General features: G+C 46.2%; 2 protein-coding genes across 4 annotated transcripts; one reads left to right on the forward strand and one right to left on the reverse strand.

Annotated features, from left to right (window-relative positions):
- The first annotated feature begins 38,753 nt into the window (after positions 1–38,753).
- On the forward strand, positions 38,754–57,617 carry LOC117349859 (lysophosphatidic acid receptor 6-like). The gene is made up of 2 exons (XM_033923492.1): positions 38,754–38,815; positions 55,011–57,617. Exon 2 carries the CDS (start codon positions 55,032–55,034, stop codon positions 55,956–55,958), a length of 927 nt encoding a protein of 308 aa, XP_033779383.1. The 5' UTR covers positions 38,754–38,815; positions 55,011–55,031; the 3' UTR covers positions 55,959–57,617.
- A 12,144-nt stretch (positions 57,618–69,761) lies between these two features.
- Positions 69,762–120,962, reverse strand: LOC117350638 (dimethylaniline monooxygenase [N-oxide-forming] 5-like). 3 transcript variants are annotated; one of them, XM_033925065.1, is made up of 7 exons: positions 120,670–120,962; positions 114,966–115,196; positions 113,780–113,918; positions 113,007–113,149; positions 106,803–106,855; positions 106,079–106,477; positions 69,762–70,142 (listed from the first exon to the last, which is right to left on the reverse strand). In XM_033925065.1, exons 2-7 carry the CDS (start codon positions 115,175–115,177, stop codon positions 70,135–70,137), a joined length of 954 nt encoding a protein of 317 aa, XP_033780956.1. In that variant the 5' UTR covers positions 115,178–115,196; positions 120,670–120,962; the 3' UTR covers positions 69,762–70,134. The 3 variants fall into 3 exon arrangements, with proteins under 3 accessions (XP_033780956.1, XP_033780955.1, XP_033780954.1); XM_033925064.1 differs by lacking the exon at positions 69,762–70,142 and adding an exon at positions 119,485–119,541 and having other exon boundaries at positions 105,335–106,477; XM_033925063.1 differs by lacking the exon at positions 69,762–70,142 and having other exon boundaries at positions 105,335–106,477.
- Positions 120,963–127,301: the final 6,339 nt, after the last annotated feature.

Raw genomic sequence — 127,301 nt, forward strand, 5'->3', positions numbered from 1 at the left:
ACATGTACATGTTTCGGCCTGCTGGCCTGCTTCAGGAGGCTTAAGAGCCTCAAACATCACTAGAAATCGGCGAGATATGAACTAACATAGGTGTTGTCCAACTTCAACAAAGATAAATAAGGAGAAAACAAGCAGGAAATGCTTGCGACCATTTCTAAAAATGCAGCTTGATGCCGGCGTACTACTGCTACTTTTCTAGCAATAGTAGGCCGAAACATGTACATGTCGACTCATTGAGTCATTGCGTCTTTGGATGAACTTTTGTGCTACTGGATGAATAAAGGTTTTTACATTATCAGATAAGTTGGCGGACATCATTCTGGTTTGGACAATTCCATTCTATCTTTTGCATACTTTTTAAAGATGCCTATAACTATATGTACTCTTTCTAAGAAATTGTAGTTCTCCCCTTTTCTTCCTAATGTTTCCATGTCATAATAATAATAATAACTTTATTTTTCTATACCGCCATAGTCAGGCGACTTCTAGGCGGTTTACATTGTAAGAAGGCTGGACATTCAGCGAATATGTATGTTTGTTTAGTTGAATTATGTCTAATTATTTAAATATTGGTTTCCCGGTTATTTTTAATCACTATGTACAACGCTTTGTACCTTTGGATAAGCGTTTAATCAAAAATTTAAATAAACTATGAAACTATAAACTATGAAATATGAATATTTAAATGAGAACTTGGGATACACATGCTATTACTTTACTAATCAGCTGTATAAATGAGCACTTTATGCAAATGAGGGACGTGGATTAAGATGATGCTCAGAGGAGCAGAACCTGGAATAGGTGGTTAAGGCCTGGGTCTCTTCCCTGCATTACAGATTTTTTTTCTGGTCCAAGAATTATGCTATTAATTTTACAAATACAATACTTGAAGGGAAAAGAAGAGATTGTTTTGTAAACGCCATTAAAGAAAACCTTTCTACCCTCTGTTTCTTATTTTAAAAGGACCATTGATTCTGTATATTCATGTAAGAGTTATAGAGGGATAGCAATTAAGTGGACTGAGGAATTGGGGATGGAGATTGGGGAGGCTGTCATAGAGAAGGCTCTTCAATTAGGGGTTTCTTCAATTTCTAGTACCTATCATAGAGGGTTTTTTTCGAGTGGTTATGAGAGCTTATGTTTCTCAGGTTCAGGCTTTTCATTTTGGTTGTGTAGATTCAAGAATATGCCCGAAATGTCATCAATTGGATAATACTTTGGGACATGCTTTTTGGTTGTGGCCTCGAATTAGGAATTTTTGGGGTGTTATTTGTGCTTTTCTTGGAGTTCTTCTTTCCCGGATCTTGTCTCCTTCTCCCCAGATGATGTTGTTTCTTCAATGGGATGGGACTTTTAAGAAGGGGGTTAAGGGATTGTGTCGCAAGGCCTTTATTGTGGGTCAGAAATGGCTTCCCGTTATTTCCAGGGTCTACTTTAAATGTGCCTGCCTAACCTTCAAGATCCTCCACGGTATCCTTCCTCCTTTTATCCCTCTATCCTGGAATTCCTCAAATCCAACCTCCACTAGACCCACTCAAAAATTAAAACTATCCTACCCCTCCTTAAAAGGCATCTCCCTTGTTGGTAAACTTGGCTCTTCCCTCCCTTTCAGAATCACTCAGCTCTGGAACAGTCTCCCTTCCCCTCTCCGCAATTTGAGCCCCCTTCTACCATTCCGTAAGCATCTGAAGACTTGGCTCTTCTCCAGAACGTAACCCCGTCCCGCTCCTGGCACTCTCACACCAACCTCTCTTCTCTCATACTTATATAATTCCACTGGAGTTCCGTTCCTTCCCTAACCATGTAAACCGTGTCGAGCTCCATCTGCGGAGATGATGCGGTATATAAACCCAAGATTTAGATTTAGATTTAGAAATGTATTTTGCAACATTGGTTGGAGGAAAGTCCACCTTCTTTTTGGCAATGGAGGGCAGAATTTCATGCTCTTATGGAAGCTAGGGCAACTTCCCCCTCCTATAAACAGCAACATGGTTTTGGATGGCCTGGGAACCCTTTATCCAGCAGTTATCGACCAGAGCACAAAGTTTTGTTGTGAACTCATTGCATTTGTAATCAGGAAGTGAAACATGGGTATGGGTATGCAGTAACTGTCAGCCAAGTAGGTGCCCAAACGTTTGAATGTTGACGAGAAACGATGTCGAGTGGATTCTTCCAAGTTGATTTTGCAGCATTTTCAGAGAGCTGGTGCCAACCTTTTAGAACGGAAGGAAAAGGAGGAGAGAAGAATCATGGCAAAAGACTTAAGATATAGGAAAGCAGAAACCAGAGAAGTGAATGGTCAGAAAACAAAGGTAGTAAAAATAATTTTATTTTTAACTAGAGCAGAAACCAGAGATGACAAAAGGTAGAAAAAAATATTTTGATTTCTATTTTGTGATTAGAATATATCAGATTTGAAATATATATCCTGCTAGAGCTGGTGTTAGACATAACTGAGGACTGCAAAACCCAGGCAGTGCTTCTTTAGCTTCCAGCTGTCTTAGGGCTCTCTCTGACCAGGGGACAGTTGGCCTAGTTACACTCCTCTAACACTATTCCTGTCATGTGTGACTGCGGTATTCTGTTAGCACGATATTTGATTAGTAGCATTTGGGATTTGGGGGATGGAGGGGTGGAGGGTTTGGAGAGATGGGGTGTGATGGGAGGTTGTTGATAGATATATTAATGTTATTTTAAGAACATAAGAATTTGCCTCCGCTGGGTCAGACCAGAGGTCCATCGTGCCCAGCGGTCCGCTCCTACAGCGGCCCATCAGGTCCATGACTTGTAAAGTGATCTTTTGTCTAGAACCTGTTCTTCCCTAATCCTTTATATCCTTCACACCCTTTTTCTTTTTTATCTATACCCTTTCTTTCTCCTTTATCTGTAACCTTCAATCCTCTTATCCTTCAGGAATTTATCTAGTCCCTCTTTGAAACCCCATAATTTAGTCTGGCCTATTACACCCTCCAGAAGCGCATTCCAGGTATCCACCACCATCTGTGTGAAGAATAATTTCCTAGCATTGGTTCTAAACCTGTCCCCTTTCAATTTCTCCGGATGTCCTCTTGTTCTTGTAGCTCCCAGTACGCTGAAGAACCTGTCCCTCTCTAACCTCTCTATGCCTTTCATAATCTTGTACGTCTCTATCATGTCTCCTCTGAGTCTCCGCTTCTCCAGGGAGAACAGCCCAAGTTTCTCTAACCTCTCAGCGTATGAAAGATTTCCCATACCCTTTATCATTCGTGTGGCTCTTCTCTGGACCCTCTCAAGTATCGCCATATCCTTCTTAAGGTACGGTGACCAATATTGGACACAGTACTCCAGATGCGGGCGCACCATCGCCCAATACAGCGGCAGGATAACTTCCTTCGTTCTGGATGTAATACCCTTCTTGATAATACCCAACATTCTATTTGCTTTCTTAAAGGCCGCTGCGAATTGCGCCGTCGGTTTCATTGTTGTATCCACCAACACTCCCAAGTCTCTTTTCTTATGTTCAAATCATTATGGTCTTTTATTGTTAACTTTCACAGACAGATTGATTAATGATTTTTGTTCCTTTTCTGTACTTTTGTATTAATTATGTTGGCATAATATTCTTTGTAAGATTTATTAAAAGTATGATTTTTATTATCATAAATCAATAAAAATGATTGAATATTAAAGAAAACCTTTCATCGTGCTCCAGTGTGCAATTTCTGTAGAAATAAGTAGAGAAAGCATGCAGAAGCGAAACTTCAGGAATGCTTTCCAACCCATGGTGTAACCCTGGAGAGGAGAGACCTGGGTCGCCCACTTCAGGCTCAGGCCCCCTCCAAACTTGCAGCACAGCTTTAAATAGCTGGCAGGGATGCCGAAGCCATGCCATCCAAAGAAATTTGGGGTCTGAGCCACTCACCTCCTTGTGTTGAAATTGTAATCAGAACTCTGAGGCATGCCTCCAGCCGCTGAAGCCAGGATTTCCTGTGTATGCTCAGCTTGGGGAATCTCGGCGTTGGCGGCTGGAAGCATGCCGCCAGCTAGAGAATGACACGGGGAAAAAATTTATCCCCATCCCCGCCCCGTCCCCATCGCTGCAACCACTGTCCCCGCCCTGTCCCCGCGACCACTGTCCCCACGTCTACTATCCACGCAGCATCCATACAAGCCTCAGTACTGCAATATTTAGCTTATTCCTTCCTTATAAATCAAAGTTCTGGCTGCTGAACTAGAGAAAGTGATGTTCAGCTGGCAGGGCTTTGTTTATAAATTTTTATCAACACAACTAATATACTACTTTATCCTAAAGCAAAAAAAAAAAAGGAAATAAATAGAATTTTTTTTTTCTACCTTTGTTGTCTGGTTTCTGCTTTCCTCATCTTCTCATTCAATTCCTTCCATCCACTGTCTGTCTTCTCTCAGCGTCTTCCATTTGCTCTGTTACTGTGCCTCTCCCTTCGCCCCCCTAATTGGTCTGGCACCCATCTTCTTCCCTCCGCTCCCCCCATAGTCTGGCATCTCTGTCTTCTTCCCTTCCAGGGTCTTCTTCCCACTCTCTGTTCACCATTTCCCTTCAGCGTCTTCTTCCCACTCTGTCTTCCCTAATTCCCATTTCTCTTCAGTGTCTTCTTCCCACTCCCTGTTCCCCATTTCCCTTCGTCTTCTCCCCACTCTGTCTTTCCCATTTCCCTTCAGCGTCTTCTCCCCAGTCTCTGTTCCCCATTTCCCTTCAGCGTCTTCTTCCCACTCTGTCTTCCCCATTTCCCTTCATCGTCTTCTCTCCACTCTGTTTTCCCCATTTCCCTTCAGAGTCTTCTCCCCACTCTCTGTTCCACATTTCCCTGCAGCGTCTTCTTCCCACTCTGTCTTCCCCATTTCCCTTCAGCATCTTCTCCCCACTCTGTCTTCCCCAATCCCCATTTCCCTTCAGCATCTTCTCCCCACTCTCTGTTCCCCATTTCCCTTCAGCGTCTTCTCTCCACTCTCTGTTCCCCATTTCCCTTCAGCGTCTTCTCCCCACTCTCTGTTCCCCATTTCCCTTCAGTGTCTTCTCCCCATTCTCTCTTCCCCATTTCCCTTCAGCGTCTTCTCCCCACTCTGTTCCCCATTTCCCTTCAGTGTCTTCTCCCCACTCTGTCTTCCCCAATCCCCATTTTCCTTTAGTGTCTTCTCCCCACTCTCTGTTCCCCATTCTCCTTCAGCGTCTTCTCCCCACTCTCTGCTCCCCATTTCCCTTCAGTGTCTTCTTCCCACTCTGTTCCCCATTTCCCTTCAGCATCTTCTCCCCACTCTGTCTTCCCCATTTCCCTTCAGTGTCTTCTCCCCACTCTGTCTTCCCCAATCCCCATTTCCCTTCAGTGTCTTCTCCCCACTCTCTGTTCCCCATTCCCCTTCAGCGTCTTTTCTGCACTCTCTGTTCCCCATTTCTCCTCAGCATCTTCTCCCCACTCTGTCTTCCCTATTCCTCATTTCCCTTCAGTGTCTTCTCCCCACTCTGTCTTCCCCATTTCCCTTCAGCGTCTTTTCCTCACTCTACTGTTTCACACATTGTTTTTTTGTGCACATGTATGGTTGCTATAAACAAAAGGATCGTTCACAGACAGTAAGTCATGGATCTGTGTTTGAATCAATATTTCAGATATGTGGGCATCAGGTTAATTTTAATGACTGTTTTTTCTTCTTTTTATTTTTCTTTAGATATCCCTTATATTTACTCCAGACCCTTGATAAAGCCTTGTAAAGAGGCGAAACGGGTCCTGAAGGAAATTTATTGAACAGTCATTTTGTCCTATGAGATCGGGACGCCGGCAGGCGCAGATAAAGATAAATACCACTCTGCCATCTTTCAATTATCTTAACAAGGTTTTGCAGAAAGAAAAAAGAAAATAAGGAAAAATGTATTCAAAAAGAAAAAAAATCTATTTATAAAAAATATTTATTTATTTATCATTCAGTGTAATGTGAATAAGAGGTTGTTTGGGTCAATGATAGACAACGGAACCCCTCACATATGCAAACTAAATTTATCCCTTGTGGACTGTTTGCGGGGCTACTGAGACCCTCTTTCCTCTGAAACAAGCACACTAGTCTTTGATTTATATTAGAGACTTTTACGATGTCTCATAGGTAGCCAACGTTTCACGGGTATCAGCCGTTTCTTCAGGGCTCTTGGACGCTGGAGAGATTGACTACGCAACAGTCCAAATTGTGTAAAAACATTATGAAAGTCCAAGAGCCCTGAAGAAACGGCTGATACCCGTGAAACGTTGGCTACATATGAGACATCGTAAAAGTCTGTAAGCACAGAATTTAAAACTGTTGCTTAATATCCCAGTCCCTATTGATAATTTAAAAAAAAGCATTTAGTCGCTCTAAGCGGAAGTTTTAAGAACCAATGATGTAGGCAGAGGTGGCTTGAGCTTATGCTCTACCAAAAGACCTGAGGCTTTTTCTTCCGTTAGAAGTGACTTTTTCCCTTGTTATTTATTTATCTATAATTTATTATGGTAGTAGAAAATTTTCAGGATAGAAACATTGAAGCTAGCCTAAGTTAGGCAATTAAGGAAGTTTTGCAATAGTTGATTGAATCATCCATAAAATACCCTTTTATTCTACACTACATTCTTATACTTCACCGAAAGGGTGGTCGATCATTGGAACGAGCTGCCTCAGCAGGTGATTGAGGCCAACAGCGTGTCAGATTTTAAGAGAAAATGGGATATTCACGTGGGATCTATAGGGGAGTAAAAGTCAGGGAGTGGGTCATTGGTATGGGCAGACTCGATGGGCTATGGCCCTTTTCTGCCGTCAATTTCTATGTTTCTATGTTTCTACATTCTTTGGGTTTCTGGCAGGTACTTGGGACCTGGGTTGGCCACTCTTGGAAACAGGATACTGGACTTGATGGACCTTTGGCCTGTCTCAGTATGGCAACGCATATGGTCTTATATTCTAACCATCCCGTATCATTCTTTAGTGTCTATCTCAAGCTCAGTCCTTCTACACCAGCATTCTTCAATGCAAGGCTTGAGGGTCAGTGGCTAGGCCCATTCAGACTCTGATTCTTATGTGAGCCAAGTATAGGATAATGAAGCCATTGTGACATCACCGATGAGGTTGGCTCTTAGGCATTGGTGGAATGAGGCTTTATGACATCACAATCTCAGCTCTGGAATGTTGCTACTCTTTGGGTTTCTGCCAGGTAGTTGGGACCTGGGTTGGCTACTGTTGGAAACTGGGCTTGATGGACTTCGGTCTGTCCCAGTATGGCAACGCTTATGGTCTTATGTTATAACCCCGGGTCATTCTTTAGTGTCTATCTCAAGCTCAGTCCTTCTACACCAGCATTCTTCAACGCAAGACTTGAGGGTCAGTGGCTGGGCCCATTCAGACTGAATCTTCCCTCTCTCCTTAAAGATGGGGGATGGTTTCTTGCGGTTAACCATGGGGACGGGGACAAATTCTGTCCCTGTATCATCTATGTGTGTGTGTGTTTTGGGGGAGTATGACTGTATGTGTATATAAAGGCATGGTTGAGACGTGTGAGTTTGGGGTTGTGTGTCTGGGGATCATGGAGAGTGACTTGAGACGTGTGTGGGTGAAATGGAAAGTTCCTTTTTCACACCGTCTTCACCAGCTGCTTCACTATTTTCTCTGTCTCTGTGGGGACTAGGGAGGTGTGGGTGTGTTTGAGATTCTGGAAGTGTGGGCTGAGGTGGGTTTTAAGATGCTTTTTGTGTCATTCCCTGCCAGCTATCCTCGGGGAGTGCGGGGGGTCTCTCTCTGGGTTGTTCTGAGCCAAAGTGCTGAAAGGGTGAGGTGGCACTTTTGGAATGAAATACTGATTATCATTCTGCAGCCTCTAGCTGTTCTTCATAGAAACTGAGGGGACTTGTATCAAAAGTTCAGTTCTCTAAAAATACCAACTTGATGCTTCTAGTTTCCAAACTTATCTGAAATATTCACTGAATAATATTGTACGATATATTCTTCCTCCCCAGAGCAACACTGTCCCATGTGACTTACAATAAGACAAAAACACATTACAGATAAAAGCATATATAATAATATCAGATGCTATCTTACCACATCAACAGGAAAGCATATCTTCTTGCTTGCTAAATTTCCTTCCCTTTCTTACAACTTTGCTGTGCCTAAGGACAGACAGATGGACGTTGATCTCTTTTGTATAATTCTTTGTAACATTTCTTATACTGCAATGTATAATATTGACTTTGCAATTGAAAATTGTTCTTAGACTTTACATTCCACCGGAACGTGCAGCCCAGATGGGGATTACTGCGTCGCATTCTTGCCCGAAATGCAATCAGGCTCACGCATCTTTGAGTCACATGTTTTGGGCCTGCCCCGCAATCCAACAGTTTTGGAGACATCTTGGCCTATATACCACATCGCTTTGGGGAAGGCGATGGCTTCCGCAACCGAGGGCGTTATTTGGATTTTATAACATAGCCTCGCCCAAACCCAGGGGAATGTCAGCATTTATCTCCAGAGCCCTTTTGATGGGAAAAAAAGCCATCCTCACCAACTGGCTCTCCCGTGATCCCTCGTCATATGCACAATGGAGATCCCTAATGATAGTGCATGCAACACTGGAGAGACGCATGGTGGGAGACTTGACTCTTGGCCCGGGTCGCAAATTTTGTCAGGTGTGGGAGCACTTCTGGCAGGACCTCACACCGTGTGCTCGCAGTAGACTTTTGAATCTTTAAGATTTTATTCCCATTCTCAGCTGTTGGACTGGCCATGGATTCTTGGGGAGGGGAGGGGAGGGGAGGGGGAGATGGGAGGGGAACTGATTATATTGTTGAAAATGTTATTTCCTGACTGGTACTACTGTTTGTATTTGCTTCTTACTGCTGGAATAATAAAAATCATTTAAACATAATATTGACTTTGTTACTCGAAGCCCAAATGATAAAGTTACGACCATCTTAGTTTGGTCACACCATCAGAAGAGATCGCTGGAGAAGGACATCATGTTTGGGAAGATCGAAGGAACCAGGCGAAGAGGGCGACCTGCAACCAGATGGCTGGACACGTTGAAAACAACCATGGGGATGACGCTGGAGGACCTTTCCGGCCTAGCATAAAACCGATTTCTCTTTAGATCCACAATTCATCAAGTCACTAGGACTTGTGGACGAGTCGATGTCACCTAACAACAATATAATATTGATAGCTTTAGGGTTTACCCCTCACTCCCCTTCATGCAGAACATCTTCTATGCCTGTCTCCAGCTTTTACTCGCCATCACTCCCCCAATACTAAGGATCGTCTGCACACATCCTGGCATTTATCCCTCTCTGTCTCCCATCACCGAACATCCCCAGGGCAGGAATAATTTGTCGAGGGCCCCTAGGCACACAAGTACACTGGGCCCCCTGCCCCGCCCCATCCCACTATGCGCCCAGGTGGAAACAGGAAGCTGCATCAGAGGGAAGCTTTGGGCAAGAAGCACCGCTTGCAAAATTACAGTTCCCATTGCCTTTCTTACCCGCGCTGCTTGCTTGTCTTACTTTCCGTCGATGGGAGGCGCGTTGCTGATTGGAGGGGCCCGCATTGCCGATCGGGGGGGGACCTGTGTTGTTGATCGGGGGGAGCCCGCGTTGCTGATCGATGCTGGAGGGGCCCATCACTGTTTGGAAAAAACAAGGTTGATGCCCTCCTTCATTGGTCCCCCCTGACCATTTCGGGCTCTAGGCACGTGCCTACTGGGCCTATTGGTTAATCCTGCCCTACTCATTTCCACACCACCGAGCACCTTCTCTGCACCTTCTTTACCCCTCATTCCCACCACCAAGCATCCTCTCTGCACATCCTGGCATTTACCCCTCTCTCTCCCACCACAATGCACCATCTCTGCACACCTTGGGCATTACCTCTCACTCCCTCACCACCAAACATTCTCTGTGTCCAACCTGGCCAAACCAGTTGAAAAGATGACGGCGAAAGCTAGAAGGATACTAGACTGCATAGGGAGAGAGGTATGACTAGTAGGAAAAAGGAGGTATTGATGCTCCTGTATAAGACTTTGGTGAGACCTAATTTTGAATATTGTGTACAATTCTGGAGGCCGCACCTTCACAAAAGATATAAAAAGGTTGGAGTCGGTCCAGACTAAGGGTACTAAAATGGTGCGTGGTCTTTGTCATAAGACGTATGGGGACAAATTTAAAGATCTCAATCTGTATACTTTGGAGGAAAGGTGGGAGAGGGGAGATATGATAGAGACGTTTAAATACCTAAGTAATATAAATGTGTATGAGTTGAGTCTCTTTCTGTAGGGTCATGAAATGGTTAACTGTTGTTTAAAATATTGCTCTGGCCTACATAGCTGAAGAAAGTGTACAATCTATTGACTTCATCTGCCTAAAATGTATGTCCCTGCCTTACCACATTGTAAGCTAAATAGATAAGAGTTTGAGCCATGATGTACTCTGCCCTTCTGTACATTTAACATTTAGAACTGTAAGAGTTAGATAAGTGACCTGCTAGTGTGAGCTTAGGACCAATAATAATTGTAGAAAAGTTATAGAAGTAACAAATGAAAATTGTAATTTTTGCATATATTAGTTTGCAAAAAGGGCATAAAAGTCCGTGTATTTCCTGTTTCTGACACTCTAGTAGGCAGGCTATTAACTGCACTAGAGTCCGGTATACCGTAATAAATTTCTTGTACTTTCTTCACGCCTCTGACTTTGTGTGTCCAAGTGACCTTTCATTTGGCGCCCGAACAGGGACTTGAAGGTCTCTTGACCACTGGTTACTCGATTGGTCACTTGTTTCTGGTCCTACAGCTGATGTGTCTGCTTAGCCGGCTGCCTTCCTTTTGGGGGGTTGGCAGACCTCAGGACATTGGACCGCTTCAACTGACTTATCTAGTCTCAGTTTAAAGTACAAGAATCTGTATCAGTTTAATTCTGTCCTGGAGTGGCCACCATCTGGTAAGTGGGGATTGATCATCCCTATCCTGTCTCTTGTCTCCTGCCTAGTAAGCCACTTGATCTGTCGCTGAAGTTGTGGGGAAGGATTCTAGGAACTGTTATTTTCTGGTTGAGTAACTGAACTGAAATCTGTTGTGTTTTGTGTGTTTGAGAGTGTCTGAGACGTCCTTGAGGATGAAGCGAGTGTGGACCTGTTAGTACTGCGTTTCCCTAGTCCGGAGACAGGCAGAGCCAGGAATTCAGGGAAGTGTTTTTGTCCTCCATTGCACAATGAGGGGATGTCTGTCTACCTGTGGGGATCCCTTGATATGTTAGCTAATTTTAAAAAGGGATTTGTCTCTGATTACATTTAACAAATCAACCCTTATTTGTCTGTGCCAGTTAGAATGGCCGATATTTGGTGTGGGCTGGCCCCTTCTGGCTCCCTGGAAGAGGACATAACCCGTCAGGTTTTTATGCATTCTTTTGCTGTCGGTTCCTCTTCCAGTCAGCCCATTTTGCATTCCAATGAGAAAACCCTTCCATTGGACAAACCTCCCAAGTAACCTGGACTCGTCTATCCCAGGGCTTTAAAATAGCCCCACTCTATTCAGCACCGCCCTTGCTTCAGACCTTGCCAATTTCTTCCCTTCATCTGATTCCCAAGTCCTGCAGTATCCCGGATTCTTTATGAGTTCTGTCTGTCCAAATGTATCAGTGAAGTTTAAACTGTCAGTTGTTCACAGCATGAGAGGAGAGTACTTTTCCTTTTGTGCTGATAAGGGCCATGAAGTTTTCAGCACTCCAAATGCAGTTTCTCCTGAAACAGATAAGTGGATTTGGATTTGAAGTTTTTGGCTATGTTATAAAATGTTTATGTATATTCAGAAATGCATGTAAATGAAAAATATGATTTCTGGAACTTATATTCCATGCTAAAAAGAAGTTCTTTGTCCAAATTTATAAGTTATTTGTCTAATTTAAAAATTCTGAAAAGGACTACATCTGTAATTTGATCTCTTTGATCTGTAAGCAACTCTCTCTCCTTTGTGAAATTCTGTAGGAAGGGGGAGTAAGTCTCTACTGAGACCCATGTTGATTGTAAAAAAAAAAAAAATGAACAATGTTTAAACTTGTGAGTACAGTAAAACCTTGGTTTGGGAGCATAATTTGTTCCAGAAGCATGCTTGTAGTCCAGGGCACTCGTGTACAAAAATATACATACTTGTATTGCAAGCCCTTGCTCGTTTGGAACAGTCACTGCATTCCTGCAGCGTCATATAGAGAGGAACCATTGGCTCAGTTGTGAAAATGTGATGCTTCTATACTATATATACGTGTATTGCAAGACGTTGCTGGTATATAAAATTTAATCATTGCTTGTCTTATAGAACACTTCAAGTTTCAAGTTTATTAGGATTTTATATACCGCCTATCAAGGTTATCTAAGCGGTTTTTTACAATCAGGTACTCAAGCAAACCAAGTTATTTGCAATCCAAAATTTTACTGTATATTCCAATCTTTGTTTTGTATTTCTGTTTATAAATCATGTAAGTTTAGGTATAAGAATGTAATTTTTAGAATGCTTTTGTATGGAAGTAAATATTTTTGCAAGTCAGATGATAGTGAAGGGACTGAAGCTGAATTTTAGCTTAATTTTACAAGTCAGCTCTTTGGGGTAGGAACCTGATACAGATAGTGGGTCTGCCTTTTAAATTTTCCTGTGGCCATATTTACATTGATTTCAAGTATGCACTCCTCGTGTCACCTACCTTGGTTTTCAAATTTCCCAGGGTACCAGGTCCCTTCCTACACCCGTGTCCAGGCTGTCTGTAGTCTCCCTGACCCTGATAACTGCAAGGCTCTGAGTACCTTTCTCAGTATTGCAGGATACTGTCCCATCTGGATCCCTGATTTCTCTCCTATTGCCCACCCTCTGTATGATGCCTCCGAAACTTCTGACTCAGGCCCCTGCCCTCTGGCACTTCCGCCCAAGAAGCTGAGCTGTATGCCCTCACTTCTGCCCTGCGATATTCTGCTTCTTTAGTCTTGCAACATCTACACTGACTCCAAATATGCTTTCTTTACCTTGCATTCCCATAGGGCCATCTGGAAATATTGAGGTTTCATTACAGCCTCCGGCCGCCTGATCCATCATGCTCCCCTCATTCTTGACCTTCTTGAGGCCGTACAACTACCCTCACGTGTTTCTGTTATGCACTGCCATGCTTACAGACACGTGACGGACCTTGTCTCTCGTGGCAATGCCCTTGCCGACTGCACAGCCCGAGCTGCCAGTCTCTGCCCCCTTCTTCGGCTCCTCTGTATACCATCATTCCTTTTCTGGATTACCTTACACCCCAGTACACTTCTCAGGAACAGACTTGGGCAAGCACTATTTTGGGCCAGTCTGTCCTGAAAGGGGGGTGGATACAAAATGTGCCACTGCGCTAATTCAACTGCCAATCCAGACCCACACACTGATACTTCAAACGCAAGCACAGCGGGTACCCTCATATTCATTCCTCAACACCTGGCCCTCACGATTGTCACAAGATGCCATGATTTGGCACACTCTGGAGAACCCGCTATAAAATTGACTCTCAAGAGACATTTCTTTATTAATCACCTTGATCAGCTAGTCCGGAATATGGTCCGACGGTGTGTTGTCGGTTCTAGAATAAAATTCCCAATCAGATGACTGCTACCTCTTGGACACCAACCTATTGGAACATATCCGATGCAGGTTCTGTCTGTAGATTTACCCACATGCCCATTTCCCGTTCCCTCAGTTACTTCCTAGTCTTCACAGACACCCTGACTAGATGGGTCAAAGCCTTCCTTACTTGCACTGAATGCGCCAGAGACGTAACCAAACACCTCCTGAATAATTCCATGCTTTGATCTCCCTGTTTCTATAGGCAGTTACAACGGCCCTGCTTTCATTGCCAATGTTGTCCAACAAACTACTCAGGCTCTCCAAATTGAATAAATGAATTGAAGAAACTAATCTGTCCTGGCCTGTCCTGCTGCCTTCTGTTCTTTTTCAGATTAGATGCACCCCATCTAAATCCCCATTTGAGCTCATGTTCGGCCGGCCACCACCCATTGTGAACCCAGATCCTGGTTCCTTTGCTACTCTGGGATCAGATATCCTCCAGAGTCAGGTCCAATCTTTAGCTAAGGCCTTTCAAGAGCTCCACAAATGGGTCCTGGAAAGGGCCCCACTATCGATAGCTACACAAGTCCATGGATACATCCCTGGAAATACAGTATAGCTAAAACTTGGAAGTCAGACCCCCTTAAACCTAGGTGGATAGGTCCTTTTACTGTCCTAATTTCTTCTCTTACAGTTGTCAAGGTGTCCGGACATGAAACTTGGTTACAAAACGGATCTTCAGCTGAAGCTTTCTAAGACCTCAAAAGTTCTGAATATTTACCACTGTACTTAGCAGGTGTTCTGAATATAATTCTTTGTAAGTGTTTGAGTTTAATTGACTGCCTGTGGTTCACCACTGCCTTTAGCAAGTGTCTTGAGTATAACTGTTTGAAGTTTTCAAAGTTATGCCTGAAAGAAAAATGAGTTTCCTCTGTTAGTATATATAGATATGATATTTGTGTTGCCCTCACTTATGTTTCTTTCTTCTGTATTTTGTACTTAACAAGTGCCCCTAGCCCTTTGCCTGATGTTTGTTTGCAAGAAGGAGTTAAGTACAGAAAGTGTCAAACATCAGAGGGTATTTTCTGTTTCCAACCTACTGGTGATGAAGTTTAAAAGTGGGAGGAAATCTGCATTGATAATGTTGAGGGTCCACTTATCAACTAGACCAGGGGTGTCCAATGTCAGTCCTCGAGGGCCGCAATCCAGTCGGGTTTTCAGGATTTCCCCAATGAATATGCATGAGATCTATTAGCATACAATGAAAGCAGTGCATGCAAATAGACCTCATGTATATTCATTGGGGAAATCCTGAAAATCTGACTGGACTGCGGCCCTCGAGGACCGACATTGGACACCCCTGAACTAGACTCTTATTGTAGACCTCACTCGCCCGGTGTCTTTGTATTGTGATACATGTGTGTTATTTGATGTTTCTCAAGGTCATGGTACTACCCCTAATACAGTTTTGTGTGGCTCCCTAGATTGACAGCGTTATTATACCAAAAGTGCTAAGCATATATGTCTGTATAACCTGATGCCTTTAAGAAAAGCCCCTATGAGGAAACCTTCACAAATGGTGGAGCCTGTCCTTCATGAGAAAGTGTCTTGTGGGCTACCTACAATAACCCACACAAATACCCCCTCTGCCTCCCTTACTTTAGGTCCTAGCTCCGGCCCCTTGTGTACCACAGGCTACTGTAATCCCATGGTTTTCACTATCACTGACCCATATAACTGGAATGCCAATGTCCAAGTCCAGAAGGCCAGAGACCGCATGGCATTGTATATTGATGGTAAAAAGTGAGACCCAGGTACTGTTGTATATGTCCGAATTGTATCCCGCTCATGTGCTCCTGTCTATCACTCTGTGGTGTTTCCCCAGTTTTATGAAAGTAGATACTAATATCCTGTAATCACTAGAAATCTGTTTATACAGTTTGCTGAAACTATAGGTCAGACTCTTAATGTTAGCAATTGTTTTGTATGAGGAGGGACTGGTATGGGAGAACAGTGGCTATGGGAGGCAAAGCAGCTGGACATGTTAAACCTGACTTCACAGACCCTCACTTTTACGTCAGGTCCACGACCTTCACGATGGGCCTTGCGAACCTCCACTGTTGCTTCCCACTGTCTTCAGCGCCCTTCAGACACTGCTTAATGGAACTTCCTATGAATGATGGTCAGCTTCTGATATTTGATATTGGCTCTGTGATCTGTTTGCCTACTCTTGGTTGCCTGCTAACTAGACTGGAACATGTGTACTTTGCATGATCCGTCCCAGCTTCTTCCTGTTACCGCTGGCCGATGGTGAACACCTGGGAGCCCCTGTATTCAACACCAGGGGTCGCCAAAAGCGGTCTACTTCCACCAATTCCCTTAAAATAGGTGAATGGGGTAATGACTGTCCTGCAGAATGGATCATTGCTGTTTACGGACCTGCCACATGGACCGAGGATGACACCTGGGGCTATCGGACTCCAATCTATATGCTGAACTGCATTATTCGTCTACAAGCTGTATTCGAACTGATAACTAATGAGACCACCCGAGCTTTGAGTACCATTGTCAGAGTGAATGCTAAAATGCACATTGCTATTTCTCAGAACTGCCTAACTCTAGATAGAGGGTATTGCCTGTGGTAAATTCAACCTCTCCAACTGCTGCCTTGAACTTGAGTACAGTGATTGAGGACGATGTGGATCGTATCACCAAACTGGCTCATGTTCCTGACCAGACCTGACGTGACCTTACTGCAGACTGGATCTCTGGTACCTTCGGCTCCTGGTTGCCCTCTGGTTCAGCACTGAAGATCATCTTGCTGGTTGCCGCCCTGTCTTCTCTGCTCCTTTGCTGCCTGCCCTGTGTGGTCCCCATAGCCATAAAACTGCTCCACTGAACTATGGACTCTGCTGTCAACTGTTCCACTGCTGCATTGGCCCTTGCCCTCTCCCAGTATCGTCTCTTACCCACTGGGGACCCCGACTTTCCTGACCCCTAACTTTATTTTGTCAGGCTTGGCTCCTTAGGTACGCCAGCCTGAAAGGGGGGAATGTAGGGTCATGAAATGGTTAACTATTGTTTAAAATATTGCTCTGGCCTACATAGCTGAAGAAAGTGTACAATCTATTGACTTCATCTGCCTAAAATGTATGTCCCTGCCTTATCACATTGTAAGCTAAATAGATAAGAGTTTGAGCCATGATGTACCCTGCCTTTCTGTACATTTAACATTTAGAACTGTAAGAGTTAGATAAGTGACCTGCTAGTGTGAGCTTAGGACCAATAATAATTGTAGAAAAGTTATAGAAGTAACAAATGAAAATTGTAATTTTTGCATATATTAGTTTGCAAAAAGGGCATAAAAGTCCGTGTATTTCCTGTTTCTGACACTCTAGTAGGCAGGCTATTAACTGCACTAGAGTCCGGTATACCGTAATAAATTTCTTGTACTTTCTTCACGCCTCTGACTTTGTGTGTCCAAGTGACCTTTCATTTCATGTGAAAGGAAACTCTGCAATGAGAGGGCATAGGATGAAGTTAAGAGGTGAAAAGCTCAGGAGTAATCTAAGGAAATACTTTTTTTACAGAAAGGATAGTAGATGCATGGAACAATCTCCCGGAAGAGGTGTTGGAGACAGAGACTGTGTATGAATTCAAAAGGGTCTGGGATAGGCACGTGGGCCATTTGGACTTTATCTGCCATCATGTTACAATGTTTCTTTACCTTCTTCAAAAAAGAGAAAATTTAATTTTCTAGAAATATCCTAAAAATATAAATATTTAATTAATAGTGCTCAGTGAAAGCCATTCTGAACTTCAAGGCATGAAGAGCACAAGACTCTACCAGTTCTGGCTTAAATCCATCATAGCACTCCTCCCTTCCTACCACTATAACTTTTAAAGACTCAAAAAGCTGGAACTAGAGCTTTAAATATACGTAAGTAGAGGAGTACTTAATCTCTGCTGGTTTGCTTTGCTGTCATGAAGCCCCGGATTCTGCTTCAAGTCCAATCAAGTGCTCAGTGATCCGCAATCACTCTTGAGGAAGTTGAAGAACTAACAGTATATCATACGGATTTTGTCTTATGGATTGGATGGATTGTGATTTTTTCTTTTATTTTTGGTCTTTTGTTTTTTTCGTGTGGAGATTTTTGAGAGTGATTGGGGAACACTGAGCACTTGATTGGACTTGAAGCAGAAGCCGGGGCTTCATGACAGCAAAGCAAACCAGCAGAGATAAGTACTCCTCTACTTACGTATATTTAAAGCTTTAGTTCAGTGTTTTTCAACCTTTTTATACCCGTGGACCGGCAGAAATAAAAGAATTATTTTGTGGACCGGCAAACTACTAGGACTAAAATTTTAAAACCCCGTTTCCACTCCATCTATGCGAGCTTGGTCCCCGCAAATCATCTGATCCCATCCATACAAGCCTCAGTTATGATTTTATATTGAATGTATTTTATTAAAGTATAAAAAGAAACAATATTCTGTACAATTGTCATTTTATAAATACAAATAATACAGAGCAAGGATCAACAAAACCCCTGTCTCCCCTCCCCTTCACATATATTCCCTCTACTATCAAGAAAACTGAACAAGCCAAATTATTACAGAATGCTACACAGAAATATCATGCTAACAGAATACTGCAGTCACACATGACAGGAATAGTTTTAGGGGAGTGCAACTAGGGCAACTGCCCCCTGGTCAGAGAGCACCCTAAGTCAGCTGGAAGCTAAAGAAGCACTGCCTGGGCTTTGCAGTCCCCAATTATGTCTAACACCAGCTCTAGAAGGATATATTTTTCAAATCTGATATATTCTAATCACAAAATAGAAATAAAATTATTTTTTTTTACCTTTTGTCGTCTCTGGTTTCTGCTTTCATCTACTTTTCACTCTCTTCCTTCCAGCATCTGCTTTCTTTGTCTCTTCCATCCAGCCCCTTCCATTTACTGTCTGTCCTCTCCCCCTTCCATATGGTATCTGTCTTCTTTCTATGCCCCTCTCCCCTTTCCATCCAGCCTGCGCACCCTTTCTCCTTTTTACATGATTCATTCCAGCTTCACTGCTCTCTTCATTTTTATCTCTCCTACACCATATCTACCATCGTTGTCCCTCTCTGCTTATTTTTCTGCTGACCCCTTCCCATCATCAATCTCTCTACTTTCTCATGCCCGTCTCTCCCCTTCCCCTCCTCTAATCTCCCTGCCAGCTGTTTCCTTCTCCCTTCCCTCCTCCTCCTGTCCAGCAGTAACTCTTCCCTTCCTCCCCTCCCAGCAACATCTCTCCTTCTCCCTCTCCAGGTCCAGTAGCAGCTGTCCCTTTTTTTTTTTTTTTTTACCATGCCCAGAAGCTTCCCAGCCTCTAACAGTGGCTTTCTCCCCTCCCAGCAACTCTCCTTATTGCCAGCGCAGCGATTCAGGAAGGCAGCCTCAGGTCCTTTGTTGGGTTGCACCGCCTCTGAGGAAAGCGAAAGTTGCATTTTCAGAGGCGGCCGCAACTCAGCAAAAGCCCCAAGGCTGCCTTCCTGAATCGCTGCGCTGCTAAGTAAGGAGAGCCACTGGGAGGAGAGAAAGCACGCTGGCGGAGGCTCCCCATTACTACAGCTCGTCGATCTTGCGGTCCTGCGTGGACCAGCAGGAAATTGGAGATGTTGATCTTGCCGGTCCTGTGTGAACCGGCAAGAATTTTCTGTGGACTGGCACCGGTCTGCGGACTGGCGGTTGAAGAACAGTGCTCTAGTTTCAGCTTTTTGAGTCTTTAAAAGTTATAGTGGTAGGAAGGGAGGAGTGCTATGATGGATTTAAGCCAGAACTGGTAGTCCCGTGCTCTTCATGCCTTGAAGTTCAGAATGGCTTTCACCGAGCACTATTAATTAAATATTTATATTTTTAGGATATTTCTAGAATATTAGATTTTCTCTTTTTTGAAAAAGGTGTTCATCATAATAAAGAATTTATATTTATATATTTATAATTCCCATTAATATTGACAATGTTCCTTTAACCATAAAGTTCTATGACATCACAATGCAGGTGTAAAGAGCCTTAGCCTATAGGAAGAGGAGATGCAAATGTTAAGACCCTTAGCCAATAGGGAGAGGAAGAGATAACGGTTACTGCGGATGGGCAGACTAGATGGGCCATTTGGCCTTTATCTGCCATCGTGTTTCTATGTTTCTTTGCTTCTCCACTGCTGAAAATGGTCTGGACTAATTATGGTTGCGAGAAAGCAAATGTGGCAGATAATGTGTTCCTGAAGTCGGAGGCAGTGAATGGGTCATGCATCCCTTCCACCTACTTCTCCTTGGCAAAGTAGAAGTTCCTGGATGGAAGGGGGAAAGGGAGGTGGAGAAGAAGGCTAGGGCTGGAAGCAGAGGTGGGGGGAAAGGGGGCAGTGAGTTGTGAATTTGTTTACTTAAGTGACATAACCCACAGTGTGAACCATGCGGCGGATATTTACAGGAAATGCTAGGCAGAAGCGAGTTTCCCATCTCGTATCTGCATCTCTGAAGAAGACACGAACACCAGGCTGGATCAATGACCCCAGACTCTTAGGAGGCAGAAACAGAAGTCTCCTGGACCCCCTCTATCCTCCCAGCACTAAAGAGAAAAGTTCCACATCAGGACTCAGAAACCCCCCCCCCAAAAAAAAAAAAACAACAAAAAACATCTGCAGCATGGGAAACAGAGTGAGAGCCTCCACTGGCCTCTTTCCTTTTCAAGGTGTGTGTCCAGCTTCTCACCCCACCCTTCACCCATCCCCTAATTACCGAGATTATCCTATAAACACCTTCTCATAAACTGCTTCCCATGCACAGTCATATACACATAGATACTCTTATGAATATGCTCTTGCAATCAAGACACATGCAGAGGGCACCCCCTTCCTCCCACACACAAACACTGATATGTTTAAACTCATACAATCAACACACACTCATGCAAGGGTGGGGAATGAGGGCCGCAATCCAGTCGGGTTTTCAGGATTTCCCCCAATGAATATGCATGAGATCTGTTTGCATGCCCTGCTTCCACTGTATGCAAAAAGACCTCATGCATATGTATTGGGGAAATCCTGAAAACCCAACTGCCATACCACCCCTGCCATACACTGATACAAGTGCACACATACATATAACACACAAACGTGCTTACACTCATGCAATCAACACATACACATACATGTAACCCCATACACTCACATAAGAACATACGAATTGCCGCTGCTGGGTCAGACCAGTGGTCCATCGTGCCCAGCAGTCCGCTCACGCGGCGGCCCTCTGGTCAAAGACCAGCGCCCTGACTGAGACTAGCTCTACCTGCGTACGTCCTTGTTCAGCAGGAACTTGTCTATCTTTGTCTTGAATCCCTGGAGGGTGTTTTCCTCTATGGCAGACTCCGGAAGAGCGTTCCAATTTTCCACCACTCTCTGGGTGAAGAAGAACTTCCTTATGTTCGTACGGAATCTATCCCCTTCCAACTTTAGAGAGTGCCCTCTCGTTCTCCCCACCTTGGAGAGGGTGAACAACCTGTCTTTATCTACTAAGTCTATCCCCTTCAGTACCTTGAATGTTTCAATCATGTCCCCTCTCAATCTCCTCTGTTCAAGGGAGAAGAGGCCCAGTTTCTCACAAACATGCTTACAAAAAAACACATTACAGATAAAAATGTATGTAATAATATCAGATGCTATCTGGCCACATCAACAGGTTAGCAAAATTTCAACATACTTACATAAATATAACCCCATACATTGACCCCCCCCCCTCCATACATCCTTCTAGACTTATCTGCCCTCACTTTGGACCTGAAACCGTGGAGGGGTCGGTGTGACTTGCCTAAGATCACAAGAAAGTACAGTGGGCATTGAACCCTGCTTTTGCTGGATCAAAGCTCACTGCTCTAACTGTTGGTGGGTGGGGGGCAAGGTTCAGGAGGACCCTGGATTCTATATAGGCCTCCCAAACCTGGGCATGGATTGCAGATGCACATGTCAGCTAATCAATTAGACATAGACATAAGACATAAGAATGCCTTCACCGGATCAGACCGTAGGTCCATCCAGTCCGGCCACCCGCACACGCAGAGGCCAAGTCAGGTACTCCTAGATGGAGAACCTGATTACCCATATCCCTCAATGTGTTTTGCAAGGAGGTGTGCATCCAACCTGCGCTTGAAACCCAGAATGGTAGTCTCCGCCACAACCTCCTCCAGAAGAGCATTCCAAACGTCCACCACTCACTGTGCGAAACAGAACTTCCTGACATTTGTCCTGAGCTTGCTGCCCCTCAGTTTCAGTCCATGACCTCTTGTTCGTGTCACATTTGACAAAGTGACTAACAATGTTTCTTGCTCTATTATGTCAAATCCTTTTAGTACTTTAAAAGTCTCTATCATATCCCCTCGCAGTCTCCTCTTTTCGAGGCATTAGCAATCAATAATCGGTGTTACTTGGCACTGGGTTGCAATTACACAAGCATCTGCCCTTTGCCCTAGTCTTTAAAATGTAAGCCTAAATTTCACGGCAAGCAACTCAAAAGGAGTGTGGATAAGGGAGGGGAGGAGTAGCCTAGCGAATGGAACTGCCGTCTCAGCACCCTGAGGCTAAGAGTTTGATCCCGGCCTGCTCCTTGTGACTCTTAAGTCACTAAACAAGTTTCAGGTTTATTTAGGGCTCCTTTTATAAAGGAGCATTAGGGCCTTAATGCGCGAAATAGCACGCGCTAAAATGCCACGCGCACCGGCCACTACCACCTCCTCTTGAGCAGGCAGTAGTTTTTTGGGTAACGCGCATTAAAAATTCTAGCGTACCTTTGTAAAAGGAGCCCTTAGTCTTGATATGCCATTTTAATTACCAAAGCGGTTTACATTGTACAAGGATTCTTTGAGATCTAGAAACCGAGAAGAGAGCTTAGAGACGTAAATGGGATGAAATTAAGTTTGGAGGGTAGAATGTCGACTGTGTATGCTAGGATCGGAGCATCAATGATATCTGTGGCTGGCATAGAATCAGGGCAGGATTAACCAATAGGCCAAGTAGGCATGTGCCTAGGGCCCGAAATGGTCAGGGGGGCTCGATGAAGGAGGGCATCAACATTGTTTTTTCCAAACGGCGATGGGCCCCTCCAGCATCAATCGGCAACGCGGGACCCCCCCTCCCCCATCGACGGAAAGTAAGACAAGCAAGCAACGCGGGTAAGAAAGGCAACGGGAACTGTAATTGTGCAAGCGGTGCTGCTTGCCCAAAGCTTCCCTCTGAGCTGACGCAGCTTCCTGTTTCCGCCTGGGGGCAGGGCAGTCGGAAAGGACCTCAGCGATTGGTCCTCAGCCGTCGCTTCCTTTGTATCTGCCAGCCCAGTCGGTGTTGCTTTTTTTTTTTTATTTTAGTGAATCCTTCCTGCTTTGCATGCCGATTCCCCTCATTTGCATACACGGATCGGGATGGGATCGCTACACAGGTTAGTGAATCGAGTCGGAGGGAAATCAAGTCGCAAAGGGCTCGCAAACCGATCGGTACATCCAAGTTTCCAAGTTTAATAGTTCTCTTGATTAATCGCTTAGTCATATTTCAAAGCGATGAACAATTTAAAATACATTTATTAAAAAGAATACAAAATGAACAATACAATACATACTTTAAATAATAACATTGGGTTAAAAACTAAAACATCATTTTGGGAACATAGGGAAGGAAAGGATTGTGAAATACAATTAGGGAAGGGGTAAAACGCGGACCTCACGGACCTGACGGACCTCGCGGATCTAAACCCGCATGTCCTTAAAAATCTGAGGCCTTTAGTTAGTGTCTGGCTCTGACAGACCTCAGTGACAATTTAGCGCTGACGGATCCGTCTCAGCATAGAGAGGGAAAAGTATTAGGATCCGTCAGCACTACAATGTCATTGAGGTCTGTCAGAGCCGCGGACCTCAGATTTTTAAATTTACTGGGGCTGCAGGAAACCAGTGTAAAGGATTAGTTTTAGAGCCGCTCCAGCACTAGTCTCTGGCTCTGAGAGACCTCGGTGACATTTTAGCGCTGACGGATCCTAATACTTTTCCTTCCCTATGCAGCGCTAAATTGTCACCACAAACGGCACGGACCTGAGATTTTTAAGGACGTGCGGGTTTAGATCCGCGAGGTCCGTCAGGTCCGTGAGGTCCGCGTTTTACCCCTTCCCATACAATTAGGAATAGTAAAGCAATACAAAGGAAAAGTACAATAGGAGGACAAATTAAAACATGGTTTAATAAAGTATAATCTATGGCCTAGGGGTTACTAAAAGCATCTTTAAAAAGAAATGTTTTTTTAGATTACTTTTAAATTTTCCTCATTTCGCAAATAAATTGGGAGAGAATTCCAAGTCTGTGGGGCGGTCACTGAAAAGATAAACTGCCGTCTAGTATTAATGATCTTAAGCGAAGGAATAGTTAATAAATGTTGTTCATTGGATCTTAGCGTTCTATTTGGATGATACGGAATTAATGATTTATATATAAATGCTGGAGTTTTGTTGAAAAGAGTTTTAAAGGTAAGCAAACAGAGTTTATATGTTATCCGGTGAGTAACTGGGAGCCAATGCGCGTTTTTCAAAAGAGGTGTTACGTGGTCAAATTTTCTCGATTGGGTTATGAGTTTCATGGAGATATTTTGGATAATTTGGAGACGTTTAATTTCATTTAATGATATTCCTTTGAAGAGAGCATTACAATAGTCTATTTTTGAAATCACCAGAGAGTGGATAAGAATATTTAGTGATTTTGGGCATAAGAATTTTGAAATAGATCGAATCCTGCGTAATCTATAAAAAGTTGATTTAACAATATTACTGATGTGATCGTGAAAATTTAGTTTGTTATCGAAAGGAACTCCTAAAATATTTGTATTTTTAACTATTTGAAGGGGGACATTTTTTATAGTAATAGGAGCAATGAGTTCAAGATTTTCTTTCCATGGGAAGAACATCACATTAGTTTTTTTGATGTTAAGTGCAAGTTTGTTTGTTTTCAGCCAATGATGTATTAGATCTAGCTTCTCATCAATCTCTTGAATATCCGACATTTTATTAGTATCTATAGGATGCAGGAGTTGGATATCATCTGCATATGCAAAAACTTGAAAACCCACAGATTGACATAAGGTGACTAGAGGGGCAAGAAAAATATTAAATAGTAACGGAGAAAGAATAGACCAGGGGTGCCCACACTTTTTGGGCTTGCGAGCTACTTTTAAAATGACCAAGTCAAAATGATCTACCAACAATAAAATTTAAAAAAAAACACTGTACGCATAGAAAATGTTAATTATCATTCCTATTCCAGGGTTTTTCAAAGAGGTCAAAGCAGATGACTCTATGCACTATCACCTCCCAGTAACAACCATACAAAAATAGACAAATATACCCCCCTCCCTTTTTACTAAACCACGATAGCAGTTTTTAGAGCGCAGGGAGCTGCGCTGAATGCCCAGCACTGCTCTCGACGCTCATAGGCTCCCTGCGCTAAAAAACTCTATTGCGGTTTAGTAAAAGGGGACCTTAGTGTAAAATATAGACAGCAGATATAAATTCAGACACATTTTGATCACTAAATTTAAAATAAAATCATTTTTCCTACCTTGTCTGGTGATTTCATGAGTCTCTGGTTGCACTTTCTTCTTCTGACTGTGCATCCAATCTTTCTTCCCTTCTTTTAGCCTGTATGCTTCCTCTCCTCCAGACCTCGTTCCCTCCCCCAACTTTTCCTTCCTCTCTCCCTGCCCTTTCTTTCTCTCTGCCTCCCTTTCTTTTTTTTCTGTTTCTCTTCTTTCCTTCTGTCTCCCTGCCTGCCCTTTTTCTTTCTTTCTCCCTGCCCTCCCCCAAGCCACTGCCATCGGGGACCAGAACCCAAACCGCCACCAATAACAGGCCCCAAACCGTCACCAATAACAGGCCCGAAAGCCGACGACGCCCCTAGCTCTCCCTGCTTCGGCCGACCAGCGTTCCTCTCCCCAACGTCAATTCTGCCGTCGGGGAGAGGAAGACTGATTGGCCCAAGATCGCGATCGACCTATTGGGGGAAATGCTGCCGGGTCCTGCCTTCGCGGAAACAGAAAGTAGGCAGGACCCAGCAGCAAGAAGATCAAATGCTTCACTAACCTGTCTCCCACCTTAGCCCATAGCGAGCGCTTGCTTCAGGGCTCTCAACATGTGTGTGCCGGCTTCCCTTCCCTTCTCCCCCACCCCCGGTTTCGGAGGGAAGAGAAGGGAAGCCGGCACACACACGTTAGAGCCACGGAGCATACGTTCGCTACGGGCTGAAATCTCCAAGCCGTTTTTTTGGGGTTTTTTTTTAATGTTCAGCAGCGGCGGCAGCAGCAGATGACAGCTGGGCGGACCGCCCAGCTAAAAGGCCCTAGAGAGAACACTGGAGAGGAAGGCTGATCGGCCCGTTAGATAAGGACTGCAACATGAGTCTATCACGGAGCCCGAGATGGGCTCCGCGAGCGACTCGCGTTGCCTTCCTGAGCTACTAGTCGATCGCGATCGACGTGTTGGGCACCCCTGGAATAGACCCTTGAGGAACCCCATAAGTAGTCGATGAAGATTTTGATAGTGAGTCTTTAAAGAAAACGGTAGAAGTGCGGTCTGTTAAGTAAGATACAAACCATGAGAAAACTTGGTCTGAGATACCAATAGATTGGAGTCTGTCAAGAAGAAGTTGATGGTCTATTGTATCAAAAGCAGCGGAAAGATCAATAGAGATTAATAGTGTTGATTGATGGTGATCTAAGAAATATTGAATAGAGGTGGTCATACCAATTAATGAGAGTTCAGTACTGTGATGATGTCTAAAGCCAGTTTGGTTAGGATGTAAAGCGTTGGTTTTTTCTACAAAATCTGAGATTTGATTGAAAACTACCTTCTCTGTCATTTTTGCCAAAAAAGGTAGATTAGCTATAGGTCTGAAATTAGATAGGTCTTCATTACTGACATTCTTATCTTTGATGATAGGTCGAATAATTGATTTTTTTCCACATTGCTGGTACTGTATTTTGATTCAAGCTCTCAGTAATTAAAGATCGGTTTGCTTTGTGAATCTAGCCCTTAACCCCCCCATTACCCCAGGCATGTTAGATACATTGTGAGCCTGTCAGGACAGACAGGGAAAAATGCTTGAATACCTGATTAAAGTCACATAAACCATTCTGAGCTCTCCTGGGAGAGCAGAATAGAAAAATAAATAAATAGTGTGAAAACTGTCAGCCTCTGATAACCAGAGCTGGTATTGTGACATCATAATGCCTCATTCCACCAATGCCTAAGAACCAACCTCATCAGTGATGTCACAATGGCTTGATGGCTCACGTCTACTACATTTTGATTTCTAGAGTGGCACAATGGTTAAAGCTACAGCCTTGGCATCCTGAAGTTGTGGGTTCAAACACACTCTACTCTTCTGACCTTGGGCAAGTCACTTAATCCCCGCATTGCCCCAGGTAGAGACAGGGAAAAATGTTTGAGTACCTGAATAAATTCATGTAAACCGTTCTGAGCTCCCCTGGGAAAACAGTACAGAAAATTGAATAAAAAAATAGTGTGACAAGTTTCAGCCTCTGATAAGCAGAGCTGGTATTGTGACATCATAATGCCTCATTCCACCAATGCCTAAGAACCAACCTCATCAGTGATGTCACAATGGCTTCATCGTCCTGTACTTGGCTCATGTCGACTACATTTTGATTTCTAGAGTGGCGCAGTGGTTAAAGCTACCCTGAAGTTGTGGGTTCAAACATATGCTGCTCTTCCGACCTTGGGCAAGTCACTTAATCCCCGCATTGCCCCAGGTAGAGACAGGGAAAAATAAATAAATTCATGTAAACTGAGCTCCCCTGGGAGAATGGCATAGAAAATTGAAAAAATCTTATGTAATGGTGTACTGTAACCTGTAACCCGTTATGAACTCTTTGGGGAGGACGACTTATAAAACCAAATAAATAAATATCTAAGCGGATTTGTGTGTGTGGGGGGGGGGCACTCTGGGACGAGCGCAGTGGGCCTTGGCTAGGCTGCTGATTCAAAAAGGATGTGGCCATCGCATCCAGCTTCTATATTTAGAAATAGGAGAGGGGAAAATGTGACCTTATAGGCTTTGATCGGTAGAGAGCTGAGCAGGAAACAGAAGGTGTTGAACTTAGCTGAAGGGGATTCCCGTTGCCTCTCAGCACCGACAGCAGCTGGTGCATAAGAAAGCCCTGCGCGAGGGCAGCGTCGCTTATAATACGGTCATAATATGACAGATTTTTTAATAATTATTAACGCTGGAAACCTGGTACAGTCGGTTCTTGGTATCCACCGAAGTACGGTTCGTGAAAATGTTCACAAACCCTAAAATCGTGAATAACGAAATGCTGAGTCTATGGGAAAATAGAGGTTGCCGCATACATTTGAATATAAACCGGGATTTGGGGGCCAAAAAATTGACCCCCAAAAATGGGAGTCCCGGTTTATATTCGGGCCAGCGCCCCCCTCTCAGAATTATTGCAGGCTGCCGCCAGGCTCTGCACCCTGTCCCCTCCCCCCCTCCCTGCCCTGTCCTCCTACCTCCTCTGCCGATCCCTGGTGGTCCAGAGGTGCGGCAGGCAGGCTCCTGCCACGCTGCTAACCCAGTCGGTGGTGGCTGCGGCGAGATCCAGTTTCTTCTGCCGCTAAGCGGCAGTGAGCAGGAGCGCGTTTTGGCACACGCTTGGGGGGGCCGTATCTGGAAGCAAAGCCTAACCACGAGGTGAAAGCGAAGGCGAAAGCAAGGAAAGCTGGTTTTGTGAGCACCGGTCAGCGAATACACGGACACAGCGAATGGGACTATTGGTCGTCATGGCTGCAAACGCGGATACATGAATTTATGTATCACGATCGTGCGGATAACGAGAACGGACTATATAATGCAGATTGACGTAGAAGAGGGAATTCTATCAAAAGCGCTCAAAAGAAATCAAACGCTCAGCATTTTAAAGGACAGTGCTTAGCGCCGATTCCTGCATCTAACTTTGGGCGCTAGACTCACGTCTGTTGAAACCTGGGGTAAATGCCGGCGTCCCAGTTAGGCGCACTAAGGCGTGCAACTTTTTGGGATTGCTCCCGACATGTCCGTGCCCTTCCCATGGCCCCGCCTCCCTCCCTCAAAAATTTTCATATGCGACGTACCACCTCATTTGCCGTAACAGCACCCCAAATCTGGAACTCTCTGCCATCTTATCTGAGGGAAGAATCAAATATTGATAAATTTAAAGGAGCTTTAAAAAGCTTCCTCTACAGCAGGGGTGTCAAAGTCCCTCCTCGAGGGCCGCAATCCAGTCGGGTTTTCAGGATTTCCCCAATGAATATGCATGAGATCTATTTGCATGCACTGCTTTCATGGTATGCTAATAGATCTCATGCATATTCATTGGGGAATTCCTGAAAACCCGACTGGATTGCGGCACTCGAGGAGGGACTTTGACACCCCCTGATCTACAGAGACACTTTTACTCTATAATTCAGGACTCTTTTACAATCTATGAAAAGGCAGTTCTCAACCAACTTTCCCCTACCTCTCTGTGTTATCCTTAATTGTTTTATTTTCTAAAATATTGTATTTCACCCTCTGCCCCAGGGGTAGGGAACTCCATTCCTCGAGAGCCGTATTCCAGTCGGGTTTTCAGGATTTCCCCAATGAATATGCATGAGATCTATTTGCGTGCACTGCTTTCAATGCATATTCATTGGGGAAATCCTGAAAACCCAACTGGAATACGGCTCTCGAGGACCAGAGTTCCCTACCCCTGCTCTACCCTCTTGTCTTTCGTTTATCTGTGGGTCTTGTCCGTGTTTTGGTTTCTTGTTAATTATTTTTATTTTGATCCCCTCAATTTAATTGCATTGTGCATCGCCTAGAATGTTAATAGGCAATTAATCAAATTTTTAACAAAACCTTGAACCTTGGCACTCTGGGAGTTGGGACGCCCTGCCTTAAAGAATAGCACGCAGCCAAAAGTGCATGCAGATTTTAATGAGTTCCAATGACTATCAGTAATTGGCTATCGGCGCCCAATTATTGATAATTAAGAGCTCATTAACCAATTAAATTGCACGCACATCTAGGCAGTGCACTGAAATTTGGTCACCTTATATAAAATCTAGGATAGGGGTGTCCAACCTTTTGGCTTCCCTGGGCCGTATTGGCCGAAAAAAAATTTTCTGGGGCCGCACAAGCGCGCAAACGCTGCAGCAAGACAGAGGTGGGAGCCGGCAAACTCGCTTTTGGTTGCAAGGAATGTCAGCAATTAAGAAAAAATATCTTAGGTCAGCCCTGAGACCTTCTTCTGCCCATCCTAACCTCATGCAAAAAGCAACTTGCATCAGATGAGGTAGAACATAGCAGAGGGAAGGCCCATGGGACTGACTGGAGGCAGCCTGACTTAATTGTTGCTGATGCCAGCAAATAAAGGAAAATTTGCAGGATTGCGGGAAAGAGGGAGAGGGATAGAGATAGACTGGGTCTGCTTGTGCAGATTGAAGGGAAAAGGGGGAGCAGCAGGGAGAGGGTCTCTCTAAGACCAGATTCAAAACTAAAATTACCTAAGGGCAACTAGGTTGCTGGCCTCCTGTTTGCAGGATCCTGGGGCAGCTGCCCCTTTCACCCATTGATAAAAAGGCCCTTGATATTTATACATTATAAGTAACAATAGATACACATATGTATGTTTAGATAAAAATTTAATGCAAACTGCATACATAATGATTTTTATATTTTGTTGCAAGCCACTCTATGCTGTTTTGGAAGTTAGCAAGTGTATCAAATGTTAATAAATAAAGACATATGGACAGTATATTTAATTAGACATACTACTCGTAAATATGAAAATATTTATACATGCACATAGATGGCTTTATTTCTATTTATAATCTGACTTTATCCAAGGCAGAGTACAAGTCTGCCATCTTTGAAAAAGGTGGCTCTTGAATCAGTCTACCATATGAGGAATTTTCCCCTTATTTGGTAAGCTTTTCACAATACTACCAAATAACTCACATCACAAACATAAACCGGGTTCTTCCAACTCGATTGACCCCACACAAACGACAACAGTAGAGAAGCTTGTTTAGCCCCCATAAACTAACAACATGGCTGCCTAAAGTTCTCAAAGTTTTGTGTCTGTCCGTAACAACAAATACTGACAAAACAGGCACTAATAAACACAGACGTCCTTTTGGCATCGCAGTGCCACTGGTAATTTGTCCCTTTCTGTAGGCCCAGCAATTGAGAAGGCCCTCTTCCTTGTTTTCTCCAATTGCACCTTTCCAAATGGAAGCTCCTCCAACACGCATGCTTCCTTTGAACAAAGAGTCCTCCGGGGCACAAACCAATGCAATCTTTGATGAATCAACAATATATAGATATTGTCTCCATAGAAATATCATCAGGGAGAGAAAGTGGGATGCCTATTTATCTTAGACTGCTTGGAACATGACAGCTGCAAACAACATAGAATACCTCCCCAACTGGTGCTTCAAAGTCATCAATATGGCTGCCATCGCCATTTAAAAGTAGGAGCAGCCTGTTGGCACATCGCCGTAGAGGTGTGCCCAAAGAGGAATGACCCTTTGAAGCCACTGCAAAGCCACAATGGACTAATATGGTAGAAAGTTGATAAAGGGGTGCTGTACCATCAGATATCTTTCCTAATTGTGGCTCCAGCTGAATTAGCGTTAGATGGGCAAATGGTAGATCAAAAGAAAGAAAGGGTTCTCATCAAACTCCAAGGGACAAATATGTCCTAGTGATGAAAGATGGTGCTTCTTTCTCCTTTTTAATTTAGTTGCCCCCTGAGATGGGCATCTCAATTAGCTGTGGGAGTGGCCTGAACCCCACCCCACCTGGAACTTCCAGATTAGACACAGAGGTGACCTCTCTGTTGAGTGGTCCTCCCTCTCAGGCCTCTGCAAGATTGGGTTCACACCAGTTGCCCGAGTGTTCAGTTCCTAAGTCTGGCTCACGTCCGGTGTTACAGCAAACAAACCACATTCAGTAAGGTCGATGTGCAATTTTATTCTGCAATCATGCACGTGTTTCGGCCAGTACGGCCTGCCTGAGGAGCCTTATTACAAATATACTATCTTTTTGTGTGTTGTAGCCAAAAGCAACCGTTTTAATCCACTCAGGATTTTCTAGACTTCAATCATATCTCCCCTCAGCCGTCTCTTTTTAATTTCCTTGTAAATGTATGGTTTCTTATCAAGCTATTTCTTTATTATTTTAATATTAATCTTGCTTAAAAATTGGACTTCTTACCTCCACCCCCCTCCCTTTTACTAAGCCACGGTAGAGGTTTCTACAATGGCCCGGAGCGCTAAATGCTATAAGCGTCAGAGCATCGTCAAAGCATTTAGCGCTCCGGGCCGCTGTAGAAGGGGGGGGGGGGTCTTCACTTCTCTCCACCGTACCTCCAGCTCTTCACTGGCTCGAGCGGCGATTCCAACCTGCTGCTCCCGCCAGCGTCAGCTCTCCCTCTGATGTCACTTCCGGGTCACGCACCTAGGAAGTGCCGTCAGATGGGGAGCCGACGCTGATGCGGGCCGCGAGATGGTGATGCCGCTCACGCCGAGAGAGTTAAAGAGGGACGTAGAAGGGAAGGGGCACTTGCACTGTGGGGGGGGGGTGGAGAAGAGGGTGGGGGGGTACCACCGCCACGATCCGCCTTTGCACCCAAAATATATATATATTGTAGATAGTAATGTATGCTGATGGTTCTTTTAGTTTACGCAGCTGCTCTTTGCTGCTTCCTTGGTGCTGCTGCTCTAAGTGCTTGAATTCTATAAAACGTAAACACCCCATAGTGGACAAAAATCCTTTAAATGAAAATTAACCGGGTAAGTATTCTCATCCTATTGTTTTAACTTTTATGCTCATTTTATTTGTTTATGAATTGTAAATTTATTTTTTTTTGTTTTGTTTCATAGATTTATTAGGAACATGAAAACACAAAGAAATCTGGAAACAGAAACAACCAGAAACTAGCCAAAGCACAAGACAAAAGGGTCTACCGCGTGGTGTCTGCGCGGAGACAAAAGATACCCACCAAAAAACCAAATGTCAACCCACCCCCAATAACCCCCCCCAAAATCCCCACCCCACCCCTCCAAGCACTCCAGTGTCAGAAATTCAAGAGAGCACTTCGGACACCATGGGACAAACTATCCCAAACAGGAGCCCAAACCGCCCGGAATTTCCTCCATTGACCAGGGCCACAGTTTATGAATTGTAATTAAACATGTCTTCCTCTTGTGTCCTGTAGTGTCATAGTTTTAGCAATTGTGTGTGAGTTTGTTTTTACCCCTTGACTACTGTAATATTTTCTATCGGACAATCACTAAGGGCTCCTTTTACTAAGGTGCACTGGCGTTTTTAGCGCACGCAGGATATTACCGTGCGCTACGCGGCTAGAACTAACGCCAGCTCAATGCTGGCATTAAGGTCCAGCGTGCGCTATTCCGCGCGTTAAAGCCTTAAATTCTACTCAGTCTGTAACGTCTTTTAATCACTGCAAACCGCACAGAACTTCACGGTCCTGCGGTATATAGACCGTTATTATTATTAACGCAGCTTAGCAAAAGGAGCCCTAAGAAAGAGATGGCAAGATTATTACTGGCAAACGTCACTTCAGAAACTGGTGGAACACCCTACTCCCTTTCAAAAAACAGGCTTATGCTAGACCCAAAAACTCATATATTTAAATTGAATTAACAACTTAGGATCTCGAGTGCACGCAGTTGCGAGCTAGTAGAACTCGTCTTGGCTCCCAAATATTTTTGCGAGCTGTCATCGGTCCGCACGTCTTTGATTATTCAATTTAATATATGTGTAAATTTTCTTTACTTTTTTTACTTTTTTTTCACATTCTTAAATTACTTGTTTTATCCTTATTTCAGTTTAATGATGTAACCAAAATGGTACTTTTTTAAACGGAGTTTTAAACGGAGCTAACTTTTATATGGTATTAAATTAAATTTGATTATTATATTTAACCACCAACCTAGGCATAGTGGCTAACCAACGTACCAAAGGGGCAGTTGTTAGCGTCTCCATAATCCTTTCTATTTTGCCGGGTGACTAATCGCTGTATATTAAAGAGGTAACTATCCACCATACATTGATAACTCGCCAACAGAAGCTTCTATGAATAAATTACACAAGCTGATCTTACACAGATTTTAACTGTTTTAAAAAAACTTTTTTTTGAAGATTTTAGAAAAAAGGTCTGCCAATTAATTGATATATTTAACCCTTTAGGTCAGGGGTAGGGAACTCCGGTCCTCGAGAGCCGTATCCCAGTCGGGTTTTCAGGATTTCCCCAATGAAAATGCATTGAAAGCAGTGCTGGCTTCGGTTCTAGCCATGTAGCGCGCGGGTTTAGCTAAAATAATGCGTGCGCGAAAAACGCTAACGCAGCATAGTACAAGGAGCCCTATGTTTACTGTTTATAATCCTTTGTAAAATCGCATTGGATTATGATATTGCGATCAAATCAAATGTTTAAATAAACTGGAAAACTTAAACTTGAAACCCCCCTAGCTTTGCCTAATGGTTGGACTAGCTCTAGCAAGGGCTGGTTTTATTCCTTAAATCCAAGGGAGCAGTAAAGCCTCCCCTACCGCCTCCCCACCTTGAGTCTCTTCCCTGCAGGGGAAGGGGTAAAACGCGAACCTCACGGACCTCGCGGATCTAAAACCGCACGTCCTTAAAAATCTGAGGTCCGTGCCACTTGTAGTTAGTTTCTGGCTCTGACAGACCTCGACGACAATTTAGCGCTGACGGATCCGTCTCAGCATAGGGAGGGGAAAGCATTAGGATCCGTCAGCGCTAAAAGGTCACCGAGGTCTGTCAGAGCCAGAGACTAGTGCTGGAGCGGCTCTAAAACGAATCCTGTAAACCGGTTTCCTGCAGCCCCAGTACATTAAAAAATCTGAGGTCCGCAGCTCTGACAGCCCTCGATGACATTTTAGCGCCGACGGATCCTAATACTTTCCCCCTCCCTATGCTGACACGGATCCGTCGGCGCTAAATTGTTATCGAGGTCTGTCAGAGCCAGAAACTAGCTACAAGTGGCACGGACCTCAGATTTTTTAGGATGTGCGGGTTTAGATCCTTCCCTGCCTGCAGCTTCTTTTCTTTGGTTCATGCATTGTTTAAATCAGGGGTGTCCAAACTGCGGCCCGAGGGCTGCATGCGGCCCCGTGAAGGATTTTGTGTGGCCCTGGTCGAGGGTGATGCAGTGTTTTCCTCTGCTGCCCTCAGGTGTTTACCATCTTGCCGGCTCCCTCCTCTGTCTTGCTGCAGCGTTTGCGCATTTGTGCGGCCCCAGAAACATTTTTTTTCAGCCAATGCGGCCCAGGGAAGCCAAAAGGTTGGACACCCCCGGTTTAAATGTTTACGGCAGAATGGAAAGCATGAGAAAGCAGGGAGGGAGGCTCTGTGGTAGACACAGGACTCTTCCTCTCTCTCTCTTCCTTTCGCTGTATCATCGCTTATGCTCACTGGGTACAGCTGACACTTCCCCCACCGCCCCCAAAGATCGAGCGGACAAAGGCGTAGCTGGCTGCACAGAGCAGGAGGTAACGGGCTGTGTCTATGGCCTCTACTGGCACAGTGACCCTGTCTGGTTCTATGAACGTGTGTGAGAGTGTGTTTTTGCCTTGGTATGTGGCTGGCTGTTGATACGTTATTTCCTCTGGATAATTACTGTAGCTTCGACTAGCACAGTTGCTCTGATGCTGCGATTTCTTTCTTTCTATGGATTTATTTATCCATCTTACCTGGGGCAAGCAGAATCACAGGGAGCAGGTTAGGATCAAACTCGCAACCTCGGGGTGTTGAGGGAGCAGCTCTAACTAGTACTACTAATACTGCTTATCATTTCTATAGCACTGAAAAACATACATAGTGCTGGACATTCAATATGCAACAGATGGTTCCTGCTCAGAAGAGCTTACATACAGCTTAGAGCTCAATACAATACGTTCTTTTTTTTTTAATTACTTTTTGTTGGAACAAGTAACGTCAATGAAAATTCGTATGCCTTTATTGAAACTACAGCCCATGTTCAAACCATTTTCTCTAGTCTCTTTTTTCAACTATGCTTTGTATGTACCGATTTAAAGTTTTCAGGGGGCTGTACTGAGGGTCTTCTCTTCAGCTGTAATCCTCCACTGCCCCAGGTACATTAGACAGATTGGGAGCCCACCGGGACAGATGGTGACGGGACAAAAGCGCGCCAGACAAAGCTGCGCCGACATTTCGGCCCAGAGAATTGCGCGCAAAACTCCAACGCACCGCTGTAAAAGTTCATTTTACTTAATACTGTTTGCGCTGCCGTTGGCTGCCATTCGGGGGGTGGGGGGGTGCAACCCCCCCCCATTATACAGAAAACTTAACTTTTTCCTAAAAAATCAGGAAAAAGTTAAGTTTTCTTTATAAAGCGGGGTTTCAATCCCCCAAACCCCCTCCCCAATGGCAGCGCGAACAGTATTAAATAAAGTGGGGGTTCCCCCTTCACCCCCCCCCCATCAGAGCTCTTTACAATTAACTTTTCCGGAGGCGCGCTGGAGTCTTGCGCCCAATTAGCTGGGCTCAGATGTCGGCACGGCTTGGCCCGCGCGCGAATGACTGTGAACCGGGACAGATAGGGAAAATGTTTGAAGTATCGATATGTAAACTGCTTTGAGTGTGGTTATAAATCTACAAAAAGGCAGTATACAAGTCCCAATCTCCCTTTCCCTTTCATCATGCTTTATATGCATCAATTTCAAGTCTTCAGGGGGGGGCTCCGCTGAGGGTTGTCTGTTCAGCTGTCCATGCTGTATTCATGCTTTGTCTGTACCAACTTGAAGTCTTCAGGGGGGTTTGTTGAGGGTCTTCTGTTCAGCTCTCTTCCGTACACTTCTCCCTCCGTATTCACGATTTCAACACTCACAGTTTTGATTATTTACAGTTTTTAGCTTGCTGGCTCCTCCCTTCCCCCCCCCCCCCAATTACATCAGCTTGCATAGAGAAATCGCCGATTCCAAGCGTTTACAGAGAAAATCGCCGATTCCCAGCATTTTCTTCACTGTGTTTTGCCTCTCCTTCAGGAACAGCCCAGGCCTCCCACCTTATTATTCACGGTTTCACCATATTCACGATGGTTTTGAATAGAAAACACCGAATAACATAAGAAAAAAGTTATTTGCGTTTTTTCTGTATTTGCGGTTCTGTTAATCCCCTATCACTGCGAATACGGAGGCAGAAGTATATTCATGTTTTGTATGCATCAATTTGCAGGGTGCCTTCCAAAGGGTCTTCTCTTCAGCTGTCCCTGTGTTCCTGGTGGTATCCTATTTTGCATTAGATGAGGATCAGTCCATGTTCTGCATCTGCGGCTGAGGTGAAGGATTCTGTTAGCATGCAAAGTCCGTGTAGGAATCTGTAGCAGTCCAGCTTGTTCTAGTTTCTTAGTAGCAGGTATAATGGTGTTCTAGAGTACAGTATAATATTTATAGCACTATCTTTCAATTTTCTATACCGTTCTCCCTCATGGTTTGGTAAGTTTCATAACATAACATAATAACCAATTTCTAGACCGCATAGCCATGAGTTCAATGCGGTTAACAAACGATTATGCCATGAAAAAATACAAGGAATGATATGAAGTACAGAGGGATCTAATTGGTCAAAAATTTAGAGAAAAGAAAGGTTTTCAGCAGTTTTCTAAAATGTTCATAAGACGTAGAGCTAAATAGTAATAATCGGAAAACTTTATCAGAGTAAGCTGCTTGATAGGAAAGACAATGGCCACAATATTTCTTACTTTTGAGGCCCTTCGCTGATGGATTCAAACTACATTAACAGAACGTCAATTCCCTCAAGACCTTGGAGAGATCATAATCACCCTAATCATGAAAGACCACAAAGGCCCAATAGATAACTCCTCCAACTATAGACCAATCGCTTCAATACCAATATACGTTAAAATAATAGAAGGTCTAGTTGCACAATACCTCACCAACTACTTGGAAGACCATAACCTACTTTACCCCTCACAATCGGGATTTCGAACCAACCACAGCACAGAAACACTACTTGTAACCAGTGTTCCCGCTAAGCTGCGTTGGCCTGCGCTCACGCACAAAATATTATATCGCAGCGCACAAGTTTCTCTTCACAGCGCACACACGCGTCGCAAAGGTAAGGGGAGGCTATAACAGCTCCTGCAGCTCTGCACTTCCCCACAATTGCCATGCTTCGGTTCCTCTTCTTCCTTCCTTCCTCCCCCCCCCCCCCCCGCGGGACCCTGCGGCACCATCAACTCTTACTCCCTCTAATGTCGGCCCTGCAGCTCCAGACTTCCTCGCACCTTCTCCCCTCCCCCTTTGGATCGCTATTATTTTAAATGTTATAGCCGCAGAGCTGTATCCATCAGTGGAGATGTCTAACCTCGGCCTGCCCCGGAACTCTTACTGCAACAGTGACTTCCTGTTCCTGCCTAGACGGGCGGCTGCTGCAGTAAGAGTTCCGGGGCAGGCCGAGGTTAGACATCTCCACTGATGGATACAGCTCTGCGGCTATAACATTTAAAATAATAGCGATCCAAAGGGGGAGGGGAGAAGGTGCGAGGAAGTCTGGAGCTGCAGGGCCGACATTAGAGGTAGTAAGAGTTGATGGTGCCGCAGGGTCCCGCGGGGGGGGGGGGGGGAGGAAGGAAGGAAGAAGAGGAACCGAAGCATGGCAATTGTGGGGAAGTGCAGAGCTGCAGGGAAGAGTGTTGCGGTACCCAGCTGGAGGGAGAAGGAAGATGAGGGAGGGAATTAAAGGAGATGCCAGGGCTTGGAGCGTAGGAGGAAGGTATGCCAGTCTAAGGGAAAAGGAAGGGGGAGATGTGAGAGCATGGAGGGGGAACGAAAGATGGAAGAAAAGGAAAGGAGAGAGATGCCAGAGAATCAGGGAAGGGGAGATACCAGACTATGAGGAGAGGTGTGGGAGAGGGAAGGCGAGGAGAGAGATGCCAGACCAATGGGGTGAAAGGAGAGATGGAAGGGGGAGGCATACAGTTTCTGGAAGGGGCATAGAAGGAGAGAAGATGCCATATAGGGGAAGAGAGACGGCAGACAGTGGATGGAAGGAAGAGAGTTACAAGAAGATGAGGAAAGGAGAAACCACAGAAGACAAAGGTAGAAAAAAATTTCTATTTATTTATTGCTTTAGGAGACATGTGTCACTGTTTCTGTGAAGCATTGTATGCAGAGTCCAGCTTCTTGCTGGTTCAATTTAACCTTTGTCTATGTATTTTTATTTTATCCCCCCTTTTACAAAACTGTGAAGCGTTTTTAGCACCAGCCTTGGTGGTAGCAGCTCTGATGCTCAGAATTTTATGAGCATCAGAGCTGTTACCTCCGTAGCTAAAATCCACACTACAGTTTTGTAAAAGAGGGAGGGGTTAGTTTGTGATTACATATTCCTTACTAGGCGAAGGTGTTTTCTGTGTTCTGTGTGTTTTCTGTTAGGATTGACGGTGTAGGATTGATCTGTGCTGGTCTGGCTTGTTTAGTTTTACAATGGGTGTATTGATGTACTGCTCACTGCAATATGTAAGATGCTGCCTTTTCCTAGGTACTCATGTGTGACGTGTGGTTTGTTACTAAAAATCATGTTTTTCTTACAGATGGGGGGGGTGCCAAAAAATGATGGGCCCCGGATGTTACATATGCTAGGTACGCCACTGTATGTAAAGATACCAGAAAGCTGGCGTAGCAAAAACTTCTAAGTTTTGAGTATTTAACCCTCCCACAATCTCACGGGCACTCGTTTCAAGTTTATTGAGATTTTGATTTAAACGCAATATCAAATATTTTCAATGCGTATAACAAAAATAAATTTGGGGAAATAAATAAAACCATTTGAACCAGTGTTCCCGCTAAGCTGCGCTGGCGCACAAAATATTACATCGCAGCGCACACGTTTCTCGTCACAGCGCACAATCGGAAGAGGCGTACGGCAGATGGCAGGGCGGCGAGAGGAGAATCGGGCGAGTTGGCTCATAACTTGCTGGCGCCCGATATTTTTGGCTCACGGTGAAAAAAGTTTGCTCACAACACCCGCCCGCTTAGAGGGAACACTGCTTGTAACACTACTAGACACAGCTCGACAGCAAATTAGCAAAGGCAAAAAGATGATGCTAATGTAACTTGACCTCTCCACAGCATTTGACCTGGTCGACCACTCCATACTGCTACAGATACTTGACGTCATTGGGATCTCAGGCAAGGTCTACAATTGGTTCCAAGGATTCCTCAAATCAAGAACCTACAGGGTAAAGTCCAATAATATCAAGTCAGAACCATGGTACAACCCATGCGGAGTTCCATAAGGATCACCTCTATCACCTACGCTCTTCAACCTCTTTATTTCCTCCCTTGGAGCCACTTTAGATAACTTAAATGTTACATCCTTCAGCTATGCAGACGACATCACCATATTCCTCCCCTTCGACCCATCAGAGCCCACCACTACAGCAAAACTGGAAATAACCCTAGATGCAGTGGAAAAATGAATGGTAGACTACAAACTGAAACTAAACTCAGATAAAACAAAATTCCTTCTGCTCGTAAAGGCCAAAACTCCCACCATTACAGAACTGAAAATTAAAAACACCAAATACCCAATACAGCCCGAACTCAAACTCCTAGGAGTAACAATAGACAGATGCTGCACAATGCAGTCCCAAATCAATAAGACATCCCAGAAAGCTTTTTTAATTATGAGAAATCTACGTAAAATAAGAAAATTCTTCGACCCAGAGCAATTCAGGCTAATTGTCCAATCCCTAGTCTTAGGTCTACTGGACTATTGCAATTCCCTCTTTCTACCTTGTCCTGCCAACATGATAAAACAACTTCAGACTATACAAAACACTGCCCTCAGACTGATCTACTCCCTGAGAAAATATGATCATATTACAACTGCCTTCCTAGACTCTCACTGTCTACCTATGCAAGCACGAATTCAATTCAAATTCTACTGTCTATTATTCAAAGCATTAAACACCTCCGCCCCCCCTATCTAAACAACCGCCTAAACCAGATCCTCACCTCAAGACAAAGAAGAACTCCGAACCCTTTTGCCTTCCCTCCACTCAAGGGCACTCAGGGTGAGGGTGAGGGGCACCAGCGCCTCACTCCATCACTGCACCCAAAATAAAAATGCCGATGACAAGTGGTCTCCACGTTTTGTAATATTATCACACTTACAAAAAGCCCATCTGCTTTAAGCATCCGCCTCTAAGCGTTCGCAGCATCAGCGTGCTGGATATGATGCAATGATTTCACTCAGCAACAATAATATCCCCCCGATGAAGGTCGGGGGTCATTTATGATAACAGAACCAACGTTGGAGTGGCAGTTTGCCACATGAGATAAGCGAGGACAAAGAAGGGGATCACGAACAGATCGGAGAAGGTCATCATATCGCTGTACCGGGCCATGGTGCATACGTCCTTGTTCAGCAGGAACTTGTCTAACTTAGGGTGTTTTCCCCTATGACAGACTCCAGAAGAGCATTCCAGTTTTCTACCACTCTCTGGGTGAAAAAGAACATCCTTACGTTTGTACGGAATCTATTCCCTTTTAACTTTAGAGAGTGCCCTCTCATTCTCCCTACCTTGGAGAGGGTGAACAACCTGTCTTTATCTACTTTGTCTTGAATCCCTGAAGGGTGTTTTCCCCTATAACAGCCTCTGGAAGAGCATTCCAGTTTTTTACCACTCTCTGGCTGAAGAAGAACTTCCTTACATTTGTACGGAATCTATCCCCTTTTAACTTCAGAGAGTGCCCTCTTGTTCTCTCTACCTTGGAGAGGGTGAACAACCTGTCTTTATCTGCTAAGTCTATTCCCTTCAGTATTTTGAATGTTTCGATCATGTCCCCTCTCAGTCTCCTCTTTTCAAGGGAGAAGAGGCCCAGTTTCTCCAATCTCTCACTGTACGACATCTCTTCCAGCCCCTTAACCATCTTAGTTGCTCTTCTCTGGACCCTTTCGAGTAGTACCGTGTCCTTCTTCATGTATGGCGACCTGTGCTGGACGCAATACTCCGGGTGAGGGCGCACCATGGCCCGGTACAATGGCATGATAACCTTCTCCAATCTGTTCGTGATCCCCTTCTTTATCATTCCTAGCATTCTGTTCTCCCTTTTCGCCGCCGCCGCACATTGTGCGGACGGATTCATCGACTTGTCGATCAGAACTCCCAAGTCCCTTTCCTGGGAGGTCTCTCCAAGTACCGCCCCGGACATCCTGTATTTGTGCATGGGATTTTTATTACCAACATGCATCACTTTACACTTGTCCTCGTGTATTTGTTTGCAAAAGAAAAGAAAGATAATTGAGCAGAGAGTTAGTATTGTAAAATTTGATGGCATTCTAAGCCGAATATTGTAAGACAGAGTAGTTGTTAAATATCCTTTAACCCTTTTATTGCTATAATTAACTGATACGTGGGTTGTATTTTGATTAGAAAGATCCGATTTTTTTGCGTGTTAAACAAAGCATCGGGCAAAGGAAGGAATGTGGCCTATTCCTGAAATAATCATCACAATTTGAATATTTTTGTGTGACAATCCGTGAAAGTGAACAGTTCTGTTGTTGGGAAATAGAGTCTGGGTACAGAACTGGAGATTCAGGATTTATTGAATCAATACATTTATATATATATATGTATATATATATATAAATGTACTGATTTTCAAGTAGTAATGAAAGGTCACTTGGACACACAAAGTCAGAGGCGTGAAGAAAGTACAAGAAATTTATTACGGTACACCGGACTCTAGTGCAGTTAATAGCCTGCCTACTAGAGTGTCAGAAACAGGAAATACACGGACTTTTATGCCCTTTTCGCAAACTAATATATGCAAAAACTACAATTTTCATTTGTTACTTCTATAACTTTCTACAATTATTATTGGTCCTAGCAGGTCACTTATCTAACTCTTACAGATCTAAATGTTAAATGTACAGAAGGGCAGGGTACATCATGGCTCAAACTCTTATCTATTCAGCTTACAATGTGGTAAGGCAGGGACATACATTTTAGGCAGATGAAGTCAATAGATTGTAAACTTTCTTCAGCTATGTAGGCCAGAGCAATATTTTAAACAACAGTTAACCCTTTCATGACCCTACAGTAACAGTGCATTACATATGAAGCTGAACATATAACAAATCAAGAAAAGCACTTTGAACTTACATATAATTGAAAATAATATTTTCCTCCTGGCCCTTTATTTAATCAATAATAAAAATGCAATTCTTCTTCCAATAACCCACTCTTATTTAAAATAATACCCCATTCCCACCCTGGATGTGTAAGGAAATCAGACAAAAATAAAAGAGATGCCAATGGGCCCCACACCAAGTTAAATACCTTACTATGCCCCAAAATTTCAGCATTAATTTTTTCATATTTGTAACTAGAGCATAAGTTCACCCACCAGAAAGGAAAGTTAAGTCGATCATAATTCTTCCAATTATGTGTTATCATATGTATGGCTATTCCCATCATAATTAAGAATAAATATTCTTACAAATAGACATTCATAAAAATTGATAACACAAATTGAAAGATTCCAATCAAAATATTGTATGAAATACTATCATTCCTCCCAAAATTTTTGTACATAACCAACCCTATCCCCACATCCCCCCATTCCCTCCCCCCTCCCTCCTTCCTTCCCTCCCCCCCCCCAGGTTGGAAGGTGACAGATTGGGATACCACGAAAAGATCAAAAGTTTTAATGCAAGTCATTAAGAATCAAACTTCTCGCTCTAGGTGAAAGTTTATGAATATAGGGGTCCCAAATTAGCATAAAGAGACAAGTTTGTCTAGGAGATTGACGAACCTCCCAAAACCTCAAATAACAATAAACAATGTAGTTGGTTCCTCCAATGCCAAAAACTAGGAGGTTCAGTCTCTAACCAATAGATTGAGATTTTGACAAGTCCTGTAGAGAATCCAGACTCTTTTCCCACGTAGAGGAATTTGTTGAATGATGATATCAATCATAACGGTGGTTTGACCGGGAGCTGGAGAGGTTTCTTGTTAATCATAGAAGGCCCTGATGTTTTACATTGCTACTTTAGGCCCCTTTTATAAATTCACGGCAGTGATGCTGCTGCGGTAAATGCGCTGAAGCCCGGTCGATTCCTATGGGCTTTGGTGGGTTTACCGCGGCAGCATGGCTGCTGTGTAGGGTTGCCAGATTTTCCGGAACGAATGGCCCCGCCCCCCCCAGGCCCGCCCAGTTCCACTCCATTCTGTTCCGCCCCCCAGCCCCGCCCCCTTCAACATGTTCGCTCGTTGCTGCTGGCTGGAAGCTTTTTCAAAATCCAGACAAAGTGACGGGTTTTGAAAAGCTGTCCGGACCCCCGGACTTGTCCACGAAAAGGAAGACATGTCTAGGGACATCCGAACATGGGGACATGTCTGGGGACAACCCTATTACCGTGGCTTTGTAAAAAGGGCCCTTAATAATAGGAGGACAGCAAGGTATTTTTTATAATTCCATTTTTATTAAACTCATTTACACATTACATGCCTCAGGAAACAGGATACAGCTATTTCAAACATTCGTATTACTTCCAATAATTATTGGAAAGTAAGGTATGATGTGTAAAAATGTCACTTTGACCCCCCCCCACCCCAATATTTAGCTTTTCGCCCTGTTACCAGCAAAGTATTTCTGTGACGAGGCACTACTAGTGGAACAGAACAGGCGAATCTTTCAAAAAGTACAAAGATGAGGGGAAACACCATGAAGTTGCTATGCAAATCAGTAAACATTTTCTTTCACTCAAAGCATAACTAAGCTCTGTAACTTGTTGCTGGAAGTTGTGGTAAAAGCAGTTAATGCAGCAGGATTTAAAGAAAAAAAAGGGCTTGAAGAAATTCCTTGAAGAAAAAGCCCACAAACTGCTACGAAGGTAGAGCTGGGGAAAGCCACTGCCTGTCCCTGGAGCTTAGGGGCACAGAATCTAGCTTAAGCTTAGCAGGAGGGATGCCCACTCCCTCCTGCCGCAGCAGTTGTGCCCCCAACAACCCCGCCCCTCCTTGCCTTGTGTACGAAGGCTACTCCCTCTGGCCGGCAGGGGTGGCTGGTCAAATGCATGCAAGACAATCGCACACAAGACACTCACGCCAAACACAATAGTACGCAGGTCAATTGCATGCAAGACAATAGCATGGACGGTCAAATGCGAGCAACACAATCGCGCGCAGAGCAACTCAGCGCAAACAATTGCATGACAAAACGTAGGGTGATAGTGGGCGGCTTTCCCGCAGAGGAGAGAATCCTGCATTCACCGTGGGCCTCATCTGGGGCAGCCTCCTTGGAGCGGCTGGGGCACGGGCAGTGTGTCTGGGAGGGAATGCATGGATGGGAGAACATCGCAGGGGAGGAGACATAGGCATCCTGGGACTGTCTGCTAAGTCTCTTCCCTGAAGAAGCCCTTTCTGGAAACGTCAATCGCTCCTCCTAAACTTACTTGCTCCACTTCATCACTGACGCTGAAACCGTGGATTGAAGACAAAGTTTTATTTTATTTTTCTTTCCAGCTTATGATTTATCTTTAATCTTATCTATTGTTTTGCCTTTTGTCTTTGTTTTGTTCTATTTCTATCATTTAAATTTCTCCAGAATTCTACTGTTCAACGGCGCCCCCTTCTGCTTCTATTCCTTTCTCTCCTCTCTTCTACCTTCCAAAGTATTTAGATCAATGCTGTCTTGTTAAAATGTTTATTTTATTTTTATTTTTCCTCTAACTCTACTTTTCACTTCTCTATTACCCTCCAGGTACTTTAGTTAGATTGTGAGCCTTCGGGACAGTAAGGGAATTTTTCAAGTACCTTTCTTATTTCTAATCTTAATGTATATTTTCTGTAAACCGCTTAGAACCTAACGGATGTAGCGGTATATAAGAAATAAATTACATTACATTACATTACATTACATTACATGGACCATTTGGCCTTCATCTGCCATCATGTTTCTAGGTTTCTATAACCATAAAGCTCTATGACATCACAATGCAGGCAAAGAGCCTTAGCCAATGGGAAGAAGATATGCAAATGTTAAGAGCCTTAGCCAATAGGGAGAGGAGGAGATAGTGGATGCTGCAGAATTCTACTGTTCAACGGCTCCCCCTTCTGCTTCTATTCCTTTCTCTCCTCTCTTCTACCTTCCAAAGTATTTAGATCAATGCTGTCTTGTTAAAATGTTTATTTTATTTTTATTTTTCCTCTAACTCTACTTTTCACTTCACTATTACCCTCCAGGTACTTTAGTTAGATTGTGAGCCTTCGGGACAGTAAGGGAATTTTTCAAGTACCTTTCTTATTTCTAATCTTAATGTATATTTTCTGTAAACCGCTTAGAACCTAACGGATGTAGCGGTATATAAGAAATAAATTACATTACATTACATTACATTATGCACACGAATGTAAAACGTGTATGCGCATGCACAAACTGAAATGTCCGCACAAATGGCGTACCGGAAATATGCGTGCGCCTACCTCGCTTATATGCGCGCAAACAGTGAGCATGGCGTTCACGCGAGGCAAATGTGTATGCGCACTCACAAACTGAAATGTCCGTTGGAATGCGCGTTTTCTGTTGCCCTGAGTTACCTGAGTGCATTTTCCGATACTATGGTTACATGCGCACATTTTCTATGTAACATAGAAACATAGAAATAGACGGCAGATAAGGGCCCAGGCCCATCTAGTCTGCCCACCTTAATGTCCCTCCCTTACCTTTGCCCTGTGAATAGATCCCATGTGCCGATCCCATTTGGCCTTAAAATCAGGCACGCTGCTGGCCTCAATCACCTGTAGTGGAAGACTATTCCAGCGATCAACCACTCTTTCGGTGAAAAAGAATTTCCTGGTGTCACCTCGTAGTTTCCCGCCCCTGATTTTCAACGGATGCCCTCTTGTTGTCGTGGGACCCTTGAAAAAGAAGATATCTTCCTCCGCCTCGATGCGGCCCGTAAGATACTTGAACGTCTCGATCATGTCCCCCCTCTCTCTGCGCTCCTCGAGCGAGTATAGCTGTAATTTGTCAAGCCGTTTTTCGTATGGTAGATCCTTGAGTCCCGAGACCATCCGGGTGGCCATTCTTTGCACCGACTCCAGTCTCAGCACATCCTTGCGATAATGCGGCCTCCAGAATTGCACACAGTATTCCAGGTGGGGCCTCACCATGGATCTATACAATGGCATAATGACTTCCGCCTTACGGCTGACGAAACCCCTTCGTATGCAGCCCATGATTTGTCTTGCCTTGGACGAAGCCTGCTCCACTTGATTGGCAGACTTCATGTCCTCACTGACGATTACCCCCAAGTCTCGTTCTGCTACCGTTTTTGCTAGGATCTCGCCATTAAGGGTATAAGACTTGCATGGATTCTGGCTGCCCAGGTGCATAACTTTGCATTTTTTGGCATTGAAGTTGAGTTGCCAGGTCCTAGACCGGCGCTCCAGTAGGAGTAGGTCGTGCATCATGTTGTCGGGCACTGAATCTTCGTCTGTTGTGCATTTGCCCACTACATTACTCAGTTTGGCGTCATCGGCGAATAATGTTATTTTACCTCGAAGCCCTTCTGCCAAGTCTCTTATAAAGATGTTGAATAGGATTGGGCCCAAGACTGAGCCCTGTGGTACTCCACTAATCACCTCCGTCATTTCGGAGGGGGTGCCGTTCACCACCACCCTTTGGAGCCTACCTCCAAAGGGTGTAGTGATATAAAACGCCCTTCTATCTTGGCATGACTTTGTCTGTTGCAGGTATTGGTCTTAGCGTGTTTGCCTTGCGTGCAATTGTCTTGCGCATTGTACACCTGCATGTGTTTGTAGACCTAAGCGCGTTTGACCGAGAGCGCATTTGTCTGCGTGCATTTTTCTTGCGTGTTTTAGTCAGTGTGCCGCCAGCAGGACTCACGAGAACTGACGTCAGCCACTCAGCAAGCAGACCAGATGCTGAAGAAATCGTGGCTGCCTGCCCTGCAACGCTGGAGATTCGGGCCGTGCGCCATCCGCCTTCCAGCGAGGGGGCTCCAAAAAAGGTACGGGAGAGGGGAGGGATGATTGAAAAAGGTACCAGGGGTGGGGGGATGATTGAAAATTTCTGCATAGGCCGCCCCATTTAACTAGGCCGCACCCCATAAACGGGTTTGTAAAACCCATGTATAGGCTGCAACCTATACATTAAATTTTGCCATATTTTAATTACTCCACACTCTTATTATTCTTCTTCTTTTTAATTGTGGTCTAAGAAAGACTTAAGTTTTCTTTTATAATTGGTTCTTGTTAGAATAATTTTCATCTGATTTACTTAAACAAGAGGTATCTTGTGAAGTTATTTTAAATTGCAATAAATAATTTTTTTAAAAAAACAAACCAACCCAGTGAAACCTAAATCCTTTCCTGGGCAGTTTCACGTAGCTATAGTTCGGGTTCCTCTTTCCCATAAGCATCACTTTGCACTTGCTCACAATAAACATCTGCTAGTTTGACGCCCAGTCTCCCAAGGTCCTCGTGCAATTTTTCACAATCCTCTTGCTAATTCTCGTGCTAATTGGATTTGTTCTCCAATGACCATGTTGATAATATTGAAACACCGTAGTTCAGTATGATTGTATAACTGGGCAATCCCTCGCCATATGAATAAATGAGTTAATAATAATAATAATTTATTCTTATATACCGCCAAAGCTGTAATAGTTCAAGGCGGTTTACAACAAGAAGTACTGGGCAATCGGTAAAAAAAAATACAATGAATAAAAATGAAATTAAACAGAAATACATTAAGAGAGGAGAATGAAGTTAAAACCGATAAAACCTTATGATATAAATCGATCAAACAGCTGCGTTTTTACCAATTTTCTAAAAGTATAAGAAGGAGAAGCAGGTATTAAAAAGTTGGCCGACCAGTTATTCATTGTGCCTGCTTGAAAGGCAAGAGTTCTATCCAAAAAATCTTTTATAGCGACAGGTTTTTAATGTCGGGTAAGTAAACAGATGGATGCGACGTGTAGGTCTTTTGGAGCAGTCCAGACAGAAAAATGCGAGATCAGGTACTCAGGTGCCATACCAAATAGTGATTTAAAACAAATATAGTCAAACCCCGGTTTGCGAGTAACGTGGTTTGCGAGTGATTTGCAAGACGAGCAAAACATTTTCGCAAATCGTGACTCGCAAGCCGAGCATTGACTTGATTTGCGAGTCCCCCCACTCCTGAACCAGCATCACCCCTCCTGCCTGCATCAACCACCCTCGCGAACGCCCCCCCCACGTGAACCGGCATCCCCCGCGTGCCCAAACTGAAGGCTTACCCCCAATCTGGCACCAGCACGCAGCACCAACCCACAGGAGGTGCCGGTGCCCAAAGATCGTGTTGCTTGCCGGACTGGGCCTTGAGCATCTGCGCATGCTCAAGGCCTTCTGGCTCTCGCTCTCTCCGAGAATCTCAGAGAGAGGTGGGAGCCAGTAGGCCTTGAGCATGCGCAGATGCTCAAGGCCCAGTCCGGCAAGCAGCACGATATTCAGGTGCCGGCACCTCCTGTGGGTTGGTGTTGCGTGCCGGTGCCAGATTGGGGGTAAGCCTTCAGTTTGGGCGGGCGGGAGATGCCGGTTCACACAGGGGGGGCGAGCGTTCACGAGGTAGGTGATGCCGGTTCACAGGGGGGGGGCGGTGTTTGTGGGCGGCGGGGATGTGAAAATGCACCAGTGGCCTCGTGGGTGGGGTGGTCTTTTGGGGATGTGGTGGGGTGGAGCAGCGCCAGTGGCCATGGGGGAGGGGAAGGGGAGGTGGAACCAGTCAAGTGAGTTTCCCTTTCTTCCTATGGGGAAACTTGCTTTGATATACGAGAAATTTGGTTTACAAGCATGCTTCTGGAACGAATTATGCTCGTAAACCAAGGTTCCACTGTACAAGCAAATTTAAAAAGAACTCTTGCCTCCATTGGCAACCAATGTAATTTTTTTTTTTAAATAGAGACTAATATGCTCCCCATTTTTTCAAAACATAAATCAACCGAACTGCTGAATTTTGAATGATTTGAAGTCTTTTAAAAGTTTTCTTATAAGTTTTCAAGTAGATCATATTACAGTAATCAAGCATGCTCAATATGGAAGATTGTACTAGCAAAACGGAATGAGAATGCATCAAAATATTTTTTTTTAATGGGCCAAAATTTCCATAAAACCGAGAAAGCCAGACAGCAGACCGGATGGGCCTTCGCAGTCTTATCTGCCAATGCCCTTATATTCAATGGGACTGATATTCAGTGGGAAACAACTGGGTGGGAGAAGCTCCTGCCTGGTTATTTGCTATTGACTGGGTGATCCCCAGATTTTCGGAACCACATAAATGGACAATCTTGCTGAAAATCCAGGGAGACTATTGTGGGTGCCACGGCAGTTCGGGGGTAAAGTCGAGTCACGGTGACTAGGGTGACCAGGTTACCCATTCCAGAAGAGACTTTTTGGCCAGTCCTGGTTTTAAAATTACCTCCCAAAGCAGTGTAGTCCATGATTCTATCCACCAAAATCAGTGCTAAAGGTCCCATAAAGCACTGGGGTGAGATGGGCAGAAATCCGGAACTGGCAAAAAGTTTCCCTTCTGGAATGGATAACCTGGTTACCCTAGTACAAGGTCCTCGAGAGCCGGAGGCAGGTCAGGTTTTCAGGATATCCACAATGAATATGTACGAGATGGATTTGCATTCATTGCATCCTTGAGATGCAAATCTATCTCATGCATATTTATTGCGGATATCCTGAAAACCTGACCTGACTCTGGCTCTCTAGGACCGGAATTGCCTACCCCTGCCCTAGCAGAGAGGGCTCGCGGTGAGCAGCGCGGCTGCAAAGGGTACAGGGCCGGTGAGATGGTCAACTCGCTTCCTGTCCGTCCTCTACTCTTGGCTGTGACGCAGTGAGGGGGGAGGAAGGGAGGTTGCACAGAGTGTGATTCCATCTCGGTATGGTCCAGGAGTCAAGGTGGAGCCGGGAGGTTGTTCTCAAAGAACTATCCAGTTATCTTAGGACAGCAGAAAGACTATCCAGAATTAACCAGTAAGTTATCTGGCTACCACCACTGAGTGCTGGTGTTACATGGGTAATTCCTGGCACACTGCCAACTGGCTAAATATGCTGTGCTGGTATCACCACTGATTATCCAGATACCATTTAGCTGGCAGAAGCCAGCGTTTAAAAAAACCCCCAAAAAACCAACAACTCTGACAATTGATGGCTGAATAATTCCCCAATGTTTTTCTGGTGAAGATCTGTTCTTCAGCTGTCTGTGCTGTATTCATGCAAGGCTAAATGATAACAATCAGCACAGCTTCACTGCCCTGCTCTAAGTAGCTACGTGATGACAAGAAAAGCTGCATCTTGCAGTTTAGAAACACCATCAGTAAGGTCATAATACTCAAACTGAGAAAATATGTCGACGTGTGGAGATGGGAGGGGGGGGGGTGCGAGAGCTGTCTCTCATGCTGTGGGACATCTTACCCAAAGAATGCACGCTGCGGTCACCTGGGGCTGAAGCCCAGTGCAAGATGCCCGGCTTCTGCTATTAGTGTTGCGGTCGATCTCTTAGCACAACATCTGCCACTTCTGTGAAACAGAAACGTGTGCACAGAGATCAGTATCTTCCCCTCAAGCTCCGTCCCAGACCGAGCTGCATTTCCTAGCTCACCCTCAAGCTGGTGGTGCAAAACTGACCGGGTTTGGCAGCAAAAAGCGCTCTTGGATTTGATAAGAGTGTTGCAGCCGGCACCCTAATCAGTGCACCCTAATGCTCGTATGCAGAAGTCAGGGTCCCTCCTCATAGTAACATAGTAGATGACGGCAGATAAAGACCCGAATGGTCCATCCAGCCTGCCCAACCTGATTCAATTTAAATTTTTTTTTTTTTTCTTCTTAGCTATTTCTGGGCGAGAATCCAAAGCTTTACCCGGTACTGTGCTTGGGTTCCAACTGCCAAAATCTCTGTTAAGACTTAACTCCAGCCCATCTACACCCTCCCAGCCATTGAAGCCCTCCCCAGCCCATCCTCCACCAAACGGCCATATACAGACACAGACCGTGCAAGTCTGCCCAGTAACTGGCCTAGTTCAATATTTAATATCATTTTCTGATTCTAAATCTTCTGTGTTCATCCCACGCTTCTTTGAACTCAGTCACAGTTTTACTCTCCACCACCTCTCTCGGGAGCGCATTCCAGGCATCCACCACCCTCTCCGTAAAGTAGAATTTCCTAACATTGCCCCTGAATCTACCACCCCTCAACCTCAAATTATGTCCTCTGGTTTTACCATTTCCTCGAGCTGCAGTCACACAGCTGGTCAGGTTAAAAGCTGTTCCAGTTAGAAAATCTTATCTTCAGGACACATAAGGGATAAAAAAAAAAAATCAGTTAAATAGAAAAGTGGAGCACTTAGGACTCCTTATACTAAGGTACGCTAGCGTTTTTAGCGCATGCACAAAATTACCGTGCGCTAAGCTGTATGGTACGCTTCTAGAATAACGCTGGCGTTAAGGTCTAGCGTGCGTATTCCGTGCGTTAAGGCCCTAACACACCTTAGTAAAAGAAGCCCTTAGAGAACTTTAACGTCTTTTGAATTTTCCTAGAACACAGGGGGTTTCTCCCGTTGAAATGTTAAAAAAAAATATCTAACGCGTATCATATTTATTTATTTTTATTTTAATGCAGTTCTGGGAGGGGATATTGAATGGGAATTACATGGGTGGGGGAGGAGGTTGGTAGGGTGGGATTGATGGGTTTTTTTTTAAAAAAAAATAATTTTCAATTTAACACTATCAAGTATAAACTTGTACAGAAAGCAAATTAAGTGAGAAATTGTACATGCTTAAATTCAGCTCAAGCCCTCGGTCAAAATGGGATCCAAGATTTAACATAACAGGATCTTAAAACGAAGAAACAAGACTAATCTGGTCGAAGTCAGGCCACCATTACAATACTTTAATTTAGGGCTTACGTGCTTAAATGTTATCTTTTTCCTTTTCCAGTCGCGGTAGAGTTCGAAGAAGACATACCCCCTCTTCTACGAAACTGCGCTAGCAGTTTCTAGCATGGGGAGCCGCGCCGAATGGCCCCGCGCTGCTCCCGACACTCATAGGGACTCAATGAGCATCGGGAGCAACGCGGGCCATTCAACGTGGCTCTCTGTGCTCTCTCTGCGCTACAAACCGCTATTACGGTTTCGTAGAAGAGGGGGATACTTTTGAGAGAAATAATGCACAACACATTTACAAGGGTGACGTAAATAGAGTGTCGCCCGGGCTTGATGTTTGTCATTGAAAATTGATTGAGTTTATATTTGATATTCATATTTTTATTAAGCATGTCTTGTTAAATTTTATATGTTTCATATTGTTAATATTATATGTACTCAATAAAAATGATTTAAATTATTTGGATTAAAAGTTTTCCCCTGAAGCTATGCCACCAATAAAAAGAATACAGTAAAACTTGGGTTTGCGATCATAATTCGTTCCAGGAACATACTTGTAATCCAAAGGACTCGTATATCAAAGCAAATTTCTCCATAAGAAATAATGGAAACTCAGACGATTCGTTCCACAACCCAAAACCTTTAATACAAAATGTACTTGTATTGCATGACCTCGTTCATTTAGAACAGTCACTACACTCCCATAGCGTCAGAGAGAGAAGAGTCATCGGCTCAGTTGTGATGATGTGACGCGTGTATACTGTATGTCCTCCTATTGCAAGACTTCGCTCATTTAGAACAGTCACTACACTCCCGCAGCGTCAGAGAGAGAAGAGTCATCGGCTCAGTTGTGATGATGTGACGCGTGTATACTGTATGTCCTCCTATTGCAAGACCTCGCTCATTTAGAACAGTCACTACACTCCTGTAGCATCGGAGAGAAAAACCATCGGCTCAGTTGTGATGATGTGACGCGTGTATACTGTATGTACTCGTATTGCAAGACTTCGCTCATTTAGAACAGTCACTACACTCCCGCAGCGTCGGAGAGAGAACCACCATCGGCTCAGTTGTGATGCGTGTATACTGTATGTACTTGTATTGCAAGATGTTGCTTGTATATCAAGTTAAAATTTAATAAAATGTTTTGCTTGTCTTGCAAAACGCTTGCAAGCCAAGTTGCTTGCAATTCAAGGTTTTACTGTAATTCGTTCCAGAAGCATGCTTGTAATCCAAAGCACTCGTATATCTAAGCGAATTTCTCCATAAGAAATAATGGAAACTCAGACAATTCGTTCCACAACCCAAAACCTTTAATACAAAATACTACGCGTACTTGTAATTGCAAAACCTCGCTCGTTTAGAACAGTCACTACCCTCCCGTAGCGTCAGAGAGAGAAGAACCATCGGCTCAGTTGTGGTGATGTGACGTGTATATACCGTATGTACTCGTATTGCAAGACTTTGCTTGTTTATCAAGTTAAAATTTAATAAAATGTTTTGCTTGCAAAACACTTGCAAACCAAGTTACTTGCAATCCAAGGTTTTACTGTATATGATTTGCCATCAAAAAAAGGAACAGGAGTAAATCCAGAGACTGAGCAATTTAATTTAAATACTGATGGACCTTTAAATGTTATGGATCTCCTAGAATCTACAGTATCTGAGACTTCAGAAAGAATGAAGTTTCTAGTCTCTCTCGTTTTTGAACAAGACGTAAATGCCATTTTTCAATTATCTCCCCTCTTCTACGAAACCGAGCTAGCGGTTTTTAGCGCATAGAGCCGCGCTGAATGGCCCGCACTGCTCCCAACTCAATGAGTGTCGAGAGCAGCATGGGCCATTCAGCGCGTCTCTCTGCGCTAAAAACCGCTAGCGCAGTTTCGTAGAAGAGGGGATATATTCTCAAACCTCATAAGTACTCCTCCGATATTCGCAGGGGTTCCATTCCAGGAACCCCCGTGAATCTTGAAAAACCGCGAATTCGGTTTTTCGTGGGGGAGACCAGAGAGGGCAGCGGGAGAGGCAGGAGAGAGCAGCCGGAGTGCCGGAGAGTGAAGGAAATCACTCGCTGTATGCTCCGACCGCCTCTTCCTGCACTAAAGTCGGACCTTACCAATTTTGACAGTTTTTTGTAATAGCGCTGTCTGTATACACAGTCTCTTCCTCTGTAAACCGCTCTGAACTGTTTGCGGTATATAAAAATAAAGTTATTATTATTCTTCCCAATTAATTTAGGTAGGGCGCCGTTTATAGAATTTCCCTCTAAGTGTGTAGACTGCTGGATGTCAGACCTCTACCTTCATACATTCTTTTCTCATCTCTTTCCAGGGTCTCCACGTTCATGCCACGATGTCCTGCAATGCAAACGCCAGCAGCCCCAACGGTAGCACCTCAGTCCGGGACCCTCTTTTTGTCGGCTTCTACTCCCTGATTTTCACCTTGGGCCTCACCCTGAACCTGGCAGCCCTCTATGTCTTCTTCCACTGCCTCCGGATCCGCTCCATCATCATGGTTTACATGAAGAACCTAGCCTTTTCTGACCTTCTCCTGGTGGCCTTGCTCCCCATCCGGATATACTATTACAGCAAAAGGGCTCAACTACACAGTTTGGTCTGTGAACTGGTGGGGCTGGTGCTGCTGGTGAATATGTACACCAGCATTTTCTTGTTGACGTGCATAAGCTGGGACCGGTGCATGGCCGTGTGCTTTCCCATGAGCCCATGGATCAAGCGTGTGCGGAAGAAAGCCAGAGTCATCTGCCTTGGCGTTTGGGTCCTCAGTATTAGTTCCAGCATTCCTGCTTATTTCTTTAACATGCCCCGCGACACGTGCGGCAAGTGCTTCGACTGCCCTCTGCAGTTTGTCACCAGACCAGGCCCTGTCGTTGCCTCCTTAAGCATCGGCTTCACCTTCCCTTTGGTCATCATGGCAGCTTGTTCCTGGGCCCTCGTACGGGCTATCCAGAAAAGCATAGCTGCGCAGACAGAACTAATTAACAGCATCAAGATTCGTCGCATGGTTGTGGCCAACGTGGCCATCTTTCTGCTGTGTTTCCTGCCTTACCATGCTGTGCTGGTGCTGTACCTTACTGGCACTCTTGAACGCCACTGTGTGGATTACATCTACCACTGGGTGCTGCTGGCTGCGTGCTTCAATACGGTATTGGACCCACTGGCGTATTACTTTGCCACAGAGACCTTCCAGAGCATGGTGGTGGCAGACAACCTGCGCAAGATCCTGGGATCCAGAACTGACAGCTATGAGGCTCAGAAGTGAGTCTAATTTCCCTTAAACAACAGGTGACCGTGTGCTCTAGCTGCTCCTGCTTGGCAGTCGCTAAACAGCAACTGAAGTCAGACCAAGGTCTTTGAGTTCTTGGCCTTGGTGTAAAATTCCAGGCACACCTTTGCACATTACCTCATTCCAATCCATTTTTCTGCCTCATTTTATATTCTGGTGCTAGACACTGGCTATTGATCTGAAGTTAAGAGGTTCTGCCCGCCCAAAAGTCTCTCTTACTGAGGAATTACCTATCTAAAGAATTATTTCATACACTGTGGCTCTAAAGCAGGACCAGTACTACTACGACTTATCACTTATATAGCGCTGAAGGGAGCTGTACATTTTGACATCTCCCAGCTTGGAAGAGCATACAATCTTAACTTGGACAGGCAGACACAACATATAGGGGTGGGGATGCAGAACCCAAGGTGAGAGGCGTTAGGAGTTGGAAGCAGTCTCAAAGAAGTGGGCTGGCATTTATAGATGGTCCCTGCTCGGAAGAGCTTACAATCTAACTTGGACAGGCAGACACAACATATAGAGGTGGGGGATGCAGAACCCAAGGTGAGAGGAGTTGGACATTGGAAGCAGCCTCAAAGAGGTGAATTTGTCTTAGGCCTTCCAGAGAGAGGAAAATGACCATCAGTCATGAGAATATAAATACTGTACTACATTTCTCAAATGGACTTATGTCTGATTGACTGATAACAGGAAGGGAAACCTAAATTAATAAAAGTATATGGCATTGATGGGGAAAGGGGGACATGCACCTAGACCAGAGAGATGCTGGCTGTCTTACCCTGAAAGAAATTGCTGATAAGAATAAGCACGCCCTCACCTCAAGAACAGAAACACAGCCATGAAGCTTATGTCACCAGGCCACTGCTCATGGTTTGTGGCTGGTGAAGCCGCGCCTGTGTTTCCTCTCTGCTTTTCACCTCAGCTTACAGTGGACAACCTGTGCTGCTTCATCGAGACCCTCCAGGAGTCATCAGCATCGAATAAACTCATTAACTTGACATTTGAGAGAGACTGTCTGAGGGGGACACAGGACGCAGTGCCAGAGATCTCAGGAACCTGCCATAAGAGGCAGCTTGGTGATGCTGCGTGGTGACAGTCCTGTCTCTGCACTGTATTAGCTGCTTTGCAGAGAGTAATCATTTTGCATTAAACTATGAATGGCAAACCCTGGGTATCTAACACAGTTGCTTGAGTGCCACCTGGTGGCCAGTTGCAAAGTAGCAGTGTGACAGTCCTGCAGAAAAGAAAGATTTCTAAGGGTAAAGCCCAGGCTCTCTCTCCTGTTTATGCAAAGATCATATACTGAATCCAAGTCCTGGCTTCTATCCATAAAGATAGGTCTGCTGCTACAAGAGCATTAGACGCCCTAAGCAAATGTTCAGCCTTGTGTCCCTGTCAATTAACCCTGACCCCACCTCAAGATTTTGATAGTAAAACGTCATGACACCCCAATACCACCTCTCCTAGAACCTGTAAATAAGTAAGTGGACTTTATGGGGGTAGTAATCGTCCAGCAGCGGTCAGCATTTCTGCCTACTAAATTGGACCTAGAAATTCAGTGTCAGCCCCTGTCTAGGCACTGGCCCTGAATATTTGGATACAAGGTGGGAGCCAGCAGTTATCCAGGTATCACTGATATGTAACGGCAGAACCTGGAAAACTAGTTACCTTAGGACAAACTCAGAGGTTAAGCCTGGTGATCTTTGTACCAAGATAAAGGAGGGATTTTTAATACAATAAATAGTAATTATTGAAGAACTAAGGCCAGTACTGAGCAGACTTGCACGGTCTGTGTCTGAATATGGCCATTTGGTAGAGGATGGGCTGGGGAGGGCTTCAAAGGCTGGGAGGGTGTAGATGGGCTGGAGTAGGTTTTAACGGAGATTTCGGCAGTTGGAACCCAAGCACAGTTCCGGGTAGAGCTTTGGATTCTTGCCCAGAAATAGCTAAAAAGAAAAAAAAAAATTAAAAAATTAATATTGAATCAGGTTGGGCAGACTGGATGGACCATTCGGGTCTTTATCTGCCGTCATCTACTATGTTACTATGAATTGAATAATGGAGAAAAGGGACAGAAGCAGGGAGACGATGTTGAGATGGGCAGCAGAAAAGGGAAAGGGGCGAGTGCTGAGGAAAATGAGAAAGAAGCAAGGAACAGAGTCTGTGGCATTAGGGGGAAGTGCTTGGAGACAGAAAGTGGGGAGAGAAAGGAAGGGAAGGGGGAGAAAGAGGCAGGGGGAAGGAGACGAAAAGGCCAAGTTAAAGATGTGGTAGAGAGGGATACAAAAGAAAGCGGAAGAAATGTGGAAGGATGAGGACTGAGGAATAATGGGCTAGATTCACTAAGGGCACAGATCAGATCCAATCCATGTCCGGGGGGGGGGGGGGCAGATTCACGAATCGCCCTCATGCAAATGAGGGCGATCGGAATCACACCCCCAACCGAGTGCTCAGATTGCTCTATAGTGATCCCGACCATCTTTAGATGGTCTGCGCATGTGCTGGCCCTCCGTGCCCAGCAGAGCAGGAAACTTCTCTTTTTGTCTTCGCAAGCCCATGGTTTTAACCCACTTTAAGCCCGCGGGTTAAAACCACGGGCTTGCACTGTGGGGAAGGGCAGGAGAGATTTGGGGTGAGAGCAGGAGATCAGGGCAGAGAGCAGGGCGACAGAAGGCAGGGCAGTCGGAAAGGACCTGAGCAACTTGTCCTCAGCAGTCGCTTATTTTTGGATCGGTTAGCACAGTCGGTGTCCCTCTTTTTTTTTTTTTTTTTTTTAGTGAATCGCTGCCTGCCTGCATTCGAATGCCGTTCCCCCTCATTTGCATGCGTGGATCGGAGGATGATCGGGACAGAGGTTAGTGAATCGGTCGCAAAGGGGTCGCTAAGTGGTCGGAGGTTCATCGGTGGGCTTAGTGAATCTAGCCCGATGTGAAGATGGAGGGGAAAAAAAGACGATAAAAAGGAATGGAAGTGCAAGAAAGGGGAAAATGGAGGGGGGGGGGGAGAGAGAAAGGAAAGCTGAAAGACATGAGAAAAGCTGTGAGGAGAAAAGAGATAGAAACCGAGAAGAGAAAGATGGCAAGAGCAACGGGAAAGGAAGGAGGAAGCCAGAGCTCAGGTTCTCAGTGGTGGAAAGAAAGAGAACTTGCCAACTCCCCTCTCTCGCCTCTCATAGCCAAAATCATGTGGTCAACCGCATAATATTAGAGAAAGCACTGGATCAAGTCAGACTAGAGGTAGTGCAGGGGTCAGTCTCAGGGGTATGATCCCTGGGCCCCTGGGATGATTGCCAGGGATGTATACTTTTGTACGTAGATCATGTTTGTTTCCAAACGAGGTACATAAGCCAGCCATTAGCTAGAGCAGATCAACATTTCTTTCTGCCTTCCTCAAAACAGCCCTTACTGATACTTCCTATATTTCTACTATTTATTATTTCTACAGCACTACCCACAGCACTGTACATTAAACATGCAAGAGACGGTCCCTGCTCCAAAGAGCTTACAATCTAATTATGCCAGACACACAGGACACAGGGTGGATCAATATATACATGAAGGAACAAAGGGATGAAGAGGTAGAGAGGGCAGGGGCTGCAGAATGAATAAGAAACAGATATAGGGCTGCATTCACTAAGTCCACCGATCAAGCCCCGACCACTTAGCGACTTGATTCACTAACCTCTGTCCCGATCATCCTCCGATACGCGCACGCAAATAAGGGGGAACGGCGTGCAAATATAGGCAGGCAGCGATCCACTAAAAAAAAAAAAAAATGTGGCACACCGACTGGGCTGGCCGATCCCAAAACAAGCAACTGCTGGGGGACCAGTCGCTCACACCCATGGTATATTACAAGTTGGAAGTGATTAGGACCGAAACGCAACTTCAAGAAAAGTGGGCTTTGAGCCTGGATTTGAATACCGCTAGAGATGGAGCCTGGTGTCCTGATTCAGGCAGGTCGTTCCAGGCAGCAGCAAGGCAGAAGGGGCGGAGTTGGCAGTAGAGGAGAAGGGTACGGACAAGAGAGCTTTACCCAAACGGAGTTCCCGGGTGGGGTGTAGGGAGAGACATTGAGAAGATGCAAAGTGAATATACTTCAAATGGTCAGATTGACTTCTACTAGGAGGCAAGCTGTTTTGCTTCTTGGGTCCCTCATGGTGGAATAGGTTACCAGATACAATAAGCATTACAAGCTATTTAGGCTTTCATAAGAACATAAGAGTTGCCGCTGCTGGGTCAGACCAGTGGTCCATCATGCCCAGCAGTCCGCTCACACGGCGGCCCTCCGGTCAAAGACCAGCGCCCTACTGAGACTAGCCCTACCAGCGTACACTCTTCCTCACCAGGAACTTGTCTAACTTTGGCTTGAATCCCTGGACGGTGTCTTCCTCTCTGACAGACTCTGGAAGAGCGTTCCAGTCTTCTACCGCGTGTATCTTTTGCTTCTTAAATTTGATACCGCGAGTTGAATTTTTTTTTTTATTTGTTACTGCCTTGAATATTTTTTGTATGATTTTTTTTTTTTTTTTTAATGTAAATCACTTTAGATGGGCTACTGGGCTAGATGGACCACTGATCTGACCCATTAAGGCGATTCATATGCTTTAAATACATTGCGATAAGCAGCGTATCGAGCAACTCTTCCAATCCAATCCAAGAATGTATGTGCCTGCAAATTGTGCAAATAGTGAGCACGCTCATTGCTGGGCAGAGTGGAGGAGTGGCTTAGGGGCTGAAGCTGCCACCTAACACCCTGCAGCTGTAGGTTCTAGCCCAGTGCTACCCCTCATGACCCTGGGCAAGTCACTTAACCCTCATTGCCCCAAATCCATAGTTAGACAGTGAGCCTGCTAGCATAGATAGGGAAAAAGTACGCAGAGTACCTGATTAGATTGTAAGCCACTCAGACGGCTTTGTCAACAAATCAAAAACAAAATAAACTTGGAAATTTCAGACAGACATCCCTACCAGACAGGCCTTAGATTCTATCTCTCTCCCCTGGTGAGATCATCAGGGCCTACATTCCATAGATAAGCCTGCTCTCCAGTGACTGATGAGGAGTTTGAATTATATACATTTCCATCAATTTTAACACTTCTCCCTCCAAATTTGCGGGTTTAGAACTCACGACTTCGGTTATTTGCGAGTTTCTAAGCCCTTACCCACCCCGCCTCCCAGGCCTCTCAACACTGTGCCTGGCGGCCTAGCAGTGAATCGGGGCAGGAGCGCTCTTCCTACGCTCCTGCCCCGATCAGTGCCGTCAAACAAAAATGGCTGCCGCGAGTTCCCGCTGTAGTCTCGTGAGAGCACGGGAACTCACGGCAGCCACTTTTGTTGACGGCTCTGCACGGGGCAGCAGCGTAGGAAGATTGCTCCTACCCCGCTTCACCGTAGACCACCAGGTAAGGTGTGGAGAGGTCCGGGAGGCGGGGGTGGGTCAGAGTCGGCCCTAAAAGTTATTCGCGGGCCGGCTCTGGCCCTAACCCCCGCGAATATGGAGGGAGAAGTGCAATTTCATGAAGGTTTTCTTACAGAAATGAAGCTAATAACAAACAGTACCACTTAATCCACGTTTTTGCAACAACAAAAGGAACAGAGATGGTTTGGCACATGAAAACAGGGAACTGGTGACATTTATTTCAGACTGCAAGTCATTAAACTTTGGAATACCGAGACCTTCTTCCGGATTTCCAGCTCTTGCCTTTGCCCCAGTCTTACAAAGCAAAATCCTGAGACCTCAAAGAACTAGCGCTCACTGCAGGTGAAAGGATCGCTTGGGACGTAAGAGGCAAATCTATATTTGGCATTTCCTTTAAGGCGCGCCAGTGCTACGCGCCGGTTCAATAACATCATCCGGGCACCAACGTGCTGTTTTCGAATACTTTTCTACCCAAACGAACCCACAATGAAAGAAGACAAAAATGTGATGTAACAAAGATTTTTCTACCTATCTAGACAGTCAGTTTTTAAGAAATATAATAATTCACCTCAGGGGAATCGCGTGATATCACACGCAACATTATAATCCAGCGTACGCCATCACTGGCACGCAAATGGGCCGTCTTTGTGCTCCAAGTGATGCTCATAACTGATAGGACTCTATAAATTACACTCGCCACATGTAGACATGCCCACGGACTGCCTATGCGCCACCTCATCCTCTCTAAGTTATGCACTAAAACACTTGGTACACATATGAGCAGTGGCATAGCGAGGGAGGTTGGCGCCCAGGACAGACGCACCCAGGATCGCCACAACCGTGTGCCTCCTCCCTTACATACCTCTTGAAATGTTCACCAATAAATACCTACTAACTTTAAGAAGCCTTCTATTGCGCTTATCAATTTTTATTACCACATAATAAATATATTTATATCGCACTGATTTAAATAACATATTACCCAACCACACTCTCTGTGAACACATCGCACTACACAACTGTTTTCTTTATAAAATTGCTCAACGGGAACACCCCATTGGAGGAGGAGAGAGTTCCTACGGAGGTTTTGAACCTCATGCTGCTGCTGTTGTTGTATGATAAAATAAACTACGGTAAGAGGTGAAATAACTCAGTGAATACCCGACGCGGTCGCGGCTCCTGAAGACGCTGATCCAGGGAAGCACAGCCCTGTGTTGGGCCGACTGAACAATGGTGACATCAGAAAGTATAATTTATAAATCGGTGTGGTGGAGCAACACGAGACTGTGGTAACAATTTGCAATGCAGCGAGAGAGCGTGTGATAATTTTAAAAACGTGACAATGTGGTGTTGACAGGAACTGAAACAGAAAAGGCTTTGGTTCCAGTCCAGGTTTCCAGGCCCAATGGGGTGTTCCCGTTGAGCTATTTTATAAAGAAAGCAGTTGTGTAGTGTGATTTGTTCACAGAGAGTGTGGTTGGGTAATATGTGATTTAAATCAGTGTGATAGAAATATATTTATTATGTGGTAATAAAAACTGATAAGCGCAATAGAAGGCTTCTTAAAGTTAGTAGGTATTTATTGTTGAGTTAGCTGAAGCCATTTTAAGTGATTTAAAGCCCTGTTTGTACTAATTGAAATGTTCACCGGCGCGAGCAGCACTTCCGCCTGTTGCTCGCGCTGACCTCAGTTCCCTTCTGATGTCACGTCCTGTCCCCGCGACCAGGATATGATGTCAGAAAGGAGCCGGGGCTGGCACGAGCAGCAGGTGGAAGATGCTGCTCGCGTCAACAAACATTTCAAGAGGTGTGCGGGGTGAGGGGGGGTGGAGAGGAGAAGAGGCGCTGGTGCCCCTGCAAAGATGGTGCCCAGGTGGCCCACCCACTCTGCCCCCCTCCCCTTACTCCACCACTGCATACAAGTATGACTACACATGACTGGCACCTATTTACAGAATTGCCTACAATGTGTTTCCTCTCCAGGGTAAGGGACACTGTTCCCTTTAAGCCAGGAATGTCAAAGTCTCTCCTCGAGGGCCGCAATCCAGTCAGGTTTTCCCCAATGAATAGGCATGAGATCTATTAGCATACAATGAAAGCAGTGCATGCAAATAGATCTCATGCATATTCATTGGGGAAATCCTGAAAACCCGACTGGATTGCGGCCCTCGAGGAAGGACTTTGACACCCCTGCTCTAAGCTGTACGGGAGTCCTTCACCTACAGTCCTGCCAGTGGGTGGTGCTGTTTCACCATCACATTTTCAATAGTGAGGGACAGGCAAACTCTGCAGGACTCCAGAGAACCTGCCTGTCCCTAGCAGCTGAAAGCACAATATTGAAATACTGCCACCCACTGGCAGCAATGCAGCTGGAGGACTCCCGCTCAGCTTAAAGGGAACAGTGATGAGGAGTCTTCAGAAGGACAGACATGGACTACCACAGGCCAGCCAGGAGCACGGGGACAGGCCCTCAAGAGCTCCAGATCTGTCTGGGCATAGCACTGCAGGTTTTCCAGAGCCAAGGGGTGCCCTGATCTGCTGGGGTCTCCAGCCTGCAGGAAGGGGTCGGCAGGCAGCAAGACCTCCCTTTTGAAGAATCGGGGCAACATTGGCAGATGATCTTCCGGCTCCAGCTCCTGCTCCTCATGGTCCCTGGCTGATTCTTGGGGGTTCTGGGGGAGCTCATCCAGATCAGACATTTTGGTTCTTGGTAGGTATCTGGCTCTGCGGTTCTGGAACCAAACCTATTAAACGAGAATACAAAGACAAAATGAGTTTTAATTGTTTAGAGCAGTGGTTCCCAACCCTGTCCTGGAGGAACACCAGGCCAATTGGGTTTTCAGGCTAGCCCTAATGAATATGCATGAAGCAAATTTGCATGCCTATCACTTCCATCATATGCAAATCTCTCTCGTGCATATTCATTAGGGCTAGCCTGAAAACCCGATTGGCCTGGTGTTCCTCCAGGACAGGGTTGGGAATCACTGGTTTAGAACAGTGTATCGCAAACTGTGCACCGCAACACACTAATAATAATAATAATAACTTTATTCTTCTATACCGCCATAATCGTGCGACTTCTAGGCGGTTCACATTGAAGAGAGCTGGACAATCAGCGAGTTACAATATGCAGATAGTCACTAGTGTGCCTCCTGAGATTTCAGGGGTGCCGCGAGACGCTGGGGAGGAGGAGAGGTGCTGGCTGCCTACAGCAGGGGTAGGGAACTCCGGTCCTCGAGAGCCGCATTCCAGTTGGGTTTTCAAGATTTTCCCAATGAATATGCATTGAAAGCAGTGCATGCAAATAGATCTCATGCATATTTATTGGGGAAATCCTGAAAACCCGACTGGAATATGGCTCTTGAGGACCGGAGTTCCCTACCCCTGGCCTTCAGGATGCGCCTCTTGAGAGGCACATCCTGTAGGCAGTCAGCCAGCACCAGTGCCTCTCCTCTCCGTGCATCTTCCCTTCCAGCACCTCCCACTGGCGGCTCAGGGCCCGTCTGGAGGTTCTTCGCGCAGTCCTGGACATCGACGTCAATGTCTGCGTACTTCCGGATGCCTCGAACCATGGCCACTACATTTAGCGTGCCGCGGCTCAAAAGAGTTTGCAAGACACTGGTACAGGCTGGTCCTAGCATTAGGTGAACTAGGTCTTGGCCTAGGGTGGCAGAATTCAGGGTGTGATGGTGACACTGCTGGCAGAGGCAGCAGTGCTGCTTTTTGGATGTTGCGTCAGCATGGTGGTGAGCCTTGAATATCTCCGTATCAAACTTGTATTGGAGAGGGAGAGACCCACAGACCTTTCAGTAGAGGACTGCGTTCAAGCACTGCCAGACTGAGAAATAGGATGGGATTTAATATACCACCTTTCTGTGGTTGCAATCAAAGCAGTTTACATTTTTTTATGCAGTTAGGGCAATGAAAGGTTAAGTGACTCATTCAAGGTTGCAAGAGATGCAGTGGGAAACGTATTAACCATTAGGCTACTTCTCCCTGACAGAAAATGCATTCAGGAGAGGCCAGACATGGCAGTGTTTGAGTGGGAGTCTCTATTGAAAGGTCCTGCACAGGTGCTTATTACTTTTGGAAGGAAGGAGAAGTTGGACATTGAGCCAGGGTAGAGAAGGAAGGACAAGAAAATGTTGGCTCACCTGGGGACAGAAAGAGAAGGAACAGGTAGTTACTGGAGGGAAAAAGAAAAGGCTGGATAATGGAGAAGGGAGATGCTAGATTGCAGGGTTAGGAAGGGAAAAGGGATATGCTGTCCAGTCCACCTTGACTGTTACAGAGGGGATGGGAAATGTTGGACTACAGGGGTGGGAGGTCTTTAACTGACTCGAGGGTGGGGCACATGACTGTAGGTTTGCATAGGCCTCATATTATATACCTTTGGTGTCCACATCAGCAGCAGGGGAAGAGAAGAGGAAGAATGCTGGACACAATGGAGATTAGGAAAGGAGAGATGCTAGACACATGGGGAGGGGAAGGAAAGTAAAGAGGAGATGCTAAATATTTGAGAGGACAAGGAATATAAGGAGAAATGCTAGACACATGTGGGGGGAGAGAAGGGTAGATATTAGTAGAGAAGGGAAGGTGAAATACTGGACACCAGAGGAGCTAGGAAGAGAAAGGGAAGATGCTAAACAAGGGAGGGGTAGGAAAGGAGAGGGCTGATGCTGATCATTGAGGACAGGGAAGGGAAGGAAACGTGTTGGGCATGGGAGATAGGGAAGGTAAAGAAAGGGGAGCTGCTTTATATGAAGGGAAAAGAAGATAGACTATGGAGGGAGGTTAAGAAATGTAAGATGCTGTACATAGGTGTTTAAGGAAGGGTTGGGAAGGAGAAATGCTGAGGAGGTCAGGCAGAAAAGGGAAGGGGATATGTTGAACACTTGACGATGTGGGACATGGTAGGGCAGTGGTCTTCACTAATTTTTAAGCCGGGGCCATTTTGAGTCCAAAAAAGCTGAACGAGAGACAACAAATATCTTCCTACTTGGGGCAAAGATACCAACCAAAGTTTCTGGATTTCGATCCCCACCAGAACACCTGGCCTCAGTCATACATGCAGAAAACAGGAAAAACAAACAAACAAACAAACCCTTTTCAAATACAAACACACAAACAAAACCCTAATATGCCAGACTCTGCACACAGTACACCACAGGAGAACTAGAAAGAAACACAATTCTTCTTGAACAGTCCAAAATATAAAAATGGATGTAAATTTTCAAAATTGACGTATTTCTCAATCACTAAATTGAAAATAAAAACAGTTTTTCTACCTTTGTTATCTGGCGATTTTATTATTCTGATCACCTTGTTCCCTCTGTGCTCTTAACTCTGTTTCCAAGGTATCCTTATGTTTTCTGTTTCTTTCCTCTCCTTCTTTACTATATCCATCTTTGGCACTGATTTTCATATTCAGGGTTTGTTTGGGTTTTCCATTTTTCTGCCTCCATCTCAAATCTGTCTACCTTTCCATCTCTATCCCTCTCCTCCATCCATGTGCACAATCTCTTCTCTCCCCCTCCCCTCTGTCCATGTGCACCATGTCTTCCCTCTCTCTTCCACTTCCCTCCATCCATGTGGACCATCTCTTCCCCTTCATTTATGTGCCCCATCTCTTCCCTCATCTTCCCCTCCCCTCCATCCATCCATTTGCACCATCTCCTTCCCCTCCTAACCATCCATGTCCCACCATCTTCTTCCACTCCCCTCCATCCATGTGTCCCAGTTCCTCTCCTCTCTGCCCCTCCCATTCAGCATCTCTTCCTTTTTCCTCCCTTCCTCCCCAACCCCCCTGGTTCCATCAAATGTCCTCCCCAACCAGTTCGACAGCCCCTCTTTACCATGAACATTACAGCATCCCAGGAGCAATTCTGTATCACTGCCCATGGCCTCCTCTTCACGGTTCCTTTGCTGCGGTCCACCAAACAGAAACAGGAAGTTGCTTCAGAGGTTGTGAACCCTGCAGAAGAACAGTGCAGAGCAGACCATTAGCAAGGCTGAAGAATTGCTGCCATGCTAGCACCTTCCTTGTAGTTTTTGAGGTGTGTGTGTGGGGGGGGGGGGGGGGAAACGTTGAAACCTGATAGGGAGCTGCAAGCTGCACTAGAGGTCCCTGTGGGCCACCATTGGCTTTCAGGCCTTGCAATGAAGAACAGTGGAGTCGGGGATGGGGATATGCTGGACTATAGCGGAGGCTGGGGATAGGAAAGATGAAAACCTGGATGTAGGGGGGGTTAAGCAAGGAGAGATGCTGGATGGAGGCTAAGCAAGAGAAGGGGAGATACTAGACTAAAGGGTGGAGAAACAGACATGCTGGGCTGGGGAAGGAGGGTAGCACTTTGAAATACACCTGAGCTTGGCTGGAGGATCAGATCAGTGGTGCAGCCAGACAGACGATTCTGGGTGGGGCCTGAGTCCAAAGTGGGCAGGCATCTCTCTCTCTCTCTCTCTTTCCCTCCTTCCCCAATCCACTTGTGCAGCAGCCTCGCTCTTTACCTCCCTTTCCACCCACCCCCAACCTGTGTAGCACTTCTTTTTTTTCTTCAGGTTGCTGGCAGTGGTTCCTACATGCTACCAGCACCTGACCCAGAAGCCTTCCATCTGATATAAAATGCAAACGTGTCAGAGGGAAGGCTTCTGGGTTAGCCACTGGCAGGGTGTGGGAACCACTGCCAGAGGCCTGAGACTGCCGAGAGGATGGGCCTAAGCCCAAACTGGGTGGGCTATGCCCCTGCATCAGATACCTTAGGGCAAGCCCTGAATAAATGGACAGATAGATAGATTTGCCAGATAAATCAATCTTTCATCTCATCCTCTGCCCCAGGATCCTGTCTCAGTGATTTCTTCCTGGACTGTGATGTACTGGTCCACAATGAGGGTTCACAAACTTTCCTCTCCTAGGCCCAGATTCTTGTAACTTTAACATGGTCGCTAAACTGGTTTCCATACGGTTTATCCTGCATGCATCTTAGTGGCGGATTATCAAAACGGCAAGCTTTCTAGCAGTCTCCGACACTGCCATGCAAATGGGCTCTTCAATAATGAAATGAGCACTCCGGTGGATTCTTAAAAATTGCCAAGCCATTCTCCAAGAGCTTTTGGCGACAAAAATCAGTGACTGGTCTAGGGGTGACAGCACTGTTAAAAGTGCATCTTGTGGCGTGTGTTTTGACTGTGGCTAATGAAAAAAAATAAAAAAATGCATCCGGGGAGGGGCCTAAGGCTCTGATTGGCCCAGACACATAAGGCCCCCACCCATAGGAGGGCCTTAAACAACCTGGGCCAGTCAGAGCCTCAGGCCTTTCCCTGATGTATCCCAGGATTCACCGGGGAAGGGAAGGCTTACCATTTTGAAGAGACGGGCCAGCTGACTGGAGAGTAGGCATCCCTCCGGCCAGCCATCTGAAAATAAGGTAATGGGGAGAGGGTGGGGGGTCGTCAGAGGCACGGGAAAGGGTTGTGTGGTGGAAGGAGAGAGTAGGCATCTCTCTCGCTGCCTAGAGGAGTTGGTGAGGGTGTTGGTTGGTGGCAAGAGACACTGGGCATCTCTCCTGCTGTTGTGGGTTTTTTCTTTTTTTAATGTTTATTCTGTGCATGTGCCTATAACCAGTGATGGGCACATGCAAATTTAGCAAGTCCTCGCTACTCTCCGCCAACCTCATTTTTGGGAGAATGACTCTTTAAAAAAAAAAAAAAAAAAAATCATTACTATATGTTGATTTCTTATGCGGTTTTTTGAAAATCTAGCCCCTAGTGATGAAAAACTCCATTCAGAGGGACATGAAACTGGTTAAGCCCGTGAAATGATTCAGCAAACCCAAAACGAATCAGCTGTTGAGACCCAAACAAGTCCTTGCCTTTGCAGGTCCCTTTGGTTGGAAATTACCAAACAGCAAACACCATTTGATTTATTAGATAACCACTGAGCCTCTAGCCGACCTTCCTGCCCCCTCCCAGCATGTATGCAGTCCATAATAACACCGACCCAAAGAACGAAAACCCTAGGCATAATGCCAGGGGGCAGAAAGGTATCCAAGCCTCCTACCTGGACTTTAGATTCAGGGATGCTGCTGAGCTGAGAAATGCAGGCTCTCTCCAGGTAGTCGGGATAGGGGTTCTGCTCAAAACTTCTCTGCAGAAAGAAGACCTGCTCCCGAGTGAAGTTACTTCTCTTTCTAGTGCGACCAGCCCAGGACTCTGCAAGGTCCAGGCTGCTCTGGGCTACTGCGGTGGTATCCAGCTCTGATGCATCCTCTGCAAAAAGAGATGTATCTGTTAGAAAGCCAGCTTCTTAGATCTTTCATCCCTCAGGTGAGGACAGAAAAATGTAAGCACTTGCCTTTAAGTCGTTCTGCATGGCTGGGCTTGTTTGGACAGATCTGTCCAGGGCTTTCCAAGCTGGGGTCTTCTTTCTTTGAAACTGGGTAGTCCTCAACGTCCGGGAAGGTTTTCTGCAAAGATGGGTAATCCTTCTCCAGGGACAGGACTGTGCAAATAACCTGTTCCATTTCAGAGTCTTGCTCCATCTTTGGATGGTGCTTCTGACATTGGGGAGAGGCTTTATAGAGCAGTTTCTTTGGAAGAGCTTGAGGTACAAATGTGTATTCTCAGGTCACAAGTTGGTGTCTTTGATGTTGAATGAATAGGGAGAGAGCTCATGACAGGCATCTTGGTCTTTGATCTTCTAGAACCAGTGGTCAACCTCTTCAGCTCATTAACACCCTTTAGCAGAAATAACACACACAGAGTATAAGAAAGAATAGAACTCTTAGGGTGTCTATAACGGCGAAGAACCAGTTTCTGGGAGGTGGAAAAGGGCAGACGTTCAACGTTTAATGCAGGAAATTTTCTTCAAGTAAAGGAAGGAGGTTATGGGCCCAGCCTAAGAGAGAGCTTGGTTAACCGCAAATATTAAGGGCTCCTTTTATCAAGCCGCGCTAGCGGGGTTAACGCGCGCGACGTTTCATCACGCGTTAACCCCCCCCGCGCTGGCCTAAAAACTACCGCCTGCTCAAGGGAGGCGGTAGCGGCTAGCGCGGCCGGCGGGTTTAGCGCGCGGTATCGGGCGCGTTAAACCGCTAGCGCGGCTTGAGAAAAGGAGCCCCAAGATATCGGTTTCAAAATCAAAAAAAAAATTTGAAGATCTGGCCAGAAATCCCCTCACTTCCTCTCTCTCAAACAGTCCTCGCTGGGATACGAAACGAAACAAACGAAAATCAAGCCAAAGAACTCCAGGATGACACTCCCCCCCCCCCTCCTCCCCTTAACTTTAAAGCTGCACCTGAGTACCAACCATGTACCCCCCCCCCCTTTTCGTTTACCCCTTCCCCCTTTTAGGGGTGCTCGGCCCTATGCCTCGGCTGGTTCATAGTCAAATGCGCGCAAGACAACTGAGCGCTAAGACAAGTGAGCGCAAGACAATTCAGCACGAATGATTTTTTTAGTAAAAAGCACGAGCGGATCAAGTGAGCGCAAGACAGCCGAGCAAAGACAAATGGTGGTGCGCGTGACCTCCGCCATGCGCCATTTTGAGGCACGCTGAATTGTCATTGCGCTAAGTTGGCCCTGCACCCAACTGTCTTGCGCGCTGTTATCCTTGCGCTCACTTGTCTTGGCGGTTTTGTCGGTGCGCTTTTGCCTTGCGTGCATTTGATCTGCCACCGCCTCGGCTAGTCCCAGGCTGTTAAAAGTGTCTCTATAAGTCAGGACTCTTGCTACCAGTTATTTGGGCATCACAGAGGGTGGTGGGCGCTTGGAATGCTCTCCCGGAGGAGGTTGTGACGGAGACTACTGTTCTGGGTTTCAAGCGCAAGTTGGATGCACACCTTCTTGCGAATCATATCGAGGGATACGGGAAATCCGGGTCTCCAACAGGGAGCACCTAACTGGGCCTCCGCGTGCGTGGGTCGCCGGACTAGATGGACCTAGGTCTGATCCGGTGAAGGCGTTTCTTATGTTCTTATGCTTCTATAGCGCTACCAGACGTACGCGGCGCTGTACAGAGTCCTGCTCCAAGGCCCTTCGGTCTAAACTGCTGAACACGTTCAACTGGGCCCTGCAAGGAAAGTCAGGCCCTGAGGCTGACATTAAAAGGAGCAGAAGACTAACTTTATTAACACCACGGATTAAAGAAATAATGCCCCCCCCCCCACTTTAGTCTAGATTAAAAGTGAAAGGAGAAACGGGGGCTCCTCCCCTTTCTATCTGAAAGAAGTTTATGCATTTCCAAAGCTCTGTTTGTGTAGCTGTGTGTATATTACAGGATGTGTAACCTCCTTCCTCCCCCCCCCCCCTGAGGAATTTTGTTATTGACCAGGCTGAAAATATTCCCAAAATGGGTGCAGGCACTATATCAAAATTCTTCAATCTGACATAGTGATTTTTTTTTTTTTTTTTAATAAAGGGAATTGAAAATAACCCTCTACTCAGGGCCGGATTTTCCTATAGGCTAACTAGACTTCAGCCTAGGACCTCAAGATCAAGAGGGCCTACATTCAAATTGTTAGCAAAATTAAAATTACACTATTCTAAAAACAGTGAACACTAAAACACTGAACCGAAAATAAGGAGAAATTCTACGCTTCGGGATCAGAACCGGCTCCGGCCACAACGGGGCGTCGACTCTGCTTCTCCCTTTCTTTTTCTCACCCTGGGAGGAGGATCGGGGAGGGAAAGACGTCAGTCCGGAAACAGCTGGGCAAAGCCCAGCCCCGCGGGGAGAGAGGCAAAACGTGGATCCGTCAAGACAGGACGGCCCAGACTGGCATCGGGAGTAGGGGGGTAGGGGAGGTTTCAGTGGAAGGGGGATGGGAGGCAGGCAGGCTGGCATCGGAGGGGGTGGGTGGGGGGGGGGTTAATGGAAGGCAGGCAGGCAGGATGGCATGGGGGGGTGTTCAATGGAAGGGGGATGGGAGGAAGGCGGGCATTGGAGGGGGGTGAAGTGAGGAAGGACGCACTAGGGGCACTATGGACATAGGAAGGGGCAATGTTGTGTGTTATGTTTGATTAGTTATTGTTACAAGTACTATATATGGTGCTGAGAAAAAATGTCCAAATAAGTGTTCTCGACTTTTTTTATTTGTTATCCGTGTCACATTTTTTATAAAGGTTAGTACCAATAACAACATGTTTCATTTAACATACTGATATATATCACAGTAATGTTGTATTTTATTATCTCTCATGTAATTTACAAACTTAAAAATGGGAGATGACAGGGCCTCATAAGTGGAATAGCCTAGGGCCTCTTTTCATCTAAATCCGGCCCTGCCTCTACTTCCTTCTCTATTTGTCCTATACACTTCTTGATTTAGCAAAAAAAAAAAAAAAAAGTTGGGTTTGTACTTTGGGTTTGTCTTTAATATCTTCCTATGAAAAGTTGGGGGATTATTTAAATGCATGCGTTTTATGGCTGCCTAGTGTTTCCATATTATAAGACTATCTAATTCTCTACGTATTATGTTTTTTTAAAGAATATATTTATCCATTAATGATTTTGTCCCCTCCCCCCTGCATTTATTCCGTGGTGTAAATCCAATCAGAACCGATATTTTGATAAATATTGATTTTCGCTGCAAAGTTGGTCCACATGTTTGGATTCGTCCAGACAGAATCTTAAGATGAGCACCCCCTACCAAATCCCTCACTGTCTGCCAAATATCGGGGGACCATTTACAACTTTGTGGAAAGTCTTGCGTCGTGGCGTCAAAGATATGGGAAGTGACTTGCGATGGGGGTGAAACCCTAGGCCACTCCAAAAGGGGGTTTACAATTCAAGCTTTCAGTTGTTATTCTGGGTTTAAAAATGTGAAATTCGGCTTCAGTAATCTTCGACAGATCTGTTTAATCGTTTGCCCCTCCCCCCAACCCGTAGAATTAAATTTGAACCTATGTTTTCTCTCTACCGACATTCATTTCTGAACCAGCAGAAATCTCCAGTGGTGTCAGTCCCCTCTTCCTCGAGGTTTCCAAAATTTATAGAGATCTGAGGAGCAGATTCTCAAAACTTACCATGACTTTAACGATGGTCGCTAAACCGGTTCCAGACGGTTTAGCATGGCAGTAATTCCATCAGACGGTTTTCAAAATGGCTCACTGTTGTCTTTTCCGAACAAGGGCATGAGTATTGTTCAACGGACTGACAGCGAAAAATATTAAGCGTCTCCAACATGTACAAAACACTGCAATCAGACTACTGGAGAATCTTCGCACCAACGATTCAGTATCCCAAGCACTAACGTCAGCCCACTGGCTATCTCTAGCCAAATGCTGCATCTTCAAAGGCTTAGTACTTGCGTTCAACTCCTTACACAACATGGCACCCAGCTACATATCAAGCAAACTCCCACCTTACGCCCCAAACCGACCCTCTGCTCCCAGGAGGAAACACGACTTCAATTTGCCCCTGGTTGGAGCCTCCAATTAGAATGTGCCAGATGAAGGTCATGCTCTCACTTCTTACCAAAGTACTGGAATCAACTTCCTTCTAGTATCAAATCCCTTGATGGACTTTTGAGCTTTAGAAAAGTAATAAAAACCTACCTCTTCACCTGACTCCTCAGAACAAGCAAGCATTCAATCTAGCGGCGTAGTAAGAGTAGGAGGTGCCCAGGGCAATGGCGTCTCCTTCCCCCCCTACCGCACCCTGTTCTCCATGCCTCCACTCCTTCTGTGCTCCCCTCCCGTTCCTTCCTGACCCCCACTCCACACTCACACTTTCCCTTACCTCCCTGTACTTCTAAATCTTCTCCAGCGCAAGTGGCTTCTCCAGCCAGCTCCTCACACTAGCGTTGGAATTCCCTCCAATATCACTTCTGGGCCCCGTGACCCGGAAGTGATGCAGAGGGGAACCAGGCTGGCGCGAGCAACAGGCAGGAGAAGTTGCTCGCGCTAGAAAAGATCTACAGAGGTACGGGGTGGGCGGAGGGATGGCACGAGCACCCGCTGCATCACTTCCGGGTCATGGGGCCCAGAAGTGATATCGGAGGGAAATCCTCCGTGAGCTAGCGTGAGTAGCTGGCTGGAGAAGCCACTTACGCTGGTGAAGATTTAGAAGTACAGGGAGGTAAGGGAAAGCGCGAGTGTGGAGTGGGGGGCAGGAAGGAGCGGGAAGGGGGCACAGGAGTGAGGGCATGCAGAACAGGGTGGGGGGGGGAAGGAGGCGCCACTGCCCTGGGCACCTCCTACCCTTACTACACCGCTGGTCTGAATGCTTGCTTGTTGGTGGTGGGGCGCCTCCACTGGCATCCAGGATGGTCCGCCCCCCACCCAACTCTGCCACTGATTCAGACTGTTACTCCCAAACCACTATATTCTTAATAGATGTTCAACTGATTCTCTCCCTGTGCATGCTTCAGGCTCCAAGGGCCAAATTCTATAAATGGCATCCTGATTACATAGTAACATAGTAGATGACGGCAGATAAAGACCCGAATGAGCCATCCAGTCTGCCCAACCTGATTCAATTTAAATTTTTTTTTTTTTTTTTTTTTTTTTCTTCTTAGCTATTTCTGGGCGAGAATCCAAAGCTTTACCCAGTACTGTGCTTGGGTTCCAACTGCCGAAATCTCTGTTAAGACTTACTCCAGCCCATCTACACCCTCCCAGCCATTGAAGCCCTCCCCTGCCCATCCTCCTCCAAACGGCCATACATAGACGCAGACCGTACAAGTCTGCCCAGTAACTGGCCTAGTTCAATCTTTAATATTATTTTCTGATTCTAAATCTTTTGTGTTCATCCCACGCTTCTTTGAACTCAGTCACAGTTTTACTCTCCACCACCTCTCTCGGGAGCGCATTCCAGGCATCCACCACCCTCTCCGTAAAGTAGAATTTCCTAACATTGCCCCTGAATCTACCACCCCTCAACCTCAAATTATGTCCTCTGGTTTTACCATTTTCCTTTCTCTGGAAAAGATTTTGTTCTATGTTAATACCCTTTAAGTATTTGAACGTCTGAATCATATCTCCCCTGTCTCTCCTTTCCTCTAGGGTATACATATTCAGGGCTTCCAGTCTCTCCTCATACGTCTTCTGGCGCAAGCCTCCTATCATTTTCATCGCCCTCCTCTGGACCGCCTCAAGTCTTCTTACGTCTTTCGCCAGATACGGTCTCCAAAACTGAACACAATACTCCAAGTGGGGCCTCACCAATGACCTGTACAGGGGCATCAACACCTTCTTCCTTCTACTAACTACGCCTCTTTTTATACAGCCCAGAATCCTTCTGGCAGCAGCCACTGCCTTGTCACACTGTTTTTTCGCCTTTAGATCTTCGGACACTATCACCCCAAGGTCCTTCTCCCCGTCCGTGCATATCAGCTTCTCTCCTCCCAGCATATACGGTTCCTTCCTATTATTAATCCCCAAATGCATTACTCTGCATTTCTTTGCATTGAATTTTAGTTGCCAGGCATTAGACCATTCCTCTAACTTTTGCAGATCCTTTTTCATATTTTCCACTCCCTCTTCGGTGTCTACTCTGTTACAAATCTTGGTATCATCTGCAAAAAGGCACACTTTTCCTTCTAACCCTTCAGCAATGTCACTTACATACATATTGAACAGGATTGGCCCCAGCACCGAACCCTGAGGGACTCCACTAGTCACCTTTCCTTCCTTCGAGCGACTTCCATTAACCACCACCCTCTGGCGTCTGTCCGACAGCCAGTTTCTGACCCAGTTCACCACTTTGGGTCCTAACTTCAGCCCTTCAAGTTTGTTCAACAGCCTCCTATGAGGAACTGTATCAAAGGCTTTGCTGAAATCCAAGTAAATTACATCTAGCATATGTCCTCGATCCAGCTCTCTGGTCACCCAATCAAAAAATTCAATCAGGTTCGTTTGGCACGATTTACCTTTTGTAAAGCCATGTTGCCTCGGATCCTGTAACCCATTAGATTCAAGGAAATACACTATCCTTTCTTTCAGCAACACTTCCATTATTTTTCCAACAACTGAAGTGAGGCTCACCGGCCTGTAGTTTCCTGCTTCATCCCTGTGACCACTTTTATGAATAGGAACCACATCCGCTCTCCTCCAATCCCCAGGAATCACTCCCGTCTCCAGAGATTTGTTGAACAAGTCTTTAATAGGACTCGCCAGAACCTCTCTGAGCTCCCTTAGTATCCTGGGATGGATCCCGTCTGGTCCCATCGCTTTGTCCACCTTCAGTTTTTCAAGTTGCTCATAAACACCCTCCTCCGTGAACGGCGCAGAATCTACTCCATTTTCTCGTGTAACTTTGCCAGACAATCTCGGTCCTTCTCCAGGATTTTCTTCTGTGAACACAGAACAGAAGTATTTGTTTTAGCACATTTGCTTTCTCCTCATCACTCTCCACATATTTGTTCCCAGCATCTTTTAGCCTAGCAATTCCATTTTTTATCTTCCTCCTTTCACTAATATATCTGAAAAAAATTTTTATCTCCCTTTTTTACATTTTTAACCATTTGTTCTTCCGCCTGTGCCTTCGCCAAACGTATCTCTCTCTTGGCTTCTTTCAGTTTCACCCTGCAGTCCTTTCTGCTCTCCTCTTCTTGGGTTTTTTTTATATGGAAGGCTTCCCACCGCTGTCTAACCAACCAATCGGGCGGGACTCACATTTTTATTAAAAAAAACACCTTGAGGAAGGCTGTCTACACTGTAGGCATTTTCACAAGCCTAGGGAGATGCCTAGGGCCGCTTAAGTTCGCCCAAGGCTAGGCGTGGGCATGGTTTTGCCCGGAAGTGGCCTTAGGGGAGCTTAGGTGGCCCCAGGCATCTCCCTAGGGCCGCGATAGGCGCCTGAAATGTAGGCCAGCAAAATGCAAATCTACATTTCAAAGAGACGTGGCCACTGAGCTGATCGCGGCAAGGAAATCTCCCCTGCTGCAATCAGTTTAGCAGCCGCAGCAGGGAACCCATCCTCTTCCCCGCAAAGTTGCCTCGATTACCTGCAGTGGAAGATCATTCCAATGATCAACCACCCTTTCGGTGGAAAATTACTTCCTGGTGTCGCTATGAAATCTCCCACCCCTGACTTTCAACAGGTGCCCTCTTGTTGCCGCAGGTCCTTTAAGGAAAAAGATATCTTCTTCTACCTCGATACGGCCCGTGACATATTTGGACGTCTCAATCGTGTCTCCCCTCTCTCACCCAGCCGTTCCTCATACGGGAGATCCTTGAGTCCTGACACCATCCTGGTGGCCATTCGCTGAACCGATTCAGCTCTCAGCACATCTTTTTGGTAATGTGGCCTCCAGAATTGTACACAATATTCCAGATGAGGTCTCACCATGGATCTGTACAACGGCATTATAACTTCGGGATTCCGGCCGACGAAACTTCTTCGGATACAACCCATCATACTGTTCCTAGACGTTCCCTTACATCTCTTAAAGTAGGTACGTTTAACGTGCGCCATTGCTGGGCTAATGTTAATCTAGCAGCTATGAATGCCAGGCCCAGAAGTTTAGATCTAAAAGATGTTAAACCTTCTACTCTTACTCCCTGCAAAGCCCTTTCCGCATTAAGCTCAAGTGGGGTCTGAATAAGTTTGCTCACATACTCAAATACTTGCTCCCAAAATTTCTGGACCCTTTGACATTCCCACCACATACGACAGAATGTGCCTCTTTGGCCACATCCTTTCCAGCAACTAGTATCACTCTGCTTAGTATATTTGCTAATTAGAATAGGGGGTAGTATACCAACGTACTAACAATTTAATAGCATTTTCCACTAAGATGGCCGCCCTAGCTGTCTGTGTTCAAATGTCTGCACTATAAATTACTTAAAGGTGGCTAAAACATTCAACCCAGGATTTTATTACTCCAGCTAGACTAGCAACCTTTATCCAATCTTATCAAACCCTCAGCACCACCACTCAGAACTCAAACTTCTCATAGTTCTAAGCTTTACGTGCCAGCTCGTCACTGGGTTTGTTATTTTCTTATCTTTATTCAAGAGCTTAATAGTTTCATTTTTCTTTTTACTCTATTCATTCATTTTCAATAAGTTAATACTTAGCTTAGGCCGTTGGGATGTCAAAGCCAACATGTTTCGCGAGAACCACTTTATCAAGGCTCCACCCCTTATCTCTGCCGACAACCATTGAATCTCTACAAGCTCATATTGACATCTCTAGCCTAAGCTAAGTATTAACTTATTGAAAATGAATGAATAGAGTAAAAAGAAAAATGAAACTATTAAGCTCTTGAATAAAGATAAGAAAATAACAAACCCAGTGACGAGCTGGCACGTAAAGCTTAGAACTATGAGAAGTTTGAGTTCTGAGTGGTGGTGCTGAGGGTTTGATAAGATTGGATAAAGGTTGCTAGTCTAGCTGGAGTAATAAAATCCTGGGTTGAATGTTTTAGCCACCTTTAAGTAATTTATAGTGCAGACATTTGAACACAGACAGCTAGGGCGGCCATCTTAGTGGAAAATGCTATTAAATTGTTAGTACGTTGGTATACTACCCCCTATTCTAATTAGCAAATATACTAAGCAGAGTGATACTAGTTGCTGGAAAGGATGTGGCCAAAGAGGCACATTCTATCGTATGTGGTGGGAATGTCAAAGGGTCCAGAAATTTTGGGAGCAAGTATTTGAGTATGTGAGCAAACTTATTCAGACCCCACTGGAGTAATAAAATCCTAGCTTGATTGTGAGTTGAAAAAGATGTGATGTCATTACCCCCCACTCGCCTAAGGACCATTCCTTCCCTAGATCTTTTCCCCCTGCTTTTGGTGACAGGAAATATTTGGGTAATTCTGCCAAGCAGTTCTGACAGCCAACGTGGCTCTAGTGTTCCTATCCGGTGGATTCCTGTCCTTGTAAGTTTAAGGTGGCTCCGAAGACCTGTCTACCTGTGCAGTCCTGTCCCCGGATTTCATCTTACTGTTTAACTCAGTCAGGAGTCCTTTCCATATGGCTAATTGTAACCTGTTATGAACATAAGAGTTGCCAAACTGGGACAGACCAAAGGTCAGTATCCTGTTTCCAACAGTGGCCAACCCAGGTCCCAAGTACCTGGCAGAAACCCAGAGTAGCAAGGTTTAGGTTTCAGGTTTATTTAAAAATTTGATATACCGCCTTATTCAAAGCGGTTTAACATAATATAAAAACTAAGAATAAAAAGAGCGTACGTTAAAATCAAATTACAAATAATGCTACAAACAATCGAACGCACTGACAAACATTATCTTACCGATACAGGATGGAAAAGGGCGGAAATACAATATGTATAAAGAGAAAGAGGGGGAGAAGGACCAAAAGAAAAGGAAGGGGAACAATAAAATAAATAGTCTAGTATTTTGTAAAATAGGCTAAAATGATTAAAAATGGCAAGGAACAGATTTCCATTACCGTCCTTAGAAGGACTATTATACACCGAAAGCGTCTGGAAGCAACATTCCAGAGCTGAGACTGTGATGTCATAAAGCCTCATTCCACCAATGCCTAAGAGCCAACCTCAGCAATGATGTCACAACAGCTTGATTGCTCAATAATGGCCTATGGACTTCCCTTTTAGGAAATTATCCAAACCTTTTTTAAACCCCACTAAGGGGTCCTTTTACTAAGGCGGGCTAATTGATTTAGCGTTTAATGAATCCCTACCCCTAAGGACCCCTAAGCTGATTTCACCACATTCTCCGGCAACGAATTCCAGAGTTTAATTACATGTAGTGGGAAGGAATATTTTCTCTGGTTTATTCTAAATCTACTACTTAGTAACTTCATCGCATATCCCCTAGTCCTAGTATTTTTGGAAAGAGTGAACAAGTGATTCACAACTACCCTTTGGAGAGAATGGGAGAGAAAATGAATGAAATAAATGATCAGCGTTGGAGCCTTCGGTGACGGGACTAAATCGCGCAAGACAACGGCGCGCAGACAACTGAGCGCAAGGTTGACGGCGCGCCAAAGAAAATCACTATTTTAAAGGGCTCCGACGGGGGTGGGTGGGGGGGAACCCCCCCCACTTTACTTAACAGACATTGTGCTGTCGTTGGAGGGGGTTTGGGGGGTTGTAACCCCCCACATTATACTTAAAACTGAACTTTTTCCCTAAAAAACAGGCAAAAAGTTTGGTTTCAAGTATAATGAGGGGGGTTACAACCCCCCAAACACCCCACAACGCCAGCGCGATGTCTGTTAAGTAAAATAGGGGGGTTCCCCACCAACATCCCCCGTCGGAACCCTTTAAAATAGTGCTTTTCTTCGGCGCGCCGTCAACCTTGCGCTCAGTGGTCGGCGCGCCGTTGTCTCACGCGAGTTTGTCTATGAACCGGAGCCTTCTGCTGTATCATAGTAACAAAAGGGCTAGATTCACAAAGCAAACCGAACATGTACCGATCAGTTTGCGACCAAATTTCCTTCCTGCACTATTCACTAACCTCTCTGCCAACCATCCTCCGATCCGCGCATGCAAATGAGGGCAACAGCATGCAAAGTAGGCAGGGACGCGATTCACTAAGCAAAACCTTGCAACACCGACTGGGCTGGCCGATCACAAATGAGCGACTGCTGAGGACCAGTCGCTCAAGCCCTTTCCGGCTGCCCTGCCTTCTGCCGCCCCTGCTCTCTGCCCTTGTTAGCCCCGATCTCCTGCTGCCCCGAACGCCTCCTGCAGCCCCGACTCTCCCGCTGCCCTGATCTCCTGCCTGCCCCGAACGCCTTCCTGCCGAATTTCATTTTCGAACACGGAGGCAGGGAACATGCCGGCGACTCCCCCCTCCCACCCTCACTCACCCACCACTGCCGCCGCCACCACTCCTCTTCAAAGCAGCCTGAGGTTTGCAGCCAGCTGTAGTGAACCTCGCAGGCCATTGTGCACCTCAGTAGCACGTTCCCTCTGACGCACGGGACTGTGTCAGAGGGAACGTGCTACCGACGTGAAGAGCAGCCTGCGAGGTTCAGCCGGCCGTGATCCTCAGCAGGCTGCTTTGAAGAGGAGGGCAGACGCAAACGGACCAGGAAGCCGGATGCTGGACAGGGGGAGCAGGGAAGAGGTGCTGCTGGACAGGGGGGGAAGGTAACAGGAAGGGAGGCCTACTGCTGGAAAGGGAGAGCAGGGAAGAGGTGCTGCTAGACAGGGGGGGAGGTATAAGGCAGGGAAAAGGGCTGCTGCTGGACAGGCAAGGGATGGTGGTGGACAGCCGAGGAAAGAGAGAGACAGAAAGATAGAAAGACAGACAGACAGAAAGCGGCCAAGGAGAGAGAGAGAGAAAGAAAGACAGATAAACACATCTATTCTAGCACCCGTTAATGTAACAGGCTTAAAGACTAGTGATCATATATATGTGCATCAGCATGACCTAACAAGTGGATTGCAGCATTTTGTACTGTTTGTAAACGTTTCAATTGCCCTGCTGTTATTCCTGCATATATCAAATTGCCATAGTCCAACTTAGATAGGACAAAAATATGACTTAAAGTATGTGACGATTTCTCATCCCAAAAATTTCAAATAGCTCTAAGTTGTCTTAATGCCCCAAATCCTTTCGCAACTACAGTTTTATATTACTACATCTCCTGAAGATTATACATTTTAGTGGAGCGCCCAAACAAACATTTTTACTTGGCGGCACAGTAAACGCTGGGCCGCGGCTGAAGGGCACCCGGAAATGCGCCGACGTTGACGTGATGATGCCATACGCATGAGTGACATCGTCACGCCGACAGCTGTGCATGCGCGAAGGCCCTCCAGACGGGGCCCTGAGCCACCAGTGGGGGGCGCTGGAGCAGGAGAGGCACGTAGAAGAGAAGAGGCGCGGTTATGCTGGCTGACTCCCTACAGGACCTGCCTCTCACCGTGAGAGGCACATCTTCTAGGCAGTCAGCTGGCACCAGTGCCTCTCCTAAAATCTAATCTAATCTTTGATTTTTTTTTTAATACCGATTTATCCCAACAGGAGGGTTCGACTCGGTTAACAAAATATTAATAAAATTATACAGGAGATCAGAACAGAAACTTAGGCCTAGATTCATTAACTAAGGGCATGGATTGGATCCGTTCCGATCCATGTCTGGGAGAGGGGATGATTCACGAATCGCCCTCATGCAAATGAGGGCGATCGGAATCACGCCCCCAACCGAGCGCCCGGATCGCTCTATAGCGATCTCAACGCATGCGCAGACCAGCTGTAGATGGTCTACGCATGCGCTGGCCCTCTGTGCCCGGCAGAGCAGGAAACTTCTTTTTTTTTTGCTTTTTTTTTTTCTTCGCAAGCCCGTGGTTTTAACCCGCTTTAAGCCCGCGGGTTAAAACCACGGGCTTGCACTGTGGGGAAGAGCAGGAGAGTCAGGGCGGCAGGAGAGATTCAGGGTGAGAGCAGGAGATGGGGCAGAGAGCAGATCAGGGCAGGCAGGAGATCAGAGATAAGAGCAGGAGATCGGGACAGGCAGGAGATTGGGTCTGAGAGTAGGGCGGCAGAAGGCAGGGCAGTCGGAAAGGACCCGAGCGACTGGTCCTCAGCAGTCGCTTATTTTTGGATCAGTCAGCCCAGTAGGTGTCCCTCTTTAGTGAATTGCTGTCTGCCTACATTTAAATGCCATTCCCCCTCATTTATATGCATGAATCGCAGGATGATTGGGACAGAGGTTAGTGAATCGGGTCAGAGGGGAATCGGGTCGCAAATGGGTCGCTAAATGGTCAGAAGTTGATCGGTGGGCTTAGTGAATCTAGCCCTATATCTTTTAGGCCAGAATTTTATCTTTTATGATTGATTATTTGAAAATGAAGGATCATTCGTAAATTTCTGAAATAAATATGTCTTCAGAACTTTACGAAAAGTGGGTACATGAGAGAGAACTCTAATTATAGAAGGAAGGTCATTCCAAACTTTTACGAATAAAAAAGAAAATAATCGACAACAATTGGCCATAGTTTTTATTCTTTTAACAGTGGGAAAACCAAGTTTATATTTCTGAGAGCTCCTAGAATTAGAGATTTCTTGTAAAGGTATGGAGAACCTGGACTACGAGGAGCGACTTAGGAGACTGGGGTTGTTCTCCCTTGAGAAGAGGAGACTGAGATGGGGATCTGATCGAGACTTTCAAAATACTGAAAGGATTCGACAAATTAGAGCAGGGAAAGCAGTTATTTACAATGTCCAATGTGACACGGATAAGAGGACATAGACTGAAGCTGAGGGGGGACAGGTCCAGGACGAATATCAGGAAGTTCTGTTTCACGCAGCGAGTGGTGGACACCTGGAATGCTCTCCCAGAGGAAGTAATTGCAGAATCCACCATTCTAGGATTTAAGGGTAAACTAGATGCACATCTCCTTAAGAGTGGCATAGAGTGATATGGGTAAGGATGAATTAGATGCACATTAGTGACAGGAAAAAGAACACAGATGGGATAGTACGCCTTAGAAAACCAGATGGGAACTGCACAGAATCAGATTCCGATAAAGCAGAACTACTGAATGAATACTTCTGCTCGGTCTTCACCTGCGAGGCACCGGGGCACGGTCCGCAGTTGCAGGCAAGGCCCAGCGTGGAAGACCCGTTTCAGAATTTCAAGTTCACACCTGGCGACGTCTACTACGAACTGGCAAGACTCAAGGTGAACAAAGCTATGGGACCGGACAATCTACACCCCAGGGTGCTCAGTGAGCTGCGTGATGTCCTGGCAAAACCCCTATCAGGACTCTTCAATCTCTCCCTAAGTTCGGGGAGAGTCTCCATAGACTGGAAAACAGCTAACGTCGTTCCACTGCACAAAAAGGGTTACAAGGCAGAGGCTGCAAACTACACACCGGTGAGTCTCACATCAATAGTATGCAAACTCATGGAAACACTAATCAAACGTAAATTAGACGCAATCTTGGATGAGGAGAATCTACGGGATCCCAGTCAACACGGACTCACCAAGGGTAGGTCCTGCCAATCCAATCTCATCAGCTTCTTTGACGGGGTAACAAAACAGCTAGACTTGGGAGAATCCGTGGACATCATATACCTAGACTTCAGCAAAGCTTTCGATAGTGTCCCGTATCGCAGGCTGTTGAGCAAGATGAAATCAATGGGGCTGGGAGAAACACTAACTACATGGGTCAATGACTGGCTGAGTGGCAGACTTCAGAGGGTGGTAGTTAACGGTACCCTCTCTAAAACATCGGAGGTGACCAGTGGAGTACCGCAGGGCTCAGTCTTGGGCCCGCTCCTTTTCAACATATTCATAGGGGACCTAACTCAGGGGCTTCAAGGTAAGGTAACGTTATTCGCTGACAACGCCAAACTATGCAATATAGTGAGAGACGGCAATTCACCCGATAGTATGACACAGGACCTACATTTGTTGGAGCTTTGGTCCTCAACCTGGCAGCTGGGCTTCAACGCTAAGAAATGCAAGATCATGCACCTCGGCAGCAGAAATCCGTGCAGAACTTACACCTTGAATGGTGAGACCTTAGCTAGAACTTCAACAGAACGAGACTTGGGAGTGATCATCAGCGCAGACATGAAAACTGCTGATCATGTGGAGAAGGCTTCATCTAAGGCAAGACAGTTGTTAGGTTTCATCCGCAGGAGTTTCGTCAGCCGGAAGCCTGAAGTCATAATGCCATTATACAGAACCATGGTGAGGCCTCATTTGGAATACTGTGTGCAATTCTGGAGGCCACACTACCGAAAAGATGTGCTGAGAGTAGAGTCGGTGCAATGGATGGCCACCAGGATGGTCTCGGGGCTCAAGGATCTATCGTACGAGGAAAGGCTGAAAAATTTGCGGCTATACTCACTCGAGGAACGTAGGGAGAGAGGAGACATGATCGAGACGTTTAAGTATATTACCGGCCATATCGAGATGGAAGAAGAGATTTTCTTTCTCAAAGGACCCACAGCCACAAGAGGGCATCCGCTCAAACTCAGGGGCAGGAAATTTCATGGCGACACCAGGAAATATTTCTTCACCGAGAGAGTGGTTGATCCTTGGAACGAGCTCCCGGTGCAGGTGATCGAGGCAAACAGCATGCAAGAATTTAAGAGCAAATGGGATGCCCATGTGGGATCCCTTAGAGCAGGGGTGCCCACACTTTTTGGGCTTGCGAGCTACTTTTAAAATGACCAAGTCAAAATGATCTACCAACAATAAAATTTTAAAAAAACACAACGCACACTGTACGCATAGAAAATGTTAATTATCATTCCTATTCCAGGGTTTTTCAAAGAGGTCAAAGCAGATGACTCTATGCACTATCACCTCAGTAACAACCATACAAAAATAGACAAATATACCCCCGTCCCTTTTTACTAAACCACGATAGCAGTTTTTAGAGTGCAGGGAGCTGCGCTGAATGCCCAGCACTGCTCTCGACGCTCATAGGCTCCCTGCACTAAAAAACTCTATTGCTGTTTAGTAAAATGGGACCTTAGTGTAAAATCTAGACAGCAGATATAAATTCAGACACATTTTGATCACTAAATTTAAAATAAAATCATTTTTCCTACCTTGTCTGGTGATTTCACGAGTCTCTGGTTGCACTTTCTTCTTCTGACTGTGCATCCAATCTTTCTTCCCTTCTTTTAGCCTGTATGCTTCCTCTCCTCAAGACCTCGTTCCCTCCCCCAACTTTTCCTTCCTCTCTCCCTGCCCTTTCTTTCTCTCTGCCTCCCTTTCTTTTTTTTCTGTTTCTCTTCTTTCCTTCTGTCTCCCTGCCTGCCCTTTTTCTTTCTTTCTCCCTGCCCTCCCAAAGCCACTGCCACTGCCATTGCCATCGGGGACCAGGACCCAAACCGCCACCAATAACAGGCCCCAAACCACCACCAATAACAGGCCCGAAAGCCGACCCGCCCCAAGCTCTCTCTGCTTCGGCCGACCAGCATTCCTCTCCCCGACGTCAATTCTGCCGTCGGGGAGAGGAAGGCTGATTGGCCCTAGATCGCGATCGACCTATTGGGGGAAATGCTGCTGGGTCCTGCCTTCGCGGAAACAGAAAGTACGCAGGACCCTGCAGCAAGAAGAGTAAATGCTTCACTAACCTGTCTCCCGCCTTAGCCCATAGCGAACGCTTGCTTCAGGGCTCTCAACATGTGCGTGCCGGCTTCCCTTCTCCCCCCCCCCCCCCGGACATAACTTCCAGTTTCGGAGGGAAGAGAAGGGAAGCCGGCACGCACACGTTAGAGCCATGGAGCATAAGTTCGCTATGGGCTGAAATCTCCAAGCCGTTTTTTTTTAATGTTCAGCAGCGGCGGCAGCAGCAGATGACAGCTGGGCGGACCGCCCAGCTAAAAGGCCCCAGAGAGAACACTGGAGAGGAAGGCTGATCGGCCCGGTAGATCAGGATGGCAACACGAGTCTATCACGGAGCCCGGGATGGGCTCCGCGATCGACTCGCGTTGCCTTCCTGAGCTACTGGTCGATCGCGATCAACGTGTTGGGCACCCCTGCCTTAGAGGGTTAAGCCAAGGGAACCTGTCACTAGGAGTGGGATCCCTAGGATAGTAGACTTGGGGGTGGGTCAGTAGAGTGGGCAGACCTGATGGGCTATGGCCCTTATCTGCCATCATCTTCTATGTTTCGCACATCTCCCTTGAGAAGCATAGGGCAGGGTAGACCTGGCGGGGCCTCCGCGTGTGCAGATCACCGGACTTGATGGACCCAGGAGATGGCAATTCTTATGTTCTTAATTAAATGAGACAGGAACCAAAGGAGAAAAAAAAATACCATATAGGATTTTGAAAATTACAGTTGCACATTTAATTTGGATCCTCCAGGAAACAGGAAGCCAGCGAAGGGATCTCAGTAAAGGTGTGACACGATCATATTTAGGTTTACCGTATATCAGTTTAGCCGCCGTATTCTGGATAAGTTGTCGCCTCCTCAGATTACATTTAGTTAAACAGGCATAAAACGAGTTGCCGTAGTCCAACTGAGATAAAATAATGCCTCCTCGCTGGCATCTTGCGACACACCTGGAATCTCGCTAAAGCACTTGCATTAGTGGGTATATTTTCTATACATTTCCAGGGATTTTTTTTTCTAAACTTTCTCAAAGCTGATATTCACGTCCTCTTAAGGCAGTGGCAGAAGTTGAAATTATGAAGCCCCCTCCCCGTATCAATTCAGAAAGGACCCCAAGAGAGGGGATAGTCCAGCGGAAACCTCTGCAATGGATCCTCTGCGTCCTTGGCTTCTCCGGGAAGAATTTACACCACTGTCCTGTGGGAGGGCTCAGGAGTTCTTACTAAGCAGATTTATTTTACGATGTGTTAAATTCCTCCGCCCACTTCTAGCACCTGCTCCACTAGGGGGTAATTTGTGCGACAGACAAAGTTCACTTCCCAGCTAATGAGCAATCAATCAGAAGCACCCCAATGTGCGAGTATCAAGGAGGGCCAAATCAGCACAGAATAAAAAGGGGGCCTGGAGGATACCTCAGAATACCACATGCTAATAACAACATTACTCGGATAGAGACAGCAATGAACACAGTTACCAGCCAGATGAAAACTCCAGACCAGGAGAAGGGTATAAGGGCTAGATTTACGAACCTGCCTGATCCGGGCAGGTCTGCTGAATTCACGAAGCCTCAATATGCAGATGGGGGCAATCGGAGGAACGCCCCCCCATCTGCCTTCCCAGATTGCTCGATAGCGATCCCCACTCATGCGCAGACCATCTGTTGACCTCAGGGCCGGCATTTTTTTTTTTTTTTTTAAGCGATTGTTTTAATGGTGCCTGTGATTTTATCCCGCTTAAGCCCATGGGTTAAAACTGCGGGCTTGCAGTGCAGGGAAGGGAGGCAGGCAGGCAGTGTGTTTGGGGCAGGCAGGCAGGCAGCGTGTTTGGGGCAGGAAGGCAGACAGCGTGTTCGGGGCAGGCAGGCGCGTTCGAGGCTGCAGGATAGGGCCTGACAGGGCAGAGAGCAGGGCGGCAGAAGGCAGGGCAGCCGGAAAGGGCTTCAGTGACAATCGCTTTTTTTTTTTTTTGATCGGCCAGCCCAGTTGGTGTTGCAGGGTTTTGTTTAGTGAATCGCGTCCCTGCCTACTTTGCATGCTGTTGCCTTCATTTGCATGCGTGGATCAGAGGATGGTCGGAAGAGAGGTGAGTGAATCAGGCCGGGGTCGCAAACCAATCGGTACACGACCAGTTGGCTTTGTGAATCTAGCCCTAAGAAAACTGGGATCATGCCATCTGAAAACACAGAATATTTACAGTTCCAGCTTTCAAACCATCTATAACAGCGGGATCTGGATAGTCTCTGTTGCTACCCTTCAACTCCCTTTTACCAATAACCCACCCCTAAATAAAACCAACACACTTCATTATGGTATATATAGCCGCAGCTCTTTATTAAATCCACCATAACAATAAATTAACATGAATAACTTAACCTCATAACATATTGACCCTCTATTGACAAACAACATCAGCAAGCTCCTCCCGAGCTACCCCTATGTAACCATTAACCTTTGCCCCTGACCCCGCCACAAACAGCAAGCGTCCGAGGGGTGGCATGACCTCATGCCCCTTTAACCCGGGTCACCTGACCCCAAGGCACGGCTCCCAGCCGGCCCCCCGCTCATCGCCTGATGAGCCCCAGCACCCAGTAGCTTGGGAGACCCGCCACAGGCCTGTATCCATACAGGCCCCCCCCCCAAGAAAAACAAGCTGCGACTAACATCAGGCGCTAAGGAACCGCTCACAACAGGACGAGAAATCGTCAAGCAAAAGGTCCCAGCCCACCGCCGACAAATGAACACCATCCCGATGATACAAACCTGCGCACGCCACATCCACCCAGTCATGCAAAATCTGCCATCCACCTTGACTCACCACCCACTTCCCAACCTGTCTATTGAGCTTAGCTAACCCCCTTATCCAACGCTGCGACGCTAAACGACTAGGGCGCGGCACAATATCCGACCACACAAGCAACACCCCCGGGAACCAATCAAGCACCACCCTCAAGTCATCCTTAATCATATTCACTAAATCCTTCCCTGCACAGTCATCCACATCATTACCCCCTAAATGCAGCAAAAGAATATCGGGATGACGAGACCGAGACCGCAGATCCTGTAACAAATACAGCAGTTGTCTCCACCGCATCCCACGCTGTCCCCACCAGGAAACCCGAAGTCCAAGATGAGCAAGACCAAGGTGACGCCCTCCCGGGCGGACGAGCGCACGTTCTGCCGCCCAATGGACAAAAGAATGGCCCACAATCCAAAGGGAGTAAGATCGGCTTCGGGGAGCTGAAAGAAAAACCAAACAAAAACAAACACTCAGCATCATATACCCCCTACCCCTAACTCTCCAACTATTGAGTACCCCTCCCCGCACCCTGCCCTACTCCCGAGCCCCCACGACGAATAAAACCGCGAAAGGCATCAGATACCCAACGACCCAATCTCTGAATACCTTCCCCCGACATACCCGCCAAACTAGCACTCGTTGCGGCTCCAATCCGGAAGGAGTGAGTCCCGAAGGCACCCGGATTCTCTCCGCAACGAACTAAAGCCAAACTCTGAACTGCCCGAAACTGATATCGCGTCAGAGGGGCACCTGACGCATGAACGAACAATATTTGGGAGTCAACTGGACGAATGGCAATATACTCCCGCAATCGCACCACCGGACATGACAAACATCCTGACACTGCATGCAGCACTACCCAGTGACCAAGACCACACTGATCAGTCTTGGAACTAACAATATATAACCGTAACACCGTGTCTTGAAAAATCACGTGCTGCACCAAAAGTCCACGAGAACCAACGGGAGAAGATGGACATACTAACAACTCACTGACCCGCAAGGCCCCAAAAAAGGCAATAGCGAAAGCCGCCCGAAACAAACAAACTTCAAAAGGCGAACTGGCAACCTCCGGTAACACAGCAAGTAACCGAAGGAGCAACTCGTGAGTAATGGGTAACCGCGAATCACGGGCACGAGGGAGCACCCGTCCCATGGCTCGCAATAACCTCTGAACCATGAAACCAGAAACCGGGCAAATCCAGCCCAAGGCCCTGCAGAAAAAAGCAAAACCCGCCAATTGCCCACGTACAACCCCACGAGAAACTCGATCCTGAAAAGCAGACAGCACGAAATCCTCCAACAAGGATTCGGCCACATCTCCCGGGCACCAGCCCCTAGCAGCTAAGAAGGCCGCCACGGACCGAAACCCCGCCGAATAATGGGCCTAAGTAGAAGGGGCTACCGACAAACGGAGCATCTCCCAGACTCCTTCCCGACCAGGCTCCACAAATGTACAGACATCGGCGAACCTTCTGCTCGCGCTCCGGGCGCCAGTCGACGAAACTGCAAAAAATTGAAACGAGACAAAGCATCAGCAATGCCATTTTGTAAACCCGGAACATGACGCGCACGAATAAAGAGATTTAGCCGCAGACAACGCAAAACCAACTCTCGCATTAGCGCATTAACCGCCAAACAACGAGCGGACTGACGGTTGACAACCTCCACCACTCCCAAATTGTCACACCAAAAAACCACCCGACGATCATGCAAGAGTCCCGACCAAAGCTCAACTGCCACTAACAACGGAAACAACTCCAACAGAGCAATGTTTTTTGTGATGCCCGACCGTACCCACTCGGCCGGCCAACGCTCGGCACACCAATCACCATTAAAGAACAGGCCAAAACCACACCCCCAGCCGCATCTGAAAAAAGATTCAGGTCAACGCTCGAGACCTCCAGCGCCAACATAGGAACAGTCCCATTAAAATCCTTGAGAAAAACAGACCACATGCGAAGATCGGCCCTCACCCCCGCTGAGAGATGCAGAAAATGTCGCCGATCTCGAACCCCCGCCGTGGAAGCCGCCAACCTGCGCGAAAAGGCCCTACCCATAGGCAGCACCCTACAAGCAAAATTAAGAGAACCCAACAAGGACTGAACCGTATGCAACGTAGACTTGGGAGCAAAAACCACCTGCTCAATGAGGCTAAGCAACTGACGAACCTTCACCGCAGGAAGGCGAGTAACCATAGCCACAGAATCCAACTCTATCCCCAAAAATACCAAGGAAGTAACTGGCCCCTCAGATTTCTCAGAAGCTAAAGGAACACCAAAATCGTCCGCCATCCCCTCTAACATCAATTTAAGTCGCGCACAAAATCTAGTACCTCCCGCACCAATAAACAAAAAATCATCTAAGTAGTGAACGACAGAATCCACTCCTACCTTCTGAACGAAAACCCAATGCAAGAAAGAACTAAACATCTCAAAATACGCACAGGAAATGGAGCAACCCATGGGCAAACAACGATCATAATACAAACCCTCAAAACGAAAACCCAACAGCGGGTAGGACCGAGGATGGATAGGCAACAAACGGAAAGCCGATTCAATATCCACCTTCGCCAACTGAGCACCCCGCCCCGCGCCAACTATAAGCCGAAGAGCACTATCGAACGACGCATAACGAACCGAACAAAGGTCCCGCGGAATGCCATCGTTGACCGACTGCCCTAATGGCCGGTACAAATTGTGAATCAAACGAAACTGGCCGGGTACCTTCTTAGGTATAACAGCTAGAGGCGAAAGTTGCATCGGCGAAAAGGGGGGCTCCCGAAATGGGCCTGCAATACGGTCCAAATCACGGTCCGAAGTGGAACATCCTGGTCTCTCCATCGATCCCGAACTTCCAGCTGCGCTCAGTCCCTCCAGGAAGAATGCATTAAACCTGCGGAGACCAAGCAGAGAAGGAGGCAGGACCAGGAAAGCAAACTCCAGGCATACCCACCGGGATCCCCCAACCCCCTCCAAACCCCCCCACCAGGAACCATCCCCATGGCCATGATCCCCAGAAACCCCCCCCCCCCCCCAGAAGAGCCAGAACCCCAGGAAGCCGGTCCCCCAACTGGGAGGCCAGCTTGTAGGATAAAAACCCGACCCGGTCCCAACAGACCCCCCCATAGGGCGCAGACAAAAAACCAGGAGCACTGGACCCCCTCCCCATGGCAAACAGCCCAGGAGACCCACCAAGCTCACCACCGCCATCTATTATACCTTCGGAGGAATTAGCCCTATCTCCCACAACCCCAGACAAGGAAGATCCCAAGGCAGACACCTCACCTGGGATCTCCCTGCCTGTCGAAACTGCCCGACTCACAGAAGAGCCTACACCTCCAACTATCTCCCTGCTAACAAGCTCCTCAGCCGTTATAGAAGCCACGCCCCCCGACGAACTGCGACCGGCCGGAACAGCTCCCCTCCCGCTGCCCGACAACCCTGCCTGCTGACTATCCTTCCCGGTGGTACATGCCGACGCGGATCTACGGGAATTAACCCCGCTAGCACAGACACGGGCCAACACCGACAGTGCCTGTGTTTTGGAGCGCCGCACAGGCTGCGCACGCTCCGCGACATGACCCACACCCACCTGCTCCGACGGCTCCTCCGCGAACGAATCGCCAGCTAGCAAGGACAGCTCTGCCTCTTCCACCACCGGCCCAACGCTAACCCGACCATCCGCAGCCATGGCAACTGCGGTAACGCACCCGAGCGACAAGAAACGCTGGTGAGTAGAAAAACCGCCCTGGAGGACCTGAAAGAATTGAGTCCTCCAGGGTCCCGATCTACTCATTCCCTCTGCCCGCCCCTCTATCTCACTTCACCCTATCCTAGCCCTGCCTTTCGGCGGTAACCCCTCCCCTATTCCTTCCACTAAGTTTCCCTAGCTAACGGTCCTCTCTTCCCCCCCCCACCTTGCCTCCCTGGCAACACGAGGCCTCCCAGCCCCGTTTTACCATACGCCCTTCGAGACAAGCTCTAGGGCTCCTTATTACGGGTCAAATGTACAGCACGAATCATACCTTTCAACGCTAGAGAAATGATTCCTGAACAAATTCATGTAAACCGTTCTGAGTTCCCCTGGGAGAACAATATAGAAAATTGAATGAATAAATAAGTAAATAGTACTAGTAGTGGTAGACAGGGACCGCATTTGGACCGCCCAGTCTGTTCTGTCCCGTTGTGCCTGTCACAAGTCTTACATAACCTGTGGTCTTCTCTCTCTTTTTCTCTGCCATTTAAGGGCTAGATTCACTAAGCAAACCGATCGTGTACCGATCGGTTTGCGACCCGATTTCCCTCCAACCAAATTCACTAACCTTTGTCCCGATCATCCTCTGATCCGCGCATGCAAATCAGGGGGAACACGGCATTGAAATGTAGGCAGGCAGCGATTCACTAACAAAACCCCTGCAACACCGACTGGGCTGGCCGATCACAAACAAGCGACTGCTGGGGACCAGTCGTTCACTGCTTTCCGACTGCCATCTCCTGCTCTCTGCCTGCTGTCTACCCCGACTCTCCTGCTCTCTCTGCCTTTTTCTCCTGCCGCCCTGCTCTGCCCCGAATCTCCTCTGCTGTTCCTTGCCCCGACTCTCTGCCTTTTTCTCCTACCGCCCTGCTCTACCCCGAATCTCCTGCGCGGCTCTCTGCCCCCGACTCTCCTGCTCTCTGCCGCCCTGCTCTGCCCCAAATCTCCTCTCCTGCTCCCTGCCCCGACTGCCAGTTTGCTCCTGACGGCCTGCTCTGCACCGAATCTCCTGCGCGCTCTCTGCCCCCGACTCTCCTGCTCTCTCTGCCCTGACTCTCTGCCTTTTTCTCCTGCCGCCCTGCTCTGCCCCGAATCTCCTGCGCGGCTCTCTGCCCCCGACTCTCCTGCTCTCTGCCGCCCTGCTCTGCCCCAAATCTCCTCTCCTGCCCCGACTGCCAATTTGCTCCTGACGGCCTGCTCTGCACCGAATCTCCTGCACGGCTCTCTTCCCCCGACTCTCCTGCTCTCTGCCGCCCTGCTCTGCCCCAAATCTCCTCTCCTGCCCTGACTGCCAATTTGCTCCTGATGGCCTGCTCTGCACCGAATCTCCTGCACGCTCTCTGCCCCCAACTCTCCTGCTCTCTCTGCCCTGACTCTCTGCCTTTTTCTCCTGCCGCCCTGCTCTGCCCCGAATCTCCTGCGCGGCTCTCTGCCCCCAACTCTCCTGCTCTCTGCCGCCCTGCTCTGCCCCAAATCTCCTCTCCTGCCCCGACTGCCAATTTGCTCCTGATGGCCTGCTCTGCACCGAATCTCCTGCGCGCTCTCTGCCCCCAACTCTCCTGCTCTCTCTGCCCTGACTCTCTGCCTTTTTCTCCTGCCGCCCTGCTCTGTCCCAAATCTCCTGCGCGGCTCTCTGCCCCCAACTTTCCTGCTCTCTGCAGCCCTGCTCTGCCCCAAATCTCCTCTCCTGCTCCCTGCCCTGACTGCCAATTTGCTCCTGACGGCCTGCTCTGCACCGAATCTCCTGCATGCTCTCTGCCCCCGACTCTCCTGCTCTCTGCCCCAAGCGCTGCCCTGGCCTTCCCCCGCAGTGCGGGCTCGCTGGACTAAAGTTTTTTTTTTAAAAAAAAGTCACTGCTCTTCGACGCATGTGCAGACCATCTACATGCGTCAGGATCGCTACTGCGTCGGGATCACTACAGAGCAATCCGGGCGCTCGGTTGGGGGTGCGATTCTGATCACCCTCATTTGCATGAGGGCAATTCGTGAATCAGCCCCTCGGACACGGATCGGATCCGTGCCCTTAGTGAATCTAGCCCAAAGTCTCTTTGTAGCTGCTTCTAAAACTGGGTGCCTCCATTTCATCGGTCAATGTCCTGGAAGACTGCTATTCCGTAATGGCACATAGGTTCTGTTAGTGTAAGCTGGAAACAGTGCACCTAATAATGTAACACTCCCTCCCCTTTTACAAAACTGTGATAGCGTTTTTTTTAGTACAGGCCGGCATGCTGAATAGTCTGCGCTGCTCCTGATGCTGATAGGAACTCTATGAGTTTTGGGAGCAGCACAGAGCAGTCAGCCCCTGGCCTGCACTAAAAAACACTATCGCGGTTTTGTAAAAAGGAAGGGTGGGGGTTATTTATTTATTTAGATAAACAGCTCCCCAAAATGCAATTGAAAATTGTTCTTAGACTTTACATTCCACCGGAACGTGCAGCCCGGATGGGGATTACTGCGTCGCATTCTTGCCCGAAATGCAATCAGGCTCACGCATCTTTGAGTCACATGTTTTGGGCCTGCCCCGCAATCCAACAGTTTTGGAGACATCTTGGCCTATATACCACATCGCTTTGGGGAAGGCGATGGCTTCCGCAACCGAGGGTGTTATTTGGATTTTATAATATAGCCTCGCCCAAACCCAGGGGAATGTCAGCATTTATCTTCAGAGCCCTTTTGATGGGAAAAAAAAGCCATCCTCACCAACTGGCTCTCCCGTGATCCCCCGTCATATGCACAATGGAGATCCCTAATGATAGTGCACGCAACACTGGAGAGACGCATGGTGGGAGACTTGACTCTTGGCCCGGGTCGCAAATTTTGTCAGGTGTGGGAGCACTTCTGGCAGGACCTCACACCGCGTGCTCGCAGTAGACTTTTGAATCTTTAAGATTTTTATTCCCACTCTCAGCTGTTGGACTGGCCATGGATTCTTGGGGAGGGGAGGATGGGAGGGGAACTGATTATATTGTTGAAAATGTTATTTCCTGAATGGTACTACTGTTTGTATTTGCTTCTTACTGCTGGAATAATAAAAATCATTTAAACATATATACAGCTCCCCAATCATGAATTCGGTTATTCCGCGATTTTTTTTAGCCTTGATTTTTCATTGAGAAACACTGCCCCGTGCATCTCCCAGAACTTCCCTGGTGGTCTAACGGCGATGCGGGGCCCGATCGATCTTCCTACGCTCCTGCCCCGTGCAGAGCCATGCTGTGAGTTCCCGTGGTCTCACGAGACTACAATGGAAACTCCCGTTGCAGTCTCATGAGACCAAAGGAACTCGCAGCACGGCTCTGCAGGGGGCAGGAGCATAGAACATCGCTCCTGCCCCGCGTTGCCGCTAGACCATCAGATAAGGTCGGGGACGTAGGAGGGAGGCAGTAGGGAGGTAGGGGGGGAGGGTTAGAGCCAGCGCAAAAAATTATTCACAGTTTTTCCTATTCACGGGCCGGCTCTACCCCTAACCCCACAGAAGTATTGAGGATCCCGTCCTCCCCTAAGAGCACAGAAAGGGTAACATTCACAGTGCTAAATCTACTTTACATGTATTGTAGCTGCCCTCACTGTCCGAAACGAGCTCACAATCTAACTAAAATACCTTAAAGAAAACCATCCATTAGATACAGATAAATAGAAAAGAGGAAAGAAGGAAGAACACCCTCAGAGAAATTTAAAAACATTGTTAACAAGGAACCCAGAAGAATGAAGTAATATGGGTAGGGTAGAAAATCTTACAAAATAAATATAAATACAATATCAAGCAGAAATGAAAAGAAATAAAGGAAGTAAAACAGAGAGCAGAAATTAAACAAACCGAAGAAAATAGAATTAAATAAGTTAAAAATTCCAGTCTAGTTTAGATCCAGGTTTCATTCCAGTCCAATAGGGCATCACCCCCGCCTCAACTTTAACGCCCTAGACTCCCTCTCGAACTCTAAGCCCCTCTTTTACGAAACTGCGATAGCAGTTTTCTAGCGCGAGGAGCCGCGCGCTGAATGGCCCGTGCTGCTCCCGACGCTCATAAGAACTCAGTGAGCGCAGCTCCCCGCGCTAGAAACTGCTATCGCAGTTTCGTAAAAGGAAGCCTAAGATACTATAAATCAAAATCGTTTAGTAGTTCCTACTTCTCGAGAAATTTTTCTCGACTCTATACATAATTTGATGTTTTTTCATTCAGGTTCCAGAATTATGGGACGCTCTTCCAAGTTTTCTCAAACTTCAGCCTTCTCTCAACACTTTTTAAGAAAGATCTCAAACCTTTTTTATTTTCGGATGCTTTTTCATAAGCATCAGTTTCTGTAATCTGTAATAATCAATCACACCAGACAAAGCACATAGACCAGTGGTCTCAAACTCAAACCCTTTGCAGGGCCACATTTTGGATTTGTGGGTACTTGGAGGGCCTCAGAAAAAAATAGTTAATCTCTTGTTAAAGAAATGACAATTTTGCGTGAGGTAAAACACTTTATAGTTTATAAATCTTTCCTTTTGGCTAAATCTTAATAATAATATCATCATTTATAGCTAAAGAGACATACGATCAAGAAACCGTTTTATTTTACTTTTGTGATTATGCTAAAAATACCGAGGGCCTCAAAAGAGTACCTGGCGGCCCGCGAGTTTGAGACCACTGCTATAGGCCGTTCCCAGACCTCATGTGTTACTCTTCCCCCAGCTTTCCTATTATACATTGTAGGCCTCTTCTATTAAACTGTGCTAGCAGTTTTATAGTGTGGGGAGCCGCGCTGAATGGCCCGTACTGCTCCCGACGCTCATAGGGCAGTTTAAGAGGGGGTGTCTTTCTTCCCCCAATTGTCTTGTGTCACACATTGTTTTTATAATTATTTTATTTTTAACATTACTAGTTATTTCTATCTATTTTTATTATACACCACTTGGTTGTTATACGATTTGCGGGACATGAAGAATGAATAAACTTGAACCTTACTGCCTCTTTTACAAAGCCGTACGGTAATGGCCCCGAAGCCCTTTAAATCTCTATGGGCTTCGGGGCCATTAGCACAGCACAGCCGCCAGTGCGGCTTCGTAAAAGAGGCCTGTAAACTTGATCTTCACCATCTTCACCCATGGAAGAAAGGCAGAGCAAGGAAGGATCCAAGGTAGAAGAGCGGGAAGGATAAACCCTCTGGAACTCCAACGCAAGCCATCAAGACGTGTATTCGTCAAGCCAAACTCCCCACAGCCATAGCAGGAGGCAGCTCCAGCAGAGAACATGTGCCCACAATGACTTTGGCCAACCTGGCCACCAGTCACATAAGTGCAACAGAGAAGCAAGTAACTGAAGGTAGTCTGGGGAGAGATGCAGAAAGGCTTGCAGTAGAGCCATGCCTGGATATTTGAGCATGTGACGTCTATTGCAAGTATAAGACCACGGCACATGAGTCGCAAGAACTGACAGCAGCCAATCGGGGAGCGGCGCTGGGCCAGGCAGGAACGCGAACGGCATGCACCTGCCTTCTGCACCACTGTGCCCGAACCAAAGAACAGCTGTCCAGCGAGGGAGACAGGCAGGAGCGCGGAAAGCTCCAACAGACTTAAACAAGGGTATCGGTGTGGGGGGGGGGAGGAAATCTGTGCTGCCTACTGGGGGGGGGGGGGGATTGCCTATGCTGCCTATGGTTTTTTTGCTCTATAAGACCCTATCCCAGCCTACCATTAGACTACCAGAAGGGGGACAGGGCAGGGCAGTGGGAATTTTTTTTTGCTTGGATTTTCCTCCTCTACAGGTGGGTGCGTCTTATAGAGCGAAAAATAAGGTACATTCCGTTCATTTGGCATTTCACTAGATGATTTCACAGCTTCTCTGTCTATTCCATTCTAATAGTGAGCATTCTTTTAAATTTGGGCTATCACAAAATAAATTCCTCATCTAAATTCTGTAATCTTAGGCTCCATACACACTGAATTCTTAGGGACAGGAAATCTTGTTGTGTTTGTAAATAAGACACTGGATGTGAGTTTAAAATATCCACGGTCAAAGCGCTTTTTGGTTTCTATGATGTCGTCTCTCCAAAACCTAAAGGCCTTTCGGCCTTTTGGGCTAGAGCGATATTGCTTGGTAAAAAGGCTATACTACTGCAATGGCTGGCTGGTGATGCCCCGACTTACAGTCAATGGAAATCATTGATGATCATCCCGGCCTCCTTGGAACGTAGACATTTCCTTGATCTCGAATTGGGACCGGACGGCGCAGATTTACTGTGATTTGGGAGCGATTTTGGATGACCCTTACCCCGGTGGCCCGGAATAGACTTTTGAACTCCTAATTGATTTATTCTGCACTTTTTTCTCACCAGGGATTTTCTGTTGGGGGTTTTTGTTGGGGGGTGGGGGGGTGGGAGGGTTAATTTGGATATTGTGCAAATATGTTATGTTATGTTATTTATTTCTTATATACCGCTAAATCCGTTAAGTTCTAAGCGGTTTACATAGAAATATACATTTGAGGATACAATAAAATAAGATAAATAAATAAAGAATGGGTACTTTGAAATTCCCTTACTGTCCCGAAGGCTCACAATCTAACTAAAGTACCAAAGACAAATAAATTAGCAAATAGTAGATAGGAAAATAAAGATAGCGGAAATGAGATATAAAGCATCCTAACAAGAATACATAGAACACTCAATAACATACTGTTAAAAATAAAACGAATATTCCAAAATAATAAAGTATTATAAAGAAACTAATTAAATAGAAAATACTTTTAAGAATTAATCAAATATTGAAATATATAGAGAAAATAAACATTAGAAGTGATGAAAAGAAAAAGGTAAAGGATGGCATATGAATAGAATGGAATGAGAGACAGTTAAACAATAGAATTCTGAGAAAATTTTAAATGAAAATTAAACAAAATAAATAAAAAAGAAATAGATATAATATGTCTGTATTTTGCATTGTTTTTACTATGGCTGTTGTTTTCTGCACGTTGAAATTGAATAAACACATTTAAACATAAAATATCCACGGTCAAAAGATATTTGGGTTTTTATTTGCTCAAGGGAGGAGAGTCTCTCTTAACGGGTTCCACAAGTGCCCTCTGGTCTTAGTAACCCTTTCCCTTCCTTTCAGAAAATTTAGAGATCAATATATTCAGCCGCTGGCATCGTTCCCTGGATATTTAATGCCAAGCCATGTCCAGGCTTCCGCACTGAATATCCTGCTGCCACAAAAAGATAAGACTATGTTTCATGTGGTCCCAAAAAAACTGAATCTCGGCACTTAACTAACCATGATGCTGTCCCTGGCCCCTGCCATAAGAGCCATTTTTTCAGTTAAGCAGCGATAAGCGGTTAAATGTCACTGAAAATTAGCAGATAGCCCCAAACAAGCATTGAACGGGTCAGATGTCATTTTTGGCCAGTTGAATCATTAACGAGCAGTTATTAAAATTTATTAACTTCCCACATGAAGAAATTCACCACAGAAGGGTACAACAGAGACAGCTTAGAACATAAGAATTGCTATACTGGGACGGACCGAAGGTCCATCAAGCCCAGTATCCTGTTTCCAACAGTGGTCAGTCTAGGCCACAAGAACCTGGCAGAAACCCAAAGAGTAGCAACATTCCAGAGCCGAGATTGTGATGTCATCATGCCTCATTCCACCAATGCCTAAGAGCCAACCTCAGCAGTGATGTCACAATGGCTTGATTGCCCTATACTAGGGTCACTTAAGAACTGCCATAGTGGGACAGACCGAAGGTCCATCAAGCCCAGTATCCTGTTTCCAACAGTGGTCAGTCTAGGCCACAAGAACCTGGCAGAAACCCAAAGAGTAGCAACATTCCAGAGCCGAGATTGTGATGTCATCATGCCTCATTCCACCAATGCCTAAGAGCCAACCTCAGCAGTGATGTCACAATGGCTTGACTGCCCTATACTAGGGTCATAAGAACATAAGAACATAAGCATTGCCTCTGCTGGGTCAGACCAGGGGTCCATCGTGCCCGGCAGTCCGCTCCCGCGGCGGCCCCCCAGGTCCATGACCTGGAAGTGTTCCCTACCTAACCTAAAATATCCATACCCTATTCGCTCAATGTCCTGTAAGGTAACTCTATCTGTACCCTGTAATCCCCTTCGCTTCCAGGAAGTCATCCAGTCCCTTTTTGAACCCCAGAATTGTACTCTGTCTTATCACCTCTCCGGGAAGCGCGTTCCAGGTGTCCACCACCCTCTGAGTGAAGAAGAACTTCCTTGCATTCGTTATGAATCTGTCTCCTCTCAGTTTTTCTGAATGTCCTCTTGTTTTAGTTGTCCCTGCTAGTCTAAAGAATCTGTCCCTCTCCACCTTCTCTATGCCTTTCATTATTTTGTAAGTCTCTATCATGTCCCCTCTCAGTGATGTCACAATGTCTTGATTGTCCTATAGTTGGCTCACATAATAGTGGGGTCACTTAAGAACTGCCATAGTGGGACAGACCGAAGGTCCATCAAGCCCAGTATCCTGTTTCCAACAGTGGTCAGTCTAGGCCACAAGAACCTGGCAGAAACCCAAAGAGTAGCAACATTCCAGAGCCAAGATTGTGATGTCATCATGCCTCATTCCACTAATATCTAAGAGCCAACCTCAGCAGTGATGTCACAATGTCTTGATTGTCCTATAGTTGGCTCACATAAGAACTGCAATACTGGGATAGATGGAAGGTCCGTCAAGTCCAGTAGCCTGTTTCCAATAGTGGCCAACCCAGGTCACAAGCACCTGGCAAAATCCCAAGGAGTACAGCTCGTTGAAAACTTACATTGTATAACAGCAAAACAATCTAATATAATAAAATGATAGGCGCACATGCGCACTAAAAAAACGTGTTCCCTGATCTGTCGCGGAAACACGAGTGCGCATGCACGCCCCTGGCTCTCACTGTGCACTATGCTCAAGCTGCCGCCACGGCTCCTCTCTCAAACTGCAGCAGGATCGAGAGAGGAGCTGCGGCGGGGCCTTGAGCATAAGCGCCATTGTTGTCCCCCTACCTAGCCACGAGGCTGCGGTGGCCTTCCTCACCCGGCTCTCATGGCTGGCGAACCCTAATGCTGACATTGAATCCAAGTAAACAACCGGGGCTGCCTAAAGAAACAAAGTTTCACGGTGCTTGGCCCGCCAAACAATTCCTGCCGTTGCCGAAATTTGCCCCACCGTTCCTTCCCTTCCTCCATCAGGTACAGGTCAGCTCCACCTATGTTAAAAAGAGCTGCTTTGAAATTGGAGCCCTGCCGCCACCGTAACACGTTCCCTCTGCCGCGGTCCTATATGTCAGAGAAGGGGCGGGACCAAGGCAGAGGGGAACGTGCTACGGCAGTGGCAGGCCTCCGATTTCGACACGGCTCCTTTTAACATTGGTGGAGCTGCACTGCACCTGATGGAGGGAAGGAAGGAAAGGTGGTTGTGCGCTGTTGAGCCCCTCTTTGCCCTCAGACCCTCTCCTAACTGCTCCCTCCTGTCTCAGACCACTGGGGGGAGGTGCCTGTCTTCAGCTGCAGGGATGGAGGGAGGGAAGAAGAAAGAAGGGGCCCTGGCAAGCCAGTTATCAAAAGCCAACCATAGCCTGGGACCCCTACATGGTATGAATAGACCAGACAACAAAAGGTAAGAAAAATAATTTTATTTTCTGTTTTGTGATTACAATATGTCAGATTTGAAATGTGTCTTGAGGGAGGCTGCCGCCGCGGCTTTGGACAGAGGGGTACCATTTTCGTGGGAGCCAGCCTTCGGAGAGGCTTGGGACGCGGGGACAGATGCGGGAGGGGCTGCCGCTGCGAAGGGCTTTGGTGGGGGAGCCAGCCAGACCGCGAGTGTGGGGACATTGTAAGCGCGGATTGGTCAAGGAGCCGCCGCTGCCGAGGCTTTGAAATTACTCTCCCACCGTCACTCCCTCCCGCCCCGGCTCTGCCTCTGCCCCTGCCCAGGTTCAAAAGTAGGAGAGGCGGTCATCTAGCACCCGTTAATCTAACGGGCTTAAACACTAGTATAACAATATTAGATTTACCCCTACCTGGGGAAAATGTGGGTTTAAGTTGGGCCTGATATCCAGCCCAAAGCTTGTAAACCGCTCACAGTCAAGAGCTGAAATAACCCTGGCTATTCAGCACCAGGGCTTGTCTCGCTTCTGGCACTGAATATCTAGGTATCTGCAGTCACCAGGAATCTAACTGGGCACCAGTTGTTATTCAAACCAATAGCCAGTTAACTCGGGGGATAAAATAACTACCACTCCTTCCCGATTCCAACCCCTTCCCTTTTTTCCCCCCCGTTTTATTGAGAAATAAAGCATTTAAAAACATCTATTCCAACCCCTTCCCAATGCTTTTGTTTATGGTTGTAACTGCCATTCTGTGCAGGCTAGTGTACCCCCCCCAACCATGGGTCTGGAGCGTAACAGGGCGGGCCTGGGGGGTGGGCGGGTGTAGGGGGTCCAGATTTTACTAAAGTCATCTAGGTAACCCCATCATGCTTCTGTTTAGGATTGCAACTGACAATCCCTGCAGGTTCCCCCCTCCCATATCACCATTTTCCCCTCTATCACCTTCAACGAGAGAGCATTGCATATGTCTACAACTCTTCCTGTAAACTAGTTTGCTGATGTTACCCTTTAGTCTTCAGCACCGTCTCCTACCACTGCTCTTTGTACATTTGCAGAAGCATTACCATTCTTTTGTGAAAGCCTCTGGCTAGCACTGGACTAACAAAGATAGCACTTTACTCTGTGTCTATCAATCACTACAGATGACCAAACCTTTAAGGATATTGGTCTGTGGAATCCCAATAAGTCCACATCCCATTCCAAGCTTAGGCAAGGACATCCCTAACCTGAGCCTACTCATTGCATAGTTTGCCCACATTATCTGCATCTTCAAGCATGTCTTGTATTGGATTGATTAGGTCTACAGCTCTTTTATGAAATTCAGCTCCGTTGCCATTAGGGCCTGGGTGATTTGACCCGTTTTAATGATCCTTGACATTTTACAAATTCTTTTTGACTTAGGGGTTGGTTAAGGATTTGTAGCTTGCTCTTATGTGAGAGGAGTCCTGGATTCAGAAAAATAAATTCCTCCTGGATCTTTTTTTCTCTACCGCTAGGGCTTTGTGCAAATAAATTCTTATCATACGTAATTCTGCCATTTCTTTTGATCTAGTGCAGTATATCGCAAACGGTGTGCCTTCTGAGATTTCAGGTGTGCCACGAGACGCTGGGGAGGAGGAGAGGTGCCAGCTGAGTGCCTACAGGACGTGCATCTCATGGTTCAGCCATCAGCGCGCAAGACAAATGCAGGTATACAAACGCACGCGGTCAGATGCGCGCTGGACTTTATAGCGCAAGACAATAGCTCTCAATTGTCTTGCGCTGAGTTGGCTTCGCGCAACTGTCCGGGCGCTTTTGTCTTGCGCGCATTTGACGTGCCACCGCCTCTCACAGCGAGAGGCACATCCTGTAGGCCCTCAGCCGGCGTTAGTGCCTCTACTTCTCTCTGCGTGTCTCCCCTGCTGACAGCCCCCCCCCCACTGGTGGCTCAGGGCCCGTCTGGAAGGCCCTTGCAGATGTCCACGTGATGACATCTGCACACTCCCAGATGCCTCAAGCCGTGGCCACTATGTTTAGCGTGTCGTGGCTCAACACAGTTTGTGAGACCCTGATCCAGAGCTTACTCCTCCTGGATTGATTTTATGTTTCGACTGCAGGGGGGTTCTCATCCCAGTCTTCAGGCCACACCCAGCCAATCAGGTTTTCAGGATTCCCACAATGAACATGCTTGAGAAAGATTTGCAAAGAATGAACGTAATGCATGCATAATTAATCTGAATTAATAATCCTGAAACCTGACTGGCTGCTGTGTATCATAGGCCTATTGTGAGCCTAGTGTTATCCTATCCCGTCATTTATTTGTTATAGAGCAGGGGTAGGGAACTCCGGTCCTCGAGAGCCATATGCCAGTCGGGTTTTCAGGATTTCCCCAATGAATATGCATTGAAAGCAGCGCATGCAAATAGATCTCATGCATATTCATTGGGGAAATCCTGAAAACCCGACTGGAATACGGCTCTCGCGGACCGGAGTTTCCTACCCCTGTTATAGAGAAAAATAAAAGGGGCCCTGTTATTTTGAAACACAGGATGTATCAGTTTTGACTTGGGTTAACACTGCTCGTCACTAGGCCTCTACCCTTGAGGACAGCCCTTCTCAACCCAGCCCTTGAGGCACACCTTGTCCGCATCAGGTTTTCAGAATATCCCGGGGTAGGCAATTCCGGTCCTCGAGAGCCGGAGCCAGGTCAAGTTTTCAGGATATCCCCAATCAATATGCACGAGATCGATTTGCATCTCAAGGAGGCGGTGCGTGCAGATCCATCTCGTACATATTCATGGAGGAGATCCTGAACCTGACCTGGCTCTGGCTCTCGAGGACCGGAATTGCCTACCCCTGGGATATCCAGTGAATATGTACGAGATAGATTTACATACCAAAGAGGTGTGCATGTAAATCCCACTCATGCACATTCACTGTTGGGCTAAGGTGTGCTGCAAGGACTGGGATGAGAAGCACTGCTCTAGGAAGGCCCTGGCTGAAGGCCCATGTTCGATCCTAGTGTTTCTCAACTCGGTCCTGGAGTAGTCAGGTTTTCAGGATTTCCAAAATTAAGTATGCATGAAAGAAATTTGCATATAATTGAGGTAGTGTATGCAAATCAAGTTTATGCATATTCGTTGTGGATATCCTGAAAACCTGACTGGCAAAGGGGGTATTCCAGGACCAAGTTGAGAAACACTGTTCTATCCTGTCTCTTTTTCCAGTCTGCACTCGTCTGGGCCCAGTATCAACACCTTAAGCTCCTTGCACCCTATGATGTCATGCATTCGAGTCTCTCTGACTGTCTCAAAGATCTTCTGAATCACTGGAAGCAGCTGAGGAAATCCTCCAGCCGTGGCCAGATCACGATTATAGCTCCACTGCAGCGAGTCCATGCGGTGGAAGTGCTTGGGTCTCCCCCCTGAAGCCAAGTAGCGCCGATACTCTGCCTTCACTTCGGCCTCCATTTGTGTAGTTGGCGGCAGCGGACAGGAGCCTGCCAAGACAGCCAGAGTGAAGCGCACCTGCCGGTCAAAGAACGGAAAAGGTAAAATGAGCTTACAGAGGCCAATGAAGAAAAGAGTAGGGAACCGGGCATGGACAAGATGTTTGTAGAGGGGGTACACAAGGTCCTTGTCTGCCTCCAGTCTGGCGTCATCACCCAAGAATGGGAAGCGGTAGTTGTAGCCTGTGCAGAAGATGAAAGCGTCAAGTCGATGCTTGGAGCCGTCTTCAAAGGTGACAGAATGACGGGAGAAGCGGCGCACAGCCGGCACCTGCAGCAAGTTCTCTGGCAGCCGGCAGCTCAGAGGCGTCTTTCCGTGGCTCAGGATCACCCTCTCGGCCACCGCCGACAGCTCCAGGGCAATGTCAATCCCAGAGGGGCCGGCGCCCAGCAGCGCCACTGTCTGTCCTGAGAAAGGCTCTGGGAAGCGATAAGTGTGGCTATGCAGGAGGCACCCTGAAACAAGGCAAGTAGAAGGGAATGAGGGAGGGGAGAAAAAAAAGAGGAACAAAGGTAAGGGAAAGAGAAGGGCCCATAATAGCACAGAGAAGTGAATGAGGTGAGTCGATGGGAGACAGGAAAAGATAAGGGCGAGAGAGAAGAAAGCACGAAAAAGGGAAGAAAGCAGAAGGAAGGATAGATGGCAGAGCAGGCATCCTTGGTGTTGATTAATGCAGGAAGTGTTTTAAAGCAAAAAAGTGAGGTGGCAAAAAAACCAAGGCAAATGAATTAATTTTCATAAGAGCAGCAGACAGGGGAGGGAGTAAAACATCGCTCTCACCTTCAAACTCCTCCATGCCCGGGATGGAAGGGATGTAGGGGTCGGAGTAATGTCTGTAATGGGAAGGAGAGGAGAGGATGGGTAAATGCTTCCCAGGGGAGGAGAACGGAGACCCCGCAAAGGTCATGCAGACACCAGACACGGACTTAATTCCCTCCCCCCTACCTCGAAATCCAGGAGAACCCTTTTACCGTACAAACAGCAGAAATCGGAGCAAGATGCATACTGGTGTGGGTTACATAGAGGACAGAAACATTATTCATGGGTTAATAATAATAATAACAACAGTTTATATACCGCAGGACCGTGAAGTTCTATGCGGTTTACAATGCTTAGAAATGTTACAGATTGAGTGAATAAACAGAGTTACAGATTGAATGAACAAACAAAGTACAGATTTAGCGACAGGTGATTCTTGCGCTCGGTTGTTAAGGACTAAGATTGAATGGGTTAAGATGCTTCTCTGACTATGCTTGGAGTACAGCGTTCAGAAAGGATTTCCACGTCCTGGAATTCTGCAGAGAAAATGACAACCACTGAGCGTGGTGCCGCGCGTCTGGAGGGCATCTGCCCATGCACGGATGCCCTCCAGATGTGGCCCCGAAGAGATGAGGTTTGTGTGGAGCCGGGGAGGCAGAATGAGGCGGGGCTGTGGGCGGGGCCACACAGCCTCTTTTTTTTTTTTTTTTGGTTAGGGAAAAAAAAAAAAAAAATCTGATACCCTGGGAATAGTATCCAAGCTATTAAAAATAAAGAGCAAGAGAGAGATTTAAATACCTCTATGGCATAAATGTACAGGAATTAGGCCTCTAAACTAAAGAAGACTCTGGATTGAGGAGGTGTACAAGGAAGGTGAAAGGGGGCAGATTCGGGAATAACTTCTTCACAGAAACAGTGGTGAATACGTGGCACGGCCTCCTGATGGAGGTGACGGAGACAAAGACTGCGCATCTGAATTCGAGAAAGCTTGGGACAAGTACAGAGGATTTTTAGGGGAGAGGAAGGGATAGTAGAGATTAGTTTCAGGCTTATTTCAAATTTGGTAGACCGCCTTATCAAAATTCAAAGCGGTTTTACATAATACAGTGGTGCCTCGCACAGCGAACGCCTCGCACAGCGAACGCTGCGCACAACGAACTTTATGTCTTGATTCGTACAACGGACTTCGTTTCACACAACGAAGTCCGGGGTTCCTGCGGGGTTGGATCGCAGCGGGGTTGGTCGAGCCGCGAGGGTAGTCTCCTTCTCCTTACCTGCCCTGTCGCAGCACACAGCCGAACGGAAATCTTCCCGATGTCAGCGCTGACGTCGGAGGGAGGGCTTAAGCAAAGCCCTCCCTTCCTCCGACGTCAGCGCTGACATCAGGAAGACTTCCGGTCGGCTGTGTGCGGCTGCGGCAGGGCAGGTAGGAAGAAGGCAATGGCGAACGAAAGAGGGGGGAGGGGGCGGTCCGCCCCGAAGAATGTGCACAGCTGGTCAGGTCCCCCGATCGACCGACAACAGGCCCGGCCGACAAACCTCCCTGCCCTGTAGCCGCGAATCTAAATTACCTCTTACAGCAGCTTCAATAATCCAGCTGCTGTAAGAAGGTAATTTAGATTCGCGGCTACAGGACAGGGAGATTTGTCCGACCGGGCCTGTTCTGTTGTCGGTCGGGTGCAAAAGCGCCACAAAGGTGGAGGCAGGGAGGGAGGAAAGGTGGAGTGGAGAAGAAAAGACGCTTAAGGGGGGAGAAGGCCGCTGAAAGCACATGTTGGAGCAGGGGATGAGAGGGAGGGAGAGAAGGGGAAATATTGGACAAGGGCAGAAGGGATGCTAAATCATAGGGTGACAGGCAGAGAGAACAACAGGAAAAAGAGTGGAAGCAATCTTGAACCCTGAGGGTGAGGGCAGAGAGAGGTGGTGAGATGATTGATCATGGGGAGAGGGACAAAAGGGAATAGAGATGGGATAGGAAGATAGTGGAAGTAAAAGGACAGGGAGATGTATGTTTTTAGATGTATCTAAATAAAAATAATAACAAAAAATTTATCTTTTTTATGTCATCTTAGCATATTTTATGCTGCAGAACGAATTATTTTTTTTTACATGTATTCCTATGGGAAAACGCGTTTCACATAACGAACGTTTCACATAACAAACTTGCTCCTGGAACCAATTAAGTTCGTTGTGTGAGGCACCACTGTATATAAAAACAGGGTATAAGAAAAACAAATGGCGAAACGATGCTTCAAACGATCAGATACACTGGCAAATATTGACTTACCGATACAGGATGGAAATGGGCAGAAATACAATTTATATAAAAAGAAAGAGAGGGGAAGAGGGGAAAAAAAACCCCAAAAGGAAGGGGAACAAAACATAAATAGTCCAGAATAACATAAAATAAGTTAAAGTGATTAAAACAGATTTCCATTGCCGTCCTTAGAAGGACTATTATACGTCATGTGCGTCCTTAAAAAGAAAAGCCTTCAAGTTACTTTTAAATTTGTCAAGGGATGTAATTTCTCTTATATAATTTGGTGCTGAATTCCCGATGGTAGGGGACGTAACAGAAAAGATGCTAGTGTCAATGTATCTCAAAGAAGGGATGGAGAGCAGGTTTTGATTAGATGAACGCAATGTTCGATGGGGGGGTATGGGGGATTAATAGCCTGTTAATCAAATCAGGTTGGCCGGAAGTTTTGGTCTTGTAAGTCAGCAACATTATTTTATAGGTAATTCGATGATCTATAGCAGTGGTTCCCAAACCTGTCCTGGGGGACCCCCCAGCCAGTCAGGTTTTCAAGATATCCCTAATGAATATGCATGAGAGAGATTTGCATATGATGGAAGTGACAGGTATGTAAATCTCTCTAATGCTTATTCATTAGGGATATCTTGAAAACCTGACTGGCTGGGGGTCCCCAGGACAGGTTTGGGAACCACTGATCTATAGGAAGCCAGTGAGCTTTGATCAAAAGAGGTGTAACATGATTGTATTTACGTGCTTTTGAAATCATTTTTACGGCGGTGTTTTGAATGATTTGAAGACGTTTTATTTCTTTCTTAGTGACTCCTTTGTCTAGTGAATTGCTATCAACCAAGCATGAAATGACGAGCGAAGGAATAAGGAGATCTGATCATTCAGAGACGGTAGAAGCATTTCTTAACTACTGAGCTTACACATCTCCCTCGTTATTCGAGGGGGATAGGGGCAGAGCCGGACCTCGAATAGGGAAATACGGCGAATATCCGGCTCTGACCCACCCCCGCCTCCCTCCTGCCTTCCCCCAGCATCCCGGCCTTACCTGGTGGTCTAGCGGGCTTTCGGGGCAGGAGCGATCTTCCTACGCTCCTGCCCCGTGCAGATCGCCAATAGAAAATGGCTGCCATGAGTTCCCGGAGTCTCTCGAGACTACAGCGGGAGCTCACGGCAGCCATTTCCTATTGGCAATCTACACGGGTCAGGAGCATAGGAAGATCGCTCCTGCCCCGAAAGCCCACTAGACCACCAGGTAAGGCCAGGATGCTGGGGGGGAAGGCAAAAATATGGGGGGGAGGTTTTTTTCCCCCACCCCCCAAAAAATCACGATTATGTGAAATCACGAGTGCGGAAACCGCGAATGGGGAGGGGGAAGTGTATTTGCTCATGAAAAGAGAGTTGTTGTGTGGCTGGGCAGACGGGCTTCGTCTTTAGCTGTCCTCATTTTCGATGTTTCTATGCATCACTCTCTACCTCTTTGCCCCATCCCTCACACAATCACATCCATTTACAGGTCTGTTCCCATACTGACACCATAAGTCTTGAAAGAACCTCCTTAGGAATGTGCAGCCTGCAAGCCTGTTCATTTCTGAGGCAAATATAGGATCGAGCACGAGATATATCCTTTTTAATGACTGAATTCTGAATGAGTGTGAAGGGTCAGTAACCAGGGCTGAAAGCTAGAAGGCTATTGATACAGCTTAGAGAATGACACGGGGAAAAATTATGTCCCCGTCACTGCCCCGTCCCCGGACCACCATCCTCTTCACCACTCCGTCCCCGTCTCTGCCGTCCCCTTCACCGCCCCATCACCGTCCCCGCTCTCCCTTTCATCGCCCTGTCCCTGTCTTCAGCGTCTTCTCCTCTCCATCCCCCCACCCCCAGCACCCTTCACACGGTCCAGCAGCTCCCTCCCGCCGGCCAGTCGTGCATTTCTCTCCCTCCCTCCCTCTTAACTTCTCTTGTGGCGAAACTGGCAATTTGTATAAGGCTATGCGCTGTATTACAGCCGAAGCCTTGAAGTCGCGTCGGGTTGCCTGCTAGAAAAGTCTCCTCCGATGCAACCGGAAACAGGAAGTTGCGTCAGAGGAGATTTTTCCAGCAGGCAACACGACGCAACGTCAAGGCTCCGGCTGTAATACAGCTCATAGACTTATAGAAATTGCCAGTTTCAACAAGAAAAGGTAAGGGAAAAGGAGGGAGGGAGGGAGATGCATGGCCGGCGGGAGAGAGGGGGCTGCCGGATCGAACGCTCATTCACCGCGCGTGCTAACCATTCACTGCTCCACGGGGCGGTGAATGGCCTTGTCCCCGATCTCGCGGTGACCTTTTTTTTTGGTCACCGTTTTGGCGGGTTACCCGCGGCTAGCCTCGGGTAACAACCACTGTGTCATTCTCTAATACAGCTCACACGTGCTAATTTTTTTTTTTTTTTTGAATTATAACATACTAGCTGATGGCCCGGCGTTGCACGGGTATTTAATTATAGCAATAACACTGTAAATGGATTCAAATAAAGATACTTTATAGTGGTGAATGAAATTATTTTTTTACAGCTTAATAAAAAGTACAATATTCAAATTATAATGTGAAATATTTGACAAAATGAATACAATACAACTAACGCAAAACGTGATTATAAACAACATTTTTAGTTTCACCTCCAGGAGCAAGAACATATAAATTGTTGGGTGAACCCACCCTTGAGCAAGCAACATAGAGTTGTGGGCCGAGAGACCCCCAGAACATATCAGCCCAGGTAGTGAGGGAACTGCATACAAAGTTTCATTCAAATCGGTCAAACCGTTTTTGAATTACTGTGAGAATGGCAGCTTTTTACATTTTTTCCATTGACATGAATGGGTGAAATGTGATTTTCTGTTTGTAGCTCCACCCACGTGTGCAGGTGGGCCGCGAGACCCCCCAGAACATATCACCCCAGGTAGTGAGGGATCTGCATACCAAGTTTCGTTCAAATCGGTTAAGCCGTTTTTGCGTGATCGCGGCACATACACACATACATACACACATACCTCCGATTTTATATATATAGATTGCATGCCTCAGGAAACAGAAAATAGCTAAGACAAGCAAAATATATTGCAAACATAAAATCATGGAAATCACGCATCGTGAAAAGTCATATGGCTAAATCCCCTATAAGTCCACAAATAAGAAGGGAGAAAATTATTAAGAAATAATACTCACAAATTTATGACATCTCAGCTGGAATTAAATTAAAATTAAACATCCTTCCTCTTAACTAATCTCCAGTTTCTTCCCTTGGATCTCTAACCTGGACCTGTACCTTGCGCTTAAGTTCAAGAAAAGCCTTTAATTGTTTGAGATCAAAGAAAAGATACCTATTTGATTCATACAAAATTAAACATTTACAGGGAAAACGTATCTCTGCTAATTCTTTGCATATCTATTCCCTCGTGCCCAACACACGCACATGTATTTCACTCAAATTTTTTTTTTTTTTTTTTTTTTTGCAACTGCAGTTGTCACAGCTACAGCATTAAATTTATTCAAAAGTAAATTGGATAAGAAATAATGTGGTTAGCTCTCATGCACTAATTAGAATTTCAGCAGTACTATGAGATGTACACAGCACTGTACAAAGCTAGTTCCTGTTTCACCATCTTGATATTTAGCCAAGACACACAGAGAGACAACTCGCAGGATTCAAGAGGTGGTTTATTAAAAAGTAAACAAGATTAAATTTAAAAAGAGCCAGGGTTTAAGAAAGAAAAACAACCTTAAAAGAAAGGCCAGAAAAGGGATTTCAAGATGGCCGGAGAAGGGGCCAGACACACTCTGCTGAAGCAGTGATTTGGAGCCAAATGCCACATAAGGGACCGGGAAGGAATCTTTTTACTATGCTTCAGACCTGGCTAGGGATATATGGAAAATGCAGATACATAGTCTGGAATGAGAGGGATCCTGAAATCACTTACCCAGAGCACACCATGACAGCGTGGAACCTCTCAGTCACCCTCTCTGGTGAGTTCTTAATGTGACGCACCGTGACATCCCATGAGACCCTTTCATGTTCAGTGGTAATCAGCACAGGTTTCACACTTTCCACCAGAGAATGAAGCTAGTACATAGGAAGAAGAAGCCATTAGTCAAAATCAACTTTTCCCCCTCCAACTTGTTACTGCCTAGGGCTATCTCTGTGGGACTGAAATATGTTGGGAAGGCAACCAAGGCACTCATAACAGTATCTCCTCTTTTCTTCCCATCTTGCCACAAGGTGTGCAGCATCTCTGCTTTTCTCCCCACCCCCCCACACACACACCAAGGAGTCCAGCATCTCCTTTTTTACTCTTCCCCCAACACCAAGGAATCCAGCATCTCCTTTTTTTCTCTCCCCCCCACACCAAGGAGTCCAGCATCTCCTTTTTTCTCCCCTCCACACCAAGGAGTCCAGCATCTCCTTTTTTCTCCCCCTACACCAAGGAGTCCATCATCTCCTTTTTTCTCCCTCCCATACCAAGGAGTCCAGCATCTCCTTTTTTCTTTCCCCCCCCTCACTAAGGAGTCCAGCATCTCCTTTTTTCTCTCCCCCCCCCCACCAAGGAGTCCAGCATCTCATTTTTTCTCTCCCCCCCACATCAAGGAGTCCAGCAGCTCCCTTTTCTTCCCCTCCCCCCCCCCAAAAAAAAAAAGGAGTTAGCACCTAATCTGCCTAGAGAAAGGGCCAGCTCTGGATGCGATGTTTTCTCACCTTCACATACTCTAGAATCCCAAAGCGCTCTGCGTAGCTCTGCAGGTATCTCAGAACATCCTGATGAGGGATGAAGGATGGCAGAGATGAAGCAAAGGGATGGTCAGGGAAGGCCATTATCTCCTTGGGAAGGTTTGTCCTGAGAGAGACAGAGGAGGAGGGAAAACCCAGCCACAGAATGAAACTACCCTGTTAGTTACCAAAACTAGAAGTAACAATGCCAGTAACATTTTCAATGTTTTCATTGTTCTTCTAAGCTTCTCTCTACCTCTTTGCCCCAACCCTTACACAATCACATCCCTTTACAGGTCTACTGACACCATAAGTCCTGAAAGAAAGCTGTACCACTGGTTATCAGTACTAGTTAGAGTTAATTACCCTACTAGCTCCAGGATTAGCTAAAGCTGTGGTACTGGTTAAGCCTATTAGTGAAAGTGGTAATTAAAGTGGTAATTAAAGTGCTAATTAAAATGTGACTCGGTATGGGGAGGTTAGGTCAGTAACTCTAATTACCAGTACTAGTTACAATGAAACCATGTTACTTTCAGTTACTGGTTTACTCAGATAGATTAGTTTTAATCAATGAAACCAGCTACCACTTACTAGTTAAGGCAGCAATACTACTATGAAGCTTAAAGCTCTAGTCATCCCTAGGGTGACTGCAGCGCATTATATGATAAGAGCAGACTCTTTATGGAATTGTTTGAACTATGTATAGGGTAGGATTAATGCACCGACAATCCAGGCATGTGCCTAGGGCTAGGAGGGACCTTCTCAATGGCCACCAAGGCAGATTTTTGTACAATACAAAGAAAACATTTAACCGCTCTCCCTGTGTTTTGAAGTTTGCGGACAGAGATCCAAGGAGTTCTATTGTTCCATAGGGACTAATATTCGATTGATTTGCTTATACGTTTTGGGCGAGAAAGGCAGTAGCGGCACGCACAATATATCATCGATTTGTGAGTAAGAACCATTTTAATTGTGTCAAGCTAACTCCCCCATGATAGATGGATCAGGGACCACAACGATGGTAAAGTTTAAACTATGCAGAGAATTCTCTCTCTGTTTTGTTGAATGGCGTCCTTGACAGTGGGCCAAACTGGATCCTAGTTGCGATAATTAAGCACCCAGAGATGCTCCAATGCTCAGATTCCTCACCTCCAGTCCTGTTTTTTACTTTTACCTGAGGTCCCGGTACATGCTGGAGGAAACAGGACACTCGTCATCGGTCATGCTAGGCACTTCCTGGTACACCCAGGTACCACCGATCTGCTCAGCCGACTCAAACACTGCTGGCGGGGCAAACAAGTCCTGTCTGGCTAGGATGTGGCGAGCGGCACAAAGCCCAGCCGCACCAGCACCAATTACGGCCACCCGCAGTCTCTCATCAGCCATAGTTCACACACAGGCAGCCCTGAGAAGGGAAAAAAGACATCTGAGGTCAGCATCAGCTGGAAATTACTACACCAATTTCAAGAAATTTCCATTATATGTGACCGTCTCTGGGAAAAGGTGACAAAGGTAACGGATCCAGCTAAGGCTGCCAACTGGATCCAGATTTGTAGGACAGGGTTGATTCGGTTCTGGTTTTACCTCAGTGCATGCTGGGATTTGTAGTCTTGCTTTTCTTAGGGCATCCAATGGGAAAATCAAAATTGTATGGTAAACCCAGGCCTGGATCAACCCTGTCCTGCAAATCTGGCTGATTTTTCATGTCATGGGTCCAAAAACAGTCTGCAAAAGTTCCATGTTTGAACTTCTATAACATTTTAAATTTTTCCACATAAAAAGGATGGTGTTTGGTATTACAAATTGCTCTAACAGAATTAATTTATAACTTCATTTTTTTTTGTTTCCAGAGACATTAGTCACCTTTCCCCGTAGATGGTTACAGAGAGAAAATCCATTCCCCCTTCTCAGCTGAAGAAGAAAGAAGAGAAAGTTAAAACCAGAAACAAGATAACAAGCACAGCTCTCTCCTCTGTTTTAAGGGATCTGACCCCCACTAGTTCTTGAAAGCAACCGTCCCAGGGCAAAAACGAAACACAAACAAGTACAGAAATGTGCAGGAAAAAAAAGACAGACATGCAGGAAAGGTAGAAATGCCTTAATTCTGGAAGATTGAGACCCGAGTGCTCCCTGGTGTGATGTGGGTCTTTTTGTCCGTGATATGAGGGAATACATTGGAGAGGGAGCCCAAAATGGCCTCGACGACGACAGAAGCACAGCACAACAGAGAAGACGTGAGGATAACTGCCCCGACATTGTGGAACTCCATTCCACAACCACTTCGTGACGAACAAAACCTTGACAAATTTAAGAAAAATTTAAAAACTTTTTAATTTCGAGATGCATTCTCTTCCACTTAATTTCTATTCTCTTAAATTCTTTTTCTATTTTATTTTGCTCTTTTATAAACATTCAATATATCTTATCCCCATCCAACATGTTTTTTTCCCCAACCCCTCTTTCTCCTTTTCCTACTTATAATGTAACTTTACCCATCCATTCCCTCTCTCCTCACTGTCAAGTTTGTCTTGTTATTGTTTTTAATGTTCACTATACATTATTTAAATTATTTAATACTTTTTGTTTTTTTTCAATTGTTTCTACTCTTATCTGTCAATTTTTTAAATCTAATGTAAACCGTCCAGATATTTGCTTGATGGTCGGTATATTAAAATCTAATAAATTTGAAACTTGAAACTTGATAAGATGTCACTAATTCAGCCAAAATACGCTTCATTGGCAGTAGCACTGCGAAGACCCAACACTGACAGTGTTTTTGTCAAGAGTCTCGAAGGATGATTTCTCTATCGCATGAATTAGTGCATTTGAACTTTAAGAAATTAAACATGAAGCTGTAAGAAACGTCTCTCTTTATACTTGGATCTATCTTTTATTTTAGTCCCATATTTCTGGTTCCAACCAATACCCTTCCCAACTTGTTTTTTCGTTACACGTTCTTCTGTACTATATTATATTGTAGCTCCTGACCCCTCTATCCCAATGGTGAAGTAAGTATAACGTACGTCTGATTGCATTTGTCTATGATTGTTAACCCTTTCAGGACCAAGGGACATATTTGTCCCATAACTTTAAAATCCTATACATTTTGATTGGGATAGTCTACAGTTCTAAATTTGATATGTACGGATTCCATATGATACTGCCTTTATGTAAACAAACTGGTTCTGACATTCATTCATTAGCGTCGTTGCCAGATTGACGAGAAGATTCACTTGCCACACTGTCCATAAGCCAGAAGTTTGATTTTAAAAAAAAAAAATAATGATATTTCACAAAAAAAATCAATTTTTTGGCATCTGCAAGCCCTTTTTACCATAAAAATGTCGTCAAAACCACAAAAATTGGCCTACGATCCTTATGGTCCTGAAAGGGTTAATCCCCCATTTTTAAATGTATATCGCTTAGAAAACCGATAAGCGTTTATTTCAAATTTTAATAAAACTTAAACAAAAAACACAGACACAGAATATACTGTATTCAGTTATACCACAAGGAATTATGCACTGAAACCCTCCCCCCCAAACATTTTATTTTTCCCATAAAGCATTCAATAAGGATTATAATACAGTTAAAAATTCTGTCACCAGTGAGGGACCAATGAAGAGAGGCTCACGGAAGAGCCACACACCGACGACCGATTACGTGGCTTCTTCTGCGAGTGTAATGCTTTCTCAAGCAAAGAGCTGATGGCATTAGAATTTTATGCACAGATATCTTGCAGCTAACGGGGAGGGAGGGAGTGTGCCAGACACATGTGCACAAAGGCTTTGAAGTAGAGAATGACATCCCCGCGGGATCTATCTCTCTCCCCGTCCCATCCCTGCGAGTTCTGCACAAGCCTCGACTACTTAAAGTGTTTGAGGCTTGTGCAGATTGAAGGGACACGTCTTGTAGTTTTCCTTATGCTGTGTTTGAAGCTGTAAATCCAGACACTGTTTGCCTTCTCTTGCTGAAATACTGCAAGGCCATTTTATTTTTGAAGAAGATGTGTGTTCTTATCTTGTTGTGAAGTGAATTCAATTGTTTTTATGGTCGTATTTGCAAGAAGCTTTAGATGGGAGGGGGGGGGCTCTGCTGACCAAAACATCTTTGGACTTTGGCCTTTGGATAGTAAGATGTTTGTTATTTCTTTAAAGTTTCATGTGATCTGTGTCCATATATGGTTTGTATTTACGTCACACGCTGACGACATTGACTCATGTAAAATGATATAAAAGAGTTGTAAAGCTGACAATAAACTGGACATGTTTGGGAGATTTTTTCTTGTCTCTAAGATATTGTCCCCAGATGCATCTGTCTTGCAAATGACAGAGAGAGAGTGTGGGGCAGTAATTGGGACCTAATTCTTTTCACAGATGAGGACACAGCTTGCAGGGATGGAACAGGGATGAAGAGAAATCTGAGACAGGGGCAAATTTGTCCCCACGTCATTCTCTTCTTTGAAGTAAGTGTAGCATTTGTGCGCATGTCCAAACAAAAACTGAAAGTTTCATCTCAGATCGGCACCCGGTCTTCTCCACCTGTCCAAAACTGCTCACAAAAAATGGTTTCGGATGGCTCATATTTAGGCGCCAAACTGTGCTTTCACTTTCGGTTTTGTTCAGACCTGCCTATGGCCCTCGCAGGGGTTTCTTTCTGGTTGCAAAAGGAGACGAAACTGGTAGTTACGTCTCAAAAAAACTGGCATGAAATCCTCTCCTCTAACCCTTGTATGCTGCCCCGGGCCTTGCAAAAAAAATTGTCCCAGGGACTGCGCATCAAAAGCCTCCATCTACCTCTGTATTGCTGTGGAATACTCAATGGTTTCATTAGCATTCACTTTAATGCAACGTGCGGCTAGGCATTCTGCACAAATTAACACCCGCGCTCAGTCCCTCTGTGCGTTGTGCAGCGCGTAAACCATGTGGTTAGGCTCGCAGCGGCTTTCCGCACTGGCCTCTGACCATCCAGGCCTGCAGACAAGGAAAACCAGGGGGCTGCTGTACCTCCAGAACCTCAGGCTGCGGTTGCACAAATGCACTCCATGAATTACCTCCCCCCAAGGGCAGTGCAGGACAAACCATCCATGTCAATACCATCCACATCCACTCCGCTGTTTATGAGCTCACCTCTCCAGATTTCCAAATGCAAAGAGTAACGGACCGACTGCAATCACTCTAGCTACCTGCTCCAGCGGTGCCCGGAGTATATTTATTGTACAGTTTGTATACCACACTAACTTGCATTCTAGGCAGTGACCAATTACAACATTCACAATAAAATTACAGTAACAGCAGTGGCGTAGAGAGGGTGGGAGGCATCTGGGCGGAGGTGCCACCCCCCACGCTCACCCCCTTCTCTTCCCCTTACGTCTTTTACTGCCCCAGCGCAAGCAGCATCTCTAACTTGCTGCCCGCGCCCACCTCGGCTTTCCCTCTGACCTCACTTCCTGGTTGTAGGACCAGGAAGTGAGGTCAGAGGGAGAGCCGAGGCCGGCACGACCAGCAGGCTAGAGCTGCTGCTCATGTCAGCTAGACATACATGCGGCATTGGAGAAGAGTGGCCAGCGTTCTTACCGAGATGGCGCCTAGGGCGGTCCGCTCGTCCCTTACTATATGCCACTGAGTAACAGATACAAATCACAGCACAACTCATAACATCATCAGTACATCTCTGACTCCATACATCCTTACCCAGTATATGAATCCTTCATTAGTGACATTGCTATTATTTCTCCAAATAAAGGCTTCCTGATATAAAAAAAAAAAGCCTTTAAATGTTTTGATATTGGAGATCATTTTCACTGCATCTCAATTTTTCTGGTCTATTCCATAAAAGAGCTCCATCCACGTAAAACATCCTAGACCTGGTATCTCCTAATCGAATATGCTTAAAAGAGAGAACAAAAATTGTTCCCAAATCTTAAGAACTTTTAGATTTTCTACACAGTGCCTTGGAGAATGATACATGCCTAGGGTTACCATATGGCTTCAGAAAAAGGAGGACGGATCGATACATCCGGATTTTACTTCCAGTGCTGTCAGTAGAAGTAAAACCCTGATGTCTCAATCCATCCTCCTTTTTCTGGAGCCATATGGTAACCCTATGCATAACTAAATTATACATTCACATAATTCCCTCAGGGCAGGGGTGTCCAATGTTGGTCCTCGAGGGCCGCAGTCCAGTCGGATTTTCAGGATTTCCCCAATGAATATACATGAGGTCTATTTGCATGCACTGCTTTCATTGTATGCTAATAGATCTCATGCATATTCATTGGGGAAATCCTGAAAACCCGACTGGATTGCGGCCGTCGAGGACCGACATTGGACACCCCTGCCTCAGGGATATACACTGAACAGTCTGTGATACATACCAGGACCTCAGAACCTCTCTTGAATGTTCACCTAATGTGCCCTTTTGGACTTTGGCCATCACAAGTTAATCTATCAAGTCACACCAATGCTTAATCCAAACGCACATTATGTAGATGGACTTTTGTATTAGAAAATAAGAAAACAAGTCTGAAATACATATCCGTGTCTTTCTCTTTCCCATCCCTCCAGTTAAGGCACTGATCAACCCACACACAAATATACAAACATTATATACATACACACACACACACACAAACATTCTTTCTAGCATTGTATACACCAGGTCCTCCAGAGCCGTATTCCAGTCGGGTTTTCAGGATTTCCCCAATGACTATGCATTGAAAGCAGTGCATGCAAATAGATCTCATGCACATTCATTGGGGAAATCCTGAAAACCCAACTGGAATACGGCTCTCGAGGACCGGAGTGCCCTACCCCTGGTATACACACACAGCCATGCAAACAGGCAGATCATACACATGGACAAAGCTAACAAGTTACCCAGGTCCAGAAGGGAGATTTAAGATGGGTCCAGGATTTGCCACAACCCTTCCGGCGACCAGTGGGGGAGACTTCAAGGACTACAATTGCCACAGTGCTTTGGGTTGCAAGCTTACAAGACCTCCCTGAACTTGACAACTCTTGTACAGCGCAGCTGAACCTCCACACACGTGATCCGAAGGCATGAAATAGCTTCTGGCGAGGCAGCTTCACTCCAGTCTGGCTTGGAAATTGATTAGAAGCAGCTTACTCGCGGGGAACGATGTACAGTGATCCGGGCTGACTCCCAAAAGAATCTTGGGGGGCGGGGCTGATATCAGCCCCGCCCCCCCTTGATTCTCTTGGGAGTCAGCCCAGATCACCTCCTCTCTTCTGCCTGCTCCCAACTCAACTCCTCCCCTCCCAGTTCCCGCCCCCCTCTTGTGCTGGGCGAGCGCATGCGCAGTGGGGAGGGGGCCCCCGAGCACGTCGGGAGTTGTAGTTCGCGTAGAGGCCCCGCCATGTGGTCGCTCTAGTAGTGCAACTTCCTGAATCTCTGCGGCCCGAGGGGAATCGGTCCCGATTTGATTCCAGAAGCAGCAGTAGCTTCTTTGTTCTGAGGGATTGTAGAGGTTTCTTTCTGGTCGGGGGGAAGGGGTTGGGGGGTATCCTATCCCCACTCCCGTCCTCACCTCTGATCCAGATCTGGTTTTTTGTTTTTTTTACCTACTTAGGCGGTACAAAAAGCAGCACCTGCTTTAAAGTAATCAGAAAAGTTCTCTCCCCCCCCCCCCTATCTCTTTGGTTGTCCACTGTGGTCTGCAGTTATGCAGATGGAGAGTTTTCTAGTTAGCTTTTTGTCTTAAGATAGGCGAACAGTTAAATGTTAATGAAAACGCGTTTTACAAAGCAGTGTGGTTTGTTATGTTCTGCTAATCACTTTGGCCTTCAGGGCTCCAGTAGGGGTTTTCAGGCCATCCAAAATAAATACAGTGTTGTTAATATGCATGCTGATTTGTACTATTGTATATAGTCATCAGGGCCTGGAAATGTTTTCCATTTGCCTAAATCACACAGGAATGAGCAAGACAGATATAGTGGACAACAGGCACCAAATTTGCTTGACAGGTCTGATTCTGGGCTTGGCACAGTGTATGGAGGATTTGCAGTTTTTCCCTTTTTTAAGGAATTTAATAGGGAAATCAGAATTACAAGTCCTTGCATGCAATGGGGTAATCTGGTAAATCTAGCTAGTGATGATCCCACAGGGATGGCATAAGGGGATATGACACCCTATCTGAACCATGCCTCCTCCCCTCTTCACTAGGGTAGAATATTGCAGCAAATGTGGCTCTTTGAGCTAGAGAATGACACAGTGACAAAATTCATCACGGTTCTCATCCTAACTGTGAGAAACAATCCTGTATCATTCTTTAGTGTCTATCTCAAACTCAGTCCTTGTACACCAGCATTCTTCAATGTAAGGCTTGAGGGTCACTGGCTGGGCCCATTCATACTCTGATTCTTCCCTCTCTCCTTAAAGAATGACAAGGAGATGGTTTCCCGCCGTTATCTGGGGGATGGGAACGGTGATGAATTTTGTCATCATCTCATTCCCTATTTTGAGCAGACAAGTATGCTTGAAATGTGCCATGCCCCATCTCTTCTGACTTTCCTGTTTCAGAGGGTGGAATGTGGTAGGCTTTCAGCTGCATAGGTGATGAAAGCCCAGCACCACCAGTACTGGTTCTTGTTTAGAGATGTTAAGAACATAAGAATAGCCTTACTGGGTCAAGCCCAGTAGCCCGTTCTCACAGTGGCCAATCCAGGTCCCTAGTATCTGGCCATAACCCAAGGTGTAGCAATATTCCATGCTACTAATACAGGGCACATACAACAAAATGAACCGACTTCTATTGAAGACGTGTCTGAAGAGAGTGATCAGTTGTGTATATATAAGGTGCTCAGAGATATGAAACTCCGAAGGGAAGGCTAAAAAGCCACCCTGTAATAGGAATTCACCTTCCAGTCATTGCAACCTCTTATGTGATTGATCACTCTCTGAGACTTGATGTTAGATTATGTAGATTATAAGATTAACTAGTATTTAAGCCTGTTAATTAACGGGTGCTAGAATAGATGTGTAGACTTTTAGCACTATGGGTCGCTGAGGCGTTTCTTTCTTTCTTACTTTGTTTTTTATCTTTCTCCCTGCCCCCCTTTCTTTCTGTCTCTGTCCCCCTGTGTGTCTTTGTCTCTTTCCTGGCCCCCTGTCTTACTGTCTCTCTCCCTGGCTGTCTGTCAGTCTTTCTTTGTTTCTGTATCTTCTCCCTTTGCGAGTGTGGGGCAGTTGTAGGCGCGCAAGCGCACTCCTTCCGGCCACGGACATACGGAACATGCAGGTAGGAGTGCTTATGTGCCGCTTAGGGTTTTATTATGTAGTCATTAAGCCCGTTACATTAACGGGTGCTAGAATATATGTCTGTCTGTCTCCCTCCCGCTGACTCTCTCCCTAGCCCCCTTTCTCTGTGTCTTTCTGTCCCTCTCCCTGCCCCTGTGTCTTTCTTTCTTTCTGTCTCCCTCCCGCTGTCTGTCTGTCATTTTTACCCATTTCCCTGTGCATCAGCATTTCCATCCCACTTCCCTATGCAGCATTTCCATCCCACTTCCCTCCTATCCCCCCCTTCCTTTTCCTATCCCCCCTCCCCCTCCAAGTCCCTGTATAGCAGTAGCAGCATTTTCCCCCACCCCCTTTCCCTTCTCTTACCGCGATCTGCTCTTCTCTTACCTGCTCCGTTCGGCCCCTCCCCCTTCTTTTGCTGCCGTTGTTCTGCTGATCTGGCCTGCTCCTGACCCTCCCACCGCCGACAAACCTCCGGGCTCCAGCCACGTAGGCAGCACTTTAAACACGCTGCTTCGCGGCCTTCTACTGCCGATTTCCTCTCCCGCGTCTGTCTCCGATGATGTCATCAGAGACGCGGCAGAGGAAATCTGCAGTAGAAGGGCGCGAAGCAGCGTGTTTAAAGTGCTGCCTACGCCGCTGGAGCCGGGAGGTTTGTGGAGGGTCAACGAGCAGAGCGGGGCTGCTCTCCACCACTCGGTTGCTGCCACTGCTCCACCAGGTCCGCGAGTGTGTTGTAGTCGCGCATGCGCACTTCTTCAGGCCACGGACATACGGAACACGCAAGTGGAAGTGCGCATGCGCGGCTTGGGGTTTTATATTATAAGATAGTCATTCAAAAATGCTGAGAAAAAAATCTCTTCATATATCAAAATATAAGATGCAAAAATCACTGAGTTGGTTAGATGAAATACACTGTTCACTTAGCTTAAATGTGCTTTGAGGGGCAAGCAGTGGCTTCCCCCATGTCTGCTGTGCAGGTGCCCCCCCCAAATTAGGCCACTTTGTGCTCCTGTATTGTCCTGGCTTAATGGGTGACCAATATGACATCAGTAGGTGGACACTACTCTCCCTCCCTCCACCTGCAAGTTATGATTTGAAATTTCGGTGTCAGGTCAAAAGCGCGCCGGGACAAAGGTGCACGCAGACAATTGAGCGCAGCGCGGAGGTGCGCGCCGCAGAAAATTACAGTTCTTTAGCACTCTCCAGACCAGTAGAGGTTAATCTTTACGAATGGGTATATATCCAATCATGACCAGCAGGTGGAGACTGAAAACAAAACTGTGGGACAGTATATAATATACTCTCTTCTCTATTTCCCTCAGTCTTCTTTCAGTCTCCAGCAGGTTTAAAGTGATCTGTACCCATCTCCCTTGGTAGGGCTGTTGGAATTTGTTTAGGGGGTTTCTAGTCCCTGATTTTGGCCGGACGGAGCTTGGGCGGGCCCTGTTTGGGGGTCCGTCCGACCTCGGGGGTGTCAAACCCGGTGGGTCTCGAGCGGGGTCCCTCCCCCCACTTCCTCCACCTCCCCACATTTTTTTAGAGGAGCCTCAGCAGTAAGCCTTGCCCCCTAAATCAAGCAAGGCATATTGCTTCGAGAGCCTGTGGAGTCTGTTCTGTAAAAAAAAAAAAAATCCTGAGGTAGTGCCAGTCTGCAGGGTTGCTTCCCTGTCAGTTTGCTGTTTTTTACTGTATTTTTTCATCTAACTGGCACTTTGTTTCTAGCTAGGTCGCGTATGGAGCAATTGTGCCCTTCTCCGGGGGAGTGGGACGCAATTCGGTCCAGCCGCGAGGCACTCGCGGCCGGACTGAACTCGGTAGTTTGGGCCGGTGAGGTGGTGGAGCTCCGTCGGCAGCAGCTGCAGGCGCTCAGAGCTCCCCGCCAATGGTGCCTCGCGAGTCGGCTGGGAGCAGTGGGAAAGCCCGGTCTTCCCCAACCGCCCACGGAGGGATTCCCCGAAGGATTCCCTCTCAGCTGATTTTTTGACAGCTGATGCCGACTTGCCTGTTTTAGCGGCTGGGACTGTTCAGCCTTCTCAGCCGCTACAGGCCATGGAGGGAGCTTTTTTGGCAGGAACTTCGCCATTTTCTCTGTCTGGCCCCTCCATTTTGTCTGCAACCTCAGGTGACCTTCCCCCTGTATTGCAAACACAGGGGCAGGTTTCAGCAAGGACCCCTGCTGGGGCAGGGAGTCCCTGGGGACCCCCAGGGGTTTTTTGCCCCCAATTTAATTTCTTTCTTTGTGCAGATAATTGGGGGTCCCACGTGCACCTGGGGGGTTTCGGGGATGGTTTCCCTCCGCGCCCCCTATGGCTTTGCCTCCCTCTTTTCGTTTGGCGTCCCCTCTTCCTCCTCCCTCATCTAAGCGCCCGCGGGGGGGCTTGGATTGCAAATTGGTGGTCGGAGGAGCATGTTGGCATGACTGAGGACCTGGCCGATTTGGCGGGCTTCCAGGATCCTCTAGAGGGGACGCCCGCTGGCAGCGGGGCGGCGGGTTTCCCGTCTTCCAGAGCAGATGCGTCCGTGGTGCAATTGAAAATTGTTCTTAGACTTTACATTCCACCGGAACGTGCAGCCCGGATGGGGATTACTGCGTCGCATTCTTGCCCGAAATGCAATCAGGCTCACGCATCTTTGAGTCACATGTTTTGGGCCTGCCCCGCAATCTAACAGTTTTGGAGACATCTTGGCCTATATACTACATTGCTTTGGGGAAGGTGATGGCTTCCGCAACCGAGGGCGTTATTTGGATTTTATAATATAGCCTCGCCCAAACCCAGAGGAATGTCAGCATTTATCTCCAGAGCCCTTTTGATGGGAAAAAAAGCCATCCTCACCACCTGGCTCTCCCGTGATCCCCCGTCATATGCACAATGGAGATCCCTAATGATAGTGCACACAACACTGGAGAGACGCATGGTGGGAGACTTGACTCTTGGCCCGGGTCGCAAATTTTGTCAGGTGTGGGAGCACTTCTGGCAGGACCTCACACCGCGTGCTCGCAGTAGACTTTTGAATCTTTAAGATTTTATTCCCACTCTCAGCTGTTGGACTGGCCATGGATTCTTGGGGAGGGGGGGATGGGAGGAGAACTGATTATATTGTTGAAAATGTTATTTCCTGACGGTTACTACTGTTTGTATTTGCTTCTTACTGCTGGAATAATAAAAATCATTTAAACATAAAGTCTCAAACAATGTCTATAGTGAGCAGAAAAAACTTAGCTGCAGATGGTATCCAAGCTGTCTTCCAACCACCCAAAAGGTGCTGGCCTGCCCGACCCTGTAGCCACTCTTGTTTGAGATTTTAATGATGTACTGCATGTTGTACTCACACACTTGAAATTTGGCGTGCTAATAATTTGGGGGGATGGTTCCTCTGAGGGCTGCTACAGTGTTTGTTTTTTCACTGCTGATAAATGGTCGTGTGTTTGTGATTTTACCCATTTTGGTCTCACAAGTAGAGTTTCTTGCCATATGAAGCTAAACTGAGGCTTTTTCTCCACTTTTTTTTCTGCTTTCTGTGACTGAATGGGTGTGCTTGTCACGTGTGTATGAGTGCAGTGGGCATTCCTTGCACTGTTTTGGGGGCCCCTTATGGTTCCTGATAGGACATATTTTGAGAAGCTTGAGTGATTATATATGTTCTTTCCTTAGTATTTTGAGTGGGTATACAGTATTCCCCCGAAATTCCCCGGGATTATGTTCCTGGAGCACCCGCGAATTTCAAAAAACCACGAATACTGTACTGTATTGGATGCAGAGATCGGAGGCGGGAGAGGGCTGCAGAATAGTGCTGGGGGGATGGCATTTCTCTCTTCCTCATCCGCTAGCAATGCCAACCTCTCAAAAACCGAGCTGGAAAGAATTTTGGCACACTTTTTGGCCTTTAATTGGCTGTTAGTCTGTGTTTCCTGTAAACCCGGGACTTTCTCTGGAGTCGTTATAGTTTAAAAACACACACGGAAAAGCCCACGAATGACTGAGTCTGCGAAGTTGGAACTGTGAATTTGCGGGGGTATACTGTAATATTAGTTAGGCCTAACTCTCAAACAACCAGAAACTACATTTATCTGGCATCTACCAATCCCCATGGGTGCCAGATGCGGTTGCTTGCTATTTCAAATTGAAGTGTTTTCTGCCAAAGCAGGAAATTAAAGTGCTGGAGCTGGTGAACAATGTTAACAGTAAAAAAGGTGTTGTTCCAAAGAAAAGATTATAGATTATTTTAATCTTTTTGATGTTTTACATAG

Source organism: Geotrypetes seraphini, chromosome 16, assembly GCF_902459505.1.
Source record: "Geotrypetes seraphini chromosome 16, aGeoSer1.1, whole genome shotgun sequence".
Taxonomy (NCBI): domain Eukaryota; kingdom Metazoa; phylum Chordata; class Amphibia; order Gymnophiona; family Dermophiidae; genus Geotrypetes; species Geotrypetes seraphini.

What these genes read in the sequence shown, in the direction of transcription:
- LOC117349859 (XM_033923492.1), top strand. Translation starts at nt 55,032, where the DNA reads ATGTCCTGCAATGCAAACGCCAGCAGCCCCAACGGTAGCACCTCAGTC.
- LOC117350638 (XM_033925063.1), bottom strand. Translation starts at nt 115,177, where the DNA reads ATGGCTGATGAGAGACTGCGGGTGGCCGTAATTGGTGCTGGTGCGGCT. An exon ending in AGCATGTACCGGGACCTCAG is followed by an intron (nt 113,919 to 114,965) that starts GTAAAAGTAAAA and finishes TGTCTCTCTCAG; the next exon opens with GACAAACCTTCCCAAGGAGA. An exon ending in GGATTCTAGAGTATGTGAAG is followed by an intron (nt 113,150 to 113,779) that starts GTGAGAAAACAT and finishes CCTATGTACTAG; the next exon opens with CTTCATTCTCTGGTGGAAAG.